Genomic DNA, 124,725 nt, shown 5'->3' on the forward strand with positions numbered 1-124,725 from the left:
TATGGAATATAGACTATAGGCTAAAGAAGACTGATATTATCTACCCTATTTTTATAATTTAAATGTATTTATTAATGTGATAAATATTCGAAGTCTTGAATTGTGTTCTGAGTTTTAGGAATCGTGTAAATTACAAGGGCACCATTATTCCTTAGACACCATTAGTCCAGTTACATTCTTAACACAAATATAGCGATTTGATGTCTTTTTTTATTTGTATAAAAAAAAAAAAAAGATGAAATGAAATACTAAATTTGTTTTAAAAACATATCTTGCGTTAATTTTTAAATGGAAGTATTTTTATTTTTTATAAATTGGCAGGGAAAAGTGCCATATTTTGTCTTATATGTTATTTTCAGTTCTCAGTGGTTGCTAACTGATATATCCCGAATGAGTATTTAATGTGAAGATAACTGCATTTAATGAAATTCCGAACGTGCATTTACTGACAAGCTTGATAGCAGCAGCACTTTGCGTCTTCATCTCTCTCTCTCTCTCTCTCTCTCTCTCTCTCTCTCTCTCTCTCTCTCTCTCTCTCTCTCTCTCTCTCTCTCTATAGAGGGAAGACGCATCCTGTAATCAGGTCACACTTCACTGTAGTCTCAGCATCCGTCTCTCGTCCTTTAAAACAGAGGATTCGAGACATCAGACAAAATGGTGTGGATGAATGATATGGGATGTCTTCTCGTCCCGTTGCTGATGCTCGTACGGTTTTCCGTGCAGGTGGACGTTAAAAGCGGGAAAGAAGCGGAGAAAACGGGGAATTTCATGGAAGATGAACAGTGGCTGTCCACCATTTCCCAGTACAGTCGCAAGATCAAGCACTGGAACCGCTTCAGAGATGTGAGTTGTCTTTAAGACGATGAATGGTCACATTACATGACTCTATCTGCTTTAGCTCGTATCAATATCGATGTTTTAGATTTGTTAGGAAGTGTTAGGAATTGCTAGTTCCTTAGACAACAGTAGTCCTTCAACATTCCTTAAGAAATCGATCTTCCCTTTGAAAGCAGTTGCATTTAAGATGATAAAAGATCTTGGGATACAATAGGTTGAACTGTTGGGTTCATGCTGAAAATAGTAAAATGCTTTAAATGAAGACTTTAGACAAATCTTTGGATGTATTTTGCATAGCCAGGTACAATGCTCAGATGCTCAAATCTTCAGTCAAACCCTTATAGCCTAATTGGTAACAATGTACCATCTGTTGTTGTTTGTTTAATTGACAATAGGTTTGATTACAGTATAAAGCAGATTGCATAGAGTGGCATTCATTGCCCAGCCGGTGGATGTGATGTAATAATAGGCAACTTTAATAATTGATTAGGACTTCACATGTATTCAGAGGGAGATTTATGGATTGATCAATCTTGCAAAGGTTATATTGTAGCATGTGTCACTGTACAGGTATGTTATTTGACCCAGTATTTAATGGTATTTCTTTATGAATATGCATAAAAATGGTCAAAAATCAGTGATTATAATAAATGTGCAACACTATCAGAATTATTAGATAAAGTGATGATTGATATTAGGACTTCATGTTTATTCATAGTTGGCGGTTGACCTACCGTTCTTCTGTTATTTTCTGTTGAGTTCTGCTCCAAATGAAACATTAAACCGGCCAGCAGAAACTGTGATTTATCTCCATCAGTGTTTGGCTGGCAGCTATTTTTACCCTTCTAGAACTGGATTAAGTGTATAACTCCTTAAATGATTACGTGGAAAAACATCTAGGAGAACCAGGAATTTATCAAAATATGGGAATGAAAAGATTAAGTGTGAATTAGACCGGGATTATAAATAGATGGACACAGCATTTCTACATCAGTGGCTTACATTCAAACTAGGCCCTGCAGCAGACTCTGTATTCTCCAATCAATGTATATTGATCACACCATCTCACACATATGAATAGCAGAGGAGCGATGCTTGTCCGACACATGCAGATGTTTTGGTGGGAGAAAAGTAAACCAAAAGAGCTTTTAGGCGAAACAACTCGGCCCTTGTCTCTGGCTTAACCATCAAATTAAAATGCAGGTTATTCCTTCTGTTTCTTGAACTGTACTTGAGGAGGTGACACTAAAGTTGCACGCTGTCAGCTGTTTTGTTTGGGTTGTCATGTCATTGCACAGATGGGGAGTCCCTTATAATGAATGTTTAATACAAACGAGCATTTTTTCCCTTTAACTTTCAATTTGTGCAAGATATGACAGAAGCAGGACCCATTGAACAAGAAGATACATCAGAAGATGCACAGAGGTTGAAGGTTTTGTAGCACAGGCCACACAATTGTAGCACAAGTATAACACATTACAATCTCTAAAAACAACCACAAGTGCAGTTCATCACTTAAACAGGCATGTGACTGACAAAGGACATTTGTGTTCCATAAAGGGCAAACAAAATGCTTTTAAGACAAACATTTTCTTGATGTGCAAATATGGCAGGAATATAACACCTCTGGATTAACATTAAGTCAATATCACTAATCCAAACAACATCCATCCGTTTTGGTTGAGCATTTGATATATCGATATGACTCATAATAATTATGATTTGTATTACTAAATAAAAATTTGAAACAAAATAGAAATATTACTACTGTAATAACACACACAACAAACTATCACTTCATACAAGCAGCTCTGTTTCACACCCGCAAAACTGTATCGCACACGTGTTACTGTGGTACTGATTTTTTTGTAACACGTTTGACATGTCGAACTGTACAGCCCTGATTAGAATCAATATCAAAATGTGTTTATGAATGGTTTTATATGATGGTAAACACATGCTAGTGCTTGAAAACATTTGTATTTTTTTTTAGATAGCAAGGATTCGCACCAGAGACAGCGACAGGCCCTCTGACACAGTTCAGTACCTTTTTAACAGTCACCTGTTATCTTTGATCAGAGACAGAGACGGAACTGATGTAGATCCTGAAAGTTAATCTCTCTCTCTGAACTCGGCTTATTTCATTTTTAAAGTGACAAAGGCAAATAATCCAAATTGATGTTGGCTCTCAAAGTCCTTTGAGGTTCTCGCAGCAGAATAATGATATAACTCACGCGAACACTGATGAAAGCAGCAGAACATGAAAAGCCCATGACATTAATATTTCATATACATTTTGCATTCCATTTTTGGTTGATTCTATCATTTGTATATTTTAGATAAATGAGATCATTGTAATGAGATTTTATTGAGCGTTTCCTCCCCTTTAAAAAATAAAATAAAATGTCACATGCCATTGCAACCACACAGGCCTATGGTGAGAAAGTACAATAAAACAAAGATACAGATGAAACAGTTTTTTAAGTTTTTCAGGTAAAATAGGTCTATTTAATGGTAGCATTCAAATACAGAAATTGACTAAAATAATCAAAATGTAAAAAAAAAAAACTGCACAGTCTTCACTGTATGAATTAAATACACATTGATTCTTATTAAAGCTATTAACATTAATACATTGATCCTATTGACACACATCTGATTTCGAACTGTTTACATTCAAGTTATAACTGACTGCGTTTACGTGAATATTTGCCAAGACATGCTTTTTGACATAATTGTGTGTGTATTTGACCGTCTTTTTTTAAAGTCTAATAATTTGCAAAAGAGGTCTGAATTCGTGATCACATGCTGCCTGAGAGGCAGCTTTCTGTGCGCGCGCTTCGGGGTCGGGTGTGTGATCGCTCGTTGACATCTGAAAACATCCTGTCTATGGAGAATAGTTAGTGCAAGGCTACATACAGCACATTATAATTTGCTCCCATCTGGGAATCTTAGTGAAGTCAGATTCTCATTTTAGCAAACTGAGTGAGGTCCATTTAAAAAGTCATTCAACATAAAAGTTTTCATTTGGTTGATTGATTGATTTATAATGCTTGATACTTTTGAGACTTCCAAATTATAATATAAAGTTCTATTCACATTGAGTTATTCACTTTTTTTTTTTTTATAACAGTAGCTGCATTAGATTTGATTAAATCACAATCTGATAAATTCTGACTGCTGACATAGACTAGAATCAGTACCACTTTTGTCATGCTCTCTTATTTATTTCCAGAAGTGGAAAATTAAATCTTATTTCATGCTCAGTATTTAAGACCAAATATACTGCAGGAATGTAATAGACTGGGCAGTTTAAAATGACAAATCCCCTTTGGATACAATTATATTCACCATTGCCTTTGCCACATTCATTTTGAAGTGAGCTATATATCAGATTTTCCCAACATTGTAGTCTACATATAAACGAGATATGATAAAGAATAATTCAAGAGATTAAAAAAATTATATAATGGATCAATTCAGTGCACATTTGCTCGCTAGACTTTTTTTGTGCGCTAATAAACATCTTGTGGAGTGATATGTTCACATTCATTATCTGTAAACACTATTAGAGTTGCTAAGAGTAAATGGCTCTTATTGCACCCCACACACACTGTTAAAGAGAGAAACCAGGAGTGAATCTGTTATCTATTCTACTGAAAGCAAACAACCAAATACAGTGGCTGGCAAACCCACTCCCCCCCCCCCTTCACAATGTAGAAGAAGCTCATTAAAAGTCAGTGCTTTCCCTCATTCCAGAACGCCGTGTCGGCTTGCACCTGTTTTTCCACCACTACATTTTTAATGAGGAAAAATGTTTCGAGCCTACACTGAAAATGGTGTTCCATTTAACCAATCATTGCCATTTCATTTAGAGTGCACTTCTTTTTTTAATTCTTGGTGGGTGGAGGAAGCCTGTTCTTTGTGATTGCTTTAGATGTGTCTTTTTCTTAATTTATGAAAATTTCCCTGTGGATTAAATGTTGAATGCATTAGGACAGAACTCTGTCGAAGGCTTCGTTTGGCACCGCTAAGCAAGTTTGTGTTTGTCGCTGATGAACGTAGTTTAAAATAACCTGACAGTATGCAAAAAAATGCATCGATATTTGGCTGTCAAATTGTCAGTGTCAATCTCATCTGACTAGCCGAATGGATGTGCATCTGCAGAGAACCTCAGCGCTGGCCCATCACAGCTCCAGTCCATCAAGATTCCTCTCGTGGTGGGAATGTCCTCACAACTGCCAGAGATAGCATATGGTCCATAATTACGGATAATGCAGTTTAAGATGATACACCCAAATACCCCATTAAGCTCTCAGCCGTAAATCAGCATTCAGTGCTCTCAAATGCAAAACATTACGCTTTCTTTTGGAACTCAGTCGATGCATGTTTACGCACATCTGTTTGTCACTCTCAGCCCGAATTGAGACTCAACAGGCTGGATTGTCCAAGGAGGAGGTCTGCGGGACAGGGGAAATTGAGTGCGGTAGAATGGCTGTTGAGAAAAGCGAGTGAGGGCATTGCAGCAGAGTGTCTTGGCTATAGACCAGGAGTGTAGGTGGGCTTTAATTGAGTGGTGAGAAACTGGCCTTTCATCATTCTGCTCCTGGGGTCTGGGCCTTTCTTGCTGAATTAGACTTTTTATCTGGAAAGTGCAGGTGCCGTGAGTGGCATACCCAGGCTAATTTGGTCCAGTTTGAGGCATGAAATGGGTCTTACAGCTCTTTTAACATGTCTTTTTCCTTCCAATATGTGGAAAGGAACGAGTGCTATCTTACATTTCTGTCACTCTCTTGGCTGTTTCCTGCAGCCCCTGGGAGTTTGGGTACCAAACACTGTGTTCTCTGAAGATCAAGCTGACTTACTAAACCCACAGAATTATAAAAGGCTTTTGTTCTGGGCATCCAGTTACAAATACAACAATGACAGTGTTATTTTTGCCCCCTAAGATTGCTCATCATTGATGAAGGTGGCATTTATTTGAAATGTACTTAAAATAAGACATGCTGGGTTTTTTTAAATGTCCAATTTAAGTGACTTGTTTTAAACCCCATTTAAGTGAATTTTGCCTCCAGCGGTAATGAGGAAGGATTAAGCCTAAAGAGCTCCATAAATGTATGGAGTTAATATGAACTGTCAAGCCTGTATTCCCCTATAACCCCCAGCATTTGAGTCCTTCATTTCTTCCATTCTCAAGCAGAGGAAGCCTTATTGACTGCTTCTGGTGTCAGGTTTGCTCATTTAAAGGCAGCACTTGCCTGTGCTGTTTTGTTCTCCCTCACTTTCAGAGCTGTTGGTTCCTTAGAATCGGTTGGAGTGTTATTGACGCTGAAGAGGCCAGAAGATTGAACATTACTGACTGAAGCAGTTTTTCTGGGCACATTGGAGATAATTTGACACTCTAATTTGCATTGAGAAAAATCTAAATTTTCGTCTAATGTGTGTTATAGTTTCTGCACTGCCTATCTGCTATTGGTCTGACTACCATAGTTCTGCCCCAAACTATTAAAAAATGTAATTTAATATATTTAACAGCTAGTTACAGTCCTCGATTTGGATTTTCTGAGTGCCTTTACTAAAATACTAATACAGACCAATATATGAGTGAATCTATTCACAAAATAAGGTGAATAGATTCACCCATAAGATGAAAATCAAAATCCAGGACTGGAAATAGCTGTTGTATATATTAAATTACATTCACCAAGGATAATAACTATAACTATATAACTATTCACCCTATTTTGCAAAGCGAAGTTAGCTGTTTTCTGTGAATGTGCAAGTCTTTTGATTCATTAGCCACTTTAAGTTAATAACTAGAAGAACAACTAAGTGAAGTAAATGGTAAAACTATTTATGCTACAAACCAGTGTGTTTATAATTATGTTAATACATTAAAATATTATGGAATGAAATACCAGTTTGCAATATCAAGCAGTATAAAGAGCTATTTTGTACAGCTACAAATAACTGGAAGTGGATGACACCGGAAGTCTTGCACACTCAAGTTATAATATATATCTAATGTTAGAAATAAGATGAATAGGGTCATGTGGTCAACTGATTTGTTCAAAATTACAGATCATTCATTTAGGAATGAAACAGGTGACTGTCCTTATTAAGTCAATGAATCATTCCCGCCTCAACCGATTCGTTCAAACACTCTGAAATGAATGTGTTGACTCATACTAAAATTCAGAGTCAGTTCATTCGCATTCGGAGATCGACTATTTTTGACTGACAAAATGCCGGCGGAAACAGCTACAGTTAGTTGTTCAAAATATTTATTTTTAATAAACTCTGTGTACACAAACAATTTTCTCAATGATTGAGTTCATGTGTAGAGCCCCTGGTGATACTTCGAGCAAAGTTTTATGTTGTGTCGAGCCTTCTTAGTGTTTTAAAAATAGAGATTTTTGATACTATCATATACGTGCATCTAGCTCTCCCATTCAAAAGGCAATTTGACTTAAAAACTTAAAAGTGGCGTTTCCATTCTAATTATGCTTTTAAACGAATGTTTGCCTCGGGTAGATTACAAAAAGACCATAGGTTGCATTTTGGCGACAGTTACCCTTTAATTACGCAAAGGCGTGTAGTAACACAAGTAGCATTACGCATTCCTGATTTTTGTCGCGCATGCGTACCTGCGTACCAGTTATGTGCACCCCTGACTATAACTATATATTTTTAATAATCATTCTAATCAGAACAAAATTCTTACATATTGTACCTTTAATGAGTAATGGGTGTGTTTTGGGCGTAACGTGCAATAAACCAATCAGAGTGTCATTTCCCATTCCCTTTAAAAGCCAATTACACTTGCACCATATTTATTTACTTTGCGGAATTTGCAAGTCTACGCAAGCAGACTATCTACGGGACACACCAAATTCCACCATATCTTTATGTACACACACAATATTAATCTTTTACATTGTAATCCTTTTATTTTTAATATTTGGCTAGTTTGAGGTCTGCTGTGCATCCTTGTGTGTGTAATAAGCAGAGTGTACACACGTTGTGCAGCTGCCTATAGGCACATATTACTAGTGCGCCCTTTAAATAAAAAAAATTATACTGTGCCATTGACTCAGATTTTTATTGGTCAACGGTGCTGTATTTCAGTTGCCTCAAAATAGCAACGCGCCAACATTGCGCTTGAACACAACTTGTTTTCAGGCCAGCATGCCAATGGGCGCACAAATAGGTGAAAATGCATTTTCTATTTAAACAACATGGACGTGAAAAAGATTACTGTGACCGGCTGAAACTAGCAAAGAACACTTGCGTCGAGCCTTGCGCCGCATTGCGCCAGGTGTTTGATAGGGCCCATAGTGTTTGAGTATCTGATTTTAACAGTACTTAATTTTACCTGAATGTAGGCTAAAATATGCATTAGTCCTTTATTTATTTTCTAAAATCGAAAAAAAAGCCAAACACTTTAATATTGCAATAAATCAAGGTCGACACCTCTCAAACGTCAACATTCAAGTCTCAGTTAAGCTCAAGGGCTCAAAAAAATAAATGAAATTGAAAAAGTCAAAGCCTACTTGCACTGGACGTGCTGGTTTCGGCCTCATCACCAGCTGCAGCTTTTGTAGCAGAAATAAACTGATGCAGAAAAAGTTAGGTGACATGCAAATGTATATCTGAGTAAAGAGTACATATACTTGTATGTAGTCAAGTAGAGAGGAAATGTTGCTAATATCTTTGATACTCAGTCAAAGTACAAATTAACCAAAAAGATTCTGTACAGCAACTAATTACATTTTCTCAAATACTTTACACCACACTTTACTCAATATTAACCTTCTAGTTTATTGAACTGTTGTGTAATACTTGAGCACTTCATTTTGTTCCCACCTGGGGCACAAGTTGGCAAACTATGATTTATCATGATAAGTTATGTGTAAATTGCTGAAATTGTTAAAATTATAATGTGATCTCATTGTCCATCTGTGCGTTATCCATTATAGAGTGTTACAGTGCTGCGGATCTGCTGGGCATTTGTGCTAGATGGATCACTTCATCTGTTTACAATGAGTCAGGCGTAGGGCTGCACGATAAGGGCCAAAATGATAATCACGATTATTTTGATCAATATTGAGATCACGATTAATTATCACGATTATTTTTTGATTTTAACCAAAACAATTTTTTATTGTCACACAAGCTAATTACATTTACTGCCTTCACATCCATATTGTGCAACATTCCTGCTAATGTACAGATATGTGCATCAAAATAAAATAGGTCCTCTAATTCACCAAAATTCAGTGAATCTCCTTAAAGAATAAATACAAATAAATTAAAACAATAAAGAAAATGTAGCAAAACTTCAACAGGGCACTATTAAATATAAACTTGCGTTGCACCTGCATAATGGATGTGAATAAAACTCAAAATATATACAGTCAATAAGAAACAAATATTCCATAACAGAATGTAACCAAATAAGAACATTTCAAGGCAGAATAACTATGCAGAAAAGAGTACTGTAGTTTACAGGTTTTTGGAAAGAAACACTAGCCTGTCAACATTTTCTGGCTTGAGGGATGAGCGAAGGCAGGTCACCACATTCCCCCCTGTGCTGAACACCCTCTCAGAGGGAGAACTTGTAGCCGGGATGCATAAGTATTTCTTCGCCAGTTTTGATAGACGTGGGAAGAGTCTCTGATGTTCCCTCCACCAGTCTAGCGGGTCCTCCTCACTGTCTAGGTTACCTGATTGTAGGTACGACTGTAGCTCAGAAGATATAGCTTGTTGTTCTTGGAGAGGACTGAGTCTTTGTGTGGCTGCCGCTGCTCCCTCAGCAGTCTTGAAGAAACTCCCCAAGGTCTTTTTCTTTTTTGTAGTGGGTGCATCCACAGCAGTCTCACCATGGGGATCAGTTGGGCCCATCTCCTTGAAGAGTGTAGTAAATAAGATATGATTAATACATAGCCCTAATAATCTAAACATATTCAACACTCATTTCCAGAGAGTACATTACACCACTGGATTTTATATCATTTTAATCCACTTAAAAGCATTAATTTATCAAATATTCTGCAATTATATACATTTACTTACAGCCATGGCTGCAGGTGCAGTCCTGGCCATTTCAGAAGTCAGTCTGGCATGAATTGGTGCAACATTGTCCTCACTGACGTAGCTGAGCTTGAACCGTGGATCTAGCGCAGAAGCCATATCAAGCAGTTCTTGTGTCAGAGGGTCATTGTATTTTTCATCCAGATAGCTCAGGATTTTTGTCTTGATGGTGCTGGTTAGGTCTGTCTCATCATCGTTCACTTTCAAGATGGAGGATCTGAAAAGGTGGAGGACTGGCTTCACAAAGGAAACGCTGACATACTTCTCACTGGAAAGCGCATCAGTAAATTCCAATAGAGGGCTGAGGGATTTGTTTATGGCCTCGAGGACATCGGTGTCCTGCCAGGTGGGGATGAGGTGTCTGGCTTTTCTGTCATCGGACAAGACCTGAGAAATCGCCCTCTGCTGCTCCAGGACTCGTGCAATCATTGCTTGCCTTGATCCCCACCTTGTGGGACACTCGGTCTTCAGTGTATGCTCTGGAAGCTTCAGTTCTCTTTGTGCCTCCATTAGCTGCTTTTTACGTCGCCAGCTGTAAGAGAAACTGCTTACCAGCTTTTTGCAGAGACCCACTGCTCGATCAATCCGAGGATCTCTCATTGCATTCTCTAAAAACAAGAACATGAACAAGTCAAATCATATGTAAAATTAAATCAAAGATTTGATAAACAACCCGAATCATATTGTTCAAGATTAAAGTTAGTTAAATCTTATGTCAGACAACATGAGTAAAACTGTTTGGTTTTGGTTTCTTAACACTAGCAGAAATAACAGTTGTTGTTATATTAAGCTACTATTGTTATTATCAGTAACATATTCACACACATTAGTTACTGATCAATTCCCATTAATAATCACAAATAACATATTATTTCAATTAATTATATATATTTTTAATTAATATACAATTATTGTAATATTTTTCTTTTATATATATATATATATATATATATATATATTTTTTTTTTTTTTTTTTAACTTAATATACAATTCTTTTAATCATTTTTTAATATAACTTTTACTCACCTATTGCTAGATGGAGTCTGTGGCCAAAGCACTGAAGCCTAGTCCAATTATTTAGAGAAGCTGCCTTCACCACATTAGCTCCGTTGTCTGTTGTAATGCAGACAAGCCTCTCCTCCTGCAAGCTCCACGAGGCCATCGCCTCCCTCAGGCCCTGGGCAATTGACTCTCCCGTGTGATCTTGCGGGAAAAAAGATGTTTGCAAGCATCGACTCTGCATTGCAAAATCCTCATCGATGTAATGAACTGTCAAACTCATGTACGGATCCATTGTCCTGCTTGACCACAGATCCGTTGTAGTTGCAAAGTACTTTATATTGGCAAGATCACGCTCTATTTCCCCTCTGCGTTTTATGTACATCGCAGGTAGTGCCACCTTTGAAAAATAATTACGCGAGGGGATCACGTATCGTTTATCCAGAGTTTTGACCAAGAATTTGAAGCCTTCGTTTGTCACCGTGTTTATTGAGCACATGTCTTTAGCCAAATGAAATGCGACTGCATTCGTTATTTCACTGTGTCTTTGGGAGGTGGATGGGTATGGTGATGCGCTAAAGAGGCTCGCTTCGATGGATGCCTGAGTTGATGTTGTGGGATGATTAGTCTTTGCAACGCATTTCTTGGCCCTCATACATTCATCATATTGAACTTTATGGTGTTTTTTTAAGTGGTTAAAGAGGTTCGTTGTGTTGCTTTGTGGCGCCAAAACAACTTTATGGCACTCTTTGCATATGACCTGTTCTTGTTTTGTGTCACTTGCCTGAAACCCAAAATGTTTCCACACAATGGATGACGATCCGATTCTCGGGACAAGCCCCTCGACCGCTCCCTCTGCTACGTTAGACATTTTTTATAGCCTTATGAGTCGACCGACTGCTATCTGTTGTGGTATTTTCCTCACGCTACTCTGTCTTCTGTCTGTGACTGTCTACATCTGGAAACTGACTGAGCTGCTGCGCGGTGCAGGGAACAACTCTGATTGGTGCATGGACGCACGTGATCAGACAGCGGCTTACAGAGCGCTAGATTGGCTTTGAAAAAAAAAAAAAAAACTTTAATACAGAGCGTTCTATGAACGGAATGACGCATTTTAAATATCGCTCGATCACGCGAATTTGATCGTGGGAAGCCAAAATCGTGATCGTGATTAAAATTCGATTAATTGTGCAGCCCTAGTCAGGCGTCACAAAGTCAAATTGTTAAATGTCTCATGCATCAAAGTGCACATGGTAACCTCGTATGTGTCTCAATAAAGATAACTGTAATAAAAGTCACCATGAAGCATTCACCCTAAGTTATGTTTTCACTTAAATGCATGAGTCAGTGACAAATACTCTTAGGGCATTCTCACTGAGAAATCAGCACTCTCTTTGAGGTTCTTTCCTGGAGGATCTGCGTGCCGCTCTTGGCTCTACAAAAACCCTTACAGAATGGCAGGCCAGAGTTTTTTCTACATGTGGAAAGCAAGGATGTTCACAGTCAAAGGGGGGGGGGGCTGTTAGCGAAGCTTTTGATGTTCCCGTGTGCCGCTAATCTGAAAAGCCCAGTCGGAAAAGGCCCTATGCATAAATCAAGTGGGAGGCTTGTACTTGCCTGTCAGCTATAGCCATGGTGTGACAGTGAAAACATAGTTTGGAAGCTTCCGATATAATACAGTATCTGTTTTTCCCTTGATTTTTTTTAGCTTGTGGAACACGACCGATTAGATTCAGAGTCAAAGGAATAGATGTGTGGGCCCTCAGCTTCATGCACTGCCTGGGGTGTTTATGAACTGTAAGGAGCCTGCGTGATTGCCAGCAACACTGGGATGTGATGAATATGTGGGTGTGAGGCCATTGTGAGGTCATTACCACCAGGGTCCATCCGGCTTTAATCAATTATGGAAGGCTGCTTCTCTGTGCGCCTCCAACAAGGAGTAATTTTGAGCATGCCAAACTTGTCAAAGCAAACCTCTAGAATGTGTGGAAACAGAAAAGGCAAAATAGAGACAGCCAAACTTGAATCCCCTTAAGGTTACAAGGCATGACATGAAATTAAAGAGACAAGTGACACACTGAAAGCAGGTTGCCAGGCACTGTTGTTCAGTAGTGCTTCAGCTCATTGAGTGTACTTATTACTTATTACATCATGTAATATTTATTCGGTTTGCAGTGGGACTCAAAAGGCATTTTCTCAGGATAGTCCTATGCTATGACTAACAACAGAACCATAAAATACACCAAAAATGCAACATAAATTCACAAAAGTTATACATTTTATTTGTGCGCTGTAATCCAGATCTTTAGAATCCATACGATTGTGAGGAACAGACCCAAATTTGAGCCTTTATTCTGCGATCTTCATCTCTATTCTCAGCAGCGACATGAAACGTCAAATCCCACACTCCTTACATAAAAATGCCGCCTCAATAAGCTTTACGACATGTTGTATGGCAGAGATATCAGTGATATCACTATCACGCTTATTGGCTCCCCTCTACTTTGTCACAGATTGCAACATGCCGTGTTTTGGGACATGTGTGTTAGAATGTGAAATGTGTGCTTTCTCATAGTGGATCAGGATTTTCTGCGAATAATAACGCTATGTTAACATAGCTTAATGTATTAAGACAGCGTGATTACAACATATAATACAGTAAACTCATTGATGCATATTATATACAACCAGATGAGCCCATAACATGAACGTAACCCATTAAATGGCATGTAAAGGGGTTTCTTTATAATAGTTTCTGTGGTAAAATGCTTAACTTGAAACTGTTGCATTCAGATTCTGGGTTCATTTGCTTGCCTGTACATAGCATGCTTCATTATAAGGTGTATACTGAATTTGGTCCTCCATTATCATTGTTTTAATAAATTACGCATATTCTTTATAATGGTTTGCTGTGGGATAACACTTAACGTGCATAGTATCAAATGTATCATCAATAAGGTGCATACTGAATTTGGTGTTTTAACATCACTATATTAATACTTAGTAAAAAGCTGATTAAAATAACAGTCGGACAGTGGAGGAAGGCATTGTTTTGCCTTCCAGGTGGGCGTTCATATAAGGTTCACATCACGTGAAAAAAATTATTGAAAGGTAAATACGATAGATTTGTGTTCCCTGATGCCTTTGTGCCATGTTTCTGTCGCAGATGTTTTCATAGAAGCAGCAACAGAGGAGCACAATAGTGCATATATGGCATGGAACTTGTCAGGTATGAATGAAAAAGACAGATCCAGTTCACCCGCCAACTGTTGCTTGAACACACGCGCACACGCATGTGTGTATCACTTTTGATCTTCTTCTCATGTGCCAATCAAATGCTTGTGTGTCATAAAAACATGCACAGGTGTTATCAGGGCCTCCAAAATCGAAGATGAATTTACAGAGTGCATGTTCAGACATGCCCGATGACATTTCAGACATACGAGGAATAAAAGAGCTGTCAGTCAACACAGGAGGGGTTGATGCGTTCTGTGGTGTTTTTGATGAGACCATGATCCTCTGAGGGATAGTCCTGGCAGCCTTCACTCAAGGCAGGCCAAAGATGAGCTGACTCCGGATACAGGAGAGGCTCATGGGGAGGACTGCTTCCTAGATAGTCTCAAGTGCAGTTGACTCTAAAATGTCTTTATGCTTTCAAAGACAACAAATTGTTGGGTTTACTCATGTGGTCAAATTTTTGATGACAATTGAGCTGTTAATATAATGATTCATAAGGAGAGGAAAGGTCCTTCGGTAAGGAAAGTATGTAATTTCCTCTGTATCCCCCTTCTTCCATTCGATAGTGAGACAGATAACGCCCCAAACGCAAACCATCGGTTGAGCCACTGTTACTTATTGTTGTTTCTGCATATAGAATGCAAGAGTCGGGTTCTGGAATGAAAAATACCATTCATTTTCTCCATAGGGGAATTCATGTTGAACAACAACTTATAAACCTTTAAAGACAGACTTACTGTAAGCTACAAAGTTGTTAATCAGTGGTATATGGTTTTGTTGAAGCTATCAGTCCTCAATATTTAAACTTTTTTTTTTTAATCGCATTCAAGAGGGGAATGCCTAATGAAAAATGATTCTGCAGATAAATAGCCATTAATCAGAAAATCGCGACAAAAGAACGCTTTAGCGTCCACCCACTCCCATAAATCACTGCGAATGACAGTTTCCCTTTGCTCTTAAATATATTGTTTGGGGATATACCGTTAAAGACCCAAGGACCAGATAGGATTAATTAAGACCAGGAGTTACAAGTGCAGTCAATTTAAGACAGAATTGTAATAAATTGAAGTATTTTTTTTACTGAAGATAGTTTGCAGTTTCATCAGGCAGAAGTCAGCTTCAAGACTCAGAAGGAGTTCGTGCCATGCTCTGCATTTACAAAGATCAGTTACCCTTCACCAAGGTCTAAGCTACGTCATTACTTCAGGTTGAATGATTGTGATTGGCTAAGGCCCTGTTTACACAAGAACGTTCGCGGGTGAAAACGTAAAAATATTTTATCGGATGTGCCTTTCGTTTACACGGCAACGGCGTTTTTGGGGCTTAAAACCGCAAAAAAGTGAAACCACCCCCCAGAGTGGAAATCTTAAAAACGCTCCACCATCGCGTTCCCGTCTAAATGGTAAAAACGCAAAAGTCTGCTAGAAAGTGAAGGCTTCGCGTACGCGTTTACGTCACAGGCATGCGCCAGTACAGGAAAATAACAAAACATTATCAAACTAAAATATAGAATTAATTTCATTAACAAAAAAAAATAAAAATCTGTCATTTTTGAGCGACACGTGAAGAGCACAGAGGGTTAAAGCAGCAGCTTTACCGTATATTAAACATGAAAAACTGTGTCAGCGTCACTTTCACTTTCAGTGCTTCACATTGCCACCTAGCTGCCTGGAGTGCATACTACATCGAATTTCACACACTTTTGCGTCAGAGCTTATTCAAGGTTGGATTTGGTCGGGCTCTAACTATAAACAGGAGACTCTACCCAAAACACCAAGATAACATGTTCTTTCTCTCAGTGAGAGGACACTCTAATATAGAACAATAAAGTAAATGTTTTAACTAAGAAATGGTCACTTAAACTATTGGTTCCAATGACCCTTGTGACCTTTAGTTGTCATGGTTTAACTAGAAGAAAAGATATATGTTAAAACACATATTGAAGACCTTTCTCAAACAAAACGAGTCCATATTTTATCTTTGGAAGCCGGGCTAAATGAGCAAGCATGGGCCAGACCCTCAGTCGTCACCTCTCAGATATTGAATACAGACATTAGAGAATACATGAAAAGATCATTTCACTTATCACACTGGTAACTTCTATAACTAAGTAAAATCTCATGAGCTTAGAGAAGTCATTCAACATGTGACATTTAGAAGGAAAAATAATCACTCATTAGATATATTGAAGCAGCTGTGAAGCCAGAATCCACTCCCTTCAATATTTTGCAATACATTTAAAATATATTGTTTCTATATAAATACAAAACATCTTTAATAATTTTAGATGTCTCCATCTTTTTTAAATCAGATTACTTCATGGGATTGTAGTTATTTCCCTCATTTTCCCACCTTTTTCCGATTTTCTAATATTTTTTTGTTTCAAATAAAGTTGGTTAAGTTCATAGCTGGTTGATTTGGTTAATGAATTATAACTGTATGGGAAAAATACTTTTGGAACCAAGGCTGCTGAAAAAGTGGCACACTGTTGCACTCTATTAAGCTAGAAGAATTCTCAAGTTTTTTAAGCTTTTAAGAAATCTCGATGATGGTGATGTGTAGTGATGATGGTCATAAAAAATTAGATGACGATGATATGTTGTGGCAATATTTATGTTAGCCGTGGCAATATTTCTCTGCTCTGATTCATCCTTGCATCTTTTTAGCGAGGGGGAACACATTGATGTGACACAGAATTTTCCACATACTTCACGCTCACTGAGTATAACTCTCTTCTCTCAAAAGTGCATTTCTGAAGAATTCAGGGTTGTGTTTAAATAGGTGGTTCCTTCAATTTTCATAAACTAAAAATAAAAAATATATTCAAGAAGTTTTACCACTCTGTTCATTAGATGTTTACTGATTATGGACATCTAATGTCTTAGTACACAGTATTTCCTTTGTCTATAGGCAGCATAAATAGACTTAAATTATTAAATAGATTTAGCCATAATGTGTTTAATCAAAAAGCCTATTAAATTATTGTGTAATTTCTATTTAATGAAAATGACATTTTTTATTTTTCATGAGTGATAAAGTGTATGTATTGCCACTTGACATATGCACATTTGCTACAGTACAGAAAAGTTATTTATTGCAATGTTTTAGCTGAGAAAGCCAAATTCAATCAATATGCCATTTCACCTCCTGTTTACACCTACAACTGCAAAGATAAATGACTGCTGATGACACTAATAAGCTTGTGAACTTTACAAAAACGGTTGTTATTATTATTAGTCAGGGTGTTGAAAGTGTTATGAGCACCATGTGTATAATTATCTTAAAGCAACTGCCTCTTTTAAAAGGACACATGTGGGAATATCGTGGAATATCACAGTGAATAGATGTTTTTTTTAGCAGTTGGAGCCTGTCTTTTTTCCTTGATAGTTGCTCCTTAGAGATGCATCGCTCTCCTCTAACTGTCTCCTTCTCTTTTGTCTTTGATTCATCCTTCTCACATTTCACCAGGAAGTGGAGGTCAGTAGTGCTGTATCATGACTTTGCTTGTGTTTGATGTCTCTTTTAAATTGCTTGATCTAATATTCTCCATCAAAGCTGTAACCTACTTTTTATGCAGTCTAAGTTGTTTATGCATTTTTGCTTGACGATTCATTCAAGCTTTCACCTTTTTTTGTTTTGTTTTTCTTCAAGTTCCATCCCTCTTTTTTCCATTAGCGCTTTTTCACTGCTCTGCACTAACTAAAACATCTTAGTACTGTACGTTTAAGTTTGGTTAATGATAGATACACAGAAGTGTTATTTTTGACTAAAGGCTTAAAGTGCATTCTATGCAGCACATTTGACTGTTTGACTTCTTTGTTTCTGTCAGGATGATTACATCAGATCATGGGATGAAAATCAAAGCTCAAATGAAAGTAAGTCATATTTAATATTACTAATAGCATCACATTATTATGGAGCGGTCTTTTAGCCATTCAATTTAAGTGCCCAAATCACATGACGTGCCAAACAATGGCCTAGTTTATTTTTAAATGGAGCTTCATTTTACATCAGGTTAAATGTTCAGACTAGATTTGCATTCATAGCATTTATTGGAGAATTAATGCTAGTTTTACGTTTTGTTTCTGTGTAAATAAAGAATGCATTTTCATGATGCTCTGCATGCATCTTGTTCACAATTTAGCATTCATATTTGAGGAGAGAAATCTAATCACAATGCAAATCAGTATGCAAATATATGTAAGAGAGTATTCAGATATTACATTGAGGTCATCGCTGTTAGATTTTGACTAGATTTGAACACTTAGCAAATTTCAAACTTTAGATTTTCAAAGTTTATTTAAAATTAGTTTTGTTTGAAAAAAATCAAAACTGTCTCGAATTGTCTTGAGTTTGATTCCAGACTGCATTTTTAGCTCTCTGGTCTGAATTAATTCAGTCAGAAATGTAATATTTAGTGTTTTAAAACAAATCCCTAACAGTGTCGTGCAACCATTGTAATTATTATTCAATGGTGCGGTTAGTCTTGACTGTATGTTTGTCACAGCAGACAGCCCTACTTTTCTTCCCGGCTGCCAAACACTAATTGCTTACACAAGAGATGAGGTCATCTCCTCGTTGTGCTGGTGTAAAGAGACTGCCCGGACACATTTGAACATAATGTCTTGATTTTTCAGTTGAAGCGAAGTCCTCAGAATGGAGGAGTCCATTAGCAAATATCTCAGGATGTAATTAATGGATAATTGCTAGTTCCACAGAAGACCCAGTAAGAGCCCCGGAGGCTTGATTTAGCACTGACTGACACTGGCTTTGTTCCTTCAAAGCACAAATCCACTTAAGCTTCATATGTCCAAGAACAGAGGTCCATGAACCCGATGGTCCATTTTTTGAGCTGGCACTAAAGCTACTTGTGCAGCCGTCACTACACCCACTTCACATCTTTTGTTTGAAACTCATTAACTGAACTCATTCTCCTTGACAATTTGGGACTTATTGTCAGATCCATTTGTCAAAGGTTAGAGAGCACTATACAACGCTAAATAATATTTAAGAGTTTGTATTTGTGCTATTATTGATTTGAACACTTTCAAACCAAAGCCAACTAAGTATTAATCACATATATAAAGGGGCCATACATGTAATAAAAAAATCAGTAGAAAAACTGAACTAATAAGAACTAATTATCCTATCAAGTTTACAGAGATTTCCTTTAAGCTCTAAACCAACACAATGCAATGCTTATTTCAAAATATGGATAAAACCTGTAAAAAAATTCCTTCATATTAACCTCTTTTTACAGACTTTTCTTAGAAAGTATACACAATATGCACTCATAATCATAATTTTTTGAAAATTGATTAAATAGAATCTATTCATCTTGTCGCATTGAATGATTTTGTCTCCTTTATGAGATAATTAATGAGGCAGTGGTAAAAGAGATTTGTCCCACCCATTTGTTTCCACTTTAAAGCAGCCAATGCATGCATCAGTCCAATTCAGATTGCAAAGAGAAAAACAAGGAACAGCTCACTCATCTTATAGTGTCACAATCACTTGTATTTTGTAAATAACTGCAATTTGAAGGGATTTTAAAAGTAAAAAGAAATCCATTTAAAATATGTTAAAGATATTTTTTTCTGGCCAACCAGTTTTAAGTGTTAAAACACACCCTTTTTGTGGAATGATAGAAATTGTATTAGATAAATCTGCAGTGTAGAGGAAATGTTGAAAAGTAACAATTATTTACGTTTGCGTTTAATTGGCCTTGTAAATTTGTATTTATAGTCTGGTATTTCACGAGCATCTGCTCTCCATGTTTTCGATTTTCAGGCAGCAGACAGCTCACAGATACCAAAGCAGCCGAAATTCCCAAAGAGCCTTATTTACACTGGCTTATTTGAAGGTGGCAGTGGTCCTTACCTTTTTAATGAGGAACACATTTGCATTTTACAAGTTATCAACACAGCAGTTGTCACACAACTTCAGGATAAATCTATGATATGTATCTATTGTGAATGTTGTTTTTCTCAAAACACTATGTGATGATGTTTGCTCATGTCTTTTTACTATACAGACAAAAACCCTGACTAGCATTTCTTGAGTAAAAAAATAAAAATAATTTTGGGATAAAAAAATATTTCTCACAGTTATTCTCATGATTCAAAGTCATTGTGAGATATATAGTCACATTGTGAGTAAACAAGCACATTTGGAAGATATATATTCAAAACTATCTTTTTTACATTCTTTTTTTTTACTCTAATGTGGATACAGGCTTTAATGTGGATATTTTACATACTCATGCACTACACATAGACTACCGGTCAAAAGTGTGGGGTCGGTAAGATTTTTAAAATGTTTTTGAAAGAAGTCTCTTCTGCTCACCAAAACTACACTAAAACTGTAATATTGTGATGACAAAGCTTAATTTTCTGCATCATTACTCCAATCTTCAGTCACATGATCTTTCAGAAATCATTCTAATATGCTGATTTGATGCTCAAAAAAACATTTATTATTATTATCAATTTTGAAAACAGTTTTCATGAAAACTATTTTTTCAGAATTCTTTGAATTAGAAGTTTGAAAGAACAGCATTTATTTGAAATAGATATCTTTTGTAACATTATAAATGTATTTACTGTCACTTTTGATCAATTTAATGCATCCTTCCTAAATAAAGATATTCATTTCTTGAGAAAACAAATCTTGCAAACCTCAAAAATTTGAACGGTAGTTTACATATTTCTTTTTTCATCCTGATTTTTATCTCAAGGTGAAACTTTCACAGCATCACATCTTATTGCATATCTATCGCTAATCATCCGTGTCTCATATGAGCTGCACACATCCTGTACAATACATGTGCATTAATAGGTCAACAAAGTGTTGCCAGGATGTGTGGACAGATATATCACAAGCAGATGTTTATTTTAGTTCAGTTCATGTTCCCAGTGTGTGTACCTGTGAAAAGAGCATCTCAGCAGTCTGTTGAGTCATCCTGTATGTGAATTAATAGACCATCGAGTCGATACAAAGCTTTAGTTCATTAAAAAGAGATGGAGGTGTCTTTATTTAATCTGCAAGCGTGTTTTATTTATCAGCGTGATTGCATTTTCCCTTCCCTTTGTTCACAGCTTGTATCGCGTCCTTATCTCCGTGAACCTTTCCTCGTGAGTTGATCTGATATGCTCAGCGTTAAGTGTCTCTGGCTGCTGATGTATATTATCTGCATTAGCTCAGCGGCTGGGCTTGATATTAAGTCAGCAGCTCCTTACCTCTACTCTGCTATTGTAATGATCACATTAAATGCGGCCCAGTGTAACAAAGGATCCAGAGAGACCGAGAGGCGGTCACTGGACTCTGAGACGGATTTGGCATTGCGTACACATGGAGGCCTTCTAAAGGGACAAGTCAATATTAAATATTGAATGATGAAGAGAGGGTTGATAATGGATAGACATAGATAGAGTTCTGTGTGTGTGTTTTTTTTACTGATATGAGCAGCTAATCAGTCCTCACTCTGGAGTTGGACTGTTGCTATAGCAACATTATCATTCTTGTGTTCTCTTTAATCTGCTTGAGCCTTTTGTGATAAAGTGAGGCTTACTGATCAACCTTGTGCCGTTGTGTATAGATGGCAATAATCTATCCGTCTTGAAATATTGTTTCTCAGGAGTCAGGCAGTCTGGGTTTTATATGTAGTATGGTGAGATTAGGTATAGGATGTAATTATATGGCTTACGGAAGAACATGAAATATCATTCTCTGTCTAAGGTAATGCTGCTGTAGCGTAGAGAGTTTTGCGTTTGAATTTGAGTGATGCTATTTTTTATGCTATATTTTTCCTTCTCTGCATCATTCTCTGTCTCAAGGATGCTTGTCGTGGTATGTTTCCTTTAGTGTAAATAAGGGCTTGACTGATTCATGGTGGAATTGCAGAGGGTTTTTTAGTTGTGATAGAGATGAAAATGACAAATTAAATTAATAAAATGAAATAAAAATAAGCATTTAAAATGCTTATTTATGTTCAGGTTGTGGTGGCAGCATTTAATAAAATGTGTAAAATATATATATTTTAAACACTAAATTTATATGCAAAAGTAAATTAAATAATTATTAAGTATATGTATTATTGAAATTAAATATATAATTAATAATTGAAATTATTCAATATAAATTCAATAATATTGAAACAATGCAATAATAAAATCTCAAGAAGGATTTGGACTACATGGTACAGTAGATTATTGGGGTGCATCTCTCGCCCTTGCAGATGTGGACACCACTAAAGATCCCTGCCAGAAGGTGAAATGCAGCCGACATAAGGTGTGTGTTGCCCAGGGCTACCAGCGTGCCGTGTGCGTCAACCGCAAGAAGCTGGAGCACAGGTGAGCCATATACAGGACTCTCTCTTCATGTGCATTAACTATAATACAGCCACAGGATAGTGTTTGTTTTTTTAAGGTATGAATCAAAGATGCTTGGTGCCATGCTAAGGCACTGTGCAGACTGCAACTGTCCAGTCTAGCTTTTCATTACTCAGAAGGAACTTCATATCACGAAGAATCAAATTGCTGAGCCTTTAGGGTACACATGATTGGCTCAAAAGAACCAGATCTGAGTGCTTATGAGCAAATATGGCTGTTCAGAAAGAAGTCTTAAAGGAACAGCAGCAACGAAGGAGAAAGGGTTGAAAATGGTCATTTTAAGTGCAAAAAAAAAACTTTTTTGAAGTCATCATCTGATTGGTTGAATTCTACATGATGTCCAGGAGATGTGTCAATTTCTTTAACGGTCCGCAAAGATGCCGTGATGCCAAACCCTCATGGAAGAAGAACGCTGTGTTTACAACTGTGACTGATCGCTTATCAGGATCAGCTAAATGCTGGATTTTCAAAAGTCTTTAAAATACGTCTAATAATTTTATAAACCAGTCTGTTATTGTAGGGACATCGACGTTACATTTTCATGCCCCTAAACATGATGTGAAACAAAATGGACTGGGATTGGTTGCTTTACATGTCAGTCAGTCAGCCAATGAAAGCTGCTATGGAGTCCAGACCTTATGCCATCAGTCTGGCTACGTGAGACTAGCCATTTACTGACACTCCTTAAAGGATCCGCTCCCTAAAAACGGATAAGGGTCAGAATGAGGGTTGAAAATAAACGTTTTCCGCATATTTGTTTGTTTGTTTTTTTGTGCAAAAAAACTTTAACATTATATACATAATACATATTTACATTAAAAAAAAAATCCATGTCATGACCCCTTTAAAGTGACAAATACCCAAGCCTAAGTTTATATTTCATATTGATGATTTATGTTAATATTGATTCTATGTTATTTTTGACCAATGTGTTATAGGTTGAAGCAGCAGGTCATAAGACAGGAGGAGAGTAACTGTAAGGCTTGCCCACTGTCCTCCTCTAGTCCTGTTTGTGGCTCTGATGGACACAACTACGCCTCTCAGGTATTTCAATTTCCTTTAATTGTATTCAAATAAACTGAACTGCAGAGAAATTGATCATATAGACATGATACGTTTCTCTGTAGTTCGGCTTATTTGAATACAATTGGATTTGTTGCAGTTTTTTGCTTGTTCAGACTTTTCTCTCATTAGATTTTTGTTGAGTGGACTTAGTAAAAAAATCTGTCATTTCTAGCCAGGGATCAGTTTTGCTTTGTTAAATCTTTAAAAGAGAAACAAACTATTGTGGCTGACAATAGATTAAAACAATTAATCATGATTAATGTTTTTTTTAGTTCCATTTAGTTCCTTCCAATCCAGCGTTTGTATAAATTATGATATATTTCTGTTACAGTTGATATTTCATACTCGTTAAGCTTGTAAATTTCATCACACAAGACCACATATTATCTTTCTTTAATTGTGTTAAACGTTCCATCTGAATTCATTTATAAAGAAATATGCCGCTAGGTCTTTCCTGGAGAAAGTTTCCTCACGAATGCCCCAAAAACTGTTTTCCCGAGAGCACACAATAACTTGTGAAAGACAAACATGGGAAGGAAAGTGTGTTGTTTTTAGTGAATCATTGTAATAATGGGCTCTTTAAAGTATAACGATAAATAATATCCAATACAAAATAATATAAATATAATGCAAAATATTGGTCACAAATATTTTTTCATTTGACTGAATTACAGCTTTTTTACGATCACTAGTAAACATTTCTCTGTACTTAGGTCACTTTTTCAACACTTTTCAGCTTGACGCAGCAGTAAATATCATATCCAAAATGCACCAAAACTACCAAATCACTTCATACATGTCTCAAATCAAGTCATTATTCAATACCACTAGCAAAAGTTGTCACCCATCATTATTTTTTTACTTCATGTGACACATTTCTAAATACCTGGGTCACTTTTTCAAAACTCTTCTCCTAACCAACTTTCATCTTGGCAGTTGGCACAGCATTTAATTTCACATCCAAAATAAGTTTACTGTAACAGTGTTGAAAAGAGTATGTAAATGTGCAAATTGGCCTGTATCTACGTAGAGTTTTGATACAGAGTGGATACATTTATGTAGTTGTTGTGGAGTTACATTGATTCATCTCATCGATTTGCATGTACCGTCATGTTTGACTTTTAAACAAGTTGACACAGTTCCCTGAGGTCTTTATAAGACGGCTGTGACATTTTTTGGTCAAATAGTGTTCTGTGCTCGTCTGTGCAGCCAACGACAGAACAGTTTGCATGCTTTACGCGAACCTTTGCCATTGCGTCAGAACTGGTTACACTGTTGTCGCTTGCGAAAACCGAATGGCGGCGCCCTGGGTGGCAACTTAAGGGGCGGTAATATTATAATAAGATCCCCTTCCTAGGTCAGAAGGGGTGCGACGTCCGGCTTATTTTTTGGCATGCTTGCAGAGAAAGGCTTACAAAAACAAAGTTACCGGGTTGTCACTTTTCATGTTTTCTGGGTTGGTAGATGCACCGGGGACCCGATTATAGCACTTAAACACGGAAAAAGTCAGATTTTCATGATATGTCCCCTTTAAGTTTAACAGTTTTGAAAATGTAATTAGCAAATTGGCCTGTAGGTACAAAATTTTGGTGGTGGTTGTGTTTGAGCGAGAAAATAGCTTATGTAATTTGAAAGATGTAGTCAACGAATGCATTTTGTACCAAAGCAATGGAAAGATATCAATAGTTTAGTCCACTTAAATTGCTGTTGTGCTCACTATGTGAAGAGCTTTGGAAAAAGTGACCTAAGTATTGATAAATGTGTCCTAGCGATTGTTAAAAAACTGAAAAAACGTTTTAATAAAGGGTTGTAATTCTATAATCCTTTCATTATCCTGCATCTTATGTTTCCATGGTTTTAAACAATGAATGCCAATGACGTTATTTCTTATTGTTATTCTGTGCAAGTCAAAAAACATATATGTTTTTATTTAATTTTATATTCTGTGTGACTCAATCTGCTTGCACAATATGGATAATAGTCTCTATTATACCTTGTACAGTGGGCCTTGACATCCTTAAAAATCAAAGAAGAGTTGTCAGAAGGGATTCTGGGTAGGCCTACTTGGGGATGAAAGAACCGTTCTGTTGAATTATGCATTATCTCTATTATCTATTTCTGACCTTGTGAGGGAAGAAATGAAGGTTGACATCTTATTTTAATGGAGATGTCTAGCTGAACCAGCGATTTTTAGTCGTCTGAGGATATAATTGTTCTCCATCTGGGCTTACAATTCATGCCACTGAACTTGAGCATGTGACACTGGACAAGTGTTATGGTGGAACTGCTTATTCTTTGTGTTTTGTGTGTGTGTGAATCAGTGCAAACTGGAGCAGCAGGCTTGTCTCACTGGAAAGGAGTTGAAAGTGAGATGTGCTGGTCTCTGCCCCTGCACCACCACCATTGCTCCCGCCACAGACGTGGACAGCAAACACGGTATCTGCCCTCAACACACTTACAAAAGCTGCAATAATGTTCTTGCAAAGATTGTTAAAGGGAAAATTCAGACAAAAATCATTTACCCACCCTCATGTCATTCCAATCCTGTATGACTTTGTCTTCTGTAAAACATAAAAAAAGATATTTTAAAAGTGGATCAGTGTTTTTGTGTAAATGGACCCACTTTCATTAAAAGTGTTAATGTTTCACTAAAACAGTTGAAATATTCTTCAAAACACGTTTTTTTGTGTTCCACAGAAGAAAGTCACACAGGTTTGAATAAAATTGAGGCTGAGTAAAATGATGACATTGTTTTTTGGATGAACTATCCCTTTAAGATGTTCTTATGAAAAAACACCTTCTGAAGCTCAGTGAAGCACAATTTCAGTGTCAGCTTTTAAGTTTTTTTATGATCATTTTTTTGGTTGATAATAATGAATGATCTTCAGATGCTATTTGTCTCTTTCACATATCCCTTGATTCTGCAGCTCTCGCTCTAACAAAGGCTTTATTGATTTATCAACAGACTATGCTGTTCTCTTTCTTTGCTGCTTGCTTTGTGAATTTCTGCTGACTTTGATTATGTCGGATTTATGTCTGCGGTCTCCGGAGGCTTTTCTCGTCAAATTCAGAAGGGCAAAAGCAGGACGATTGGTGCTTTACTCTTCAATACCGACGTCTGCCGACACTCCCTTATCTCCTTTCGCTGTCTCAATCTCTCTTCTTTTCTGTCCACAGAGAGTTGCACAGGGCAGGACCTGGCAGATCTGGGAGATCGCCTGCGGGACTGGTTCCAACTGCTCCAAGGCAACGGCAAGCAGAACAGCACAGGGAATCCTGTAGCCAGTTCTGCATCAAGTGAGGCTTTAACGTCCATTTATATCACAGAAAGCAGCCTCCTATACACACACAATACCACAAATGCTGTACATTTACATTTATATATTGTGTTTTCTCTAATACTTTTAAACATGGACCTATGCTAATTGGCACTAACAAACCTGCTGCATTAAATTTTCATAAGGACCTGCAGATTCAGAGCTATTATGTGTTGAAATGTGTCCTATCCTGATGGCAAAATAACACCAGCAGCATTTTATCCTCTCGAAAAGGAGTTTTGCTGAATTGTGAAATGGTGACCATTTGCACCTACTTCAATTTAAAATGTACTTTTAATGGCAGAAAAATGACCAGATCCACTATATGCCTCATCAGTTCTCCAACTAGCTATGCCTTGTTTGTTTGCAACATTTTTATTATTTGCTTCTGATTTATTTGGAAAAAAAACCCCTCTCTGTTTCTGCCCATGGCTTCCATTAGAGTGATTTACCGGTACTATCTTATCAGCAACATTTGAACAGCAATTTTGCTTTTAGAAGACGTTGATTGAATTTTTACAGCTAATCTGATGCAATCAGGTGTTCTGGGAGAGATGGCACAGTGAGGAAGTATTACAGTCTATACGCTAGTATTTCTGTGTTAAAATATACTGTGTGATTGTTTGTGCACAGTTGTGGACCGGACTCTTGTTGCAACCTGTAAGGACTCTATTGGCTGGATGTTCTCTAAGCTGGACACGAATAATGACCTGTATCTGGACCAAGCTGAGCTGGCTGCCATTAATCTGGACAAGTATGAAGTGTGCATACGGCCCTTCTTCAACTCCTGTGATTCCTACCATGATGGCAAAGTCTCCACGGCTGAGTGGTGCCTCTGCTTCTGGAGAGAAAGTGAGTTTTCAGTATCTCTACATGATTGAACCTGGCCTCAATAACTTCTTTTAAAAATATAATGAAATATTTTATGTATTTATATACACTATACACTACCAAAACAAATATTTTGGAATATCTTTTAATGTTTTTGAAGAACGTCTCTTATGCAAAAATACAGTAAAGAGAGTAATATTATGAAATATTAAAATGTAAAACTTTTTTTCAGCATCATTACTATATATATATATATATATATCCAAATGTTTTTACTGTCACTTTTGCATCCTTGCTGAATAAAAGTATAAAACATTTTTGAAGTTAAAAATATGCATTGTGATGATAATCGAACAATTCGAATTAAATCATATTGTTGATAAAAAGAAAAGAAAAAAGATAACCATAAAATATGATCAGTGCAATATTTATAAAAAAAGTCTACAGATTTGTTTTTTGTTTCAAATCCTAATCAACAGTGTCGACCCCAACTAAAATTAGATAACATTTTAGAAAAACTTATATTAATGAATATTCTCTGATAACTGTAAACATATTTTCATCCAAAGGCAAAACCTCTTACTAAACTAAAACACTGTAAAAAGTAACACTGAAAAATCAATGTTTTGTAACTTCAAACATTACACATTCAACTTTTAAAATCAGCTTTAACCGGGATTGGAGCCTTGGCATTGCACATGTCATGTGTGCCCCGCATCCTGCTGGTCAATGCCACGGTCCACAGTTTGCTCTGCTCGGTTATATCAGCGTGACAGAAGGGGGACACATGGCCGAACATCAGTGCCAGCACTAGTCAGTGTTTCAGCGTGTTCAACACTGCTTCAGTTCAGAGAGTTGGGGGTTTCAAATCTGTTATGATGTTTAAATTGGATTTGAGGGCCATATTTGGTTTCCATTACAAACGACCAGAAGAGATATTGCATGCAAAGACTGGACTGGTCACAGAGAGCGTTTATTTGACATCAGCACGCACTGGACCGGCGTTAAAGATAAAGAAGACACTAGTCGGTGGAGGCAGGGATTTGGGAAAATCCGTCTATCTGTTTGCCCAGAGTTTTGCAGACTCATGCCACTAACTCGTTCAGTTTGCACTGGATTAAGTTTAATTGGTTTTCTAAATATAATCAAACATTAAAAGGGGGAGGGGTGGCCATATGTTTGGATTATTGAAATCCAAATCTTTCATTTCCTCTACAAACAGCCCTTTTGGATAGAAAAGGAGAGAGCTGGAGAGGGCGTAAATTGACCTTTAGTTGTTTGTGGCATGCGGGGAGAGTGATTTGGAGTATTCATTTGATGAGATGCATAAGTCTGGAGGAATTGCTATTCAGTGTTTGTTGCTAGGGTGACTGACAGTCAGTGTGTGTGTGTGTGTGTGTGTGTGTGTGTATTAGCAGGGGAGAGCGTAGGTCTGTTTGCATGCGCATGTGTTTATCTGCAACATGCTCTACATATTAATGAGACTCGTCAGTGTGTGTGTTAGTGTGTTCTTTTGTTTTCGGAATTCCTGTGCGTGCGCGTGCGTGCGTGTGTGTGTGTGCGTGTGTGTGTGTGTGTGTGTGTTTGCTTAAACCATGGAGCATGACAAGCTTCTTGACACAAACAGACATATGCTCCACAATGCATCTCACTGGAGGGGCAGAGAGCTATATCTTAGCAGTATCTTAACACAGAAACACACACACACACACACACACACACACACACACACACACACACACACACACACACACACACACACACACACACACACACACACACACACACACACACACACACACACACAAACACACACACACACACACACACACACAAACAAACACACACTGGACCAGCCTGGGTCTTATTTGATGTGATTCTGCTCACGATATGTGGCTGGGCACTCTCATCTCTCCTGGGGAGGACATAGTTGCTTTTGGCCTGTCATACTTTGTCTTCCCCTTGTATTTCCCCCGGTGGATAGGAAATGGCTATTGCAGAGGGAAAAACAACATCAGTGTTGGTTGTTGACAACCTGCTCAGCCTCAAACTCTCTGGGACTAAAATCAGACAGGCAGTCAGACGAAAACCCGCTCCATTTTTTTAGACTTGACCGGCCTGGCCTTCACATGATAGCACTGAAGCATTGGCAAATATTCCAATATGTAATGCACTGATTTATTTTTTAAAGGAAATGTTCTGCCATTGTTTAGTCGTCCTCTTGTCATTCCAAAACCTGTTTGAATTTTTTCATATGTGGAACACAAAAGAAGAAGTTTGGCAGAATGTCTAAGCTGCTCTTTTCCATGCAATGGACATGAATGGGGACTGAATCTGTCAGGTTCCAAAAATGATTTTAAAAAAAGCACCATAAACGTGATTTGTATGACTCAAGCGCTACTTTCCAAGTCTTCTGGATCGATACAATGCTCCATACAATGTAGTAATATTGTAATTATTGTTTTAAAAAATGTTTGAACTGACATGTTTGAGTATGTCACTCATTTGGCAAAAAAAAAAAAAAAAAAAACACGCTTTGAGAGTCCACACATTTACTGTCTGTCAAAGTCTATTAGAATAATACAAATAGAATACTAAGAAAGTGTTGTCTCCAAGCAACACAGAGTGGTGTTTCATTACTGAATTAGTTTTTGAATTAATTGTTTAAGTGAACTAATAACCCATTTGACATCACTTGCTTGGTTTCTGAATGAATCAGCCTTTTTCAAAGCTGATGATTAATGATTCAAACATTAAGACACATTAAAGGATTTATATAATATAATATTTTAATCATTTCATATTCTAGTATTAATTTTATTTATTTTTTTAAACCCTGTAGTGTCTTATTATTCTATTTGGATTGGATTTAATTGAAAATCAATTTAGCGAGGCAAATATCACCTCTTAATGTAAAAGTTAATTTTAATAAAAGTCTCTGCTGTGAACTAAACACCACACAGAAAATGAAAATCTTCTAGAGTCAACTGTTCACGACAGGCCTAAAGCATCCAATGTAACACAAAACACATTCAGCAAAATATCATCTAATTATCAGCAAAGTACCAGAAAATATCAAGATATAATTTTTGTCAAATCGCATACTTGATAACCGTGGTCATCATTTACTTTCATTGAATGGAATACAGAAGCTTGGACGTTATGCCAAATAACTCCTTTTGTGTTCCTCAGAATAATGTAATTGTAGTTTTGAATGACTTGATGGTGAGTAAATGATTTCATCTTTTAGGAAAATGTTTCTCTAATTTATTGTAAGAAGGTTGTACCTTTCACCTCAAGGCATTAAGGAGAAAATTACAACATAGAAATATTCTATAACAGGTGTTCATTTTGTTCAGAACACACTCAAAGCAAGTTCTATCACTCAAAAATTCAGATACTCTTTCTTTAATGAATTATATTGCCACATCTATTGTGCCGCTTCTAAAATGTGGATGTGTTTGGGTGCGATTTGATTGTGCGTCTGCATTGAGAACAGCCCTGGTGTGATGCCTCCTCATTTGTGAGTTGGTGAGGGAGCTCGTGTGAAGCTTTTGTCTGGAGGAGATTAGCGCCGGCTCTTCCCTAAAGGCACTGATTGTTTTTCTCTTCCACAGAGCCTCCCTGCCTGGCTGAACTAGAGCGAATCCAAGTGCAAGAAGGAGCCAAGAAGAAACCGGGTAAGAATGAACGTTCCACTGAGACTCTCTGTATTATCTTGGGAAGAACAAATTAAGGTGTGAAGGAAAGCAACAAAGGGAGAACCAGAGAACGAGGTTATATAGAATGTATACAACTGGAAGAAAAAAGAATGGAAGAGAGAAGTGAAAAGCGAGGTATGAGGGGAGGCAGTGGTGACTCTAGAGGAGTTTCATTTAACAGATGACAAGCACAAGGCTGGGATTAGCCCCTAATCAGGTGTGCGGATTAGAGCGGAGCTCATGGCTGCGGGCAGTGCTGCATGTTTGGCTGCAGAGCTTTCAGGACTCTCCAAGGACGTGCTGCAGATGCTACAGCCAATCAGATGTAGTCAAAATGCAAACGTCCCCCTGATGCCTGAGAACAAACAGCTATACGCATAGGCCTACTACGCGACCAAAGAGTTTCGACATTATTCCGAAAAATTAACACGTTTAACTCATTCATCATCATTACATTCATTATTAAATAACAAAACAAGACTATAATCAGTATGTATGCATCAACACTTTTTTTTCATAAATTAAAAAACACAATTGCATATAACATGTCAGAGAATTGACTTAAAGGAGAACTCCGGTCAATTTTAACATTGAGCTCAATTTTTAGTAAATTTGGAGTGCTGTCAATACAGAGAACAACGACAAAAATCGGTGTTGCATACACCGTTATCCTCTTTTTAAAATTTGCACCCTATTGACTTGAATGGGGTCTAATTTTAAACCTGCTTTTATTTCTCTTATCATCCTTGATGTGTCATACAAGTGCCCAGCCATGTTGAGTGATTCCTTCAGAGTGAACACGAGTGAATCTGACTGCATTAGATGTGAAAGATATTAATAAAAATTATGTTAATTCAGCCAGCGCACATACCTGTATTTACTTCCTGTTTTCGGCCGAAGTCCAAAGTAGTCGATTGTCGAGTTCACGCACGTGATCATAGGTAACTAAACCTCTGCGCGTGAAGTCGACAATCGACTACTTTGGACTTTGGCCGAAAACAGGAACTAAATACAGGTATGTACGCTGGCTGAATTAACATAATTTTTATGAATATCTTTCACATCTAATGCAGTCAGATTCACTCGTGTTCACTCTGAAGGAATCACTCAACATGGCTGGGCACTTGTATGACACATCAAGGATGATAAGAGAAATAAAAGCAGGTTTAAAATTAGACCCCATTCAAGTCAATAGGGTGCAAATTTTAAAAAGAGGATAACGGTGTATGCAACACCGATTTTTGTCGTTGTTCTCTGTATTGACAGCACTCCAAATTTACTAAAAATTGAGCTCAATGTTAAAATTGACCGGAGTTCTCCTTTAAAGAACAAGTTCGGTATTTTACACTGAGCCCTGTTTTCAGATAGTTTCTGATGAAATCGAACGTTGAAATTTGGACACATGCTGCTGGCCCGAGAATTTTCGGTTTCTGTGGTAGCAGAATCATGGGTGAGCGTCAAAGGAAAAGCTTAACCTAGAAAGCTCAACCTCTGTTTAACCCTCTAATGCATTGATTATTACATCACAAAGAAAAATACAATTAACGTTTTTAACTAAAACGCAATAATAAATAACTCAAATACTAAAACAAAAAAAATACAATAATCTATATATACATTCTGAAGTACATGGGCATGACTTTCTACAGCCAAATTGAATTTATGTTCTCATAAATAAATAACACAAAGACATAAAAGAGGACAGTCAAGCTGAATTATGGGTAAGGGTCAATCGAATCCCCCGTGGTGGTTACTAGTTAGGATGTAGCGTCACACCCAGAATGCTTAAAACTGGTGCATCAGAGGGTTAAATCCTGCATTTGATGGCTAAATAGATCATGATGATTATGTGGACTTATAGTCGTTTATTACTCCATGCAGCTGGTTTTTATCGTGCATCATGATTCGAGACACTGCAGACAGAAACTCAGCCCTCAACCCTCGCCAAGGTTACATTTTATGCATTACAATGAGCAGTGTCACTTGAGTCTGTCACATGATTTACAGCAATATGCAAACTAGTTTGCAATGTCACTCGTGATGCAACGCTTATTTTATACTTAATTCATGTAGGATATGAAAATGAATGTCAAACACGAACGTTGCTTCTCAAAATGTGCGCGCCTGTGTGTTTCTCTCCCTTTTTGTCACTTCAGATACATACATTCCCAGCTGTGACGAGGACGGCTTTTACAGGAGACTGCAGTGTGACAAGAGCAGAGGGGAGTGCTGGTGTGTGGACCAGCATGGAGGAGAGTTAATGGGCTCCAGAATCCATGGCAACCCCGACTGTGGTGAGCACGAGCACAACACGCACACACACACACGCACACACACACACACACACAGAGGACAATGCTCCTTCTGTAGCTACAGGGCTTAGGACTTAGATCAACCAAAATCATCAGTCACCCATGTGACAGGAGACCAAGTGCTACATTCATTAGGCCAGGTTCATTTCCATTCCAAAAGAGCAGTTGTCTCGCCGAAATAAAGGTCCGTAAGATTAATTACTACTGGCTGCGACAGACCTGCAGGTGATAAGAACAAATCCCCTGACTGGACATAAAATAGCGATTAAAAAGCCCAACGTCAAAGTCACACCTCCTGTTTGTGTATTGTCCTCGCGCCAAGCCTGCATTGTTTAGCCTTTGTCGTGCATTAATCGCTCAGTTTGCCTCGCAATATGATATAGGCAGTTTTTGAAATAACATTTTCATTTTCCAGACGAGGTGGCCACGTACTCGGGCGATTTTGGCAGCGGGCTCGGATGGGAAGACGAAGAGGAAAAGGAGGCTGAGGAGAACGGCGAGGAGGCTGAGGAGGAGGAAGGGGAGGTGGGGGAGGTTGATGACGGCGGATACATTTGGTAGAACGAAACGCGATTCTCGCCTTGTTCGACGTAGCTTTCTGTGGCCCATTTCTACAGAGGCAGCTCTATCTTCTGACATTAAATGGTGGACACTGGAGGGTCGGTCATCTTTATACTGCACTCCAAACAGCTTTGACTTGGGGAGGGAGGGGGAGGGGTGTCTTGGTTAGTGTTAGCTGTAGTGAGATCACGGTATTGGGAACGAGTTTTCAATTATTGGGCTGATGAATACTTGTGAAACATCATTTTTTTGTTGTAAGTGCAAGAGTTTTCTCCTGAATCAGTCTCTAGCATCTGCAAACACGAGCTCAGAATTAGGCGCTTGATAGGTGTGATGTGATGCGTTCTTATGCAAGTCTAATAAATACATACTTTCATCACTATACGTTCGGATATGATACCTGTTAAGTCTAAAGCGTTTAAGGTACGACTTTATAAAGTATGTATATAAAGATAAACAGGCTTCAGGGTCTAACCTGCTTCATTAGATCTTCTGTCGACCATCAGCAACTGCTTTCCTTGAACACTGAGATTGCTGCTAATGTTTTTTGCTGTTAGAGTTTATGTAAATTGTTTCAAATATGTCCTTCAACTGGTTTAGAGCATTTAAACACCGATTACCATAAAGACAAAGAGACGAAAACACCAAAAAACTCAGTTAGCTTAGACTGTTTCTCTCTTCTGGCTCAAACAGTCTCTGTATTATTTTTATGCTACCATGAAGTAGATAAATAGTCGTAAATGTCTTTTAAAATAAAGTAGCATTCGTCAATGTATTTGAAGAGCTATTTCTCTACACTCACAAACTAAAACCGATTTTAGGCTACTTGCCAGAAATACACAATGCACTTCAACAAGACGATCCTTGTCCTTAAGGCACTTATTTTTTCTCCCTGTCTTTTGTGTCATTATCCACCGAAACCAGAGATGGTAAAGCATTATATTTTCATATAAATTACATCTCAATGCAGTAGCTTTATCCCTCACCCCGACGTCAAATCATTGTTTTCTTTAAAATGGACAGTAATAAATCCTGAGATATGTGCGTTCTGGTTTCATATGTCTGTCATAATAGAATTTGCTTATACTCCACTAGGTCAGGCTGTAATACAGCACTTCTGATGCAACACGACTATTATAACAAGGCAGTGTATGGATGAGCAGGAGAGGCAGGGATGAATTTTCAAAAAATGCAATCTGACATATTCTCTCTCATACACCCAAAGGGACCAATCTGTCTTTGCAGATGTCTTCTAATCAGATCTTCCCGTCATTTGCAGTGAAAGATGTGTTGGCTGTACTGTTCCTAGGTGTAAATCTGGTGCTGCGGGGATTTATAATCAAGCTCTGAATCTTATAATATATGACTGAAGTTAAAATACATGAGTCTGGCAGTAAAAAATACCTAAAGCATCAGTTTTTAGGGTGAAAATGCTGTGGAATCAAAGCAGCTAGCTGGAATTGCAAAATGTGTATGAATTACAGGCTTGATCTGGTATGATAATTCACCCAGATGTGATCTCTGAGCTCCACATAGCCACAGAAAATGCATTTGATATGGTAACATCCCCGACGTAAACACATTCATCAGTGTGCCGCTGCGTCTACAGAAGAATATAAATCCTCCGAATGTCATTGAGATGAATCTTGGCGATATTTAAATTACTTGTGGATTATCATAGCATAGGCAATACCACCTTGCTGGTGTGATGGAGTGGAAAGACGGCCAGCTCATTAAAAGTCAATAGTGAATGTCCTGATGTCTTACTCAGCAGTGTACAGGAGTCTGCTAACAGTGATGTTATACCACTTGGACTAGTGTATGATTGTATTGTACTGTACATGCCATTATTATTGTAAATACTTGGATTTTACTGATTAGAAAACATATTTACGCTGAGTTGCAGTATATTTGCATTTAGTTGCATGTTTCTTTGTCCAAGTGTGTCATCTTTCTTGCCTGAATATGATTAAAGGCACTGGGCCCGAAGTGCTGTTCCTTTGTTCTCCTAATTACTCCCAAGACTCGGCAACATGCTAATTTTCACGCGATACTGGAGACATGAGAATACAAATCTTTTCAACCCACTTTTAAACACATTTTTTGACAAGTTCAATTTATAATAACTATACCAAAAATACCCAACAAAAGCTGGTTCTCAAGACACCAGGGGGTTCAAAAAAAGGAATATCAACTTTAATAGAAGGCATGATGTAAACAATGTCTTGCAAATATCCATGTGTCATTAAGAGAATAAAACCACCTAATGACGCCTAATAACTTCTAATCTCTATTACAATAATTAATTTTTCTGTGTTGACACACATTTTGTATAATATGACCCAGTGCAGCATCCTGCTTAAATCAACATAAAATGGTAAGAAAGCCCTGGTTTCTAACTATTTTACTGGAAAAAACAAAATGTGCATGGTGAAACTCTAATTTCCATAATAATTCATTTTAATAACTCATTGTTATTAGTGATCTAGTGCAGCAACCTTCTTGGTATCAACCTAAAATTATTGAAAACCAGTATATAAAACCAAAACTCATTTTATTTTTTGACAGTATTTTCCATTTATATTGATCAGTCGTTTAGTTCACTTGCAAGTATCTAAACAAATTATTAAAAAAAAAATCTAAGGGGTGCATTTTTGCATAATCTTACAGAAATCGATCGTTTTATAAATTGTTTCATATTAAAAGGTCAAATAAGAACCTGAGAAATACACCCTTTTAATGTGTCAATCAATACACAGGTTTGTCATATTGTCACTTTAAAAATTTTCCAATTTTCAGCGCCTTTACAACACACAAAGGTTGATTTCACTAGTGATCCTCAAGCATCTTGTACATTTGCAAAAATCTGACTGATCAAAGCTTGCTTTGAATGCTCTGTAGTCTCCATATCTTTCTGACATCGTCCTCTGCACTGTCTAAGACCTTAAAAACAGCAGCATCTCCAGTTTGATCAAAACGTCTCAGCAGAGGTTCCAGAACGGTCACTGGGATGCTGAAGTTCAGGTGGGGATACGTCACTTTCGCTGTGAAGTCTCTTGTGTTGCTGGACACGATACCTGATATTTAGAGGTGTACGATAAAATTAAACAAATGAGATTGAATCTGCCAGTGAAAGCTTGATTTAGTCAGACAGTGTCACAGTCAGTAGATGAAGAGATGGAATGGTGACAACAACAAAAAAGCTTAATTGGTCCTATGCTGCCCCCTTCTGGTTAGAGAAGGCATAGTATATTTCGTATATCTCCACTGAAGACTGGATTTGTTCTGAACAACAACTGGTTGATGTACTGACATATTCCATGGATTCCTAACCATTTAAAAGTATATGTATGATATTAGTATTACCTAACAATTCCCCAGTGGCAGACCGAACCACAGCGCCACCACTGGCTCCAGACTGCACTGCGCATGTCGTCTGCAGCATCACAGGCTGTGACCGATGGGTGATGACTCTGGATAAGATCCCTGAGGTCAACGAGGGGCCACAGCGGCTCCCTAAAGCTCCATAACCCACGACAACTACATCCTCACCTGAATAAACACAGAACATGGAAATGTCAGGTGCTGCACTGGGACACAGTATGCAAATGAAAACAATGTTTTCATTGTAGTAGCTGTAATAAGATATATCAAATGTATATTAATAATACTATAAACTTAATTGCATTGTTATATTTATAATACATTTAAATGTATTTTACTTATTATGAGGATGACAAATTTATGTCAAACGATTAGTTTTAAAATAATCTCTAAGTAATTTTAGTTCACCATGCATTGGTAAATCATAATTATAACATAAAAAAGGCGTAATTTGTCACCATTTTGACTGTTTATGTAAACATTGTTATGGTAACACTTTACAATAAGGTTTCATTAGTTAACGTATTAACTAAAATGAACTAACAATGAACAAACATTTGTTACAGTATATAAAAATATATTCGTTCATTGTTTGATCATGTTGGTTCACAGTTCATTAACTAATGTTAACAAATACAACTTGATGTTGAACTTTTAAATGTTGAAATTAACATTCATTTAGATTAATAAATGCTGTAGAAGTATTGCTCCTTCTTAATTAATCTTAACTAAAGTAACTAATTTTAACTAATGAAACCTTATTGTAAAGTGTAACCATTGTTATTATGCCATACTTTATACTTTTTATGTCAAGTTCAATGTTTTAGTATCTCTTGTATTCCATATGTATGTCATAATTATGATTATCAAAGCATGATTTTTTTCTTGTGTGGTGGAAATTGGCTTCCATAGTTATGATTGTTGTTGCATGAAAAAGACTGGGATTAAATATAAAATACTTATAGTGTCAACTTTCCCATTGATTGTTTTTATATGTGAAATACTGGGGTTAAATATAAAATATACATGTAGTGTCAAATATCACATTGATACAAAACCCTGTATTTGATTATGAAGTTATTACATATATAAACCAATACACGCTGGAGGAACACATATTTTTTCTTACATTGGTGGCATCCACAAAAAAACAAAACAATTCTGGCTAAATATGATTTTCAATAAAACAGGTACGCACAGCATTACCTGGTTGAAAGTATGTGGTAAACTGTGGTTTTACGGAGTCAGCGAGGGATTCCTGAAGCTCCACTAGAGCGATATCATAGGGAGATGATGGTGCTGATGAATACAGCACCTTACCACTTACTGCATGAAATCTGAGGTGGAAAGTAAATCACATGGTGATTACAAATATAACAATACCAATAACGTGTAGCTTATTTAACAAAAATCAACAAACAAAATGTCACTTCTTTAGGCCTCATAACAATGAATATGCATGAATTATAAGACCATTACCTTCCTCCAAATTTGACTCTGACTGTAAGAACAGACTTGTCATTCACCACATGTCTGCAGGTCAGAACCAGATTCTGGTTTAGCAGAACACCAGAACCCCACAGCAGGCCGGTCTCAATCAATGCCACTCCGGGGTAAAACTCAGCACCTGGCCGCCGGGTTGCAGCTTGAATAGCTTGAATAGAGCCAGTTATTAACTGTGATGACTTTTCTATCAGCGACTCCTGCATGGCACCAGCTTGTATGATGTTTTTCAGAATGAGGTGAACAGAGCACACAAGTGTCAGTCCAATCCATTCATCGGATTTCCAGAACAGTGGTGAAACTATCAAACCCATGAGGTAAGATCTGCCTCCTTTGCTAATAAACACACCGCCTCCTTCGGTGCCAGGCAAGCAGCGGGCATCGGTCAGGATCAGTGCATTCTCCTCTCCTGCCAGATTACTAACTATACCTTTACTAATTGAGTTCATAAAGAGGTCTGGACAGAGACCACCAAATGGAGACCCACATGCGATGACATGACATCCCTTTTTAAGAGTGCCACTCTTCACCCATGGAATAATTTCTTTACAGGTGCATGTGGACGAGCTGGGCACTTTTAGGAGTGCAAACCATGTTAAAAATCTAGAGTCTTCAAGGACTTCTTTATCTAAACTACCGCTATAAAAGCCCCATTTTTCAGCCCCCTTGAATATTTTGTTAAACGCATCTTGAAACTCCACGCAATTGATCATCATTAACAATTGGGCTTCTTGACGGCTCGTGTTGCGTTTCTCCATTACACACGATTGGTTGGCGCAAAAGTGAATGTAATCTACATACACTTTTGTCTCTTTAGTGAAACTTTCAGAACGCAATATCTTCGTGTCTTTCTTCGTGGATTGTCTATCAGTTATAAAGCGTGAAAACATCATGCCACTACAGACTACAATTCCAGACTGGTAATTTAGAAATACTCCACTACAGCTCAATGCTTCATTCTGAGATCCAGATGTGAGGTCGAGGGGCGTCTCGGATACTGTGACAACACAACATGCCTCTTCCACAGTCTTCATTTTCAAAAGCTAGATATTTAAAACAGTATTAAACTGCCACAATATAAAAGGTCAGAGATTTATGATAATAGTAACTTAGATGGGTTTTTGCATCTTACAATGAGTTGAAGATACAAATGACAACCACGGTGCTGGCAGTTAGATTACAAAAAAAAAAACATTCTAACAAACACAGTTTGCAACAAAAGCAACTGGTTAGTGTTGCAACGTTAAAGTCTATGGGGCTAATAATGTAATAATGGTTATATTAGCGTATCGCCGACTTGATATTGTTGCATGCATGAGCTCTCCATCTGCAGCGCTTCCTGGTATGGTTCATTAGCGTAATCACGTGGTCGATGGCGTGCCCTCCTATTGGTTTATCCACGTCCGACTCTTTCGAACAATTCGTTTCATAGAACCGGTTCAGTGGTTCTTTTACGTCTTCGTGTCCGAAAGAGACGGTTTTTTAACATTGCAAAAATTAATAGATCAGTGTCAAGAACTGTCAACATCCATATTTTTTTTCATCTCTAAAATGTGATTGAATTTTTGCAGGCGACAAACAGCCTATCAGTAATCACTCTTGTAGGGTCACGTGCCGTGAAGTTCAGCGATTTCCCATAATTTTCTTTGAACACTAATCAACTGGTGGCAAATGGACGGAGACAGATCCTCGGCACAGTGTGTGCATCCATGGCGAATAGATCTTTCTGTTTTGCTGTTGGGGAGTTATACAGCAATAGTTGTGTAGCTGGGTTTTAAACCAGGTTGGATTTCTTTAGACCACTTGATTTAAATGTGCATACACATAGATGTGTACTTCTTTTGTTGGGGTGGTAGGAGCGTTAAATAAATAAAAAAGATAGAAAAATAGCTTTCTACGATTCATATACATATCTATATGTTAAGTTTTTGGAAAAGAGCAAAGTACACATGGAATATTCAAAATATTTTATTTGTGTTGCCTACTTTAGTGCATAAATGCTACAAGGTGATACAAGTGGCACGCACATAATTAGCCATTTCAAAAGATAAGCAGCATCGAAAATCCCAATCCTTTCACATAAGCCTATTTACAAATAGGGGTAAATGTAACCTAGTAATATGACAGATTTTTTTCTATTGCTCAGGCAATATGAACTAAAAAAGCCTATGTACTCTCATGCCATAACTGCAAATAACTAACTAACTAACACAGCTGACAGTCAAAAAGTACTCATTGCACAATTATTCAGGTAGTTTAGTGTTGAAACAGGCTAATGTAGAAACATCACTGAAAATGAAGAGTAATACATCAGCACATATCAAAATACTACATACAAATCAAACCTTTATATAAATATGTCATTGTAAATCTCTGCCAAATTTGATAAGCAAGCATGTATACATTGGCAGTCCACACCTTCAGAAGTATTTCCTTTGAACAGGTGGGAAATACAGCACTAGGAAAAGCTACCAGCATTTAAGGCACTGAGGTAATGTAACATGAAAACAAAAACACTGATTCTTTATCATCTAATGAACGTGACATCAGAAATTCACAGCACAAGTAATATTCACCTGATTAGAAGTGATTCAAATTTTTTGGCAGGGTATAAATCTGACACACGTGTGAAAAACGTGTTTTGTTACAGGATGCCAATCCTTAAAATAACCCAGCTCAGTCAACTGTTTAAGGATGCTGTATGTCTAACCCTTTTAGAAAAGTAAACAGCATAAATTATGTCTTTAAGAAATAAAAGTGTAAGTAATTGCTACTGTAGCTTATTATTAAATGCATATCTCAGATACTAATCTGACCTATCACCACACTAGATTTCATAGGCTCAGATATGATTTTTATATACTGTGTATAACACCCCTGGTTAGTTTCATTACAAGATAAATAATTAATTAATAAATAAGGATACACGAGTTATGAATTAATAACCACATTAAATATGTTAATCAATATACTGAGATAGCCACCGAAAACCTTCACCATATCCTTGTCTCTTCAACACACTGCACATAAAGACTTCCATTGGCCTCAGGTTGAGTTCTTTCAGTGATGCATTGCCCTGTGTGGACACATAGACAAAATAAGACCTTGTATTGCTTCAGAAAACTTTAAACATTTTATTGGATATTACATACCAAACTGTGCACCACATGTTTTAAATATATTCCCTCATTGACCTACCTTTCCAGTGGTGTGTCCATACAGACCAAACATTCCTCTCAGCCCATCCTCACTAATTGCTTCTGGGCGGTCAATTTTATTCCCCAAAATAAGGATTGGCACATTGGAGATGGTTTCATCGGTCAAGAGGGCCTATGATTATAAAGAGCAATCATTAATATTCAAATATATGGCTGTTTTGATTGGTGGAATAGGGAAGAAATTTAAATAAGTGCATTGAAGTCAGTGCTGTTGTGACATTCCTTTTGATGTGTTCAAGGTTAAACTTTCATATATATCAATGGTTACATTGGTTTAATACCGGTTTACACCTGGTATTAAGACGCGTTTTGGTCGATCGGATAAGTGGGTGGCGCTAAAGGTGCAAACGGGGTCTAAAACGTTTTGAGCTTGTCCACTTTCAACCACTTCCAGAGGTAGGCCTAGTTGAAAACACATTAGACCGGTTTGCTTTCAAAGTGTAAACGCTCATGTGGTCGGATCTGCCTACTGACTTAATGCGTTTAACATTATGGGAAGTGTGGTAGCCAGACAGATGGGATTTAAACTTTTTCGGCTGAAGACCCCAATTTGAATTTCCCCAATTTCGTACCAAGCAGAACATTCTCTCACCATCCCTGATTTCTAACACTCACAGCATTTCCGTCATATCCTTTCGCATTCAAATCGCATGCTCTTATTTCGTCCATTAGATCGGAAAAAGGCCATACATTTACCCGCTCATAGACCCTTCCCTCAAAGAAATCTGGACAGAAGTGGTTGAAAGTGAACAGAAGAGACGGATTAAAACACCAGGTGTAAACAGGAATGTGCCTCCCTCGTCTACCTGGGATCCGGTCGACCAAAACACACCCTAAATGTAAACAGGGCCTATCTTGTCTTAATAAAAGCCTTGATTATATATATATACACATTTGAAAAAAGGAAAAGTAGACTTACATCTAACTCAATCTTGGCTTCTAATAGTCGTTCATGGTCAGCACAGTCAACAAGATACACTATCCCATTTATTGCTGGAAGATAATTCTTCCAAACTCTTCTTGCTGAGAATTAAGAATAGACAAGATCCATTTGCATTATGTCTGGTTGTTCTAAAATAAAAAAAATTATAATTCTATTTTGTTTTATAAATCTACTATATTTACCTTGAGCATGACCACCCAGGTCAAATGTTGTGAAAGTCATCCCAGCAATAGACAGTTCTTCAGATGCTATAGAAGATAAGACAAGATGCAGTACATTATGCACAATGTTTGCTCCAACAAATGTAGAATTCTGCTTGTAAGAATAAGAAATCCTGTTTTGTTAACAGTAAAATATGTGGCACTTAATTACTTACTAGGGTGAAGTGTTGGAACATGTTGCCCAAGTCGATCATCTTTAAGCATGTGCAATAAAGTTGTTTTTCCGGCATTGTCTAATCCAAGAAAAACTAATTTCCCAGACTTTTTATAGAGTCCTAAAAGGAAATATGAGAATGAAAACACTAAAAAAACAGTTACATGATGATTTGTGCTCATCTGTATTTCAATATCTGGGTAATACTTTACCTAATAATTGTAACACATTGTTGAATCCTCTGTACAGCCAATCAAATATGAAAGACATTTTCGTGGCCTGCTCCCTGAAATGAAATAGCAACAGAATGAGAGATTTGTTCCAATGGAGTAGCGTACTGCAAGATCCAAGACTTTTCAATGGGCGCTGTTAACTCCAAAATAAGCTCTTTACCTAAATCTACTGTAAGCATGTGAAAAACAACCGGCACTACGTTACTAAAATGGCCCGAGTTAACAGTTTGCCTTCAAGAGAGCATTTAAGAAAAGAGACACAAACCCCCTAGCTAACAACAACCGATATCCCGCACACACAACTTGAGCAAGAAACTATTTCTAGTTGTGAGACCTTGTCACTTGACGCCATGGATATAGCACACAGACATAGCTGTCACTCAAGTGACAGCAACTAGAGCTCAACTTCAAGAGCATTTCTATTCAAAATGTTGGTAATTAAGTCGAATACATATGCAACCAAATATTATTGTTCCTTAATTGTAACCGCAGATACACAGCCCAAATGTGTAGCGCGCGTTTTCTAGAAAAGCGCCGTCAATACAGTTGAGGCGCTTTAAAACACACCGAAAACAACAGCCGCTGGTTAACGTTAAATGAACAAAACAGCGTAGTGAAGGTAAACATGCTCAGGATGACGTTTTTTGTAAATAAAACCTTAAAATCTGGCGTTTGGTGTTGAAATTTGTCCATTAGACATCCAGTCACAAATATTTTAACAATAGCGTCATTTGTAAATAACACAGAAGACAGTGCGGGAAATATTCGTGTCAGTACCTGATAGGGTCCGCTTGTAGACCAGTCAGTCCGGTCTGTGTTCTCCTGCTAAACACCAGCCCGAATTTGACGTTTAACCGGAACTGCGTAGGGTGGTGATGATCGATTGTAGGTTAATGCGTTGTCATGTGCTTGCTAAAAGTTGACTGACCTGCAGCTGTGGGGTCTGACAGCTAGGTTTACATTTAAAAGTTTGGGGTTGGCAAGAATTTTTCAGTGTTTTTTTTTTTTTTTTTAAGGTCCGCTCATTGATAAAAAATACAGTAAAAACAGTAATATTGTGAAATATGATTACAATTTAAAAGAAACATAAGAATGCCATTTCCAGTCACCATCGACTTTCACTGTGGGTATGAAAAAAAAAGTGCAATTGAAAGTGAATGATGACTGAGGCTCAGTCTTTAAATATTTCTCTAACTACACACAGAAGTTTTGGGTGAACTATCCCTTTAAAAGTTATACGTTTTGTAGCAGCTCTAAAGGACCAGCAGTTGTTTTGCCCACACTGGCATTATGGATCCTTATACATCAGCTCACTCTTATTCATGTTATCATTATTGTATTATTGTTAAAATTTAATTTATGTTGAGGCAATCTAATACAGAACAAAATCCATTAACAAAGAAGCAGCGTCATATGAGAAAAGGTTTATTAAGCATTTGTTCAACAGCATACAGTACCTGAGTTTAACCAGACTGTTAAGTATCTTTAGACTGTTTAATATCTCTAACTTTAGTATCTGTTACACAGAATATCTAACCATTATCAAGATTAACATAATTTAGCAAGCCAAGTTAGCTCCTCTAGCCTAACTGTTATTCAGTCTACAGATAAGGTGTTAAGTGCCCCTGGTTTAATTAAATATCCATTATTCTAAACCAAAACTGACATACAAATTCTAAACATGATCAGACTGGTCCATTAACAGTGTTCTGTTCTTTAGTTCTTCGCATAGTAGAACCACTTGTCAACTGAAAAAGAAAATTAAACAATTTATATACGATGGAACATATTAAAAGAAAAACTTATTCATTTGTAAACTCAAATTGAATTGATACACAACAGTAAAAAAAATATATAAAATATATATCTAATATAAAATATATATATATATAAAATATATATAAAATATAGAACCAAAATGACAGAGAGATCTGATTTGTCACTGAAAGAAAAAAAAATTCAAACCTGAGCTTGGAACTGGACTGGCATCTCCACATGGGCATGACTGATAATAGAAAGACATTTTTTTATATAGTTTGACAAGGCGCCACTATAAAAGTAATACATCTGTATATACAATTTATTAAATAGTGAATAAAATAAAAAATAGTTCATACTCCATTAACAACTGCTTTGGCTTCATCTGCTGAACAGCAGAATGGACTGTCTCCCTCTGAGACACACGTGTTCTTGCTGCACAGTGACAGAGAAAAAAGCAATGACTTGAGGTGAAAAGAATATTACATTTATTTATTTCACGTGTAAACCACGTCTAAACCTTAATATGTTATCTGTATTGATTGTGAATAAAAGCGCAAACAGTCAGAGCTGAAATAAAATACTATGCAAATGAGCAAACAAATTTTCCCTTACCAGTTTAGTTCTCCAGCTTTGGTTTGTTGTGAGATAAGTGCCTTCCAGAAGCCATGGGTTGTTTTGATTGTCTCGATGGCAAAGTCCTGGAATAAATGTAGCATATTTTTAGTGCTGTAACTGTAAGTTCACACCGCCGCAAAATTCGCTCTCGCCGCCCTGCTATCGACGCCGTGAGATTCGGGGACTCTCTGGCGCTCTGACGTAGATTTTAGAATGCGTGATTTTTTTTTAACTTTATTTAAAGGAGCCGCAAAGCAAATAAGAACTGAACATAAATCAGTATCCTATTTTGTGCATACTGGCCACACGTAGGGTATAAGTTAACCTATTAAAATCTTTTAAATGTGAAAGTAACAAAACACCAACAATTTCAGACACCTTTTTCCATTCGTCGTTCTTTTTATTAATGTCCCTGTATGTAAACAGGGACACGTCGTACAATAACGGGAAACCCGCAACAGAAATAATTAACTTTTCCTCCATTTTGCTTAGGAACTAATGTGGTCGGAACCCAAGTTTACAGGATTGTGTTCTCTGGTATCCTCTCAGGCGGAGGACTTCTACATTCCGATTGGTTGCCACCGAACCACGTCATAGCTTATTACCATAAAGTTGACAAATTTCAACTCTTCTCGCTGCTGTCGCCGTCCAAGACGCACCGCATCACCCTCGCCGGAGGTCGCCGCCTGCTCTCATTGAAAATTAATGGCTTCCGGCCAATTTGACGCTCTCGCCGCCGGCGATGTGAACGTACAGTAAAGGCTTATGACCAATCACAAATGAAAGCTTGTGTGCAGCACTTTTTCTAAACAACATACCTTGTCTTTGAACTCTCCGTTGAATGCAAATTTGTTTTCAGGTTTCCCATCAGGTACCTTGTACCTCCTGAACCAGTCAACTGTGGCCTCAAGGTAACCTGGCTTGAGTCTCTTCACATCACTAATGCCTATATTTCACATCAGATGAATGAAAACAATCACATATCTGCCTCTCTCTTCTGAGTTAACAGGAAAGCAACGAGTGTTATTTACAGTTCAAGTCCTTCGCCTCAGGGTCATCAACGTTGATTGCAATGACTTTCCAGTCAGTTTCACCTTCATCAATCATTGCTAAGACACCCAGGACTTTCACTTTGATAACATCTCCACGATTGCACACCTGCAAAGATCAAGAATTGTGGAGTTTGGTCATCTAACCCGACTTTAACTGCACAACGACAACTTGCTTCGATATAAATATGGCTTCATTTCATTCAATACTTCAAATGACAAACACCAATATCAATACCTTGCTACCAATTTCACAGACATCGATCGGGTCATTGTCACCACAACACCCTGTGTCATTGTCTTTGTGCCCGGGGTCTTCCCAAGTCTGTCAAAAAATATTTAAAGACAGTTGTTGTAAAATCTACCATTAAAAAGTGTATCATGGTTTCCACAAATGTATCATGGTTTCCACAAAAATATTAAGCAGCACAACTGTTTTTAACATTGATAGTAATAAGAAATGTTTCTTGAGCACCAAATCAGCATATTAGAATGATTTCGTAAGGATCATGTGAATCTCAAGACAGGAGTAATGATGCTGAAAATTCAGCTTCACCATCACAGGAATAAATTACATTTTAAAATATAGGTCTGTTTTATTCTATTTAATGTATGATTAGTGCTGATTTAAAAGGCTTACTTGAGGGATTGCTCCATAATTCCAAATATATCCTTTGTGTGGGAAAACATTGGCCACATAGCGCAAATTGCCCTTCTTCACATCTTGCTTTATGGGGTTCAGAGGGTCTTTTGTAGCAATCTGAAAAGTAAAGCATAATGTTGACTTGCAGAATATTCATGCAGACACCAACTGGTTGATGATTTTGTCTGAATGTAATACACCACAAATGCAGGTTAAAAGTGTTTTCTTTTCAACACCACTTAGTCCTTGTAAATGTATTGTATCCATTAATGTTTTAGGTGTGTAAATATATGGCCGTACAAAATATGAGGCCTGTTGCAAAGTCCTCTATTCTATTGTTTTATTGTGTTATATTGCAAGTGGTGTAGTTTTGTACTGTTACTGTTGCTCATACCTCCATTTTTGCATTTGTCCATCTTGGTACTTCAACAACCACGTGGAAAATGTTCTACAGAGTAAATAAAAAGGATTTATTAAGAAAAAAGAAGCAAATAGGTCAAAATTCATATTAACAGTAATATTTCTAACGATTAATCATAAAGTTTGACACACATAAGATATCAGAACAGTCCAAAGTATTGAACGATTTAAAATGACACTGTTGACAGGGTAAAGATTATTCCTCCCACAGACGAAGTCCCTTCACCCGATAAAGAGCTGATATACACTGCGCTGTGCTAGATTGTGAAATGACCATACACTGGCAATGGGCTCCCACAAGAGAGGCGGGTATCAACACTGTGAGTCTGACAAGAGAAACTAGAAACATTAAAACTCTGTACCTGAGCTTCATCTGCACACATGGGTATGTCATGGAATGGTGAAATATACTTTCCATCTGAGTTCTCTGTTAAAAAAAGAAAGTTATATATATGTTACATAATATCTATACAAATAAATATTTCAAAAGCAGTTGTGTGCTTCAATTACTTGTACATCTGCCGAGCAACATGTTTCCATATTAAAGGAACACTCCGACTTTTTGGGACTTTAGGCTATTCAACTTATCCCCCAGAGTTAGATAAGTCCATACATACCTTTTTCATCTCCGTGCGTGCTATAAGTCTGTTTGACGCACCCACCGCTAGCCTAGCTTAGCACAAAGACTGGATGTAAATGGTTGCAGCTAGCATACTAATCCAAATAAGTGACAAAATAACGCAAACATTTTCCTATTTACATGTTGTGATTTGTATAGTCACAGAGTGTACAAAAAACAAAGTCACATGAGACACAGACATATTTTAACCGTATAAATACTGGGAATTATATCCCCTGAATATAGGGCGGAGTGATAACCGCAGCGCACCTGAGACGCGCTCTGAACGAACTCTCTGCTCCTCACCACGGCGCGTCTCAGGTGCTGCGGTTATCACTCCGCCCAAGTAGCAGTGCTTCGCCTTCAGAGAATATAGTTCCCAGTATTTATACGGTTAAAATATGTCTGTGTCTCATGTGACTTTATTTTTTGTACACTCTGTGACTATACAAATCACAACATGTAAATAGGAAAATGTTTGCGTTATTTTGTCACTTATTTGGATTAGTATGCTAGCTGCAACCATTTACATCCAGTCTTTGTGCTAAGCTAGGCTAGCGGTGGGTGCGTCAAACAGACTTATAGCACGCACGGAGATGAAAAAGGTATGTATGGATTTATCTAACTCTGGGGGATAAGTTGAATAGGCTAAAGTCCCAAAAAGTCGGAGTGTTCCTTTAAGGCACAAATCAAAATAATACATAGCTCTTATTCGCCACAATGTCCATCATGAATAACATAGAGTTGCAATATTCAAAGCCTTTACTCTTAAAGAGAAAGTTTACCCTTCCCCAAATCTGCATCGTTTACTTGAGTAGAATGTCCAAACTGCTCTTTTCCACTCACACAAAAGTGACCACAACCAAATAATCCCCATCCACTGAATTGGCTCTATTTCTCCTCTCCACCTATAGCCAGTGTGTGGTGAGCACACTGGCGCCGTTGTACTGTGTGGCTACTGTGGATGCTGCACACTGGTGGTGGATTGAGGAGAGATCCCCTGACATGATTGTAAAGTGCTTTGGGTGTACAGTACATATGAAAGCGCTATATAAATGCCTCATTAATTTATTAGCCTAATTCATTCATAAAAGGTACACAGAAATAGACTCAATTAAAATAGATTATAGGCACTGTTATGCGGTACCTTTTGGGTACTGTAACCATTAAAAATGAATGGTTCATTCATGAGCCTGCATGATAATTTAGGAAAATATTTCTACAAAAGTGTATACCAGACTTTCATAAATATGTTCTGGTCAAGCCCAGGCATTCAAACTTTATTAAATTTGTTTGTTGTATGCATTTTTTTAAGCAAGACAAGTCAGAACATCAAAAAACATAGAATTTATCACACAATTATTAATTTTGTATGAAAGCAAGCAGCTCAGATATTCTGAACTGGGTGTTCTACAGAAGAAGGAAAGTCGGATGGGGTTGACTTTGAAACTTTAATTAGTAAGTTCAATGTGTTAATGATAATGATGTTAATGGTTTCCCCCAGTGTGTGCATATAATCTGTCAATCATGTTACTCGTCAAGACAGAGGTGATGATGTCATGCTGCCTGCTAAGGGTGAGATGTCTAATGCACAGGTGGCAACTAAAATAAACAAAGCACGCCCAATTTTGAGGAGACTCATTCAGTATATCTTGTTACTTTAAACATTTTAAACAGAGCTGACAAAATAACAGGACCAAAAATTATATTCTGTGATAATATGATGCAAGAGCGACCCTGCATTTGCCCGTCCTTCATGTACACATTTTAAATGGACGTAAGTTTAAAAAAAAGAGGTGGCTTTGTTGCTCTCTTTGGTAATAATACTACATTGTCGTCCATTTGTTTCTTTCAGTTTGTACTGTGTAACCGGTACATCAGGTTTAATTTGAACTAAGAAGAACTTTAAACAAACCCACAAATAATTAGCCATTAAAATAAAGTTTTTGGGCTGAATATCAGTTTAATATCGTAAATTCATCGCATTTACTGTTAAGTTTAGGTCATAAATGACGCGAGGAAAAGCGACACGTGGGACTTGCGGCCCAACCCCTTTCATCTTAATTCAATGAACCTCCCAGACCGTACAAACTCATCATCAATCCCTCAAGAATAGAATTCATACTTACTAAAATAGAGCCTATAGCTCAAAGTGTTAGGGTTTCCTCTTTCTTCAACGGAGAAACTCATATTGTGGACTGTTGTGTATTGATTCCGGTAGGCTGTGTGTTAAAGGACAGCAGCTCAAGCTTAGGGAAACCGCACATGCGCACTTGCGCAGAGGCTGAATTGCGCATAAGAGCGAAGTCTTTGTACATCTGATTTGTGAATCGGTCATTTTAACGCAGTAACGTTTTATGTGTTCAAAGACAGTTTTGTATATTTGCACCTAAAACATACAAAGCTGTTTTGTTGATCTAGTTCACAGCCTGGTCAAGTTGATGTTCACCTAGTTTAGCTGGTCAGCGAAGTAATCTCCCAATCTAACTAACGTTATTATTATTTTTAAATATTTGTATACTTTGCCGTTCATGCGATGTAATTCTCCCTTGACGTCATATCCTCCCAGCGCTCTCTTCGCTTCCTGCCTGGCGGAGGGAGGGGACGGTGCTGACGGCTGGGAGGACGAGCTGAACGCGAAGAAAGCCTTGGGAAAGCGATAAGAAACGAGGGGAAAGGGCCCGAGGTTTTTACCTTGCATCGGGAAAACTTATCGCTCGACTCTGATTAGCACCCGAAGCAAGTGCAATGTCGTCCAGTCGTCAGTTTAGTGAGAGCAGGTCCATCCCGACCAGGACGGTGCTGATCAACGACTCAACGCAGCTACCTCACGACTATTGCACCACTCCTGGAGGCACTTTATTCTCCACCACCCCTGGAGGTAATAATCCGCCTGAGACGTGTGCTTTATGTCCCGGCTGATATATTATCTGCAGGCGTTTGCTTGTTGTTTACATGGAGACAGTCTAATGTTAGAGGGTGGCCTGTGTTGGCCAGGAAGCAGTAACCACATAAAAGGCTGTGACTCAAAACGTTCTGTTCTGCCTGCTGCTTAGACAGTAATTTTGGGGCTCGTAGGAAAGTTTAGTTATTTTGCATGTAGACAGGCGATGACCAAAGATGTTCCCTAGGAAGGCAACTGACTGGGCTTTTGAGACACAGACATGTGGTTCAAAACAAAAACAGCGCCGCCTGTGCTTCGCTCTGATCAACCTATTTGGTCCGCAGTGACTGATGGACAGAATAGGACAGAACAAAGAAATGCATTCCACTAAATTAATACAGAGAGCGCTACATATAGCACTATACACCCTACCAGGTGTGATCTTGATTGCTTTTGAGCAACAAAAATATTGTTGTGGATCTGATTTGCATTGAGTTAATTAAGCTCAAATGACCATATTCTTATTTTTTGTAATCCTTCATACTAACTTAGTCACATTAATCATCTTTGTGATTTCAAAGCCACAACAATGTGTCATATTATTGTCTATCTCACCCTTTTCAGGGATATGATCATCATTTATTCACCTTCATGTTTTCATTCCTATATGACTTGGTTACTTCTGAGTAACACAAATGGAAAGAGGTTATGTTTCTTTAGGATTGTTGTGCCAGGCTGGTAGTTTTGTAATAAAACTTGATTATAACAGTATGTTTGTTGTGACAATGCAGGAACCCGAATAATCTATGATCGTAAGTTCCTATTAGACCGGCGTAACTCGCCCATCGCCCAGACCCCACCAGCACACCTGCCGGTTATCCCAGGAGTGACGGGCAAGAACATCCTCAATGAACTCAAGAGGAATGAAGCTAACAACATCAACAACCATGATGCCAAACCAGCGCAAGGTTTGTCTTTAAAACTGACCGAACTGGAACTGTTTCCACTGGAACCTCCCTGCTTTGTGCTCGCACATCTAATATACACAAACAGTAATGTATCTGGATGGAGGTTTAGACTATAGTGATAACTCACACCATTCTCTTTTACTTTACTAGTGGTCATGTATGGTGCACATGAGTTTTTTCTTTTGTGTTGCAGCTGAAGATGCTCAGTTTGAGATGGACATCTAAAGAAGAGGAACCAACGTGAAGAACGATTAATTACCTGGTACCTGTGTGCCAGTGGCTTGGCTTGTAGAAACCAATGTTGTGAGCCCTCTCCTTTAGCTCTCTCTAGCTGCTGGGTGCTGCATAATCATGGGGATAAATGACTTAAGTTCGCCCAGTGGAGCCCTGAAAGTTAACCTGTTAGCCAGATGAGCTCTTTTTGTTTAGGTTTCAGGGCTGCCATCCAGCTGTACTTGCTTAAGTCACAGAGCAAAGGAAAAATTCTTTATTGTAAGTGCCCGGATATATTACCAATTTACTGTAATAGACTCATAAACAAATCAGCCATCAGAGATTCACTGCTCATAGTTCAGAGTACACTGTTCCAGTTGATGCCCTTAATGCAGTCTACTTTGTTCACATGTAAACTGATTTGCAGTCAAGTCAGGAAATGCAGTTATCTGCATGTTCATGTCCTACTAAATGTAATATGTATTTTTCCATTCCAAAAAGTTACTGATTACCATTATAATTTTAAAGGGACAGCAGGATTATCATCATAATTTTGATTAAAAAAATGTATTTTATATCAGTTAAAACATTTAACTTTTTTTCAGGTATTTGTTCAGCTCAAAACTATAGTTTTATAGAATTGTACAAAAGCATTGAAACCACAGTCCTTAATCACTCGTTTAATTTTTACATGATTATGATGCCAAATGTATACGGATTTTCGAAACTTATTTAGAACTACCCCAAAATGAGCACGAGCAAATTCTTCAAATTTTCATAAGGTAAATTACATCTGATCACAATTTTGAAAGACCAAACTGTTCCTTTATTTCAGAGAGAATGTTTCCGTTTAGATTTGTCCTGCTAACAGTATGGTTTGTACTTACCTTTGCATAGGCGAGATACTTGAAGCGTCAACATCAGCTCTGTTGTTACATCCTCTTGTAAAAGGTAGGCAATACCCAGTACTGTTGGACTGGATCAAGGGTTTAATATACTTTATGAAATTATGACAAAAAGAGAGCTGGTCTCAGGAAGCACCTGCTTTATGTACCTAACAGGTACACATCATCTTATGGCTCCTTTCATGGGAGAAATCGCTCGGTGAATATTTAACATTAATATCAGCTGTGACATCTGCTGATACTTTCCGATTACTACAATCCTTGACCTTGATAATCAAATCAAAGGTAGGAAAGCACTGAAGTGTTGTTTTTGGTCATTTTACTATTGTCCGTCTCACAGCCACACAATGTGAACAATTCTTCAAAAGATGGATAGTTTTGTAGTGACCAGACATTCATATTTTGATTCAGATCAAACATCTTGAAAACTTGAATTGAATCTTTCCAATGCTCTTCTATGCATGTTCTTTTGGTCTGCTTCTTGGTCTTTAGTTCACGTGTTACATCATTTAATCAGGTTTTTTTTTTTTTGTTGGGGGGGATGCCAAATCTTGTGGAAGACAAAAAGGTTTGATTAATATTGAAAGAGAATTAAGCAAAGAGATTATCCAAACAAAGTGACTTAAAGAGGATAAGACTTATTCTCATGACTTTAATTGTCTCTTTCTGTGCTCCAGTCATTCTCTGAAGCACAATGTTTTTTTTCTCTCTCTCACAGTGATCTTTTGTGCTTAGCCTCTGTATCCATGCCTTACTTTACTGAGCTGAGCAACTGTCAAATACAGTTCTCTTTCATACCTTAAAACAGGATCAGTTCCTTTGTTTAATTTTATTCCAACTTTCAAGTTGAAGATACGATCAAGATATTGCTGTTTTACTAGAAAACATTTATATTTTTGGAAACATGTTTGTTACCATTTACTTTCTTACAGAGAAGGGAATATTTGCACATACGGCAGTGTAATGTTTGTAATAGTAACGGATTGGTTAAAAAAGAAATGTAGTTTAGGTTCCACTTTGATCAGTCGCAGTTAAACTTTCTATCATGTATTCAATACTGGTGAAATCCTTGACAATTCGATGCAGTTTTTACGGTTTAAACCATAGAGTTTTGTAAAAGTCACATTTCAAGTAATGATTTACAGTAAAGAAAACATATATTATACTGTCTTTCTGTAATATATTTGAGTTGTTATATCCCAGCTTGTTTCAACTCTGCAATATGGAATATAAGATTCTTTTTTTTTTAAAGAGCATTGCTTACTTTTCCCAGCTCTCAGAAACTATCAGGAATGCATTTAGCTCTGTATAAGGGGATTTTGGATGGAAGTGTTTAATCTAATGTGGCGGAAATTTTCTTTCTGTATTTTGTTTCTTCTTTGAGACCCTGTTCGGTTGAATTTTAATGAAATGCCAATGCCAGTGGACACTGTTACAGCAAAATCAATAAAAGTTCCTTGATATCAACTGTCTTGTCTTCTCTCGCAAATGTGTGAATGTAATTGTAATCTATTGGGTTTGAAATAGTAGGTTTGCCACTAGATGGAGTACTGGGGTAAGTAAGTGCACTAATGACTGCAAAATCTAGAAAAGAAAGAAAAAATATTCTGGTCCTCTCAGTCGAGAGTGGGAAGTATAATAACCACAGTAATTTTCATTATCACCATATCTTTATGGCTTTTTACGAATAGCTTTGTAAGTGCTAAACTGTTTAGAGAGTTTTCAACGTTTTTTCTCGTCTCTAGCAAGAAGCCCTTACATGAATGCCTCATGTGAAGAGAGCTTGGTTGCTTGGAAACTCGTGGCAACACAATGTGTCCACTCCACACCAGCAGTTTAAGCACAGGCTGTTTTCAATGCAATGAAAGACATTAGACACAGTGTCAGGGAAATAAGAACTTGGCTAGAAGCTTTTCATGCAAACGTTGTGCACTTCTTAATTTACAGACTGAATAGGCACACTGTTTACAAGAAGAAGAAGAAAAAAAATGTTTATCAATGTCAGCTTATACTATGTCCCCCAAACCTCAGGCTTTTCTGCATTTCAGGCATGTGTGCAGCACCGTTGCTGGGAGATGGAGCTGTGCTGAGATGACTGGTGAAAAGATGAGAATCCACCCACCATCCTCCTCTCCCATAACATTTATTGCCAGTGAAAGAGGCGGCTGAAGGAGGTGGCCATTCTTTCCTCCCCCTGTGTTATTCATCAGCACTCACTGCTGTAAGATGTTGATACTCGCTCTGCTGGAATCACACCTGTGACTGCATGTATTTGGACCTGAGGGGGGCATAATTGACAGGACTCAAGATGAGTGTGACATGGACTTGGTCTTCTACATTTAAGTGTCTCTGTCAAATACTGAGAGGTGTCTGAGAAAACGGGGAGCCAGGTGAGGAAACTTTTTATGATATTTTTACGTTTCCTATTACATTGTCTTGGCTTCAGGACAGTTGCTCTGTTAAGTGTATAATTATGTCTTTTTGAGTCGAATAAACTCTCAGAACATTGTCAAGCAAAAATATCTAGTGAGTGGGACATTGTTTTTAAAGTTTAATAAACATTTTAGACACTATATTGGTATTGTCAGTTACTTCGTCCGAAACGAACAACGACAATAATTGCAAACGTCACAGAAGAAGAATATTGACGTGCCTAAATATTGACGGGGGGGGGAGGGGGTACCTAAATATTCTTTATTTTCAAATTTTCTGTAGTTTATTTTATTTATGGCTAAAAATAAACAAATGAAGACATCATATTTACAGTTGCCGCAAAATAAAGCTTAAATCTATCAGTAGGCCTATACAAACTAATCTCTCACTGTAGTGGCAATACTTTAAGGTATAGTGAATTGAAAAATATACGATAAGTTAATACTTAGTTAGCCTAATTAAATGAAAGATTGTTATTATCGAAGGTTAAGCATTGATTCAGAGAATATATTGTTTTTTATATTACCGGGTCCCTGGTTTGACTCGCCTCGATTATAAAACCTTTTTATTGTTACAGTGTCTAATTATTACACTGCCTCTTAAAGGGCAAGTTCACCCAAAAATGAAAATTCTGTCATCATTTACTCACCCTCAAGTTGTTCCAAACCTGTATGAATGTCTTTCTAATGCCAAACTCAAAAGAATATATTTTAAAATGCTGGTATTTGGTAACCAGACAGTCAATGGGACCTATCAGCTGTTTGGTTACTGACATTCTTCAAAACATCTTTGTTTGTGTAAAGCAGTCGCAGAAGAAATAAATTCATACAGTTTTGGAACAACTTGAGTTGAGGAGGGTGAGTAAATGATGACAATTAAAATTTTTGGGTGAATTATCCCTTTAATGTTTGTACCTGCATTGTTTCAGTATTTTCATATTCAGAATGTGATGTGGATTGAAAGCTTAAATGAACAAATGTTGTCGTTTTCAAGCTCCTCATTTCTCAGTGTGAATGAGGATGTGCCAATCACTAGTCACTCCCACTCACTGAATATCTGCACTGATCTGTGCAGCCTTGTACAAATTCATCCCGGGGCCTTTCCCATCCATATTTAGAGATTTTTTTTTTGTTGTTGTTGTGTTTTGTTCTGTGACCGTGATACTCGGGCACAACTGGAATTTAAATCAAGCCCTGCTCTTTGTGCCAGCGACTCAGTATCCCAAACATTCAATAGACCAGCCAGTTATATAAACATAAAGAAGGAATGTCCTAATGACATTTACAGAACTATCATAAATCTCTCAGTGATATCTCTCTGGCACAAACTTGATCTTATGAAGGAGTAGAGGGGGAAAAACAGGATTTGTTTAATTAACTGCATTATCACTGAAATCCATGGAGCAGATTCGTTTTGCTTCGTGACTGGCATCAAACATGTTCAGTTGATTTCAGTAGATGCAAAGGCATCAGAAATGTTTGATCTGGCACTCTTCTCACTTTTGGCTTTCTGTAATGTCTCCGTCATGGCCTTTGAATGGGCTGTCCCTGTGAATGTCTGGAGCCGCCCACACTGTCGTCTGGTTGCCAGATGTACTGTATTTCTCTGTGGCCCCCAAAAGGGTTGGAACTGTTATCCTGTCACTAGTGAGAAGAGAACCAGAGAGGCACTGACCGAGAAAGAGAAGAAAAGACACTAGCGAAACTTCAGTGGTGGTTTGTTTTGAAACAAAAGGCTGTTCATGTCGATATTCTGATAGCAACAGGAAACTGAGTTTGTTTTGCGGGATTTACACTTAAAGAGAGACTGAAAAATAAGATGCAAAAACCAAAGGATGTGAACACACGCGGCACAGCTCTGAGACCGTAAGCCATTCATTTAACAATCAAATAACATGACAGAGATGCGTTGCACATGCAATTTAATAGGCTGACTGACTTTTAGGTGTGTGGAACATATTCAACGAGATTATAAAGCTTCAATAATGTGTTTTATTAGGGGTTTTGTTGTGGAAATTGGATCGTTGTGGTCTCACTGCACAAAGTGCATCTGGCTCTTTAAAATGTGCCAATGTTGGAAATAACCCCATGTAAAATGACTATGTCGGCCTGTTTACTTTGTATTAGTCACAGTATAAATCCTCATTCCAGCTCTGTGCAGATTATGGGTACGAGCGCCAGTGCAACTTCCCAGGCTGCTCCGCTTGCACCTACACACCAGGCTGATCACCAAGGGAACAGCATGGCCGAGCACAGGCGCTCACTACAGTCGGTGAACATCCGCAACAGCAAGGCTAAGTCCATCATCACAAACAAGGTGGCCCCTGTTGTCATCACGTAAGTGACAAGTGCAACGTGATGCTTTTTAAAACTGACCGTAAGTGCCCACTTATGCACAAAATGTCACGCCTGTGTGTTACTCTTTGAGTGAAAACAGTAGTGGATGTCCTCAACAACGTCACGTTGAATTAGAGGATAAGACCAACATGTTGTATGCCATTTCAAAAAAGTTGAGTTTGGTCTCTATACAGAAATAACTGCAGGGAAGAGTTTCAAATCCATGACAAGATCCAATCTTCCAACTACTCGATGGGAAGGATATCTGACCTGCTGCCTGAGCACTACCTAGTGTTGGTAGGTTTGTCTTTTTGTGATTTAAACTAAATATTTAGTGCTTATTGTTTGAAAAGCCTCAAGCCACAATGCAGTAATGACCAGGAGATGTAGATGAGTGCGTGGAAATTCCTTGTCATTTACGATGAAATAAGTTTTATGACTTGCTTTTATGTTTTCCAGGGGGAGTTTTTTATGATACAGGATGTATACAGTAGAGCTGATGTCTTAAATACTACAAAAAGCCACGGGGCCCCCAACTTCCGCAAGGTCAAGGGAAACTACCCCATTTTTGGAATGGGCCAACCTAGCCTGAATGGTTTCAAACAGGTCCTCCAGAGACTGCAGATTGACGGCTGTGAGGTCAGTGAGTGGTCCTTTGAGTAGGATGTAAGGCAATGCGGCACGGATACAGTACACTTAAGGGTCCCAAAGTGTTTTTTGCTGTAGGAACCATTATATTTGTTAGCTATTATATAGCATAAACTTATATTAAATGTCTGTATTCCCCTATAAAACTACCATATGTTCAGCAAATAGGCTTTCAAATAATGATCTCAGATGAATCGCTGTTCATCTCGCAAAATATGTGAACAGGAGGTGATTTTCATCTGCGTGAGGGAGGAGCCAGTGGTGTTCTTCCGCTCAGATGGAGACTTTATTCCGTACACTCCCAGAAGAAGAGAAAACCTCCATGAGAACCTGCATGACCTGGACAGAGAGCTCAGTGCAGAGCAAATAGAGCTCTCCATCCGAAAAGAGGTCAGTTATAGAGCAGAACTAGTTGTGTGAGGAGGATTGATTGCATCCTTTTAAGGTGAAATGTGTCACAGTGTCTGTTCCATGTCAGTTTTTAATTCTCTCATATTTTCCCCAGTTGTGTGACTTTGCCAAGCTGAGTGAAAATATGTTCTATGTCTATAATGACATTGAGCATTTTAAAGATGAACCTCAGCATGTTCAGATTATGTCAGAGGAGGACATTCATGTCACTGAGGAGGTCTACAAAAGACCACTTTTCAGTCAACCGGTACACAGGTATTTCCTCATATTTTATTACATAATAAATGTGTTCAAACTTTTAAAGGTTTGGGGTCGCTAGGATTTTTAATGTTTTTAAATAAGTCTCTGATGCTCACCCAGGCTATGTTTATTTGATCAAAAAACTTAATATTGTGAAATATAATTACAAAATTACTGTTTTGTATTTTAATATATTTAAAATGTAATTTATACCTGTGATGGTAAAGCTAAAGACCATAATAATGTCTGCAGAAAGTTCAGTGTCACATGAAGAAACTTATTAAATTATTACTATTTTGAATACAGTTGTCTTGTGCTTTTGTGAAAATCATGATACATTTGACATAGAAAGTTCAGAAGAACAACATTTATTTGAAATACATTATCTTATTGACTGCAAACCTTTGGACATTTTTAAATTCTATATACTACAATTCTATATATATGTTTCATTATACATTTTTATGAATTTAGATATTACAGATTACCGCTTCCCATGGAAGGGGCACCACTGGAGGAGACATTTGATTCCTTTGTTAATATACTCAGGGTAAGACCTCTATGAATATTATATATCTTTTTTTCTCCCTCTTCTTCCTAAGTTTAAAATAACTCCACGTGAGCTCTGGTTTATTTATATCTGATGATCTGACCAATAATTCATCCCAAGAACCCAGCACTAGCCAGCAAACTTTATTTATATTTCACTGTCACCAATCATCAATCTTTGAAAGCCATATTAACACTGACAAAAGTTATAAATGTTAACTTAAGACCATGAAAAATGTCTTCAGGTATCCGCTCATGATCAGGAAATGGCAAGATTTTTCCGTTTTTTTTTCCATCTTGAATTTATTTTCCTTTTATCAGAGTTGGACTGACACAGCCAAGAATGAATACGTATTCTCTTTTGAGGTTACAGAAATGTATACAGAATTGTAACTTATTTGCCCGGTTTCACAGACGAGGCTTAAGCCTAGTCCCAGACTAAAATGCATGCTTGTTTTAACAGAAAGCAGCTTGCACTGACATATCTTAAACCATAAGTGCCGTTGTTTTGTCTCAAGATGGACTCCAGTAAGGTTTTTTTCTAAGGCACGTTTATAAAAGCTACTTATATGTCTTAATTTAACTAAGGTCCAATTCTGGCTTAATCTTAGCTCTGTCTGTGAAATATAAAACTATGCCATTCATATCACAAATACAATATATAATGGTCTGCCATTATGTATTTTGTAGGGCTGTTAAACGATTAATCACGATTAATCGCATCCAAAATAAAAGTTTGTGTTTACATAATAAATGTGTGTGTAATGTGTATAATTATTTTGTATATATAAATACACACACATGCTTGTATATATTTAAGAAATATTTGCATGTATATACTGTATAATTTATATATAATTTATATTATATATAAATACTTTTTTTTCTTAAATATATACATGCACGTGTGTGTATTTATATATACAAAATAAATATACACAGTACACATACATTTATTATGTAAACAAAAAACTTTTATTTTGGATGCGATTAATCGCGATTATTCGTTTTACAGCCCTATGTATTTGTGGTATGAATTACATAGTTTTATGTTATTCACTTGTATTTTAGTTTGGCCAATGTTCTTCACCCCCCTTTGTGCCCACCAGGAGACCCCAAACCTCTCTGTGATGCGGGACAGCTCCAAACCTCTGCCTGCACTGCTCTTCAGCTGCCAGGTGGGGGTGGGACGCACCAATCTCGGCTTAATTCTTGGAGCCTTGGTCTTCCATCACCTCGAGGGGGCATTAAAGAGCCCCAGGTACTTATTAATAAACTGATAGTGGTGTTTCAATTACTGTTTACCAAAGAAGAGCTTTACTTATGAACTAAGAACACTTTTCTGTAATTAAATTGTTTTAAGGTAATTTCTCTGTTTAAGTTCTACTTAGTCTCCATTTCTTTCACAGGCAGGAAATACAGAAGAGTGAACACAAATTGGATTTCCAAGTGATTCAGTTGCTAATCAGTCGCCTACATAAAGGTCAACAACTCCTTGATGAGGTTAGAGCGTATTAATGATGTTTGTATAACTCATCGTTCATGAAGTGGTCCAATTGCTTTCAAGGGTGTATTCATTTGCAAAAGTAATAGAAGTAAACAGAAACCAAGCCTTTTACTTCTTACAAAACACACCACTTTAGGATTTAATGAATGGTTTTATGTAAGTCGCATTAAGTGCTTTTTTATGTATACACCATAGGTTGATGATGCTATTGCTATGTGTTCAGAGATGCATAACATAAAAGATGCTGTGTATGAAAACAAACTAAAGCTGGAAGGCATTGGAAAAAACTTCCAGTTTCAAGTGAGTCTCGACTAAAACATTATTGTGTCTGTTTTGTTTAACTGCTATTAAACTTGCTTTAATGTAAAAATGAAAGTGTTAAATGAAGGTCACATATTTGTGCCATTCACACATTTTGTGTTTTCAGGGAAGCAGCACAAAAGGCTATTTCCTGCAAAGAACACTGCAAAGTCTTGAGCGTTATGTGTACCTACTAGTGTTCAATGCGTATCTTCATGATCAGGTATTGCTAACTAAATTTGACACATCATATTTAAAAGCAGTAATGTCTGCCAGAATATGCCATAATTTGAATAATCTCTGCATTATCAACTGTCTTTTTCCATCCCTATAGTATCCACAGGCGTTTCCCCAGAGCTTCAGTCAGTGGATGTGTATGAACGCTTGGATCTATAGACTTCTGGCCAGTATGGATAGCTCAGAACTCTCAGCACCAGCAAACCTCATAACCAATGGGATTCAAGTTCTGGTAAGGGCTCAACCGCAAACACAATGAACAATTTTTGGTTCCCAGAACATTAGTTTATGGTTATAGAAAGCCTAAACCTTAAAAAAAATGTAAGTTCCTAGAATGTTAGGAAGTGGTTTCCCTAAAATATAACCAAAGAGGAACCATACACTAATGTTAGGGGAAAGTTCTGTCTCTGTGGTGACGACATAGATTACATATTATAACAGATCAAATGTTCATAGTTCTAGAGTATGTTCACTTGCATCATGTTATAGTTTTTTCTAGCTTGAGTTGATCTGACATGTCAGTCTTTCTAAAAGCATAGGCTGAATCTTATTAACATGAGATTTTCTTGCCCGGCTCTTATCAGATGCGAACTGTGACCTCTTTCTCCTGTAGCACTGTAGCATTCTCCTAAAACATAGGCATTATGCACATACTTCCTTTTTTTTTTTTTAAGGTGTCCAGTGAGTATTTAGCAACAGATCTGCTCAGTACAGCCAAGGAGATGAAAGTGGCCAATTTCAGACGTGTTTCAAAAATGGCCCTGTATGGAATGGGCCAGCCAAACTCTGAGGTAAATCCTTTCTGAAGCTCAGTCTTCTAAATGGCATCTGTCTGTACACTAATCAAAGCTTGTTTGTGTCCATTTCAGGCTCTTGCTGTTGTGATGTCCTACCTGACAGAGCAGAGGCGAGGGCACTCCACAATTCTCTGGCTGAATCTGCAGGAGGAGCTTACGCTGGAGGCAAATGGACTAATGTTCACCCCACGAGAGCCAGGATGTCTGGAACACCCTATTCCCGTCTGTGTTCACCATCCACGGCAGCTCCAGGTGCGTTTCTGTTCAGGGAAGATCTGTAGTAATGTATAGTGGTGGGGATTCTGATTCATCCAAGTCACTTGAAGCAGTCCACCAAAAAGATTTGTTACATGTTACACTCATAGATATACACTACTGTTCAAAAGTTTGGGGTCGGTAAGATTTTTTAATGTTTTTAAAAGAAGTCTCTTATGCTCACCAAGGCTGCATTTATTTGATCAAAAATACAATAAAAACAGTGAATTTGTTGTGAAGTATTATTACTATTTAAATAAATAGTAAATTTTCTGTTTATATATATTTTAAAATTTAATTTATTCCTGTGATGGCAAAGCTGAATTTTCAGCATCATTACTCCAGTCTTCAGTGTCACATGATCCTTCAGAAATCATTCTAATATGCTGATTTGATTTGGTGCTCAAGCAACATTTATTATGATCAATGTTGAAAACAGTTATGCTGCTTAATTTGTTTTTCATAATTTTTTTATTGAATAAAAAGTTCAAAGAAACATCATTTGAAATAGAAATCATTATGAATTTCATATCACTTTTGATCTATTTAATTCATACTTGCTTAATAAAAGTGTTAAATTATTTCAAAATAAAGTCTTACTGACCCCAACATATTAAATCTAAATCAAAAGTGATGACACTAAAGGATACTCGCTTGTTGCTACCTACTGGTGTAAGCATTTACACGAGTAGGTGAGTCACTCAATCAATAAAAAAAAAGTGTGATTATACTTTATTAACATTTGTGTTAGTTCATGTAAGTGAATGAGAACAATTCACTTAAATGATTTGTTCAAAAAGACTGATTTGGAAATGAAGGAAACACCGCTAAATACAATTTATCTGTAAAACAGTGAATACTTCCGTGTGCAAAATGATTGGGGTTTCATTTGAGACAATACTCCCCATTAAAAAGTAGGCTGGAGTGTAAGTACGTAGTGCAAGTACATATTGTGGCTCATTGACAGTCTTATTTTAGGCCATATTTTATTACACAAGTAATTAAATATTTGGTTCACAAACTGTCTTGTTAAATATTTTTCTTTGTTACATGTACAATAGCTTTGTCTGAAATGTGATATGAGCTTTTTCTTTAATTTTCACCTTTTTAACAATGGTAAATGGCCGTCTCTATAGGAAATGGAGCTGGCACTGAAGCAGGATGTCCTGAGGTGTGAGAAGTGGCTGGAGGTGATTACAGAGCAGGATAAACAGATGAGGATGTTTAGAAGTTGTCACACCACAGAGGAGCTCTTCGTCCATCAGAAGAGCATTCATCCAGGTCTCAGCTACCACCGGATTCCCCTGTCAGACTGCTGTGCACCTAAAGAAGAGGTTAGACAGTACACTATAAAGCATGGTATAGATCTGACACTTAGCATGAGTTGAAATGCTGTTGCTCTTTCTCAGGATTTTGACCAGTTGTTGGAGGCCATGAAGTGTAGTCTGGCTGAAGACCCTACCTGCGCTTTCATCTTCAACTGTCATGATGGGAAAGACCGAACTACTGCAGCTATGGTCATTGCCACTCTCACCCTGTGGCACATTAATGTAAGTCATTTTCTGCTATCGGCTGCTGAAGTGGAGAGAGGAAGCGAGAGTTCAAGCATTCACCTCCAGGGTATTGATTAGATAAATGAAAATGTCTGAACTGAGCTAAAATCAGTTTCATAAACCTAACCCTGTTTCCTGCAGGGCTTTCCTGAGTGTGAAGAAGATGAGATTGTAAGTGTTCCAGATGCCAAGTACACCAAAGGAGAGTTTGAGGTACAATTGGAGGTCATGTATCTTTAAACAGCTGCCACTGCTAACCTTAAAGGTGCATAGCGCAAGATTATGAGTTTTTGCAGAACTATGCCACCTCTGGCGGCAAGCAAAACTGCAGCCAGAGATGTGCACGCACTAGACAAAAGTTGTCTTTTTTTTTATCTTACGTGGAGTTTGCGTTGGTGTTTGAAATGAACTACAAGCAGGTCTCTTACAATCCATCTTCTACGGAGAATGCCGGCGAATACACAAACCTGCCAGACATATATGTGAGCGTGCCGTGAACGCGCATGACGTCACGCCCAGTCTCAAATTCGGCCCGAATCCCTCTTATTTATTTTACTTTACAGGATTATAGAGACAATCTCAGTGATCAGAGAAGGGCTCATTCAGCCCATCAGGCAATTGTTTAAGCATGTATGGGTTAGAAAAATGGGTATTTTTAACATGAAAAGTTGCTTAATGCACCTTTAAAACAAACATTTTGTAATATTTTAACATTTTAATATACAGGATATATATATATGATGAAGTTTGACCCACATGTGTGTGTTTAGGTGGTGATGCAGGTGGTAAGGGTGTTACCTGATGGCCATTGTGTGAAGAGAGAAGTGGATGCTGCTCTAGATGTTGTTAGTGAGACAATGACCCCAATGCATTTCCATTTACGGGAAATCATTATATCCACTTACAGACAGGTAAAGTGATTCATATATATATAATATAATATTTTATTGTATTTTCTATGTGGTTCGTGGGACTATTTTTTATGTGTTTGCATGCATAAACTTCAACATGAAAAGTCAACTGTAAAAAAGCTAGTTATTAAGACTGTCAGTCAGTGCTCCTTATTTTAAGAGTCATGTTGAATAATAGATGACTTCCATAGCATGAGTCTTTGTAACATATAGTAGCTTTGAGAAGTTCATAGAGGTACAATTTTCTCATTTGTACTGATGCACTCAAAGGGATAAAGAGATTATTAACGCCCATTCCAGTGTTTCTGAATGTATGCATTAGGCGAAAGCACACTGAATGCGTTTCATTTGAGGCTGAATAACACGAAGGCCTTGGAAACAGTGACGTAAATAAGCAGAGAGCTTTCAAAAAGACAGCTTTGAAAAACCCTGCAGATATTTGTTATGGTCCAAAATTGTAGTTTTATATTTTAGAAATATGTTCTGATGTACTGATGCCACTCATTTGGATCACCTACATAATGTCAGTTATGTAACAATTGTACTTGCATGAACCACATTGCTGCAAGGCCTGTTATAGATTTTTTTGTATAGGCTAGTTTAGAGGCACATCTGCCTTATTCTAAATGATTTGCATCATCTGAAGCTCTTGGTTACTTCTGTGAAATTGTGTGAATTGCTTGTCAATTTGCACCTGTTCTTGTTCTCTTCATATAGAGTGAGTTCCAAAAATCTGAAGACCTCATGCTGAAAGTCTGATTTTGTTTCCCAACTTTAACCTGTGGATTTATATTCATGTCAATTTGAATTAATCAGTAATAATTTATTTGTAATGAAACAGATTTTTTCCCCCTTAATATCGGCCCCAGACTTTTGGAACCCATTGTAGAATATTAAAGTCAAAAGAAAAGAGTGAAGTGAAAACTAACTGTGAAATATACTTGGCTTTAAACATATTCCAACTGGTCTCAGACATGGCCTGGGAGGTAGCGCACTTGCAATAACGGGTCAAAAGTGACTTGATTTTAATTACTAAGTCAAACGATGTACCTAGATGCTCATGCAGGTGACACAAATCCCCAATCCTGTTCTCTCCTCTTCTCCTGTCCTTTCCTGTCATCTACCTTACTTTCTCTGCTGATAAAACATGGAAAAGGTGAAAAAAGTGGTTTTCTGCTGGGTGAATCATTTACATGTAACATTAACCGACCAATTTTTTTGTAAATTATCTAATTTGAAATAGTTTCAAATAGTTTAGTTTAATAGTTTAGTTTGTTATAATCTATTTTAAATGAGTCTAGTGGAAATATCTACATGAGATTATATTCAATAGATTACTAAGGAACTAACTTTCTAGAGCAGAAGTCAATGAATAATATGGATATCAGTCAATCCAGCAATATGCACTTCATTTTAAACACTGGTGTGGTGTGATCACTTGTGTAGGCCCTGTTTGTCTAATTCTAATATATTGTATATTAAGTTCCAGTCCGGTTTTAGGAGGATGCACTCTACAGAGAGTCAACAATATTGTTCTTAACAGATTACATAAGAAAAGAAATGGATAAAGGCAAGTTAAGCGGGATGGTGTTACTGGATTTACAAAAGGCATTTGATACAATTGACCACAGTATTTTGCTTCAAAAAGTAAAATCAATAGGGTTTAGTGATAAGGCCTGTGAATGGATTAAGTCTTACCTTGTAAATAGGTGTCAAATAGTGAATTTAAATGGGGTGTTTTCTGATTGTTTGCCCATTTCATGCGGAGTTCTGCAGGGGAGTGTTTTAGGTCCTTTTTTATTATTATTGTATGTTAATGATTTAAAAATGGTCTGTTCTAGTGAATCTTTTAATATGTAGATGATGCAGCAATAATTATACCTCATGAAAGGAAAGACAATATTGAAAATGAGTTAAGTAGAGAGATTGAAATGGTCTCTAAATGGTTCATTATTAAAAAAAAATCTTTGGAAAAACTGAATCTATATTATTTGGTTCGGCTGCTAAATTAAGAAAAAGCGCCAGATTAGAGGTAAAGGTTGGTGACTTGATCATTACACCAAAACAGGAAGTAAAGTATTCTGGGATGTGTATATCTTTTGTACAAACTTGCATGGTTTCAATTATTGTCTAATAAATCAATCAATCAAAAAAAAAAAATAGATCTCAGATGCTGTTTTATAACACCCACAAAACAAATTTACCAAAGTGAACAGATATTGAAGATTATAACTGAACTGATAATCTTCATTGATAAACTATGTCATGCCATAAGGATTTAGTCGCAAATAAGAGGGCAAGAGGAATAACATTAGACATTTCTCCCTCCTCAGATTAAGATGGCTAAATCGGAGGCTGATGCTCAGTGGTTGCGGTTAAGGAGCCTACAGTACCTTGAGCGCTACATTTATCTCATCCTGTTTAACTGCTACCTCCATCTGGAGAAGAAAGACTCCTGGAGGCGATCCTTCAGCCAGTGGATGTACCAGGTGAAGCCGGACTCGCTTGCTTACTTTAGGAAGAGAAACATATCACACACAAGCTGTTTTCATGCTTGCGTATTCTAATTGACAGAGCAAATATTTTCTTTCTGAATTGTGAAATAACTCAAATGAATTATAAAATATTTTTTTTATTTTAACATCAAATGAAAATGTTTTTTTTTTAATTGAAAACTAAAATGTATTAAACTAAGATGATAATTTAGCAATTTAATGTTAGAGAATTCAGAGCTTAATCATATCAGACATTATGACCACATCTGCACTTAATAATGCAAATTAGAATTTTTTTCAGTCATTTCAGTGACCTAGTAAATATGCAGAATCTTAAGTACCGGTATTTCTTGTTTATTTTATATCATAATTTTTCTTTGTTTCCAGTCGTTCAAAATACTAAAGAAAAACAAAATTCTTTCGACTTCCAAACTTCCACTAAAAATTCCAGCTTTACAATGTGGTCGCTCACTTTTATGCAAGCAATAACCTACCTCCCATACTCCACAGTGAACACACAAGCCTATCTAAGCCTACCTTGATGAATGGCTGAACATGGCTTCAGAAAATTTAAATTCACTGTGCTGAATTTAAAAAAAAAAAATTATTTATATATTTAGAACCATGTTTGAACTTTAAAAACAATGAAAATGGAAGAGAAATACTATAAAATTCTGTAATTTTTGTTGTTTGCATTAAACAAACGATGAGAGTTTTTAAAATGTTTTTGTAAGAATTGCTGCACCAAGGATGCATTTATCTGAAAAGACTGTAAAAACAGTAATATTATGAAATATTATTATAGTTTAAAATACATTTTCTATTTGGATTATATTATTTTATTCCTGTGATGGCAAAGCTGAATTTTCAGCATCATTACTCTAGTATTTAGTATCACATGATCCTTCAGAAATCTTTCTAATATGCTGATTTGTTGCTCAAGAAACAATTGTTTTAATAGTATCAATGATGAAAACCGTTGTGCTGCTTAATATTTTGGTGGCAAAAGTGTGATACTTTTTTTCTGGATTATTTGATGAATAGGTTTAAAAACGGCATTTATTAAAAAAAATGGAAATCTTTTGTAACATAAATGTCTTTTCTGTTACTTTTTATTAATTAAATGCATTGCAAAAAAAATTAAATAATAAATACCGGTACATTAAATTACTGAACCCAAACTTTTGAACAGTGCAGTGTATTTATTTGATTTCTTAAGAAATTGTTAACTATGATTAAGCCAAAAATAAATGAGTAAAAAGTAGTTTTCTCTCAAATTTTCCACAGACCTAGCAACCTCTTGCTGGTTTAGACAGCAATTTTACGAACCTTTGCTCTAACAGATATAGTTGAGCTTGAGTTACACAAGAGGTTATAATAACCTTATTTGCCCTCTGAACAATCTGTCCTCAGATTTACAAAGAAAAAATCCAAACTGTTCTTCAGGTTCAGCTGGTGCAGTGTTTTCTTATTTGTGAAGTTCTGTCAAGGCCACAGAAGTGCTTTACCATCATCCTGCCATCCTTTAAGAACAAGTGAACAGCTACGAGACTTATGGAAATGACTTGTGTAAAGCTTGCTGTTACCCCCTCTAATAAATTTTCATAAAATGCAAATATGTAATACACTCCCCAAATGAGCCTTTAATTTTTAAAATAACCATTTTCTTAGTGTGAAGAACTTTGTAATAATCTAAATAATCTTTTTTCATTATAAAGATCGTTTTGTGCAATGGAAATGTTCAATGGATGTTGAAGGAACTTCACGGAACCATCGATCCCAATGAAGAACCTAGAATAATGTATCGCTCCTTTTAATGTTTAAGTGTTTGAAATGCATTGATGAGTTTTGCTGCTTTGTAGGTGGCAGCTAGAGCTGGCATCTATACCATCCTCAACCATCTGGGCTTTTCTGAGTTTGAGAACCCCGACGACTCTCCGATGACCAGGCTCCGTTTCCGCTGGCTCCCACACAGTGTCCAGTCTATTCCCATGCGAGGGGAACTTGTTTAGTAACGCACAGTATGTCGAACTGACTCACATTTTATAAATGTTTTTTTATTACAATTTCTGTCAGACTCATTAAATCAAGACGTGATTTAATGCATCCTGTTATCTTATTTACATTTTTGACCATCTTTGGCTTTGCAGTGTTATTTTTTGCCCTTAAAAAACACAAGACAACAAACACAGAAGATTGATAGCTTAAAATAAACAACACATGAATATGAATAAAGTTATAATGCTGACCTTTAAAAGGTACATTTGCCCACCGCATTATAGAAAACATGTAAGTAATTGAGATTTGCATTCGAGTATGTGGTTATTAAATTACCCTTTTTATATATATTTATAGAACAATTAGCTTCATTATATCATTACATAAAAGTAGTGTTTTTGTCCATTAGAGCCCATTAAGGATCATTTCATAATGTCATTCAGTTAAGTGAGCTAATATGGAAGAAAAGAGCACATGCAGCTTGATTCTTTTTTTTATTAGCCTGAAGGTTTAGACTGAACAAACTGATGTTGTTTATTTCCTTCTCCTGCTGCCCCTCGACCATATATCAGTCTACAAATTATTTTTTTAAATTAGGCCAATACACTTTCTGAGTTTCGACAGGTTTTATTTTGGAATAATGGCCAAATGACCATTACTTGGATCATGCTATTGACCAATCAAAGCCAAGTATACCATGTATTATTAATAATAATAATAAGAAAATTAGAATTAAAATGTAAAGTGTAATCCCGTACCCTGTCTGTGACATTAAATTTGATTATACCTTTTTGTCTTTATTCTCATTCTTGGACTTACCTCATAGAAATTCCCCCTACGCACCTGACTTAAGTTAACCTAATCGATGTCAGCTGAGTCGGACGACTTCTCGTCCTCTACAGATGAAACCAGAAAAATTTGAATATCGTGCAAAAGTTAATTTACAGTAATTCAACTTAAAAGGTGAAACTAATATATTATATAGACTCATTACATGTAAAGTGAGATATTTCAAGCCTTTATTTGTTCTAATTTTGATTTTATTTTGATGACTATATAATATATTAGTTTCACCTTTTAAGTTGAATTACTAAAATAAATGAATAATAAATTAAATAAATAAACTTTTGCACGATATTCAAATTTTTCTAGTTTTACCTGTGTGAACCGTATCACTTGGGAATAAGGTCTTTAGTGTTCCTCTAACCTGCTGGCAAAGTTTATTTATTTATTTATTTTTTATTTATTTTTTTGATTACTTCAGCTTGTTACTCAGGTCATTATATTTAGACAGCCATCTAGCCTCCAACTTTCACTAAACTGTTAGTAAAGTGTTTGTCTCAAAAGTATACAAATGTCAAGCCTGCAAGAAAAATAAGTTATGATTATTAATTTAAAAATTCTTCTTTCACAAAAGGAAGGGAGAAACAACTCCTATAGTCTTTAAGGCACAGAATGTGTCTTGTTTCTTTTCCCTTATTTCCAAGCTCCTGTTGCCGATGTCTGTGTGTATAAAGGACTGTGGACAAGTCAAAATGAACCCTGCTTGGCTCTCAGGAACAGTGAAGACTGAAAAGCCATGTGCTTTTGAGAAACTGTATCTCATACATATTGTTATTTACCATCGGCAGTGTCCTCCCGCAGCATTCTTTTGTTATTTCTGTCTCATGTCATGATTCTAAACAACCCTAGCATGTGCCAGGAGACCAGTGCTTCACTGTTGGGGACTGAAAACGTCTGTTTCAATCTTGGATTCTTGTATTTCCTCAGGACTCAGCTTCCTTCAATCCTCAGTTTTTTTAATTTGGCATAAAGACATTTTTAGAATATTTTTTGCTGACATTCGAAATTCACAATCATACATCAGTCCCATGCTAATTTATTTTTATATTTGGTTGTGAGGCAGTGACAGCTGTTGTGAAATATTCCCAGATATATCCTGTATATGTGATAAAATACTGCCAAGATCATTGTTCCAAATCTACAAGGACCTTGCCACTCATAAGTCAGTGCGATTGTGGCTGTAAATTATTACACGGATGAAAAAGAACTGATTTTTTATTGACAGTTCTTGTCATTATAGTCAACAAACTATCAAAATGCTGTTGTTGTTCCAGGGCATCATTGTTAGTTTTACCAATGTTTCGTCATGACACAAGAGTATAGCTACGTTCCAGTGACCTGTCCTGTACTTTCACTTCACATATAATAATAGACAATATTGACAGTCGAAATGCTCAGCTCTGAATTCAGAGTTAATTCATTGCATGAGGAAACAACTAGAGCTGAGGTTGCATTTGGGTTTAATAGACTGTGTAATGAGGACAGGGGTGCCAGGAGCATTGAACAGAATGATGTAGAATTATTTTTATTTTTTATTTTTACTACCACTGCCATACCAGCAAGATGATGGAGAGGTAATGATTTAATCTTATGCATTTTAATAAGAATGTTTGGAAATAATAGTGTCTCTCATAAAAGAAACACGCTTTTCACTGAAATGGCTTAAATATTGCTAATGGTGAAATTGTAAGTTGCTTTAATTAAATTGAATAGTGTTTTTTAAATGTTGTCGAGTAAAATGCAAGTATTTCATAGAGTCAAGTCATTTTTGTAATTTTACATTTTAAGTAAAACCATTTATTTATTCATTTCTATCACTGTCATTAGTCACTGAATCCTTAATAATTTGATAGTTTGTATAATGTGGACATTGCACATTAATCATATTTATATACAGAAAAACAAGTTACTTATATTCTCAATGACACAAATAGATGCAATGAACAGAGATGTTAAATGTGTCAATAATGTTATATTATATATATACATACATATACAAGAAATAATGTGCGATCAGTCGCAGTCTAGTTATTTTTTTGTTTTGCCTGGGAAATGCCTATTGTGTTTAGATTGAAACTAATGAGGGAGAATTTCATCAAATGAATGGTTTCTTCAAGAGTTCTCTCTTTAGTAGTCAGCTAATTGAACATCTACTTCCTTTTCTGTGGTTTGATTTTAAGATGCTGATTATACTCACAGTAAATGATCCTCATCCGTGTTCGACAATGAGAAGCACTTTGATCCTACATTTGTTCAAACCCCAGAAGGCTCATCATTATAGTATAGCACTATTAATACAAGTACAAATATGCTGCAACCTCTAATTAAAGGAATCTGGGAAATTAATGCATAAACAGAACATTGCTCCAAAGAAAGTGATTTAATGATCTGCTCTTGTAGCTTATTGAGGTTTAGCCACCTTGCAGCTGACATGGATCTCATGCTCCCATGCTCCCTTTAGACAGTGGAGCAGGACCTGCAGTTCAACAGATGTCTTCTCATTAGTGCTAAGGTTTGTTGATGCCCCAAAACTGCTCTGTGGCAATTTACAACTGAGAGAGGCTTTCAGTCATAATGCAATGTTGTGCTCTGATGTCAAGTGGTAATTGGCAGTTAATGTGACAAAAGATAATTATGCATAAATATCGGTTATTTGAACAACAATCAAGAATGTGTAATTTCATAATCAGTTATTGTTTTTATATGTCCAAGTTTCATCATGCAATTCTGAGAAAAATATGGAAATACACTAACGTTACAAAGTTTGGGGGTTGGTAAGATTTTTTAAATGCATTGCATTTATTTGATCAAATATATGGAATACATAAAAACAGTATTGTGTAATATTCGCAATTTAAATGTTTTCTATTTTAATATATTATACTATTTATTCCCATGTTGGTAAAGCTGATTTTTCAGTAGTCATTATAATTCTATTCAGTGTCACATGATCCTTCAGAGATCCTTGATATGTTAATGTGGTGCACAAGAAACATTTCTTATTATTATCAATGTGGAAAACAGTGTTGGTCTGCTTAATATATTCTGAAATACATTTTGTATTTCGTTTTTTTTTCTTAATAGAAAAAAAAATCATACTGACCCCAAACTATGGAACAGAAGTAGCTGCCTGCATGCTATGCTATATTTGAATCTGAATGCAATTATTTTCTGTTATTGATCATGTTGTGTCTCTCATTAGAGCAACAGTGTATTGTGGTTGACGTCAACATGCAGCACAGCTACCACTGAGTTCAGCAGTCATCTTTTCATTTTGTTTTTGAATGGAGTACACCTAGAAATGGCTTTTCACACTTTTGAAGTGCTCCTCAAAGGATACAACCTATTTTCTTTAAAGCTCTAAGAGTAATAATACAAAGAGCCAATATTGATGCACTAATGATAAAAGCTGCTCCTGGTGGTTGTCAATATTCTATTGTGAAGGTTTGAAATGACTGACTGGTTCCATGGTAATACCAATACTTACCTCATCACAGACCCCAGTGATGAAAGCCAATGGAAACACTTGTCTTCGTTCAAAACCTCCAGTTCCATGGGTTCAATAGGGCTAATAACATGATGTTTTGATATTTTTATAATGGATTCATTCTTTCTCATTTCTAAAACCTAAAAAAGACATATATGCACTAGATTATTAAGGCGAGACACTACAGGTGAATAGGGAAATATTTGTAACTAGCAGATATCACCATGAAACTTTCCCAGTTGATTACCTAAGATGAGAAAAAAATGTATTACAAGTTTTCTGTAATTTATTGTTTAAATATGCAAATTATGCATTATCTAATTAAATATGCGCTAATTTGCCTATATTTTAAAAAACTAAATCTCAGAATTGGATAAAGCCAGGTTCAAAATTCTTTTTTCATTGTGTTCACATATTAGATGGGAAAAAAATTACAGAGGGATTTATGGATATCTACTTTTGTTATCCTGTAAAACAGAATATACTGTCAATAGCCTTAAAAAATGTATTTTCGCCATGTTTTTTGGAATAAAATGTTATATAAATCAGGCTAGGAATAATATATTTACAAATCCCTCTGTAATTGTCTTCATAATATAACTAGGTACAAGACTGGAAAGTTTGGTGTGTATAGGTGCTACCGAAGAGGAGATTTCGGACTTGGAGTATGAGAGAAAAGTCATTTTGAGAAAAAGGCATTTAAAGATTTGTAATGTAAAAAATCATACTTTTTTAGTGGAAACAACTATTTACTGACACAATATCTTATCAAATCATTAGCAACAACAATACAAACGACCTAAATCACATCAAAACTTATAAACACAGCATTTATGGCCTTCAACTGAGCAGAAAAACAGTCAAAAACACACATCTGAGTGTCAGAGCGCGTCACGTGATGCATCTGAACGAATCAGGTTGTCAGAAATTGACATCAGCCAATGAGATTTCGCTTTTAGGGTTAAATGCCCATTTTACTTTCACGATTGGTTACTGATTAAAAGGAAATGACCATATTTGGATCCGACAGCATTGTACAGAAGAGAGAGAGCTTTCCAGACATGTGCACTGCATACAGAGATCGCGGAGCAGCGCGTTGATTTAGAACGGCAACTTTTGTTGAATTTCAGAGAAATCTACTGACGCAATTAGACAAAGTGTAGTAAAATAAAGACCTAAATGTGTATTTTGGACTTTTTTTCAGCACAAGTCTGAAAGAAAACATGTTATTGAAGACAAATAGCCCAAAATCTCAAAATTGACCAGTGAAAAAAAAACGATGTTTTTGCCTGCCGTGTCTCGCCTTAAAGGAGTAGGGGAGACCAGGGACAGTTGTAACGCTTTTAGCAATTTTTAGCAATACATCAAAAACCATTTATACTGGAATAACCAATTTATTATATTATAAACTTCAATCTGTCAACTGCTGAAACAATGTATTTAAGTGGTTTTATGAAATATGTACAGGTTGCAAAATTGATTTTAATACAGTCTCTCCACTGTTACAACCGTCCCAGTGTACAGGGACGGTTGTAACACATGTCAGGGACGGTTGTAACATGTCTAAAATATACATAATGAATCAATCATATACGCAAAATGGAAAATATTATTTATCAATCATGATATTGTGACTATTAATTTCATGTTTTTAAGTAATGATTACCTTTTTTTCATGCTACATAACAAAAAAAGAGGTGCAACCGTGAAATTATAATGCAAGACAATGATTTAATGGGTAGAACACCTCAAAAAAGTTTACATTTAAACTTTTACATTTAATTTGCAATGCACAGTGCTCATTTTACTTTTAATTAGCAAATTAAAGGGAATTTTTTTTTCTTGATTAGTTTTTTAAATATAGGCCTAAATGACACTTGGTTGGTGATACTGGGACAGTTGTAACGGGGCGTTACAACCGTCCCAGTAACACCAACCATGTTTTCATCTCATGTGAGCTAGCTTGACTGCAAGTTTGACACTTGTTAGCTATTTTTATTTTTAGCTTACAAAACAGTGATTCTAAATAATACTTGTTTGAATTCATAGACATTTGATCTTATAACAGTATCCAAAAAAGTACATCAGAAAAAAAAGTATTTTTTTTTACTCAAAAATAACCTTTTGTAGATAACTCTGTCAGGAAGTTTCAAATGTGGCTCCCTTTTTGGCAAAAATGGAGGGAAACTAACTAAGCATGAGCACAGTGAGTGTCATCACTCTAGGTTGTTTCTGATGGGAGGAATTCAAGGTGTTACAACCGTCCCCCGTTACAACTGTCCCTGGTCTCCCCTATAGTTCACTTTAAAATGTAAATTACCCCATTATTTAATCACCCTCAAGCCATATATAGCCTATGACTTTCTTCTTTCAGACGAATACAATCGGAGTTATAATAAACATCCTGACGCTTCCAAGATTTATAATGGCAGTAGATTGAAACCATCAGTATGAAGCTCAAAAAAGTGCATCCATCCATTATAAAAGAACTGAGTGCACTGCACACCGCTCCAGGGGGTTTGCCTTCTGAAGCAAAAAAAAGAAGAAGAAGGGGTTTGCCTTCCGAAGCAAAGAGATGAGTTTGTGTAAGAAAAATATTCATATTAAAAAATGTGTAAAGTAAAATAACTAGTTTCCGGCAAACTTGGAAGCAAGAATTTTAGACTACTTTGTAACATGTTAAATTAAATATGAATCATTTTCTTACACAAACTCATCGTTTTGCTTCAGAAGGACTTAAGGCCTTTATTGGATTAGGTGTTTAACCATTCTAAATAGAATTTTAATCACATCTTATAATAATAATAGCCTAATATTTAGTCGTTCTTATAGCCTAGCTAAATCAGCCTTCTGCAAAGGCAACACGTTGGAAAAAAAAGCAAAAAAAAGTAAAAATGTGATGTCTTTCGGATTCCTCTGAGCAAATGACTGTCTCACTCTCTCCACGAGCTTATACCTAGACAGCCTATGACGGTCATAAATCAACTCACTATAGGTTTTGAGACACACAGCCGATGAGTCGAATGATATAAACCACACCAAGGGATTCGGGAGCTGCTGCATGTCCGAGTGAAGAGACACGAAATAGGCTAGAAGCAGAACTGATAACCGTCTGCTCTTTGTAGAACTTTGTAGAATTTCTTTCGGCACATTTTAAAAACCAGCTTACTGTAATATGGGGGATATGAAGATTACTCCCGAAGTGTTGGAGCAACTACTACAATTATACAATCTTACTCGTCGGGAGTTTATTGAGACGTACCAGATTCAGCCGTTGGTTTACATCCCTGAGTTACCGGCCAGCGCCAAAACTACGTTTGTTATTGTTTACACGGTGATTTTTCTCCTGGCTCTCATTGGCAATAGTCTGGTTGTCTATATTGTCTTAATAAAGCGCGGGATCCAGACTGCCACAAATATTTTCATCTGCTCTCTAGCCGTCAGCGACCTTCTGATATCTTTCTTCTGCATCCCGTTCACTCTGCTACAGAACATCTCCTCTGAGTGGTTTGGGGGTGAGTGTCATTTCGAAATAATTTTTATTAGAAAACAACGTTTGTAAGGATGTGCACATGTGAATTTGCAGTATGTTGTTTTGCACGTTTTGTTTGCTGTTGACAACATTGAGAGTCTGTTTCATACCAGTGAATTGGTTTACTGTAAGCTAATTTAGCTGAAAATAAGGGTTCAATTAGTCTTAAATTAAATGTTTCTAAACCTAATTTAAAACACACACGCCAAGTTCTTCCAAATAATAGCCTAATGCTGTTTCATCATTTAGAAAGAACAAAAAACCCTAAAGAATTTGCCTAAGCTAAAGTCTGTTTTAGGAATTTAACTTTTAAACATTTACATGTTTAGGTGTGTTGGTGTGCAAAACAGTCCCCTTCGTTGACCACTGCTATTGTGACTGGCATTCTCACTATGACCTGCATCGCTGCGGAGAGGTACCAGGGGATTGTACACCCTCTGAAAATCAAAAGACAGTGCACCCCACAAAGAGCATACCGAATGCTTGGTATGTAGTTCTAAGACCCCCCCCCCCCCCCCCCCCCCCCCCCCTTTCTTTTTTTTCAAGTGTAATTTATTTTTGGAGTATTTGAATGCATAATGTGCATTACAAATCTAACAAAGCAGCTCAAATGTTTTACTTCTCTGTTAGTGGTTGTCTGGACTGCAGCCATGGTGATTGGATCCCCAATGCTCTTTGTTCAACAACTAGAGGTACTGCTCAGAATTTTTTTTTTTTTTGCCTGAAAAATTTCATTCCATTACCTTTCAACATTCAACATCCCAGCCAGCTTGTTCAAACATAGTTAGCATTCAGGCACTGCATAGATGTACTGTGATTTCTGTGGGTGTATTACCATTACAAACTTGAGGATTTCCCTAGCTTGTTAAATGTTGTCAGGTGCCTTCCTGTCCAATTAAGGAGAAAAAAGTATATACAATGGTGGTCAAGAGTTTGGAATAATTAATATATTTTAAATGTTTTTAAAATAATTTAAAGCTCACACAGGCTGCATTTATTTGATTAAAAAACTGTATTATTGTGAAATATTATTGCAATGTAAAATATCCATTATCTATACATTTTAAAGTGTAATGTATTCCTGTAATGTATGATGGCAAAGGTGAATTTTAGAAATGATATACTGATTTGGTGCTCAAGAAACATTTCTTATTATTATCAATGTTGAAAACTGTTGCTGTCATCTTCATCTTTTTGTGGAAACTGTGATAGACTACCATTTAACATTTTTGGGTAATAACTTTAAAAAACTTGAATTCAACAAGGACTCATTAAGTGACAGTAAATACATTTATAATGTTACAAAAAAAAACATATATATTTAAATTTCTAGTCATCAAAGAATCCTGAGAAATTATATCACAGTTTCCACAAAATATTAATCAACATTGATAATAATAAGAACCAATATTATTATTTTTGCACCTATATTAATTGAGCACTAAATCAGCATATTAGAATGTTTTCTGAAGGATCATGTGACACTAAAGACTGGAGTAATGATGCTGAAAATACAGCTTTGCCATCACAGGAATAAATTACACTTTAAAATATATAATAATAGTTCACAAAATTATTTGATCAAATAAATTCAGCTTGGTGAGAATAAGAAACTTTAATAAGAAACATTATTTCAAAAACATTAACAGATCTTAATTATTCCGAACTTTTGACCACCACTCTATATTGAAGACTATTCACATAATAACATTAGTCCATTTCATATGCCACGGCTACATTTATAATGGTTTTCATTTGGTATTTCCAATCTCTCTGTGTACAGGTGAAATATGACTTTCTGTATGATCTCCATCACGTATGCTGTCAGGAGCGCTGGAGCTCGAGCGCCCACAGGAAGGAGTATGCCACCTTCATTCTAGTGTTCCTCTTCCTCCTGCCACTTGCGGCCATGCTGATACTCTACACCAGAATTGGTATTGAGCTCTGGATTCGCAAACAAGTTGGGGACTCCTCAGTTCTCACTGCCATGAACCAAAGGGAGGTCAGAAAAATATCCAGGTAATCTTTTTGACCTTCTCAGCACATGCTGTATATATGACTGCCTCTGATCTAAATGACTATTTCTTGTTTCATAATGTTATCTTTTTAATATATAATTGACTAAATATTAAAGTGCTGCTGATGTTTACGATCAAACACTCATTATGCAATCCTTCCTCTTAATGCAACAGAAAGAAGCGAAGGGCCATCAAGATGATGGTCACCATTGTTGTGCTGTTTACTGTCTGCTGGGCACCTTTCCATACAGTTCATATGCTGCATGAGTACAGTAAGAACATCAAAGTGTCTAATATCTGTGCACATTACAATCTCAAAGTGTCAATCAAATTCAGCTTCGCTTTCTTGTTTCCAGGTTTCCTGAACAAGAAGTATGATGACGTCACAATCAATATGATTATTGCTGTCGCACAGGCCATAGGTTTTTCAAATTCTTTCAACAATCCTATTATCTACGCTTTCATGAATGAGAACTTCCAGAAGAACTGCGTGTCCACTCTTTCCCTTTGCATTAGGAGGTCCAGTCACCGTGTAGATGTGAAGGACAAATCGAAAGTAACTTATCGTAAGTCTGCCAGACAGGATGAAGACATCTCTGTCATGCCCAGAATACATATAGTTGAGCAGGTGCAATCTGCAAGATCAAACATGCAAACATCTTTGTCAACTCTGAAGGAGAGAATTTCTGTTGAGAGCAATAGAATGCATGCAAGAAGTATTAGAGACTGATATCTAATCTAACGGTTATCTATTTTAATATAAATAGAAAATCATTCCTGTGATGGCAAAGCTGAATTTTCTGCATCATTGCTCCAGTCTTCAGTGTCACATGACCCTTCAGAAAGCATTCTAATATGCTGATTTTCCACTCAATAATATTTTCTTTTTATTATCAATGTTGAAAACGGTTGTGCAGCTTCATATTTTTGTTGAAATTGATCAGATGTTTTCTTTATTATTTTATTAATAGAAAGATCAAAAGCACAGCCATGTGCATGTGCTTATTTGAAAAAATAAAATCTTTGGAAACAATATAAATGTATTTACTCTTACTTTTGATCAATATTTTGTATCCTTGCTGAATAAAAGTATTCGTTTGTATAAAAAAAAAAATCAAATCAAACTGAGCCCAAACTTTTGAAAGGTTGCATAAGCATAATATAATATTATGTATAACGGAAGCATAACATAACAATGTCTCCAATTCCAACACAATAACAGACTCTTTAATAAATACATTTGAAAATGTTTTGTCTTTGCTGTGTAATAAAATGTGTTGTCTGCAAGTCCACCCATAATATTTCTGCTTATGGCAAGGGCCAGAGGCAAGCACTGTGGACAGATGGCCAGTCCATCACAGGGCTCTCTCACACACACAGGTCATTTTGACTCTCCAATTCACCTAAACTGTATGTCCTTGAACTGTGGGGGACACCGGAGGAAACATGCAAAAACTTCACACAGAAAGGCCTCATGGCCTATTAATAAAAATAATTAAAATGTATATAGCCTATATATATTTTTTATATTTAATTATTAATAATAAATAATATGATAATTATTCTCTCAGATACACCGTAATGATCTCCTTATGTCTGTGTGGTTTGTTGTCAGTCATTGTCAACTTGAGTAACTGTTATAGTGAGTGTCAAAATTTAATTGAGTCCGATGTCATTTAGTGGTGCGCGACTGACACCTAGCTGTAGAAAATGGGAAATTCATAACATCAATGATTTAGATTACTACTCGATGTTTACTAAACGTTCAGAAACTATAACATCTTATTTGTCAGTTAGTAATGTGACAAGTCAGTTCAGATAATTAGAGCATTTTAAATGAAAGCAGTAGTAACTTACAAATGCGAATTTATTGGTCTGATAATTACTTTATATCTGCAAAAAATAACACTTTTTTTCACTTTCACATATCACTTTCAGTCTTATATTTATTAGAAAAATTATTTAAACAATTTTTAATTCAAATTTGATTTGGTATCGCTTTTTAGTCAGGCAGTACCTCGTTATACTATTCCACCGCTCCGGCATAATCTCGGGCACCTACTGGTCCTTCTTCCTTTTCCTCGTCCCTGAGCGAGCCAACGCCAAGATGGTGAGTCGACTGTGAACAAATGATTAAGAAAATCTGACTTAATCTTCTCCATCCAACGATATTATAATGTCACTGCGAGCGTGAAGCACACTACGGATATATAATAATAAATTGACAGTTTCATTTCAACGATATAATGTGTACAGATGTTTTTGGTAGACCGTAAGATGATGGTGTCTCGGTTCTTACCATCGTGCTACTGTTAAACAGTGGCTAGCAGCTTTAAATTGTTACATTGTTGTCATAAACGTGTATCCGTAAATCTGAAATTAGATAGCTATCAGTTGGTCTCAATATTAAATACTGGGTCCAGACAAGCTAATGTAGCTAAAGCGCTAACCATGGTATCATGCTCATAAATTGCAAGTGTCGTGTACTATAAAGCGTTAGTCTAACGTTAACGTTACATCTAAGTTATACAAGATGCTCACGTTTCATTTTTAACAATACTAATAGATGCTTATGGGTTTATAATTAACTGTTCTGAGTAAGAAATGTGGCTAACATGTAGTATGAATACTGCTCTTTGAGAAGTGCCTTCCTGCAAGTTTATCATCAAGCCACTCTATATTTCAACAGAAAGTATCCAGATATAACTTTAATCGAGTTCTAACAAATGTCTCTCTTTGCAGAACGACACAGTCACTGTCAGGACCAGAAAGTTTATGACAAACCGGCTGCTTCAGAGAAAGCAAATGGTAAATTAGTGTCAAATTTTGTATGCTGGCTTATTGTTATAAGGATTTCTAGAATGCGTTTGCTCATTCATTACTATTATTGTTCCAGGTTGTCGATGTCCTTCATCCAGGTAAAGCAACAGTCCCCAAAACCGAGATCAGGGAGAAGCTTGCAAAAATGTACAAAACCACCCCAGATGTGGTCTTCGTCTTCGGCTTCAAAACTCAGTTTGGTGGTGGCAAGACAACAGGTTTTGGCATGATCTACGACTCTTTGGACTACGCCAAGAAAAATGAGCCCAAATACAGGCTGCAAAGGGTACGCCACTGACTGATTCTTGTAGGGCTGCACGATTAATCCAAATGAAATTTTAGTGTGATTATTAAGCCGTAAAGGCTGCAATTTAATTAAATATATGCGCTACCTCTACTTTGAGTTTGGGTCTCATATAATGTGCATTTGGGAATACAACATCTTCCTAAACTTGTAATGAGAAGCACTTGTAACCTAGCTGATTTCAACAGGACTTTTTGCAAAAAATAATAGCTTTATTTTTTGTTAAAGTTAAGACCGCGATAAATTGTTTAATTTTGACTCTTGTGCTGTGAATTTTTTTTCTTAAACTTATTTTAGTGAATATAAGAGTATTTCATGCGTTTTAATTTAATAGTAATTTTGTAGTTATGTAATACAATGGTTGGCTAAAAAATGTAGGTGAATTAAAACAGCCCTTTCAAACAAGCACAGCACAAACCTTTTAAATTGCAATAACAATTTTCTATCAGAAAAAAAATCACTAAGATTTTTTTCCTCAAATCATGCAAGCTTTGATGCTTGCTTGCTATAAGTGGATGACGTTTCTTACAGCATTGGTAGTTAGTCTACTGTGCTGCTTTATTTAGATTTAGCTTGTAAATCAAACATTTAAGACATGTTTTTCTCTTCTACTCAGCACGGCCTTTATGAGAAGAAAAAGACATCCAGAAAACAGCGCAAGGAACGCAAGAACAGAATGAAGAAAGTTAGAGGAATCAAGAAAGCCTCTGTTGGTGCTTCTGGCAAGAAGGTAAGGTTCAGTTTTGCTTTATCAGTTACTGTTTAGGCTTCCGAGCACTTTTGTTTGTTCTGTCCGTCATAGATGTTTTTGTCGTCACTGTCTCGGTTATCATATATAACTTGTCATCTTTCCTCCATTATCAAATCTACATCTGGACTGTAGAAGGTAAATACTTTCACAAGTAGACTAACTTGTGGAAGGAGAGTCTGGAGTGATCTGAAAAGTTGACTCCAGACATTTAGTTACTATGTTGATCGCTAATGCTATTGACCAGTAGGCTATGTGGTTGAAAATAATAGGCCATAATCCCCCATGAGTAGTGAAAGTAGTGTAGTCCCTAATAGTGAAGTGCTGGAATATTTAGTAATCTGTAGAACAAGCTATATTGTAATTGCTCTCTGAAAACTATTTGCAAATTCATGTGACAATCTGTTTTCTGGGGCGTAGCATGAACATCTGCATTTCAGAGAGCATTTCTAGACATCGATAGTGTTAGTTGAAAGTTCTCACTTTTGTCCGATCTTTTGCTCTCTTTTGCCTCCCTCGGATGTTTACAGAAGTAAAAGACTTGAGGTTTCAGGAGAAGGTAGTGGCAATAGCCATGATGTGCTGATGTGATCCACTTTTACCAGTTACTTGAAGTGCTATGCATGTTCAATCCTAATGCCTCACCCCACTTGCAGATATTTAAAAGATCCTGTGTTTCTAACACGGATACAAATATCTATTTTAATTCATGTACTTGAAATTGTTCCAGTCAGCCTATTTGGCTATAAGTCGCTACTAATTTGTAGCATGCTGTGTGTGGTTAGCATTCACTCATTTGAGGTTAACTAGCCACTTGACTGCATGTCTGCAAGTGTGACCGTATCCCCTGGAGTATTCAGAAACAACCTGTCCCTGTTATACTCACCCTTGGAGTGAGCATTTGTCATTGATGGATGTGATATTTAGATATTTTGTATGTGTAGTTTGTGTAGTAGTTTAATTTTTTATATAAATCTCATTGTAATGCCTTATCTTTCCTCTTACAGTAAGACCTTCAGGGAAGACCATCGGCCTGAAAATGTTCTTGTACATTGTCAACAAATAAATTCTTTAAAAAAAGTGAATCCTGATGTCTTTGAGTGCTTAATAAGAAATGCAGGATTTTTATGTTTTGGCCTAAAGACCCCATGTTGAAAATCAAGTTTTTGGTGTTTTTAATATGCTTTAAGACAAAACTGTCAACACCTGAATATTTTCTCCTGAAAACTGCTGTGAAAAGTAAAAAAAAAAATTCGGTTTGAAATCACTGGCGTTTCTTGAGTCCCAAACTACCTTGTAACCAATCACGTCAACGTGCCGGTGTGCTTTTGCATATCATTAACTTTTTTCGAATCAGGGGAGTCTAGAGAGAAGCCAGGTTATCCTGGAATATTTTTTACATTTAGCAATATACTGGGTGTATTATGTATGTTGTGATGAACTACCTTTCTCTACTGACACTGGTTGATTTTCAAAATGTTTCTGTGCAGATTTTTACAAGGCAGCTGTCTGACTCAGGCCCCGTTTACACGTACATGGTTATTTTGAAAAACGGAGACATTTCCCTTCGGTTGTGCCCCTCATTTACACGCAAACAGAGAATTCTCCTCTGAAAACGATTCTTTCTAAAAACTCCGGCCAGAGTGGAGATTTTGGAAAACTCCGTTTGCACGTAAACTGAGAAAAAAAAGAGTTTTAGGCAGTCGACGTCACAGTATGCGACAGAACTTGCACTGCGTCAAAAGTGTGACCTATATTTTCGGGATTCTGATTGGCTAACGTGGGCTTTAGCTTCTCGTTACACTGCCACCAATAGGTTTGTGGCATGCTCTTGACGGCATATACACGGGTTCGTGTAAACGAACACTTTTCTGAAAACGGAGAGGGGTGAAATGTCCGTTTATGAAAATAACCGGCCACGTGTAAACGTAGCCTCAGATGGCGAAAGGTTACATGGTTTGTGTAACATTAGAAACACATTTTTAGCTGTTTGATAAAGTAGTCAAGCATAAGGATAATCATGTTATCTGTCTGACGTAAGGCGCAATACCATTGTGCAGTGTTTACTGTAACTTGAGTAAAGTTGACTGAGTGGATCTCTTGAGCTGGTGAAGTTGGGGTTAATTTGCATATTAATGTCTGTGTATACTAAATGAAGCATGGGTGTAGTTTAAATGTAATTTTGGTGAGCAAAGATGAGTTTTAAGGGATACAATTATTGACTAAGGGGGTGCTTTAAATGTTAATTCAGATGTTAAATGATATCTAAGCCTGAAGCGATTTTGTTACACTTAACAGCAGCCAGCAATATGCAAAGTAAACCTAGCACAACAATTGTTGCATCACCTGAGCTCATTTTCACCTGATTGCTGTCCTATTTATTTTAGACTATTAGTTACTTGTAAATATTTTGGTTCTGAGGCTTCTAGCTGTCGTTGAAGTTCAAGTGAGCTTTATTGTCATTCCGCTCTGTGAAGACGTACAAATGAGTGAAACGTCTTAACTCACAAGACCATGGTGTTACATTATGTAAATGTTTGAATAAACATAAAACAAACTATACACAACCTATAAAAACCTTCACAAAGCTAACCTGTTGAAAAATTAATCTGACTATATACATCCCTCACGTAAAACTTTAGACACACTTGGATTTACACATGAAGTGCAGTGGTGAAGAAGATTGTGAGAGCTTAAACTCGCGCTAGACCCAAATTATGGACAGCTTTACAATTGTTCACATTCTCTGCTCCCTTTCTGTATACAGTTTATTCCAGTTGATATTAACTTAAACATCATGATAAGATTAGCCTATGTGAAGTCTTCATTTTCTAAAGCCTAAAAAGCATTACAATAATTAAATAAATGGTTCTAAGATTGTTTTATCTGTGTAACCAGAATATGAATTGCCGTTTCCCTAAATACAAAAACTTTTATGTAGCCTATTCTATTAATTGACATATTATATGACCATTATTGCAATATCAACAGCATTAATTGACAATATTGATCCTGTAAAGATGGCTTTTGATAATGACATTTTATTGGTAACAGTCTATATAGTATTCTGAAGTATTTGACATAAAAGACAAGACAAGTAATCATAAAAATTAGACTTTTGAAGGGGCCGCTTAATGGAAAAGTTCATTTCTAACCCTGGCATGGGATAACATCTGGCAGTTGCAGTTTTTGTACTTGGGTGTAAATTACAGAAATGAAAAAATAAACTTGACTTTATGGAGAATTCAAATATGGTTGTTATCTTGTTGATGATTGATGGTTATATCCAAATAGATTAATGGTAAATAGGAGGCAAAGCTGTTTTAAAATCTTAGTTACCAAATTTTGTATTCCAAAAGTTTGTCTCTGGCACTGCCACTTTGTAAAGTGTCAGTGTTACTGGACACTTTGTCTACGTATTGTAAATAAATGATTGCCTCCCATTGATGTTAATCCGTGCACAGTGGAGTTCCGAGGGTCAGACACGGTATTTTATCTAACAGTCTTATTTTGTATTAAACCTAGCTTGTCATTAATTAGTTAAGATATGCTGTAATTTGAAATCTGAACAAGGATTTTTATTCTTTACATTCATGGAACGTTAGGTCATGAATATTTGCCTCAAAAGTCATGGAAATGTATTGGTAGAAATGTGTATATGAACTCTGGTTAGAATTTAATGTTAGGGGTACGTTAGAATTAGAGATGCACCAATTACAATTTTCTAGGCCGATTCCGATTTTTTTTCATGAGTTTGACCTGCCAATACTGATTTTAGCCGATTCCGATTTCATTTTTTCAAACCACTTTACAGCACATACAAATATTTATTTTCTCTCTATATATTTTTTATAAAACACTTTAACCCAAAATGAATAATAAAAACAAGTTTAAATGGGTACAATTTCTATAAATATTTTTGAGTCTTTCTTTTTCTTTTCTGACATATATATAGCCTAATCCAGTTCTTGTTAAAGCACACTAGACATGCAAATTCTGTGCATTTTGGGCACTTTTTGTGTGAAATCATATTTATTTTGTCCATCAAAAGTGTGCTTTCACTTTAATTGAGCGTGAGCAGCGCAGCAAAAATAGACTCTGCGCCGAAACCTGCGATTCACTGCTCACGCGACGCTGCTTGATGCTCACACGCTGCTCCTGCTCCCGGTGTGAATGCACTCATTGATTAACATGCACGCCAAAAAAATACGCACCGCTCACGCTTGCGGTGTGAAACGGACATAATTCACGAGGTTTCCTGAATGTGCGTTCTGTGTGCACGTGTGATGCTGATGTCGCGCGATGTTAATCATGCGGTGCCCGAGTGCATTTGACTGGCATAAAATCGGCATATGTCAGACTGACCGGTCATGGCCGATCACGTGAAAATCGGCCAATTCCGGTCACCAGCCGATCAATCAGTGCATCTCTAGTTAGAATATATATATATATATATGTATATATACGTATGTATGTGTATATATATAATGTTTGCACTGTTATGAAGAAAGCAAGCAGTCCTGAGAGTGCAGAAATCGAGTAGCAATGATGAGATCACTGCACTCAACAGATGCTGTCATCTACAAGGCTCATTGCTGCAACCTTTCATGCGACAGGATCTATGCGACTATGATCAACACTTTTAATGATTAGTTAACCTTGACAGCTGTAATAGTAAAAACGTAGAAAAAGATTTAGAGAGAGTTCCTTATAGGCTACTTATTTAATATGAACCGATGTTAGCCAATCATAGCAGTGGGTGTTTACATTAAAGTCTCACAGCAGACATGCCCCTTCCAACAGGGCTAAAATTAGGTCAGGAAATGGCATCAAGTGTTTACTGCGCACTAAATATGATGCAATAGTATAATATATCATTAAAGGTGATAACTTTTTGCTACTGCTCGATACTCTCACATCCTGATGGCAATATTAGAAGTGGTCTAAATAAATAAAAAAATTACATATCTTATGTGGAAGTCTCTGGACCAAAAAATGTTTGTCCAATCATTGCATTCGTGTGCTTGTCGTCAACATATGTATTTTCATAGTTGTAGACACAGATAGCCACTGAGCACCAAAAACAAACAGCAGCCGTCTTTTACAGTTCCTCCTGAACCAAAACAACGATCTCCGTTCACGCAATCATAACTGTAAATACGAGATGGCAACCTGTGACGTTCTACATCTCGATGTTCTGTCAACACTATCAATGCTGAAATAAATCTGCAGCAGTCCGGTGGTACTAGTAAGAGCTCTGTAAGTCGTTTACGTTTATTATTATTGCAATGTTATGTTAGCCTGGTCCTACCAGACTCTCGTACATTTCATTTTTACAGAGAGTCTGGCCTCTCTCCATTGACAAGCGTTAACTTCCTTGAAGGCAGTTACTCTGTTGAAGTTTAAAACTATTGGATATGCCCAGAGCCACTCTGGATCTGCCATAGCCAATCGCTAACATTTGGTCGTGACGTATGAAGACTCAAACTAGCGCACATCCTCAACGTCACTGTTCTCAGCCACTCCCTCTGTTCGCTGATTGGACCAGTAAAAAATTGACCAGAGAAAATGCAAGAATATACCACAATCCCACAATCCAGACGTAGTACTGAAGGAAAATTAAAATTGAGCGGAAATACATTGGAGGGCGTAGCCAGACTAATGTTATGTGGCATGAGGTAATTTAAAGTAATCTTGCGTGATGCTTTTCAAAATCTGCTCTGTCTCTGTGCGTTCATGTGTTTTGGAGGAGGCGTGGCTTTAGAGACGCTCTGAAGGGAGGGTGGGAAGCTAGCTTGCTATTGCTAACCTCTCTCAAATTGCCTACCCTATCATTAGATATTTGGATAAACTGAGCAAAAAATCTGTAGACAGCTCAAGTCTTTTTAAATATGTGTCCATGCAATTAATTAGCACTGACCTGTTCAAGGTCTCCTGATGTGGGATGGGGTGTTAACAGTCTCTGACAGTCTTGTGCAAATGATGTCTGCAGGGTTCCCATGTAGCCACAGTAACTCCGGGCCCCTGTCTGCAGAGAGCTGTGTTGGCCTAGTGATTTGTGATTCATAAAAACAGTGAACCGGAGGGGGAAATCTGAAGATTTTATGCCTCTTTGTGTTCCTTCCTCAGGGCATTGCATTTCTCAGAGGAATATTTTATTGACAACACACACAGGTGCATTGCAAAGCACAAAAGCATGCACTGTGTTCTGATAGGCCTACAATACTTAGGAATATCACAGCATTATGTAATAGCATATTTCTTTACACTAATTGGTCTCATATGTAGCTGTAGATCAAACAATAAACGATCTGCTTTTGCTTTTAATGTTGCTTTGGCATTTAGACTAAACTGACCCCCCTGCAAACAGTTGATCAGGGGCTGGAATGCCAAAATTGATTTATTCAACTTTATGGATATTATGCAACGTGCGTGCAAGACCTGTTCTACATCTTTTTGGAAGAGTATTTCATTAGAATGCCTGGAAAAAGCTATTAAATGTGCACATAATCACAGCTTGTGGATAACAATAGTGTTTCCCCAAGGATCTCAGACGTTTGCATTACATTATAACATTTATTTGCCTGGCAGATGTCCTTACCTTGGGCAATATGATTATAATTATATCGTGACGCTTATGGCGGCGCTCTTTCCACGCAATATGATTTCTGTACGAGGCAGATAATCTGTTACACCAGAACCTGATTGATTTCAAACCTCTAAGTCAGTCAAAATGTAACGTCAATCACTGGACTATAATAATTATAATAAAAAAAATAGCTAGTAATATTATATGGGTTAACATTTGCAACGACATGAAGGTGATTAAACGATGACTGAATGTTATGTTTTCCAGAACTGCCCACTTCGCGGCACTGTTTGCTTGGTTTTGCGCATTGACTCGTTGTAATAATCAGTCACACATACCACACACAAAAACACATTCCCTGCGGTGAGGCTGATTCAATATTCCACCAGCTGATTTATGCAGAACAATTCTCCACAGGAATGGCTGGAGCCAGGGAGAGGAGGGGGTAAAAAACATCTCAAAAAAGACTGGTAAAAAATAATTATCTCTGGTGTCACTGTAGCAACAATCTTTGAGGCTGATGTCAATGAAATATTGAACAGCACAATCACTTTGAATGTGATCTGAGGAGGGCTGGCGGTGGGTCAGGCAGAGCCACAGGAGCGCGCGCTCAGAATGTTCCGGAAACGTGGGCTGAATGCAGAGCGGGGAGAGCACCACTGTCTGCAGTCATTTAATATGTCAAAACACTCCTGCTTCTACACGTCTGCGAACCTGGCGTCTGCCAGTTTGGGTTTTCTAAATGAATGTCACGTATGAGAAAGATATATCATTAATATCACAGTGAATTATATCTCATTTTGCTGCTCTATCACATGTTCTTCTTCTTCCAAGCTTTTTTTTGTGAGTGGCGGTATGTTTCCTTTTGCTCTGTGTTCTACGTTCTTCACACATACTTTGAGTTCGTCGTGGTCTCTTTGCCAAGTGCGAAGCTGTTTGAAAACCACTGTTTCAAATCATTTCTGTTAGTTGAAACCTACTATTAATTAAGTAGCCTATCACAGTTTCCGACTTTTTCAGCTCTGTTAGCCTACTTTAGCACCAAATCAGAATATTAGAATGATTTCTTGAAAGATATAATGTAAAACAGAGGACTGGTTGCTGAAAATTCAGCCATGAGAGGAATAAATTATGTAAGGAATAATTGACGACAGGCCGTTGAATTATTATAAAAATAATGCACACCCGAGGTGGTAATGCGGTCACGACGCGAAGCGGAGTGGCCGTTACACCTCGGGTGTGCATTATTTTTATAATAATTCAACGGCCTGGAGTCAATTATTCCGCTTATACTACAGTTACCACACCTCGAAATATTGTTCAGATGATGTATTTCAAGACGTTTGTAAAGTTTTTGTCATTAAAACGCTCTTGTATGTAGGACTAATTCCTTGCGCATCTAAACCCATGCTCCGTTGCTAATTCCAAAACGTCATTTTAGAGTTAGTAACGGAGGTTTGAGGCGCTGATAGCAGAGTAATGCTGGACACACACTTAACCACTAGAGACATTCTCTGACTGTGAATGCAGCAGATTTTAAACACCGCTGTGAACACAGACTGAACGCGCTGAAAACGCGTGCATGATCAGTCATAACATAAGACAAGTATCAAATTACATTCATAACCGACCTTAGAGAGAAGCATGTGCGTCAATATTATTATTTATTTATTAATTCAAATCGTTTTAATTAATTCGTTTATTCTTTTTTTCTATTAGTGACAGTAGACTAGACTAATACATGAAACACAAAGCCCTTTTAACAAGTATAGGCCTATCAATTTTATTTATTTGTTATATTATCTTCAATAATTACGAAAACCCGTGCAACAGGACTATCAATTTATTTAAATATTCAGTTTAATTTTCTATTGATTATGAATAGGACTGTTTACTTTATTAAAATTAAACTGCATGTTTTCATTGATTGTGAAGTTAGACATTGAAAATTGCAGATCAAGCGCATGGGGCTGCAGCTTTTTCTTGTTATGAATTGTATCGTATTTTCCGTTATTACAGTTGACTACGCGAAGTGATATGGAGCTGTAATGAGGTCAAGACCTGCCGGAACTACTTTAGCCGTGCAGTTCCCTGAAAATAATTGCACACCTCAGAACGTTGGTCAACCAATCAGATTCAAGCATTCAACGGCCCTGTAGTATAAATATATATATTGTAATATTATTTTATCAAATAAATGCAGCCTTGGTGAGCATTAGAGACTTATTTTCAAAAACGTTAAAACCCCCAAACTTTTGAACTGTAGATGTATATAGGCATCTCAATTCAATAGTCCCAGTTTACCGAGGTTCATCTTAAATCCTGTACAAGTATAGGCCTATCATGGATACCCAAGTTGAAAATTTGGTCTTAAAAGGTTCAAAGGGTGAAAAGTTTTTGAGTTCACCTATGACTATTATTGTTCCCTTGAGAATGGAGTAATGACTGTTGAAATAATAAGAAAATAACCAGTCCTGATGCCGGATGATATGTAGGCCTATACCGGCTGAACGCTAACAGGTAATTTTCACAGATGCAAAGAGGGTGGTGAATAGAAAATATTTCTGACTGAAAATACAGTATAGGAAAGTCAAGGAGACCGCGTGTTTTGTTCTTCATAGCGCACTGAGACAGATGCCAAGGACGTCTCAACTCGTTCGACCTACTTAAGAGTTGGTCAAAGTAAAGTGTGTCATAAGCTCAGTTTCACTGAGAGAGAGAGAGAGAGAGAAGAGAGAGAGAGAGGAAGAGAGAGAGAGAGAGAGAGAGAGAGAGAGAGAGAGAGAGAGAGAGAGAGAGAGAGAGAGAGAGAGAGAGAGAGGAGAGGAGCGAGAGAGAGTGGGCGATAAAGATCTGCTGTCAAGCCATATTGCAATGGTCACATCAAGTTTTCCTCAGGTTGTTAGCCATCGCTGAACCTCTTTACATTTGTAACCTAAAAGACAGTCATCTGCATGCATCTTTTTGTCATCAAGGACCTCTGTTTCTATGCAAATTTCTTCTTTAAAAGGTCATAGTCAATGTGATGACGATGCTAAAATTCAACTTTTCGCTGACAATTTGCTTTGAGCAGTTAAGTAAGTTAAACACCAGCCCGAGGAAATCAGACTTCTACCGGTGCATGAGAACGACTGTTTTTTGTAACAATGTAAAAATATTTACTGTCACTTTTAATAAATCGAATGTGATAAATGTAAGTATTATTTCTTTCAAAATGTCTGGAAGGGAATCCTTAATTGATGACATATGTATTATTATATGACATACAGATATTTTAGTCAACATATTTTTGACAGAGTGTACAAATGCAAGTGACAACCTGATGATCTGATTGCATATAAACAAACATCTACTTAATTTTTTTTTTAGAATTGTGCAATCATATTGTATTTACGTAACTATTATGCACGGAAACAGAGTTTTTCTATGCTGTTAGGTTAACAGGTTAGGCTAACCAGACATCTTTTCAATACAGGTATAGTGTGTGGGCGCCCTTACGTTCGATATCTCCTGACCACCCCTGCATCTCGCTGCAAAGGTTACAGCGTGATCTCCCCACAAATTGATTAAAGGAGTGTCTCACTCAGTCACGGTATAGTGCAAACAATCCAGCACCCATCAATAGGAAAGAGTCAGCCAGGTAAACTACAGTGTTCAGGCAGTGCTTTGAACACAGCACGCATGGCCTTTTCCATTTTCCGTGCCTATTTCTTAACCCCCTGCAGTGTTTCGTCTCTGTTTCTCAGCTATTCACTGTCAATCCTCTTCTTATGTTTCCTTCGCTACACTTCAGACTTATACCACCAGTTTTACAGACAAGGCTTAAGCCTAGTCCTAGACTAAAATGCATGTTTAAGCTGTTTTGACTGATAAAACTTGCACTGACATATCTTAAAATATGTCAGTGCCATTGTTTTGTCTCAAGATGCACACCAGTAATGTTTTTTTTCCCTAAGACGTGCTTATAAAAGCTACTTAAATGTCCAAATTGAACTAAAGCCTAATCCTGGTTTAATCTAAGCCCTGTCTGTGAAACCAGGCCATTATGTAAAAACGTACAGTTCTGGCAGCTGTTGGTTTGAATATTTTATGGCTTTATATCAGAGATAACAGAGCAGAGCAATAAAACAGTTTTAGATCTGTATCAAGATGCATGTACATTCTGACATTATTATCATGCTGTGGTGTTTTTGGAAAATGTCAACTTTTTACAGATTTTATTTATTTATTTGTATTAGCTTCAATCCAACAGCGCTGGAACTTTTCACCGTTTGTATCACTCCACTTTTGTGTTTGTGAGTTTCAGAAGTGCTGTCAAAAGTTTTGCGTTTCCCAAAAGCATTGTAAGCCCTCGATTTTCTTTGCTTGCAAACAGTAAATTGAGATTACACACAAAAGCCTGTGACAGTTCATCCCGTCCTCGTGAGTAAGTGCAGTGAATCATTCATTCATCCGATTTATTAAAACAACACTGATTCATGAATAAACTGCATCCGAAATCGCATACTTCCCTAATCCCTACTATATTGTAGGATGAAAAAAAGATTCTGAAGTGTGCATATGATGGACACTTTACAATCCCATGAGGCCATGGGAGAAGTTTTATGAATGACAGTGAAGCGAAGCTGGTCACGTGATAATGACAACATGGTGAATGTAGTACGTCCGGATTACATTCATACGACACACACTCATACTATATAGAACATATTTTTATATATTTAAGTCGTTACTTATTCAAAATAAGTGCCTACTCAAGAGAGTATGCGATTTTGGACGCAGCCCAAGTATTTCACACTGCTGATTAATTAAGAAACAAATTCTTAAAACTTTATGAGCAATTCATTGAATCATTCACTCAACTGATTCATTGCTTACAGACGCACTGCTCAATTTAGCGCTGGTTTTGTTTTGAATTCATTAGTTCATCATTTTCCTTGGTGAAGCAGTAGTAGGCAACGGTTGGCAATTGTGTGTAAAATGTAAGTTACTCCATAATTACTGAAAGCTTATTGACGTGTTGTATAAAAGCAACATCATCCATGATGGCAATCGAACAGTTTGGTCTAAATATCAGCATGGCTGTGAATACCTGCAGCTGAATTACAGCAGTATTCAGAACAACAGCACTCTAGTGTGATGCTTAAATATTGTATTATGTTTAGGCTATAAATCTGCCGTATGATTGTTATATGACTGAGTTGCTGATGAAAGAGTCAGAGTTGTGCATGCAGCAGTAGAGAGGACACTTTGCTTGTGTGGCAGTGGTAAGAATGACATAAATGGAGCTTTCAGCTCAGGGACTGGTAACAGATGGTCTTGGAAAATGAGGTTCTTCTCAGCAGCGCTGACGTGCACTCCCAGGCCCCCACCGCCCCCCATTTCTCTCTCATTCTCTCTTTACTGTTTCTCCTTCATCTTTCTCTTTGCAATCTCTCATTCTTTCCCCTTTCCTCCCCTATGATTTTGCAAAGGTGCAAAATAAAGAGAACTCATAGGAGTAGTCCTACATTAGATTGGCTTATCCATGCCAGTATACGGTGCACTGAGAATGAAGAGAAGACAGAAAGAAAGAAAGAGGATAAAGGGGAAAATAGAGAGCTACAAGAGGAGAGATGCTCCTAATTGGTTAGAACGTCTGCAAAGATCTGCTGTCTGCTTTCTTGAAAAAAAGGCTCTCTTTTGATTTGTTGCCATGTCATGCCACAAAAAAAACAAGACTTGCTTAACCAATAGAGTGCAACAGTCTGGTTCTGGATGTAAAAACCTTTTTTTTATAGGCCAACTGATTTTGAACTAACTAATAAACCTTTAAAGACATGCCTGTGAGTAGGTTTGTTTTACTACTGTTTGTTTTTGTTTTTTTAAATAATCACGTTTAACAGCAGAATTCCTGGTGAAAAACTACATCGATTCTGCAGAGAAATCTCAACCAATCAGAGAATTGTGACATGTAAATTGCCCTAAAATACATCTTTAAGTTTTAAAGTGTCCAATTTAGTTTTACATTTCTCCATCATTTTTAATTTGCCATTTGCATTGCTTCATGATATTGTAGTACTTAACCTCATTAAATCTGTTACGTAGGCCTATGTAGTTTTGTACTTTTTCTTTTTGTATGATTCTTTGTAACATTTTTTGCTTCAAAACTAAGTTTGTATTGTAATTAACCTCGTAGCTGGCTTGTTTGCTTCATTGCTTATAACTCTTAAACTAACTCTTTAGCGTTAGTTTGGGGAAGGACTATCTGTTTTCTAGCCAATGGAAGATGGGGCGTGTCCTTCCGCTTCAAAAACCATCCCTTGGTGACTGATATTTGAATATGAGATCCACATTTGGTATCATCCAAAACTGCACTGTGTCATCTATTATGCATTAAGCAAACAGTTTCTCTCTTAAGTAGACTAGGGAAACTGACTAATTTATAGACTGGACTCTCCTGTCTGGTATTCTCATAAAAACCCTTGGTAGATGTCTATAAATGAGAATACACATCACATGTTACAGCCCTTTTCTGTTGGATCCAGGTTTTTCAAGTCTGTATCCAGGTTGCATCCAGCTTGTTCAAGTGAATATACATCTGACATCCTATTGATGTACGTACCAATTAGAGCCTCATGGTCTTCTGACACTGTTCTCCTTGCTCCAAGCATCACAAATTGAATAGTGTGGAAGAGGTAATAGGTACAGTTGCAGGTTTATCATGCATGGATTTTGTGCTGGCCAGTTCTGTCATCTGGGTCCTGGCAGCCATTCTGGCTCTTCCAGACGCAGTTAGCAGATGGTGGGGCAGTGCCTGCCCTTCTCCAGGGGCTTCTGTGGATAGAAAGAGAAACTGAGACTAATGTTTTGCCGCTGTACCTTTGTTACAGACCAGGGACATCCCCTAGCCAAGGAGTGTGTCAATGTCAATGTGTCCAGATTTGTTGAAGTGCGTCAAACTGTGTGTTGGTATTTGTCCAGAAATTCCAATGAGATGTCATCCTTAATTCAGCGTGGCTCTTCAAGCAGGACACGAAGTCAGTTCCAGGTTTTGATGCTTCAGCACATGGCTTAGCTTGTAATGGTCTCTCACTGTTGAGGATTGGCAGTGATGATTACCGTGCTACCGCATGTCAGACAATGCCTTGACAAAGATCTTCCTGATACAACTTGAGGTTTATGAAATTGAAGTGAGAAAAGAGATTGATATTCACATTTGCAGCACCTAAAATGAGATTAAGTGGATTTGATGGAAATATCTGCTCTGAATTCATTAATGGTATCCTTTGATCTGTTTTGTAAACCCATTCAATTGATGACCTGTTGAATTCAATGAATGATTTACATTGAAACAATTTATGCTGTGAGCCAGACATCTCTTTTTCACAATGGGGTTCTCTATGAACATCTTTTTTAAATGTTCTTTATTGTATTTTTGTTTTAAAAAATTGTCAATTTGTTAAAGGAATAATTTGCCAAAATATATAAAAAATATCATTATTTTCTCGTTCACATGTCATCCCAATACAATTTTTCCCTGTTAAACACAAAAGTGGACATTTTTGAACAATTACTAAACATAAGCTCTAAAAACACGTGCACCATATTCCAACCATGCATCTGAATTTACATACTAAGTAGGTTAGTCTCCTCTCCCGTGGCCTAATGGGGTAGTAAAGTGTCCATCAGATGCTCACTTAGGTCATCCAAGTAGGAGTCCAAGTGCGGTAGTAGTACCGGTAGGTCATCCAAGTACTTTTTGCTACTCTTTTATAAATGCTTTGCATTCATATAATGACTTTTCATATACTGTTTTTCACCTAGGCATATACGGTTAGTCATGAATGTTCCACTCATTTTCACAGATGAGTTGATTTCTAAATCTATGTGCTGAGGCTGTTAAAGCCAAGATGCAATTGGTTTTTACATTTGTTTTAAGCAAACATGACACATAACCTGGTCTCATGAGAAGTTGGAAAAAATGATAGATTGGGTCAAATAAAAACACACCACCAAAATGAAAAGCCTATAACAATAAAGTCCAACCGCTAACCTAACCATGATTGTAATAGAAAAAACCCCTATAAAAGTCAAAACCTTTTTTCTACAAACTGAGATGTAGGGTACAACAGGGCTAAAGGCATAAGAAAAAATGATTTTCACTACTCCCATAGTGTATAATTGCAGAAACAATATGTATGTTTTTATTGAACATTCATGGAGCAACAGATTTCTGTGTGAAAATGAATCATAAAAGTGGTTTGTTTGTTTGTTTGTTTGTTTGTTTAAAAATCTTATAAATGTATGAGGTGAAAAGGTGGGCCTATACCCCACAGGCTCATGAGGCAATAGGCACACATTATTTACTTTAGCTAAAATAAATGTTTTGCATAATGTCTAAGTTAATACTTGTTCAAAATAATCACTTTAGCTAAATTTGTACTATTTTCAATTTATTTTGATAAATAAAAGATTTCATTTTCATAAAATATGTTAATTTTAAAAATACAGAATTTTTTTTTTTTTTTAAGTAAAGATTCTGAAAGCATTGAATGAGATCCCATAATAATTTAATATAGCTCAGTAAAATGTATAATATGATATGATTCATCAAAAAAAAATTTTTAAATATGATGGTTTCATTATAAATATGGTGATTATCTCTGAAGTGGACACCTAACTTAATATATGATATTTACCATCTGAATCTAATCATGTCATGTCAACAAATGGAAAAGTCAGCCGGCTGTTTATTGTCATGTTAATTATTGTGCCTTTAGCCCAAATCCCACACAAAAATGAAAATTCACATCCTTTCACAAAAATGAAATTCATTTACAAAATAAATTCACAAAAAATCTATTATGTCCCACAGTAAAAAAAAGAAAAAAGAAAAAGATAAATCGCTAACTTTTTAAGAATCATTGGCTCTAACTATAAACAGTTCACCTGGTTTTACCCCAAATACTATACTTTTACATATTCTTCTGTTATTGAAAACTTTTGCTACCTTGAACAAAACTGAAAATCATTAACAAGACCTTTGTCTCAAAATTTAGAAATGTATCAATTCTCTTTTGCTACATAAATCTACAACATTTAAAAAAAAACATGAAATATTAAATATTTTCTGTCCATGATCACGTCAATGATCAGGCAAATTTCCACGTGCACCGTTAGCCCCGTTGAAGCCCTACAATATACAATTTAGTCACCTCGTACGAATTAGTCATGAGAGCATGTTGGACATGCCATTTTTAAATTCTGGACATGAACATGGGCAAAACATGAGTTCTACCAGAAAGACTCGGAGAATAGATACTCGATAATTATGCATTTATTAACAGCCCAGCAAGCCGCATGCAATAAGTTCTTTGGTCTATGCCCCGTCCGTAACTCGCAATCCGAGGGTACGGATTCAGCATTTCCCGCCTGAAGATGGCGGGGGCGCAGCCGACCCCCAGTGTGGTATTGGAAGGGACCATCCTGGTGGTGGTGGGGAGGTTGAAGGGGAAATCCTATGGTGATAGGGAGGATGGACAGAGGAACCCATCTCGTTGATGGAGGGAAGACATCATCTTGGTGGTGGCGGGGTGGATGGAGGTGAGTGAAGCGTCAGCATCTGCGAACTCAGACAAGTGTAAGTACGGGTCTTTTATACTTCTAGCATTAAAGTGTGATTGGATAGATGAGAAGATAATAAGTGACGCAACAATTGAGTCTTCCCAGCAGAACTTACGCTAAAGCTTCCATTTCTATAGGAAAGGCAAGATTATCTGTAAATAATCACCTAAATGTCAGCCTGTCCATCATACAAAGCTTTTTTGTAATGGGCACTATGAACTGTCCTAGATTCTCTGATTCTTCAAAAATGTGCGATTTATGTTTAAAACAAAAATGTGAAAAAGATTTGGAACAACATGAGGTTATGTACAACATAATTTTTGTATTTGAGAATGGATTTCATTTTTGTGAAAGGATGTGAATTTTCATTTTTGTGTGAACTGTGCCTTTAAGGGCTAATGATGTGTTATTTCATGTGGACAACATTTAGCGACTTGTGTTTTATGTGTGCTGTTGTATCGGCATCACTACCCTTGCATTGTGTCAGCTGATAGATACTAATATGTAAAATGTTTTCCCTTTAACCCCCTCAGGACCTGGCAAATGATTTGCTTCAGAGGCCAAGCAGGGTTGGTAGAATTCTAATCATGTGTGCTGAATCCCAAGCTCGGCTCAGGCTGCGATTCTTCCCAATCACAAAGGAAAAAAAGCATGAGGCATGAAGAAAACAACCCGAAAACCCCCCAAAGATCCTTGTCACGTCTCTTATTCCAAGTATGCTAGTATTGCTACATAGGGGCTCAAATGCTTCTGGTCAACAGATCTTTTCACTGCCCATATTTCTCTCTCTCTGTTTTGAAATGAATGTCTGAGCGGATGTCTTTCAATCATGCATCTTGTTTCGTTCTTTTCTTCACACCGACATTTTCCCAATCCAAGCCTCTCCTGGTGCAGTGTTGAAAAGAGATGTGTGTTTTTGTGTGCATCTCACCCACTTGATTGTGCAGGAAAACAGTGTGAATGAGAACGCAGCGTGCGGCGGACCGGCAGCATCTGCACTGTAAAGGACTCTCCTGGCTCCCTCCGCTCACACGTCCCTCTGTTGTTTTCATGCGGAGAGAGGGAGTGACTGAGGAGTCGTGGCTTCAGCAGGCCAGCAGATGTTCAGTTCACTAAAGGAGGCAGGGATGGACTGAGAAACAGGCTCTGGTGGTCCAACCAGCATGACAAATTTGATTCCCTGGATAAGGGCCCACAATTTGTTGAACAGATTGCCGAGCGGTGGCATGATTGGACGCTGAGCGGACTGATTTTGTAACGGACTGATCTAAGTGCAAGTTTTGTGTTCTCCGTCATGATCGGAAAGCCTGCTGATTGGCTTACAGGAGGACAAATTCAAACCAGAGCTTTAGCTCAATTGCATCAGTCTGTTCTCTTATCTGATCTGAGGCTGTTGTTATCACACAGGCTGCCACCTCCGGTCGTCTGTCACTTACCTGCGCCCGATTATTTTCAGGCTAATCAGAGGTCGAGGATTGACCGAAAATGATTTAATCAGCTGTCAGGAATTAAGCCATCTTCATTCAAGCAGGTCAGGATTGTGTCAAGCTCTGTTTTGTTTACAAATACTCCATCATAACAGTTTTTTCAACAAGATCAGTGATTGTGAAAACTTCGGCTTCTGAATGATTTTGTAAAATGCAGCCCTTTATCAATGCGTCCAGTCCTCACTTATTCCTCAGTTCGCACAACAACAACAAAATTCTGGCATCAATTGCTCAACATGTGTAACGTTAAGGTGCAGATGATAAAGATGAGGATTCAAAAGGTTACAAAACAAAGGTATTTATTATAAAACAAATTCAAATAGTCCACAGATGAAGAATAGTTAACCTGACTATTCAGGTTAACTATTGAGGGTAAGACACAACATGAGGGTAAGACACAACAATACCAAGTGAGCACACAGAAGAACTTAAATACACAGTGATGATGAGACGATGACAAACATCTGTGATGCTTAATGTGTGTCCATGTAAACTAATGACTGGCAGGAAACTAGGAACGAAGGAAACAGGAAACTGACAATAACCAAACTAAAAGTCCATAAGAGAGAAACTAAATATACAGATTGTATATTGGAGGAGTGGATGGCCGATGAGATCCCAGACTCAGAGAAACCAGACGCCATGATGGAGGCAACCCATGGCGGTAGTGATGGAGGGAGGAGCCAGGGTGCTCCTTTGAGCCTGACCGACTGAGGTAACGCAGGGAGATATTGAAGCCCAGGCGACATCCGATGGACCGAGAGACTCTGTAAACATTGACAGACTGGGAGACCAGGGTGGAGTACCGGCGACGAGTGGCCGAGGTGGAGCCAAGGGGCTGAAGGACTAAGGTGACGTCGGTGTGAGTGAGGACCCTGGTGGAGCCTGAGGGACAAAGGAGCCAGACGGAGCCGTGGAGGGATGGAGCACAGTAGACAGCTCAGAAGTTTGTGGTGATGGTGCAGCGACAACTGACCAAGATGGACACGGTGGGACTTCGGAGCACGGCGGAGCTGGAGGGATGGCGGTCCCGGGTGTAGCTGATGGGGCAAGGTGGAGAACTGAGGGCTCAGAGGGACAATGCGGAGCTCGGGATTCTTCATGCCAGGGCAGTGCTAGGGAGCGGAAGCCCGAAGGTGAATCATGGCTGCATGGCAGGGCTGATGGTGGAGCTGAGGAGTTGAAGGTAGCAAGTGGAGGTGGAGATGAGGGAATGGCTGGCTTCAGTTGAGTATGTAGAAGAGATAGACTGTGATGAAGCAGGCTTGGTGATGGACTGGGCTGGTGGTGATGGAGAACACTATGTGAAGGACAGGGCTGGACAGGAGCAGCAGCAATGATAAAGAAAGAGGTAATGAACATGTATTAGGTGGGGACCAGTGACAGAGAAGGTTCGTGGGTGGGGAGGCTGGGAAGCACTACCTCCTTCTCCCAGTCTATCAGCCATTCCTTAGAGTCCAGGTCCATAAAAACCCTCACTGTCACGGATGTTATGGCCAGCTCACACACCTGGTCAGCCGGGACCTCAGGCTTTGCTTTTGGGACGGACTTGGCAACTGGCTCTGGCTCTGGCTCCGTTGAGGGCTTTGGCTCAGGCTCTATGTCCATGGTGGGTAATGGCTGGGTCTCTCGGTCTGCGGTGTCTGCTTAGCAGCTCTGGAAGATGCAATAATCTGTTAATAATGGCTTTTATGGAGGAGTCTGCATAATTTCACATAAAAAAATCACATAATATATGGTTTGAACTGTCTGTTATTGACAGTCTGTTATTGTTCAATTCAAATGATTCAGATTCAAATAATGACAAAATTTCCATATTTGAGAGAGTATTGTTCCTTTTAAGTTTTCCTTGAAGCTTTCTTTAATGCATTTTAGTGAACTCAGAATGTGAAAGTGCCTCACCTCAAACAAAAACCAAGTGTTTTATTTTTGAAGAGTTTCTGCATTTGTATGCCAACTGATTTTTAATCAAATATAGATGAAATAATTCCATTAATGTGTGAACAAAATCTAATTCATTAAATTTGGAGATAAAAGGGCTTCAGAATTGGCTTTCAGATCCAATTAAATGTTTCGCTTTTCGTGCCATGTTTAATTCATAGGTGTGGGGGTTGCTTCTTTGTTGCATGGTAAACTATAATTTGCAAAATTCAAGTCATATGTCAATAGCCCTTTTGGTCATAAATTTCGCATGCATGATATAAGGTGCATGTTCATGCAAATTCAGTAATGGACCTTTCCTTTAGTAATTTTAGCACATTAATATGTGTTAGCAAATATTATTTATCAGTAATGGATGGCATTATTTTTGCTGGGCTATAAATCACTGGCTCATAAATGATTTATATGTCAAGTGATGCATTTCTGCTCTTCCTAACAACTTACAGGAAACTAACAAGAGGGGGCGCCAGTAAAACAAACGGGTAGCTACTTTTCACTTGAACATCAAAAACAATATGGTCATTTGTTTAGAGTAACTGAATAAGCTTGAATCATATACGATTGAGTAATATATATGACTTTCATTACAAGACAAGAAAAATATGTATAATTTCAACCGATTTAAGATAATAGGCACAAGCAACAACTGTTTTCATATTTGTTGTGAGTGAGTATGCATTTACATTTGTAGTTTTCTCTGTCTATGTTATGAATGTACAAAAAAGACTTCTACAAATGGCACGGATGTGTGTTACTGTACATGGCTGACTTTGCAGGTCTAGGTCCGTGCGTTCCTGGATCCATTTCAACATTAGGCTGTATTACGGAGAGTAAAGCCTGTGTTCTGACCGTCAGGCAGGTGTTATTACCGCACTTCATTTGCAAGGTAAGTGACTATGGGCTGTGACAGTGGTGGAATTAGTAATGCGCTCCCGCTGTCATTTTTATCAACAGGGCCTGCTGGGAGGACGTGATAAAATGGATATTCCACCATCTGCATTAATACCCTCTGCCCCACTTTCAATTCCATTTACTTACCCGAGCACAGAATGAGGAATTTTACTATCGATTGCCAAGAGCAGTGGCAGATTCTTGCACTAACGTGTTGATTTTAGTACTGGAATACCTCACATCCACTGGATTAGAGAATGTATATGGAAAATAATATCTCTCTTTTGTACTGCAATTTTTTTTTCTCTTAGTTATTAGGAACAAGTGAGACTTAGTGCAGAGTAGTAAGATGTGGTAGGCTACATCACTTGAATGTGCAAATAAATGTGAAGGAATCTTACAATATAAATCATCAGTGATTCCATTGTCTCTATAGGACTGACCAGGTCTAGTTGTCACACCTTCGTGAATATAGGTTTATTTTTTGAATGTAAGTCAAATTTGGGACATACTCTAAAAAAAAAAAAAAAAAAAAAAGCTGTTGAAGACCACCATTGTTTTCCAGGGAAAATGTGCAGCATATAATGATTTCTGAAGGATCATTTGGCATTGAAGAATTGCTGAATGACTAAATTACAAACTACATACATTTTTAAAGTTATTTAAAATGGTTATGTTTCACAATATTATGTTTTTATGTTTATACACACTTTTTTAATGTATTTTTGAATCAAATAAATGCATTTATAACATGATAACTGGACCTTTATGAAAAACACCCATGTTTTTGTTGCACATTTGTGCAATTGAATTAACAACCTCCCCATGTGATAACTAGCCCGTGTGTTTGGTGATTGTTATCACAACAGAGTGATGCTACTGGTTCAGCGTCAGAGGCCAGTGATGCTTAGTAACAGACACAGCTGCAGCTTACAAGCTGGGTGGGGGAAGTAAATCAATGTCCATTGACCTAACGGTTCCCTTTCTGCTGAAGTGACTGACCACAGAACAACATAAGCTGTTCTGCACTGCCCTTGTGTTTAATACAGCTACGCTTCATTCGTAAAAAGAAAACTCACGACAGGGAATCACCATTATTTAATAAAAATAGGGCATTATAATGGTTTATTTTAACCAAATATTGTGCACTCAAATGTACACTCATTAAAAACATTTTTTTTAATTATTAGTCCTTAACAAGTGGAGGTCAGTGCATTGTACCACAGTGAGGTTCACATCAGAGTAGTTATAAATGAATTAAATGGTGAAAAGCACTGTTTAAATATGCATGTGATGTGGAGATATATAGATGGTGGGTCAAACTCTTAACTACTTACCATTCAATTATTAATGACAAAATGTTAAAATACATCGCCGCTCATGTTTACCTGCACTTGGATTTGGTAGTGTCCGTGGACACTGTCCACAATTTCTGGGACGAGAGCATCAGCTGTGGACAGAGCTGTAGATGAAACGCTTTAGGGATTTGAACTGGAGACCCTGGTCTCATAACTCTCTGCCATAAGCATTGCAATATTCAACATTTATGAGGTCCTGATTTATGAGCTGGCAACCACATAGGTCACTCTTGTTTCTTGAAAAGCATCAGAGGAGTGTGACGCCTTCACGTTGTGAGTCTAGAGGCCTCACATTATCTGCATCATTTTGAACCCACGTTGATATTTATATAGATATAGTTTATCCAAAAATGAAACATGGCGTTAAACATGACATGACTTTCTGTTTATATGGAATGTTACAGGTGAATTTTTGAAGAATATCCTGGCCATTCTTATCTATATAATGAAAGAACATGAAAATAGCTGTCAACCTCCAAAATAACAAAAACTAAAAAAAAGAAAGAGAGAAAGATAAATTAATGTAAAAGTGTTTTTCCAAGTCTTCTGAACTACCACCTTTTGAGCTTAGTGTGAGGAAAAGAGGTCACTACTGAAAATCTTAACATCAATATTATCTCTCCGTTCATCAACAGTTGCTATGATGTCTGATTTGTGACTGAATCTTTTTTGAAGTATTAGTTTACAAATCAGAATGATCCAGTTTAAATTCAACTCAGTGATTTGGGGATTTTAAACCACTGTTTTCCATTTTATATTTTAAAATGTGATTTATAACAAACCTGAATTTTCATCAGTCATCCCTCCAGTCTTCAGGGTCACATTATCCTTCAGAAAATTAAATTGGAGAACTGATCAACATGAAAAACTACAAAAGGACTACAAAGATGGCAGACAGAACAGGAAACAGGAATAATAACAGGTATAATAAAAGTCCAGGGACAAACACAGAGAACATAATGCAAATAATATGCTGATTTTATGCTCAAGAAACATTTATTATTATTATCAATATTGGAAACTGTTGTGCTGCTTAATACTTTTGTTGAAACCGTGATATTTTTTAAGGGTAGGCTACTTTGATGAATGGAAATTTAAAAGAAACAGCGTTTATCTTAAATAAAAATCTTTTCTAACATTATAAATATAAAAAAAGTAATGCAGTTTAAAGAAAACAAGAGTTAGTAAATGATAAATGAATTAAAAAAATTGAGTGAACTGTCCCTTTAATTGGCTAATTGGTATACAAAAAACATCTAAGAGAAAACTTCAACTTGTCTGAGTTTCGAAAGAAGTCCAACGGAACTGAATTGTGACAAAAGTGCACCTTGTACATTCTTAATGGATCTGAAATGTATGCATGATTTAGTGCCTGCAGGCATTACTATTTCAGGCACAACAACTGACGCTTAGACTCCCTGCGGAGAGTCTGTTCATCCTGCATGAGATTCTTCCGGGGGGAAAAAATACAAATCTTGAGCCTTTGCAGAAATCAGATCAACCAAAACCAGTGTTCAGCAATTAGTGGTATTTTCATGCCAGCGGTAAGACAGTCGCCGGAGAGAACTGTAGGTGTCACTCCTGACATGGAATGGGGACTGAGGCCGTTCAGTAGGAGCTGTCATTCCGAGTCAGTGAGCTCTGTCTTGCTGAAGTGGGCCCCAGTCAGATGTTCACTATGCATGCTGCATTGTCTGCTTGCCTGTTCGATAGGGCTGGCAGCAAAAGGTGACATCTGGTGACTAATGTGCTCCCATGTTCCCTCTCTTCTCTGGGCGGCAGATGCTCTGCACAGGCAGATAGGAAGAGGGGTGGTGGGGTGGAGGGGAAGGGGGGGGGGGTGAGCTTGAGATGGACAGGCAGTGTAACGCGTGTGTGTAATAAATGCAGTCTTTTGTAGTGCTTTTCTTTCTGCGGCTGATCTGTTGGTGGCTGGTGAAGAAAGAGAGGATACAAACAATTAGCACGTTGAACACTGGTAGATCTCAAACTGGTTCAGATATTTTGGATGACAAGTTATTTATAGCCGAAGCCAAAACACTAATAATAAACAGACTTTTAAAAAACAGGATTTGATGAAAATGTCTTGCTTTGACATATCTGCCATAACAAAACAATCTGACTGTAAAAAGTGTTTTTTTCTTTTTTAAACATTGTTTATTAATATTCAGTATTTTTATCCGTTTCCCCCAGTCTAAATATATAAATATCCATGTGATATTTGTATCAAGATCCAATTTACTAGATTTTCTTATTGCATAGTGTTACTATTTATTTATTTGTTTGTTTGTTTGTTTGTTTGTTTGTTTGTTTGTTTAGACACATTTATTATCTAAATTTATTTAGATTTAAGACTAGATTTTTTGTATTTTATTTAATTTTTATTTAATTTTTAGTTCTATTGAGCTTCCTGGTTTTGTATGTGTGGTCATTCTATGGCTCGGCCTTTGGATTAAATGGTGTCTGGAGAGTTTGATTCAGCAGATCTTAAAGATAACACTTTCAGGGAGCTTCTTCAGACCGCTTCCCACACTACCACATATTCCCATCATGCCATGTCACCCAGACAGCTGTGCTTAACCTCCCTCTGGCCTTTTTGTACAGCTGCAAGTGGGCTCTTTTACCCCTGTCTCACCCATGAGTGGGCCTGCGAACACGAGTACATGTGACAGAGGAGTGGACAGCTCCCATTCCGGTTCCTAACAGCCCTCGTTGTTCCTTAGCCACACAGAGACTTGCAGCAGAAGTTCACACAATGCCACGCTGTGTCAGACCGCCGGTGCAAGGCTGTGCTGTTTCTAGACAGCCTCCAGCGTAAAACAAAGATGAAATGCCTCCGTCGTGACATTATATTTTCTTGGAAAACCATCGTTTTGTAAGATATGCTTCTAGCGTGGATTGTGCAAAAATAGCATGTGTTCCACTCCGTACAATAGCGATAGTCTCTCTTGTTGTCTGCACTGGGGGTGATTGAACTGCCTTTATGCTGATATGGCGATTTACACATTCCACAGGAAGAAGTTATTAAAACCCTTTTCATTTTAAGCTATATTGCCCTGTCTTTCCTGAGAAAATACCTGTCCTCTTTGAGATGAAAAATCTGCAGAGAGAAAATGAATTGGCAGGTTGCTTCCCCCGGGGTCTCCTCTATCAGCTAGTGCAGTGGGTGACAAAATGCAGCGCATGTGTTCCCAATACAAACCTTATTCCATCTGTGGCCCTATCAGCCAGGAAATGACATATTTATCAGAGCAGTGTGGCCTCGCAGGCAGCAGAAAGCATAGAGGCTGCTGACTGTGAAATCTCCCAGAATTAACTGGGGCTGTCCTTTTCTCCCTCCACATTACTGTTCCCTGAGGGCCATGGCGGTTCAAAGTATCCTGCATCAAAATTGCTTTCCTATTTGTTGGGCTGCATACAATTGATAACATTAGTTTTGACCGAATAAATGCTCTAAAACGATCAATGCTTTTGCAAAATATAGAGAATTCACAGGGCCAACTGTCATCTTTTGCAATCGGAATTATTTAATCAGACAATGATTACTTATCAATGTAAGTAAGACATGGAATGAAAAGACATGCAAAGTGTTGGAGGAATTGGCAAGATGAAAGATCTAGCAGAGACTGAATATACCATTACTGTCCTCAGTGCCAGGGACAAAGCTGCACGCTATCAGTGCTCAAGCGTTTCAGAACAGCCCGAGGAAATGGCTTCTAATATTGTCTCAGTTTTCATGTTTTTTCAGGAGGGCCTAAAATGGAAAACATGTATTTTTGGAGCATGAGGTTGTTGTACTACAGCTAAGTGGTTCCATTTGAAATTGTTGAGGAACATTGTGTGACATGATGATTTGATTGTTTTTAGTTACTGACCCAAAAAAGACAAAAAAGTAAATAAAAAAAATATTTAAAAAAATCCTATTCATTCATTTATTTTGTTTTATTCTGTAATTTTTTATTTTATTTTATTCTGTAATTTACTATTTACTTTTATTTTTTCATTTCAGTTAAATACTTTTAACTTACAGATGAGTTGTGCATTGAATTGTGAATCATTTATATAGCTCCTCAGTTAAAGCATATCTGAAATAATTCACAATTGTTGCAATTGTACAGTTCAATACAGACAGAGCCACCAATGACAAATAATTAGGCTATACTTGCTTGTTTTTAACACGCACGCATGCACGCACGCACGCACGCACGCACGCACGCACGCACGCACACACACACACACACACACACACACACACACAGTGTAAGCAGTAGGATGAGGTGTAGGTGTGTAAACAGATGTGGTGTCAGTGTGGGGCCCTGTGTCAGGAGTGTGTGCATGTGGCTTTCCTGTGTGAACAACAACAAACAGACCAGATTTTACAGAGTCACACGTGCTACAATGTCAATCCAAGTTCATTCCAGTCTGGGCGACTATATGTCAGTCTATCCTTGGTTTATTTCGGTCTGTGATGTTGCAGGAGAAAAAAAATACAACAATACACACAGCCAAACGCATTCCGAGTAAAACTGCATTATTTTGTTCCTCTCTTAAAAATAGAAGAATCGTTTTGGACAGAAATAACCATTTTTTCTTAGCGGGAAGAATATTTTAATAATCTAAACAACTTTTTTCCACTATAAAGAACCTTTTGTGCAAAGGAACCATATGCCAATAAAGAACAAGTGTATTGTTTAGTTTTTAAGGACAAAACAAGACTCTTTAACAGGCTGTGTGATACTTTTGAAAATATGCGTATTACCAAAAAGTCGCCATTGCTAGGGTGACTGGGAGCTTGTGGTCTCTACAGTATTTTTTAATCAGTCAGGAGTACACAATGTACAGAATAACCATTGAATATGACCAACTTCCTTTGGCTAACAGAGGGAATCTGATTAAATAAATGTTAACTCGGAGCAAATGAGATCATGTGAAAAAGCTGTTGTGTGTGCATGGCTGGCTGAATAAATCACATCTTTTCTCCTCTGTGCTATTAATCCATCCGTTTCCTTTAAGAATAAATGGCTAAAATGGGCAGTTTTAGGTGTTTTTCTCTAATCAATCTTCTATATGTGTCCCACAGGACTGTAAACAGGACCACCCCACCCTTTAGTCACCGTAGTACTGCTGTAAAGTGCAGGTAGCAAGAAAACGCTTGCGATCACTTTTAGCTGGGTAAAAATCTTCTCTTGTGTAATTGCAATGTTCCACTTCAAAGACTCTGACAGGAAGGCTGGTGTAGGAGTGAGATATCCTTAAAATAGCAATTAAAGAAGCTGAGGAATAATATGACCTCCGCTTCTTTGGGTCACAATACTGAAGAGACTGAGTATATTGAGATTCTCAGCCATACCTTTCAGCCACTGTTCAGAGCTTTTATATCAACATCGCTGCTTCCCCGATTAACATTCTCTCGCTTAAAGGATTATTATGTCACAGCACGTATCTATTTAGGCTCTTCATCATAAGTATGCATGGTAATGCGACGGTGAGTTCATTTAATATGTCCAGTACTCTTTTTTTACTTTCAAGTTAAACAAATGTCAGTTTTTTTTATTGATGTGACAAGGACATGATTATTAAATGCAAACTTTTCTGGCTAGGCGTTTTTATATTAATTCTACAGTATATGTGAAGTATGTCCCCGCAATAAATCTTACGTTCCCAGAACCTTCTCACAAAATCACAGCAGGTGTCAAGGACGTTACTTAGTAACGTTTCCAGAACATTCTAAACGATCATGATGTGGAGTTCTTTAAAGGGTTGGGGGACGTTATTTGGCGGACCTTCAGAGAACATTTAGGATGTTCTCGGAACGTTTAGGGGACCATATTTATCTGGAAATTTGATGTTCCCAGAACATTCTAAGAACGTCCTCGCTGATGGTGTCAAGGACATCGCCTGGTAACGTTCCCAGAGCGTTCCGAGACGGTCATGATGTGGAGTAGGAAACATTCAGGATGTTCTGGGAATGTTTAAGGGACCAGCACTATAGGATTTTCCCTAACCCTAGCCCTAGCCCTAACCCATAACGTTTGCAGGACCTTTAGGGGACCAACCTATGTTATTTTTCTGTCCTATTTAGGTCCTTCCATCACGTTTATTGAATGTTTTCAGAACCTTTAGTAACATTACAGGAACCTTTAGGGAACCAAACTAGAATGTTACTGCAGCACTTCTTCGGTTCTTGGTCTGCAGAACCTTAATCACGCATAAGCACTGTGTGTTCACGCTTAATACATTCAAAGATAAAATACAAAGCAGGAATCTGTCATTTATAATTTATATTGTGAACAAAAACAGATTATAAATGAATATTGAATGTGGTCAGGAAGAGTGGGGGAGAGAGAGAAATGTGTTGTTTTTTATGTGAACTTTGCATTTTACCTATAGGTGAAATGGGTGCTTCTTAACTGACGGGTCCGGATGGCTTCCAAATGGGTCAGGAAGATATGTTGCAGCACAGTCTGAATGAAACGTCCCCATCTGACAAACAGGGAACCGTATGGGAACGTTTTGTTAACGTCCCAAAAGTCCTCTTTGTAACGTTCTTATGTGATGATAAAATAACCAAAACGGAACGTCCCCCTAAAGTCATATTTTGACTTTAGGGGGACCTTGAACTGCAGCACTTTCATAACCAAAAGAGGATGTTTAAGGAACGTCCCAAATGTTCTGTAAAGGTTCGGGATTTGTGTCACCTTTAGAGAACTTTTAGGGAACGCTGTGCAAGGTCGCGAGAACGTCCCCTCCTACGTGCTTGCAGTTGTCGTTGCCAATGAATATTAACCTAGACAAGGGGGGACAGGAAGTAGTTAAACTCACTCAGTCCTTGCCACATTTGTCACAGTAGCATGATGCTCTCCGGGTTGGTGGCCTGATTTCCATTTCAGGATGATTCTCTGTTTGCCTGTGCTGCCTAGTAACGGTCAGATCTGGAGTGTGATTTATGTAAATCGGCTGGCAGGGGCTCACGGGTCAGAAGCGGTCTGTTGTGAGACCACTGCGGGGCAACTGCGGGGCATAAACAGTAGGACAAGACTCTGCTATCAGAGTCTCATATAATAGTACATTTGGATAGAATACCCAGCACCTTCTGATTTTAAATCACCATTACTTTGCATTAATTTCAAATTGATGAATCTACAATGGGTTTTTTGTGTGTCTTTGAATCCATCTTAAGAATTACTGTGTGTGTGTGTGTGTGTGTGTGTGTGTGTGTGTGTGTGTGTGTGTGTGTGTGTGTGTGTGTGTGTGTGTGTGTGTGTGTGTGAGTGTGTGTGTATGTGTTTGTCAAAATGTCCTAACAAGGATGGCAACATCTGAAATCCTTGTCCTTGTTGGGACATTGTTGGTCCCCATGAGGAAAACAGCTTTTTAAATCACACTAAGTGATGTTTATGTAGAAAGTTTTCTGTGATGGGTAGGTTTAGGTGTAGGGTTAGGGGATAGAACATACAGTATACAAATTGTACAGTATATAAAAAATCATTGACTATGGAAAGTCCTCATAAAACAGGAAAACAACGTGTTTATTGGAATAAGCATATTTTGGAACTTTAATACAAATATTTTAAAATATGGTAATACACTGTAAAACCCAACAAGTTAAGCTAACTCATTTCATTTGAGGAAACCGATTGCCTCAATTCATTTAAGTTTATAAAAAACAATAGTTATGAGTACTCTGAACTTATTTTAATCGAGTTCACTAAAACAATAATATTTCTTAATACACAATTCCATTTTACACTGCATTTAATAATGTATTTAGCTGAAACTTTATTTTATTGAGTAAAACAGTGTACATGTATACATTTCTGAGAGATCATGTGTCACTGAAGACTGTAATAGCGGCAGAAAATTCAGCTATGCTATCACAAGAATAAATTACATTTGAAAATGTATTAAAATAGAAAACAGTTATTTCACAATATTAATGTTTACATGCTTTAAAAGACATTAAAAAAAACTTAATTATGCCAAACTTACCCCTGGAAATATCATTGTATTAGTGAGTTGAGAAGATCTGTCCGATTTATAAACAAATCATTCAGCTACGGTATATTAAAGTAAGTCGAACTTGAGAACTGGATCCGTCTGATTCAAGAATGAATAATTCAAACCAGTTTTATGTTCATTCAACAGTTCATTCAAAAGATCAGACTCAAAAGAATGATTCATCCAAAAAATCCGTTATGCATATAATAAAAGATGCATCGTTTTGATCTGACTGATTACAGTCGAGATAACGTCTATGTTAAATCTGAATCACAATCGTCTTACACAACAGCAAAAAAAGCCAAACTAATTTATGCCTGCTTTGAGGCATCTCACGCCCTTTTATCAAAGTATACAACTGTAAATGCATTTACGTCAGATCAGCATTAAGCAGCGGTCTGTATAAAGACACCTTTAGTCCAATCTGAAATCATTTTGCACATGTATTATGTTACCTTCCCCAGGTATTCTGTTGTAAAACAACCAAAATTATCATTTTTATTACTTCTACCTGCACAAGGCAAAGAGTTAATTATTATATTCATTACCTCAATATGATTGTTTTGCCACCGTTGAGGAATAGACCATTCCTTGAGACGTTCAGCCCCACCGATACAATGTACACCAGGGATGCAGCTCTATGCTTATGTCAGTGCCTTCAAAGAAGTCACATACTATCTGAATGCATGTGGGTTTTGCCTTTGAGTCCAAATGTGTTTGCAGTTGGGTCTGAATTAGAGGAGTGCATTGTAGTGTTGATCAGAGTGCTGCTGTCATAAGCTTCAAGCCATTCTTATCTCCTTTTTGCAGCATGGCTTACAGTGCCTTCATTTGGATCACCAGCAAAACAAAACTGGGCAAAACAGAAGCAGGAATTAGTCAGTTTTCTTTTTATCCCCCTGTGTTCAAAAATGCTAACATTTGACACAGTGAATAATTCCGAGAGGTTCAAGAGAAGCTCGCCAGTCGCTAGCTTTCTGGCCGGTGTGCATCTTTGAGCATTACCTTATTAGATTAATGATATCCAGATGATGCATTCGAGGGGGAGCTCGCTGCCAGTACAATAAAGAAAACCCACGCAGACGTTTCTTTAAACAGAGGCAAAGTGTCACAAAATAATTAGAGCGGTGTTTGTAGGTCCGCTGCGACTGCAATGTGGTGCGGCGCTTGCCTTGTTTTCGGAGAACGCGATCTGAAATGACTCTTGTGAGGGTGAGCGCTTCGGCACCGGTGCAGATGGTCTCGGGGCCATGTGGGTGCCAATGGGAAATTTAATTGCGCTGCATTTAAAAGTATCTGTTTTAATAGCAGGGTTCTGGAGTTTCCCGCTGGCTCGTTTTAATTAGTTTGAATACATTAGGCTCCTGTTGGAGCTCTACCTGCCAGGATTGATCACCGGACTGGGAGTACACAGGGGCCATTTGCATTCACATCTGTTGGCCCCGTAGATTGAAGCAGTTACGCACCCTGCGATTCAGTGCTTCTCTTTATCAGCAGCAGGTAAAAATGGAAACCTATCGCCTGATGGATTACTCCACTTTTAAGGGTGTGAAAGTGTCTGAAAGCAGGAAAATCACACACAGAGTGGTTTTCAGGAAACGTGTGGAAAGGTTAAATCCATGGATCGCACTGCACATTTTTTCTCTTTTATTTCTCACTATCCGGTCAGATTTATCGGTGTGATGATGTACCTTTTGTTCTAAATTAATCTTTAACAACCGTTCTGTGATTTGGTGCTTACAGCAATGATAAAAAGATTAAGTTTCATTTAAGGCTGGTTTATATCTTTCAGCACACGCATATGCTGTTGATCATCGAGGTTACCTAATACAGATGTACCCTAAAACAGCTTTTTCCCCTTTCACAATCATAACTTGGGCGTGGAATACATATCGATATAAGCAGAACAGCTGTGCCCCGATGCAGAACCTCAGCACGGCACTACCGCTCAGAATCCTCCGGTTTCTTGTCTCCACCAGTTAAAAAAAGTGCACTCCCAGCTCCTCAGGACCCTGACTAAGGCTGTATCAGTCAGCAAACACAAGCTGACTAAGGTCTAATTTGTGTTATGAAAGAGAAAGTGAGAAAATCTCAATTTAATAAGTCCTGCATCATGAGCCCGCAGGCTCACGTTGGCGCAGGCTTCATAGCCATCAGGACTGCAGAGGCTGAAATGGTGTGTTTTTCCCTGCTGCTTCAATATCATGATTCTCTGTGTGCCTGTAATGGAACCACAGGCTACTTTCAAGGAAGGGTTTATGCAGTAGAAAATGTTTACAGTGATTACACCAGGGATCAGGCATTCTCGAGCAGAAATAGAAGTTGCTAGTGTTTAAAATGTATTAAAGGTGCTGTAAGCAATGTCTGATGCTCTGGAACCAAACTTAGCCACTGAAGCGGACAAGTAGTAACCCTATCTGATTATCTGATGGCACCATGACCTCATAAGCCCCTGCTGGCAGAAGTTGTAGGCAAACAAAAAAAGAAAATGTTCAGCAGGCAACATTTAAACTCCCACTTTGGTGAAAATCAAGCGTTTAATGTTGTTTATATGTCTATGTGGTGTTTTTAATGTGCTTTAAGTGAACAAAAGATAGTCTTAAAAACGCTGTTTGAAATCGCTGGTGTTTCTGACGTCACTAACTACCTTGCGACCAATCACGTCAATCTGTGATCGTCAACGAGTGCAAAACAGTTGCAAAACGTTTTTTAAATGGAAATGGTGGTGCGTTGAACACCCTGTTCTGATGACTCAAGAGTTGCAACTATGGTACATGAGAAGGCCATTCTTTGTGTTCTTTTTGAAGAATTTTCAGAGCATGATGAAAGATAAGTATAAATACGTGTTTAATACTGCAAAATACGCTCGATGTTACAGTCACTATGCTTGCCGTCCAGAATAAAAGAGAAATCGAGTGAAGGGATTTGTGGAAACTGTGGTTCCTAATTATTGTGATCCAAAATTTGCCTCGCATTTCAGGATGAAAAGACAAAAATGTCTTCTAATGTCTTCAATTGTTTGCGTATACCGAGCTGCAGCGGACACATTTGTAAACGACTTTACTTGGACCCATTGTGCGAGCTGTCTCTTTAATGCCGTGTGGTTTATATACATGTTGCTGCTGATTGGGTCGACATTTTTGAAACACCCACCAAACAAGAGAAAACGTATCTCAAACCCCATTGCACACCGTTTCCAGGAAAGATGTATTTCAACCCGGAAACCATAGCAAAACGTTGCGCACCGGTTTGAGCTTGAACTGGTGTAAGGGAGTGGAGGCGGGGCTAATTTTTACTATATATATATATAATATATACTATATATATATATTATATATATATAATAATTACTAAATGAGGCAAGGGTGTATAATTACATACAAGCTATTTTAAGGCATTAAGAAATAGTTTTTCAAGGAAATGTCATGTAAATATCAAGCGTAGCGTCAGTTCTGGCAGGTCACGTTAGTCAAGCTCGCATCAGCTGACTCTCAGCTGATCCACATCTACCTATAGGAATACGACGCCTATCACTGTATACATATATAAGCTCCTTCAATATTATCAGCAGCTATTGCGTTTCTCAGGAGCTGATTACCCTCCTCCATCCCCAGCTCCTCCTCTCATCAGTCAGGATTTGGCATTGATCCCCCTCGAATCTAAATAAATTCTCAAATTATGTTGTACTTTAAAATCTTGAAATAATGATATCTGCAATACATTCATGTTGGTTCTGTTCTGTTTACCCCAAGGGGGGTTATTGCTGCTCTCTCTGCTCTTATCAATGCTAGGCTGCATGGATGCGCAGAGAGTTCTCGCCCAGAACAGAACTATACCAGAACGTCAATCCGAAATTTATGCTAATTGTCAATCGTATTCGACGATAGTGGTCCTGACAGAAATGTAATTTTGGTGATCAAAGATGAGTTCTAAGGGATACAATTATAGACTACATAGGGACTTTAAATAGTAGATATTTAATTGTATATTAATATTTTATATTTGTTATGCTAATTACAATATTATTTGATTGGAATTATAAATTAGTTAACAGAATGTGTTAAACTGGTGGAAATCAGCACCTCATCTGAGTGTTGTCAAAGTTGACAAAAGCAACAATAGCGTTCTTGCATGACAAACTGACAACTGCTTATGAAGCTGAAATATGGCACCAACTTGAATGATTCGTTTCAACAACTACTTTCCTGTTCTGCCTGGTGAGCATCCAAAATGATTGACAGAAAGAAACTGCATCAAAGTATTCTCACTAGCTAAACAAAGAATCTGACCGCAGCCTGTCACATTTGGTTTTGCAATTTATTTATTTCAAGATATTTCAGGACACCTAATTCAGTGATAGCCTCTCTGTTAGATAAAGGGATGTTGTCCAAGTAGCATACTATAAAAATCATTTTTGACACCTTTAAGGCAAATTTGTATAAAATGTGCCTTTTAACCCCTCTCCCTTCCCCCCTTTTTTATTTGCCTTTTACAACCTCACATATGGGCAACAAACTATCAAACTGAAACGTGCAAGGGGTTAAACTCCCTAGAAGTCATTTTTAGGATGGTTATTGTTATTTATCAGCTAGTAACTTGATTTAGTTCTATAAAAACAGGTTTTATATTGTGTATTTTAACAGGCTGTTAGTGTATTTTCAATTTCTGGATGGGCATAAACTCTCATCAGTACAACAGGCCAGATCATACAATATTAAACACCATTTACTTTCATTGTATGCAAGATTAAAAAAAAATACTTAAAGGGACAGTTCACCCCCCAAAAAATTCTGTCATCATTAAGTCACCCTCAAGTTGTTCCAAACTTGAATTAGAATTCAAGTTTGAATTTCTTACTTCTGCTAATTTTTTGAAGAATGTCGGGAACCGAACAGTTAATGGGACCCATTGACTTCCATAGTATTTTTTTCCTACTATCGAAGTCAACGGGACCCCATAACTGTTCGGTTCCCGACATTCTTTTTTTGTTTTTTGTTTCACAGAAGAAAGAAAGTCAAACAGGTTTGGAATGACATTAGGGTGTGTAAATGATCATAATTTACAAAATGTTCATTTGGGTGCACTTATCCCTTTGAGTTCATTACTGAATTTACACTTGAAACTCAAATGATTCTACCTTAATGCTATGGTTGTAGTTGCATCATGCTGAAAGATTTTCGCATTGCTTCCTGTCTGCTTTAACGCATTGGCTTGCTGATGATGACATGATAAATTGTGATCTCCATCTAGAATTTGAAATAAAACATGCACATAAAACTGTTAGATACCTTAATTTATGTTCTGACATCAATCAGTGTGCAGTAATAGAAAACAGATGAGAAAATTGTGGCAGCAATATTATTATTAACCCGTTGCCAAGGAGAGAACTGAATGTGTGAGATACTGAGCGTGTGTCCTGTAACAACCTGAGCCTTTCTGAGCGTACTAGTAAAAGCAGATGTTCACCTGAGACCTTGCCAAAGATATGTGATGTAACAGGTTGAGCTGTGAAGACCCTCCTCGAATCTCTTCCCACTGGTTCCCCAAAGGCTGAGTGCTGTTTAAGGGCTCCAAACCTGAACAGACTGCAAGGAGGAGTTCTGACTACTTCATTCTAATACCGCCACATGACACACTGTTGCTGTGGAAACGTGTGTTTGGGAAGGGCGCCCTGTGCACATTTTTTGGATGCTTAGAAGACAATGTGCTCTCTTTAATTATGCTTTTCATTCCAGTTTCATTTGAGTAATTCATAATTTAGTAATTTTTTAAACTTATTCACAGTTCTTTTTTTAAATCCTGAAAATGTTTAAACATTAACATTGTCATTCATAACATATACCTTTCACCAATGGCGGGCAACAGCTAATAGCCTACAACTCCACAGTCCTTATTTAGAGAAAAGCCAAGTTGTGTGATCATTATGTCTAACTAATCTCAATGTCATTCAGAGCCGAGGCATGTTTGTGAATGAACAATGAGGACGAGACCAGACCGGACGATACATGGCCGCTGGCAAAGCATTAATAAAACAATATGTTTTACAAATGCATCATGTATTAAAAAAACACCATCTCATGAATTATTACTTAATGCCTAATAATTCAACATCACGGTGTTATTTTGAGGGAAGGATACTTTACAAACTATTTGATCACTTTTGGACATTTAGAAATACACATTTTAGTTTTATTATTAATAAATACACTGCCGATTTTTTTTGTTATTTTATATTAATTATGTACATAATTTAAAATGTTGAGGTTAAAAAAGATGTTTTAAATCTTTTTAAAAGATGTTTCTTATGTTCAACAAGGCTGCATTTATTTGATACAGTAAAAATACAGTAAAACAATAATATTGTGAAATATTCTTACATTTAAAAATAACTCTTTTAAATATATTTTAAAAGTTTTTAAAAATCTATTTCTGTGATGGCAAAGCTGATTTTATTTTTGCTGAATTAAAGTATGATAAAAAACAGAACTATTGCATTGTAGTGTACTTTTGTGTTTAGTGTAACAATACATACTATATAACTTGCAGTGATCTTTAACCATCTCCTCTCCAGGTGGATGTATGAAGTCAAGTTCACACAGCAGGTAACATTCCTATAACTGTAAGCTATAGCATTTGACAACCAGAAAGTGCCCAAATACGGCGTGGGTTGGTAATACATGTTGTATTATAATACAGACACCGCACAAGGATGAACCAGAAACTCTAGGTTGTGTGTTTCTATTTTGCTAATGTATTTCTTTCTCTTGAAAGCCTCTCTGTTTCAGACCCTTGAAGTTATGGTAAAGGAACTGAAAGACTCGCAGAGCCCTGAGGGTGATTTGTTGTTAAGGAAACCAGGCAGGAGCGTGTTACAAGGCATCAGTTCACTCCGAGCGCCTGTCCTCTGCTGCGCGCTAGAAGAGCGGGTAATGGATCAGACCGGGGCCCAGGAGACCTCTGCCTGAATCAAACCGTTCAATACGTGCCAACACAGGCTCCTCTGCCTCCGAGCAGCAAACAGAGGAAAGAGCCGTATAGACAGACACCTGATTTAAAACTTCAGCACTGCACATACTCACCCTTGGATGTATTAGCATACAACATAGACATATTCTTTTACTCAGAAAAGAAAAACTCACCATTGGACTGGCCTGATTGATTCGCTGTGTTAGTGTGTAAGAGGTTGCTGTGCTAACATGGTTTTGATCCTTAGCCACAGAGGTTTCGTATCCGTCACTGTCCCGTTAAGACTGCCTGCAAATTAGTCTCTGCCATGCTTTTCTTTCCAGGATGCAAAATAAAGGAGTTACAAATGATGAAGCGCAGATGTACACAGAAGTGTGTTTGCCCTCTTTAGGACTAATTTAAGTCCTCCCTGAATTTGATTACTACTAAGTAGATTGATAACCGTTGGAATATCAGCGTGGTTAACTAATTCACTCTTAGACACAGAGCTACAGTGAAAGTATTTTTTTGGGGGGGACATTATGCTGGGATCCCAGTTTTTCACAAATATTATATCAGGTACAGATGATCGCACTCAAAAAGAAAAAAAACAGTACTGCAAAATACAGTAACCTGGGTAATGTGAGACCTATAAAATTTACAACCTCTATTTATATGTTACAATAACTGTATAGCTGATTTATCATGTAATGAAGTGTTGTAGAGTGAGAATCACAGTAAATCACAAACGTTGGTGCAAAAAAAAATGCACAGATTGCTCTGATTCACCCTAAATAGTCAATAGACAATTTTACATATCTTCGCTCTGCATTATGTTCTAAGGATTGTTATTTCCCATTATATTTTTTGACATTGAATTGCTCCAGTGACAATATTACTGTAAAACGATTGAAATATGAACAAAAAGTCTTAGAATGTATCAATGCATTCTGTAATGAATATTTCATTTTTTAAACTATACAGAACTCAAGCTAAATAATTTATTTTTGAATATTGTTCTTAAAAATCCAAGCTCATTCTTACTGAGTCAAACATAGCTGTTCATTTCTTCTGAACACATGAAACACATATCATTATTGTGCTACTACTGCTTAAATATTGCATATTATTGTAAACACGTCCACTATTTAGAACAATTCCAAGTGAGGAAATGCAATTACAGTAGTTCCACTACAGATTGCCATATGGCAACATGGTTATTTTTGTGTCCATATGGCAATGTTTCTGTGAAACTGTGTTAGAAAAAGTAGATCTATGAACATCATTTACCTTTCAAAGTTGCAGCAAAAAAAATCCAGATGTAGAAGAAATGTGTTAGCACAGCAAGTGTCTTGCGCAGGAAAGAGTCCTTAGGGAGAAAATGTTGCTTAAAGACATGCAGCATATTATTGGTTAAAGACTGGCTTTAATTACTATTTATTGTCATTTTTTGAGCAAATGAAAAGTGACAGAAAATGTTGTGTCATATGGCAACACTATTATAGAGGGTATCAGAGGGATGAAGTTCTGTTAGTCCTGTATTACAGTTTTTGCCCTTTGCTTGAACACATTTTGCAAAATTTCGCTCATTGTGCCAAAACTCTACACACAAGTAAACATGACACAACACTGGGCAATATACCATTCACATCTGTGTCAAATTGAAACTCTACTATCACAACCCCTAAACTCTGCTATCAAAACCTAACATTCCTTTGTCAAAATATAACTCTGATGACAAAATGACACACACTTGCATCATATGCATACACTTTCGGAACACACTTGTCTACTTTATATAAAACACTGCAGTCTTTGATTTTCAGTGTTTATTCAGAAGGCATATTTTCAAGAGGCACATTTTCAAACAACCAAAAAAGCAAATAGGCCTACTCAATATTGTACATTGCAGCACTGTACATTGCAGTAACATGAATTCAGATAAAGCAAAACACATTTTTTTTTTTTTTAAACACTATGTAAACACAGAAAATCATGGCAATTGTGCATACGTGGGCTCATGGATCAAAATATCCCCTTGCATGTCGAAACCATCCATGGATTGCTGTCACCTGAATGTCACCGCAGGCCTGTTCCATTGCCTGCAGAAGAGGCATGCGGGCATGTACTGTAAGTAATCATGCATGGTATGTTTCACAAAAACTACCACTTTGGCTGCAAAAGGAGCATTAGCACCCTGCAATACCCTGTACACGTGATGTGGTAATGTGATATACTGTTGTACAGTGCTGTAAATACCATCTGAGTAGAATAGAAGGTAGAGAGGTGAAGACACCTGTTTTCACTGTGAAGCGGCTTAGATGTGGGTGGACTCTCTGCCCAGCTTCCCTCATAGTCAGGCCATGGTTGATGACATGGTCCACCAAAGTTGCTCTTATATCATCAGAAATAGGGGTCCGTGCATGGCCTCTTCGACCTTGACCTTGTCCTCCTCCTACTCCTCCTCCTTCTCATCATCATCATCCTCCTCCTCTTCCTCCTCCTCCTCCTCTTCCTCCTCTTTCTCTTCTTCCTCTTCCTCTTCATCTTCCTCCTCCTCCTCTTCCTCTCCCTCCATCCACGCTTGCAAAGTTTTTGAAATGGCTAAACTGAGGGCTTTTTGTAGCTGGCTGATTGGTGTTCAGTTTTGCAAGGTAGTGCCTTCAGGTTTGTATTTGAGTGGTTGCAATTACCCGATGTGTTTTGTATTTTGGATACATGTGTTTTCCAAATGGCACCCTGAGATTTCATTTTTGAACAAAGTGTCTTATGTATGCAATAGAGTGTAGTATGCAGAACCAAGTGTGTTGCAGAATTGCAACTAGAGTGCAAAGCAGCGCTTTTGTTTAAGGTATGGGTACATGTGTTTGAGGTATGGTAACAAAAGCTTCAAGTTGTGTTACTTTAGTCTAAGCATGGGTCTATAGTGTTTAAGCAACGGGCAAAAACTGTAATACATAGCCTAGTTATTAAAGTGTATTATTGCGTATAATAAATATTCCAGAATACTTAGAAAAAATAAGTATACTTAATCAAATACTTAAAATACTTACAAAACTCACTTAAAATAATTAATCAAATACTTAAACTACTTATAAAACTCACTTAAAATACTTAATAAAATACTTAAACACTTAACACTCACAATAAATATCTCATACAAAATTAAAATAATACGGTATAATATGACACTCTACACTAGAATCACTTACAGCAGTTTTGAACTTTCTGCAGCTTAAACGTGCCAGTGAATATGGATATTATTATCTGTTAGGAGACCAGGTCACTTCCTGAAGACCACTTTAAAAGTGGATAGAGCGGCTGACATTTATCAAAAGGGCAGGAGCATTTCATACCATTAGGGCCTCTGGTTGTTTCTAGAGGGACTCAGCTAAACCAATCTAGAAACCAA

The 124,725-nt window shown here is 37.3% G+C and overlaps 9 protein-coding genes across 12 annotated transcripts; 5 read left to right on the forward strand and 4 right to left on the reverse strand.

Moving 5' to 3' along the window:
• The first annotated feature begins 555 nt into the window (after positions 1-555).
• Positions 556-36,330, forward strand: spock2 (SPARC (osteonectin), cwcv and kazal like domains proteoglycan 2). Its single transcript, XM_079635891.1, has 10 exons — positions 556-843; positions 17,996-18,041; positions 22,403-22,517; positions 23,495-23,600; positions 25,943-26,057; positions 26,799-26,918; positions 27,572-27,790; positions 31,387-31,449; positions 33,627-33,764; positions 34,198-36,330. The coding sequence occupies exons 1-10, from the start codon at positions 655-657 to the stop codon at positions 34,341-34,343; spliced, it is 1,257 nt and encodes a 418-aa protein (XP_079492017.1). The 5' UTR covers positions 556-654; the 3' UTR covers positions 34,344-36,330.
• LOC307010839 (E3 SUMO-protein ligase ZBED1-like) lies at positions 8,891-12,128 on the reverse strand. Its single transcript, XM_079635889.1, has 3 exons — positions 10,957-12,128; positions 9,913-10,538; positions 8,891-9,744 (listed from the first exon to the last, which is right to left on the reverse strand). The coding sequence occupies exons 1-3, from the start codon at positions 11,798-11,800 to the stop codon at positions 9,343-9,345; spliced, it is 1,872 nt and encodes a 623-aa protein (XP_079492015.1). The 5' UTR covers positions 11,801-12,128; the 3' UTR covers positions 8,891-9,342.
• A 60-nt stretch (positions 36,331-36,390) lies between the features above and the next one.
• Positions 36,391-40,802, reverse strand: tysnd1 (trypsin like peroxisomal matrix peptidase 1). Its single transcript, XM_079635890.1, has 4 exons — positions 39,207-40,802; positions 38,934-39,064; positions 37,710-37,895; positions 36,391-37,420 (listed from the first exon to the last, which is right to left on the reverse strand). Exons 1-4 carry the CDS (start codon positions 40,262-40,264, stop codon positions 37,218-37,220), a joined length of 1,578 nt encoding a protein of 525 aa, XP_079492016.1. The 5' UTR covers positions 40,265-40,802; the 3' UTR covers positions 36,391-37,217.
• A 380-nt stretch (positions 40,803-41,182) lies between these two features.
• sar1ab (secretion associated, Ras related GTPase 1Ab) lies at positions 41,183-44,937 on the reverse strand. Of its 2 annotated transcripts, none has more exons than XM_079636052.1 (7): positions 44,777-44,937; positions 43,979-44,052; positions 43,768-43,887; positions 43,574-43,639; positions 43,368-43,471; positions 42,429-42,560; positions 41,183-42,306 (listed from the first exon to the last, which is right to left on the reverse strand). In XM_079636052.1, exons 2-7 carry the CDS (start codon positions 44,034-44,036, stop codon positions 42,190-42,192), a joined length of 597 nt encoding a protein of 198 aa, XP_079492178.1. In that variant the 5' UTR covers positions 44,037-44,052; positions 44,777-44,937; the 3' UTR covers positions 41,183-42,189. The 2 variants fall into 2 exon arrangements, with proteins under 2 accessions (XP_079492178.1, XP_079492179.1); XM_079636053.1 differs by lacking the exon at positions 44,777-44,937 and adding an exon at positions 44,160-44,299.
• Positions 44,938-45,012: 75 nt separating this feature from the next.
• ppa1b (inorganic pyrophosphatase 1b) lies at positions 45,013-51,377 on the reverse strand. Its single transcript, XM_079636386.1, has 11 exons — positions 51,236-51,377; positions 48,850-48,914; positions 48,462-48,515; positions 48,065-48,184; positions 47,663-47,749; positions 47,407-47,533; positions 47,194-47,321; positions 46,373-46,458; positions 46,117-46,192; positions 45,965-46,004; positions 45,013-45,747 (listed from the first exon to the last, which is right to left on the reverse strand). Exons 1-11 carry the CDS (start codon positions 51,294-51,296, stop codon positions 45,716-45,718), a joined length of 876 nt encoding a protein of 291 aa, XP_079492512.1. The 5' UTR covers positions 51,297-51,377; the 3' UTR covers positions 45,013-45,715.
• Positions 51,378-51,852: 475 nt separating this feature from the next.
• On the forward strand, positions 51,853-55,543 carry eif4ebp2 (eukaryotic translation initiation factor 4E binding protein 2). Its single transcript, XM_079636387.1, has 3 exons — positions 51,853-51,987; positions 52,782-52,958; positions 53,152-55,543. Exons 1-3 carry the CDS (start codon positions 51,855-51,857, stop codon positions 53,181-53,183), a joined length of 342 nt encoding a protein of 113 aa, XP_079492513.1. The 5' UTR covers positions 51,853-51,854; the 3' UTR covers positions 53,184-55,543.
• Positions 55,544-56,124: 581 nt separating this feature from the next.
• Positions 56,125-71,536, forward strand: pald1b (phosphatase domain containing paladin 1b). 2 transcript variants are annotated; one of them, XM_079636389.1, is made up of 20 exons: positions 56,125-56,466; positions 58,660-58,845; positions 59,040-59,142; positions 59,305-59,484; positions 59,719-59,883; positions 59,999-60,159; positions 60,619-60,694; positions 61,803-61,954; positions 62,103-62,196; positions 62,396-62,500; positions 62,628-62,723; positions 62,835-62,969; positions 63,412-63,528; positions 63,607-63,786; positions 64,926-65,123; positions 65,199-65,339; positions 65,484-65,555; positions 66,113-66,253; positions 68,587-68,742; positions 70,611-71,536. In XM_079636389.1, exons 2-20 carry the CDS (start codon positions 58,673-58,675, stop codon positions 70,758-70,760), a joined length of 2,595 nt encoding a protein of 864 aa, XP_079492515.1. In that variant the 5' UTR covers positions 56,125-56,466; positions 58,660-58,672; the 3' UTR covers positions 70,761-71,536. The 2 variants fall into 2 exon arrangements, with proteins under 2 accessions (XP_079492515.1, XP_079492514.1); XM_079636388.1 differs by lacking the exon at positions 56,125-56,466 and adding an exon at positions 58,155-58,374.
• Positions 71,537-78,251: 6,715 nt separating this feature from the next.
• Positions 78,252-81,356, forward strand: qrfpra (pyroglutamylated RFamide peptide receptor a; the record flags this gene model as incomplete). The annotated part of the gene is given in 7 exon segments (XM_079635563.1): positions 78,252-78,591; positions 78,938-78,968; positions 78,970-79,094; positions 79,239-79,300; positions 80,392-80,627; positions 80,801-80,898; positions 80,983-81,356. Coding segments are annotated over 7 exon segments (1,266 nt in total).
• Positions 81,357-82,294: 938 nt separating this feature from the next.
• rps24 (ribosomal protein S24) lies at positions 82,295-85,583 on the forward strand. 2 transcript variants are annotated; one of them, XM_079635682.1, is made up of 5 exons: positions 82,295-82,736; positions 83,369-83,434; positions 83,523-83,732; positions 84,367-84,480; positions 85,506-85,583. In XM_079635682.1, exons 1-5 carry the CDS (start codon positions 82,734-82,736, stop codon positions 85,506-85,508), a joined length of 396 nt encoding a protein of 131 aa, XP_079491808.1. In that variant the 5' UTR covers positions 82,295-82,733; the 3' UTR covers positions 85,509-85,583. The 2 variants fall into 2 exon arrangements, with proteins under 2 accessions (XP_079491808.1, XP_079491807.1); XM_079635681.1 differs by lacking the exon at positions 85,506-85,583 and adding an exon at positions 85,029-85,052 and having other exon boundaries at positions 82,649-82,736.
• The last annotated feature ends 39,142 nt before the right edge of the window (positions 85,584-124,725 follow it).

Source organism: Phoxinus phoxinus, assembly GCF_949152265.1.
Source record: "Phoxinus phoxinus genome assembly, chromosome: 14".
Taxonomy (NCBI): Eukaryota; Metazoa; Chordata; class Actinopteri; order Cypriniformes; family Leuciscidae; genus Phoxinus; species Phoxinus phoxinus.

Bases quoted from the DNA above. Each gene is read 5' to 3' on its own strand.
- spock2 (XM_079635891.1), top strand. From the start codon at position 655: ATGGTGTGGATGAATGATATGGGATGTCTTCTCGTCCCGTTGCTGATG. The intron at 18,042-22,402 runs GTAAGTCATATT...TCGCCCTTGCAG, and splicing joins AAATCAAAGCTCAAATGAAA to ATGTGGACACCACTAAAGAT. The intron at 33,765-34,197 runs GTGAGCACGAGC...TTCATTTTCCAG, and splicing joins CCATGGCAACCCCGACTGTG to ACGAGGTGGCCACGTACTCG.
- LOC307010839 (XM_079635889.1), bottom strand. From the start codon at position 11,800: ATGTCTAACGTAGCAGAGGGAGCGGTCGAGGGGCTTGTCCCGAGAATC. The intron at 10,539-10,956 runs GTGAGTAAAAGT...TCTTGTTTTTAG, and splicing joins CAGACTCCATCTAGCAATAG to AGAATGCAATGAGAGATCCT. The intron at 9,745-9,912 runs GTAAGTAAATGT...ACACTCTTCAAG, and splicing joins CTGCACCTGCAGCCATGGCT to GAGATGGGCCCAACTGATCC.
- tysnd1 (XM_079635890.1), bottom strand. From the start codon at position 40,264: ATGAAGACTGTGGAAGAGGCATGTTGTGTTGTCACAGTATCCGAGACG. The intron at 37,896-38,933 runs GTAATGCTGTGC...GTGTTTATTCAG, and splicing joins TACCACATACTTTCAACCAG to GTGAGGATGTAGTTGTCGTG. The intron at 37,421-37,709 runs GTAATACTAATA...TCTAAATATCAG, and splicing joins TGCCACTGGGGAATTGTTAG to GTATCGTGTCCAGCAACACA.
- sar1ab (XM_079636052.1), bottom strand. From the start codon at position 44,036: ATGTCTTTCATATTTGATTGGCTGTACAGAGGATTCAACAATGTGTTA. The intron at 43,640-43,767 runs GTAAGTAATTAA...TATCTTCTATAG, and splicing joins TGTTCCAACACTTCACCCTA to CATCTGAAGAACTGTCTATT. The intron at 42,307-42,428 runs GTAGGTCAATGA...GTGTCCACACAG, and splicing joins ATGGACACACCACTGGAAAG to GGCAATGCATCACTGAAAGA.
- ppa1b (XM_079636386.1), bottom strand. From the start codon at position 51,296: ATGAGTTTCTCCGTTGAAGAAAGAGGAAACCCTAACACTTTGAGCTAT. The intron at 48,915-51,235 runs GTAAGTATGAAT...TTTTTTTAACAG, and splicing joins GAGCTATAGGCTCTATTTTA to AGAACTCAGATGGAAAGTAT. The intron at 47,322-47,406 runs GTAAATAACACT...TGTGAAATATAG, and splicing joins TGAGGCGAAGGACTTGAACT to GCATTAGTGATGTGAAGAGA.
- eif4ebp2 (XM_079636387.1), top strand. From the start codon at position 51,855: ATGTCGTCCAGTCGTCAGTTTAGTGAGAGCAGGTCCATCCCGACCAGG. The intron at 51,988-52,781 runs GTAATAATCCGC...GTGACAATGCAG, and splicing joins ATTCTCCACCACCCCTGGAG to GAACCCGAATAATCTATGAT. The intron at 52,959-53,151 runs GTTTGTCTTTAA...TTTGTGTTGCAG, and splicing joins TGATGCCAAACCAGCGCAAG to CTGAAGATGCTCAGTTTGAG.
- pald1b (XM_079636388.1), top strand. From the start codon at position 58,328: ATGCAAAAACCAAAGGATGTGAACACACGCGGCACAGCTCTGAGACC. The intron at 58,375-58,659 runs GTAAGCCATTCA...TCCTCATTCCAG, and splicing joins CGCGGCACAGCTCTGAGACC to CTCTGTGCAGATTATGGGTA. The intron at 61,955-62,102 runs GTACTTATTAAT...TTTCTTTCACAG, and splicing joins GGGGCATTAAAGAGCCCCAG to GCAGGAAATACAGAAGAGTG.
- rps24 (XM_079635681.1), top strand. The intron at 83,435-83,522 runs GTAAATTAGTGT...TTATTGTTCCAG, and splicing joins TGCTTCAGAGAAAGCAAATG to GTTGTCGATGTCCTTCATCC. The intron at 83,733-84,366 runs GTACGCCACTGA...TCTTCTACTCAG, and splicing joins CCAAATACAGGCTGCAAAGG to CACGGCCTTTATGAGAAGAA.